Below are 119,748 nucleotides of genomic sequence, written 5' to 3'. Positions count from 1 at the left end.
CATATATTCGCAATCGTCAATGTATTTAATTGGGATATTTAATTGACCGATCCAAAGTACTACTGAATTCCCAACCCCCCCCCCCCCCCCCCCCCCGCCCGCATAGTTAAAAATCATCAAATTGTGTTATGCATTTATGAGCCCCTACCTAGTCAGTAACGACGTTTCTTGCCCGGTCGTCTAGTATCTAACTCCTTCCATCAACTGGGGCCTGCCTCCCCAGTCCTGCTGAGGAGATGCGTCCCCACAGCATGACGCTGCCGCTCCCGAGCTTCACAGTGGGGAAGGCGGCTTCAGGGTGATGCACAGTGCTAGTTTTGCTCCTCTGACGTTTTTTTACATTCTGTCAGCCCTACATGGCTCATGGCAAACTGCCCCTTGGACTCGTTATTGTTTCAGACCGTGGCTTTCTTCTGGCCACTCTTTAATGAAGGTCAGACTTGGCGAGCGCACCGCTGCTCCACTGCAAAAAGGGAAGTATGTACAATTTTCCTGAAATATGTGCATTTTCCTTGATTGGAGCAGCTAAATATGACTTTGTCAATGGAAAGAGGATTTTTACCCCTAAAATAAGATGATTAGATATCCTGCACTTGAAATGAAATGACAGAGATGAATTGTTCTTATTTTAAGTGTAAATATCTTATTCCATTGGCAAATAGTCTTAGTTACCTGCTGAAATCAAGGAAAAATATATTCATTTCAAGAAAATGTAACTTTTAGTTCCCTTTCTGCAGTGTAGTCTTTAAGTCAACAGATTCTTCCACCCGAGCAGAGGATCTCTGCAGCTCCCCCGCTGTTATCAAGGCTCTCCTTGATCAGGCTGTCACTTTTAGATGGAGGGCCGTGTTTTAGTGTGTTTGCAGCTGAAGCCTACAGGAGGAGAACGTGCTCAGAGCGGCGCTTCATGAGGTGGACCTCAGGATGCTGTAGGTGGGGATCACTTCTGTGGAGGAGCAGGGAAAGCTACCGTAGATGTGACTGAAGAGCAGAACCTACTCAGACAGGGTGAGATTAGTAAATTGGTAGGTCCTCTTTAACAAAGTGGCGCGTAACAACCTCGGTGGCGTCAGGTTTCACAGCTGAACTATTGAACGTGGATCTGAGGAGGTAGACCCTAAAACAGCTGATGATGATGGAGACCTCCACACACGGCCCCATCCTCTCATCGTTTCTAGTCTCTGCTCAGCTCCCGCTCACTTCCCCTGCTGCAGGTGAAGAAGTCAGGTTTCATGTTTCCCACAGAAATCTGAGCACCCAAACGCAACATCACACCTCTGACGGAAACTCAGCCCCTCGCTCATCTCCACACTGGATACCCCACGCGCCCCACGCCGTGAGGTCACAGTGGCTCCAGCCGGCGAGACAACGCCGCCACCGCTGGTGCGACACTTGAAACTGGATGCCTCTTTTTTTTTTTTTTTACAGAATCTCTGGGCCGCTTAGGGACACGCGAACGCGTCACCTGGCGAACCCAAACGGACCCGATCAAAGCAGCTAACCTGATTGGGTTTCTCATTCTATGAAACACGGGAGCGTTCCAGAAGTGTTAGGAAACACCAAGCTGCTGCTCTCTATCCGTCTTCTGGCAGACTGCACTTAAAGCGTCATATCAGACCAAATCAGGCGGGAACGGAGGACTTCCTGCTGATCACAACCCATTTACTTTATTTTTTTTAGCTAGCAGCTAAAGAGACCCGATATAATGGTGATGCTGTCTGTATATGAGCTTTTTGATATTTAATAGGAAACACTGGAGCATGGCTCTGATAAGGCCTTAATTCTTTAACATTATAAAAAGTTGCTATTTTAGGACAGCCAACGTTCGTGTTCCTCCCTCCTGGTTCTGCCGGACCAGGCCCACCTGGGACGGGCCCCCTGCCACGTTCTCTGGTCAGTCTGTGCAGTCAAAGCAGGTCCTGCAGAACCCGGGACATCTCAGCTGGCTGCCATTTACCATTCCCAGCAGCCTTTAAGGCCGACGCGTCGTGTTTCTGGTTTTTCCTGAGGGGGTGAAGTCGCGTAAAAGAGAAGATATGCGCTGAAGTTTCTGTGATAGAAATCCTTTAGAGTCCAACAGAAAATGAAGAAAATGACTGAATTAAGCCCAATTCCTGCACTGACTCAGACTCAGATGTCCCTCGCCTGTGTCTGAAATGCAAAAACCGCTTCAATCCCATCAGGCGGCAGTGATGTCATGAGAGCTAAATCGATGCGTTTGGTGGCTGGGAAAAAGTCCTCTACCTTTTCAGCATTTAACCTGCTGACCTATTGAGGATGAATCAGTCCCACTGGAGGTCTGTTTCTAAACGTAGAGCTCAGACATGCTGTGACCCAGGGGGGCCCGTTCTGTGGGTTCTGGGCCCGGCCGGCCGCCCTGCGTTCTAATCAAGCACAAAGAACTTGCTTTGTATTACAGTGAACCTGAAGCAGGTCCAGAAATGAGCAGATTCAGGAGATCTGGAGCCCTGTTGGCTTTCCTCCTGTGATCTGCATCTCAGTGGTCCGCTCTTCCTGGGAGGTTCTCCCCTCCACCAGGTTCCCGTCTGGTTTTCTGAGCCGTGGTAGCTGTACTGTTTAAAGACTGATCACTGTTCCGAGCAAAGTCTCCACTTTACTTTTGTACGTCAGAGTTTTAGAGGTGGAGCAGCAGAGCTCTATAGATGTTATTGATGGGTTCTAGATGTGCTCAGAACGCCTTCCCTTGTTCTCGTAGAAGTTTAATGGACTGAAGGAAGCCCTAAAAGGACTGCAGTTGTTTCTCAGGATTAGAGTTATTTTCTTTGCTCAGATGTTAATTTATTAAAGGGATCAGATCCGTTTGCCCTGATTAACAGGAACGGGCCCATTTTGGCTCACGGCCCACGTGACGGCAGCTCGTTTAGATTGTGATATTTTCTCTGTTTTTGACAAATGTGTGATTGTAATCATTTCAATGCAATGTTTCATGTAAATAAAATGTTGTTTTTTATTAACATTGCTGGAGCTTTTTTTTATTTTTAAATAACAAACCACTCTTAAAAACTTGTAGAAAACAATCTCCAAACAGATCAGGAAAGGCATCAAGTTTTGCAGCAAACGTGAAACGGTGACGGTAGAACCGGGCCAGAGAACCTGGGAACATGGAGCAGCAGGAGTTTCCATCCGCTCATCACTGGAATGATGCACTAAGGACTTAGCAAGTTGCTGTCTTCTAACTACAGGATATTGGTTCTAATGTTCTGGTCCTGTTGGATCAGTCCACTCAGGGGATGGAGGGGATAAGCCAAAGCTGTATTACCAAGCCCAAACGTATCGGGTTCTACCCACGATGAGCGTATGGGAACTTCTAACCAGCGCTGCGTTTATCAGTGGCCTCAAAGCTTAGAACCGGGCCGGTTCTTCGCAGCGGCGGGCCTCGGGTCAGTCGGTGTGGCCCGGCAGCAGCAGCTGCAGCAGGTAGGACGTGGCCGTGCAGCCGGACGGCTCGTCTGGGCCCAGGTACAGCAGCCTGTTGTAGCTGGCCTCTGGGACCTCGCACAGGATCCTGAAACGTAAACGCCGGCGGCCAATTAGACGGAGGGGTTCTCCAGGAAACATCAAAGCGGAGAGCGAGTGTCTGTGTCCAGCCTTACCAGTCGTCTATGTCCTCTGTAGCGGGCTCTGGGTCCACCTGCACCCACTGACCGATGGACCACATCCTCAGCATGCTGCCGTCGGAGGTGTCCTGGCTCTCTGCGTCTGGGTCGGCGTGCGTGTTGGGGATGTCCTCGTAACACAGGAAGTAGCTGAGAGGAGGCACAGCGTTAATTTATTAACATCCGAGCCACGCACCAAAAAAAAAAAAACAACTATCCACACTCACAACTCAGTTTGGGTCTCCTCCTCCTCGCAGCCGTCCTCTCGGAGTCTGTCCACGTTCCAGCGCATGCGTTTGTACACGCCTGTGTCCACGCGGGACAGGAAGGGCGTCGGCTTACAGTAGCGGAAGGCCGTCAGCCTCGTCTGGCCCAGCCGACTCTGGCCCACGCAGAAATGAGACACGCTGGGCGGAGGCAAACAGAGGAGCTCACGGACGGGCCCACCAGAGACCCCCAGCTTTGATCAACCGCTCTGAGGCCGTACCTGTCGGGCCGGGCCTCGTCCACGCTGATGAGGTCACAGCTGGCGTAGGCCAGCAGCAGCTGCTCCAGCCTGTCGCTCAGCTGCTGAGAGAAGTCCAACAGCTGCAAGCACACAGGGGTTTAACACCAAGTGGCCCCTTCAGACTGGACGGAGCGTGTCCAAGACGTGCAACGTTTAAGCCCCGACGCTTGTATTCGGGTCTGAACTTTGACTAGGCCATTCCAACGTGTAAACATGCTTCGATTTAACCATCCCATGTCGCGCTGCTTGTATTCGTGACGGAGAGGCTTAACCGTCACCACTTAGGGAATGTGCTGTAGCTGCGATGTGACCATGCTCCAACCAACATCTGTCACTGTGTGTGTGTTTAGGGTTAAGTGCGGTGGTCCAAAAAGTTTAATTTTGGTCTCATCCAAGACGAGATTGAGATTTAGGAGGTGCTCTGTCGCTTCAGTGAACGTTTACCTTTGAACAAAATTCAGCCGGCCTCTGAGACACCGAGCTCCGCCCCGTGGACTCCAGGAGGTTAAAATAAGGCTTGCAGGTGTGCAGCAGGCTGGAAACTGCAGCAGCGAGGGCTTCTCTGTCCAGGTGACTCTTTCTGCCCAGAACAAAGCCCAACAGAAATGAGAAAAGCGGTGTTGGGGGGGTAATGAAGCCAGTACGGCGTCATCAGTCGCACGCTTACCCGCTCTCCAGGCAATCGTGCAAGTCGTCGGCTCTGCTTAAAAAGAACTGGAGCTGCAGCTGCAACTCCTGCAGGCTCCTCGCCTCCCCGCGGGCCTCCGGGTGGCTGCAGGACGCCTCGCTGCCACAGGATGGCGCCAGAGCAAAGTCGGCCAGCAGCAGCAAAGACTCGTCCTCTGCGAACGGGTGAGTGGTAATTAACGCAGAGACACATAAAGTCCATGGTGTTATATGAGAGGGAGCGCTGACAGCGGCGTGTGGCGCTGTGGTTGTGGGAGCAGACCTCTGAGCTCCCAGTGGTGGTGGGCCTCCGTGAAGGCCAGCGCTTCTCCGCTCATGTCTTCCAGCAGGTCTCTGAAGGTAGCCGGGGACAGGGACAGGATGTCCGGCAGAGCCCCCGGCTCGCCTTCACGGTCTGCCATGCTGTCCGTCAGTGTCAGCAAGAGGCTCTGTTTTAAAAAAAAATAATTAAACCGCTACAACTACCGTAGTTCCTCTTGTCGCCGCGACGTGAAGAAAACCTCACGCGGTTGCTAAGCGCTAGCTAGCTAATCAAAGACGGAAAGCTCGTTAGCTAGCTTGCTAACTGCAGAAAGGGAATAAACGAGACTCACGACAGATCCTTTCTGAAACGTGTACAAGGGAGAACAATTAGTATTGATGCAAACGCAAAATGAATGGCAACATTGTGTAGTAAACCTGTGTTCAGAGAGTAGAGGGTTGGCTGTAGGAGCGCATAATAAAGTTAGCTACATCGCTCCTGTGGCTGTTCGCTTCCTCCTTCCCGTCAGGTCCAAGGTCAAAGTTGGCTGCACTTCCAAGCTATGTAGTTGGTTAATAATAATTATTAATTATTGTATAATTGTTGTTTGTTTTTTTCATATTAATTTAAATATAAATTTTCTTTTTTAAAAATTACAGAAATCACTGGAAAAACCTTTTAATGAAGACTTGATGATTTTTGGCTTAGATGTTTCTTTAACTTATTTCTACGGTGTGCTAAACTCTGTGCTAAACACTGTACAATTTTTAAAGTAATTTTTTTTTTAAAAGGTTTAACTACAAATTTCTATGAAAAATTAACATTCACAAACCCATAAATAAGTTTTTCATGAAATCTAAACCTGACTGTCATTGGATACAAGTTTATTGGACACAATCCTGGTGACGCTTCATTTATTTAAATATTGTTCCTCTGTGTCTTCTCTAACCTGTGGGGTACATCAAGGCTCCATTTAGGGACAAACAACCTTGCCTTTACGTGCGTAATAACTACTGCAGAAGAAATTATTACATTATCATAAATGTAACCATGGCAGCATATCCTCCATGCATTAGCTACTGCTAATAGCTACGGTCATCCTGTGAAATGGTTTTGGTGCTGTTGCCAAGTCCGCTTGTTTTTTTTGTTTTTTTTCTAACGTCACTTGTAAATTCCTTGAATCGCTCCCTCGTGAATTATCTCCACCTGGTAATTATAGCTGCGCCAATATAGACAGTCGTTTTCTCCCGGTTATTATTTATTTTTCTTTTCTTGGTACCTTTCTATTCCCTCTTGCTGGGCAAAGAGTAAGGATGGTCCTCCATTTCAACAGAAAACAGCAAATAGCATGATCTACAGTCATCTTTGCTTGTTTTCTACTCCTCCACTGACATTACGTCTTCATATAGAAAACAGATAAGAAAACAAGTAAGGCTGGCAAGTTTGTCCCCTTTCTGCTGCTGAAATCAGAAATAACGACGCAACGTAGCGCCTCCCAGAGGGTGCACCGACCCCCATGTATTAATGAACAACTAATTCTAAACTATGAGAACGCTCATTAGACTTGGGCAGAATGTGTATTTATTAAAGCAATTCTTGATTTTTGTTAATTAAAAGCCAAATTAGTTACACACTGTCCCTTTAAAGAAATCTACGGGAAATAGTTAATGATTAAAAATATACATCATTATAAATAAAAGAAAAGAAAAAAATACAAATAATGTTTCTATAAATGTGTAAATGCAAGATTGTCTTGGATGTTGTTAAGAAGTGATGAATATCTGGATCACACATTTAATAATAAAACAAGGCAGAGCCTCTCTGCTGTCTGCTTTGAAGCTGTGTGTAGACAGAGAAAGACAGAAGCGGCGCTGTTTGGCTTGCAAACATCGGGGCTCTCAGCTGAGGGAGCTTCCAGGGTTTCCCCCGGTGTCGCTGCTCCCTCCGGCTCTTTTCACTCGCGGAACTATTTATATGAGATCTTTTCCCTCTGCCATGGCAGGGGCGAGGACAGCGCGTCAATAAAAGTGCTTGTTAAGCGCAGCGATATTATTTTTATCGCTTTGATCTCGTGCTTAGCCTACTACCAGGCTGTGGGCTACAGTCTGCCAGCGGAAAAAACTGCTCCTGGAACACTCTACAGTCAATACGAGCCAGTGCAACTGGGCCTTGTGACCCAAAGTCGTAATGGCAATTGTGCCTTATTTCAGGGAGCGATTGTTATATTAATTTTAATGAACTTGTGCATTTAGGATTTGTACCCGTTGACTGATTCAGTCATTTGCTGCGGTTCATTTAGGAATGATGCCTTAACCATTACATCCAGGGGAAGACAACGGTCAGCAGCAGGTTGGAGGCAGATGGGGGCACCATGGCAGGGTGGAGCGGAGTGTTGTTCTCCTTCATGCATTGTTTACATGTACACTAAAAGGCCTGGTTCTGGTCTCATCTGATTAGAAACATGTTTGCAGTGCCTCATCGATCTTGTAAAAACAAAAATTCTTCCTGTTTCTTGCACCTCAGTTGTTTGCTATCTTAAGTGGACCTAACGGATAAAATTGTCTAAAATGCACTAAAAGCTTGTGGCTGTAATATGACTAAATGTGAAAAAGTGAATGGGGAGTGAATGGCTTTGCACACTACCGTGTGCATATTATTTGCATACTCTACTGGTCTGTCATAAACTTTCCCCAACATATCTGATCAGCAAAAGGCTCAAAGAATATTTGAAGGTTGACTATTTCTTTAATAACTGTCTGATAGGAAAAAAAGGTACCTTTGTAACTACCTGATCAGTCACAGACTGGGAAGGGAACAGCGATTACTAGTTTAGATTACAACTTTAGGAAGTCCAGGTTAATGGAGCTGCTACAAGCTTTTTCCAAAATTTCCCCATTGTGAGACAATAAAGTAATAAAGTGACAAATATGACATTTTTAAAGGGTAAATGGCAAGCTTTTTAATTTGAAATATAACAGTTGTTGGTGTTTGTGAATTTTGTCTTTCACTATATTGCTTTCGTTCAGAATCTTAGTATCATCCACCTAACCAGTGGAGCTGAAAACAAAATTTACACTTTGTAGATGCTAATATGAATCGGCAATTAATAATTTTCCTTCTAATTCATGCTGTACTTTGTGCTGGTCCAAAATGTAAAATCCCTCAAAACTGATTTATGTTTATGGCTGTAATACAATAAGAAGTGTGAAAAAGCCTGAGGCATTCTAAATTTCTAGTGTGTGCGTGTGTGTTTTTTTTTCTTAGTAGCCTTTAAATCCCCCTTCTCATGTGCCCCAAACCCTTTTTTTCGTCTGTTTTCTGTATTTTCAGAAACAGAATAGAAGTTCTGTTCATCTTAAACCGTGCCGTAAAGTATCTAGTGCAGGATAAGACTCCAGCTCAAATTTGATCAGTTCCACTGATTTCTACAGTATTGTGACATTTAGACCATTGCATGCAGTCTAAGTTTCATTAAGACACTTTTATTTAGTTGGAAGCTGGGTGTCAGATCCCGACGTCGCCATCATCCCACACCCATATATTTCTCACAATCCTTTATGCACATTTGCTGCTTGCTTGTTTAACTGATTACACAATACGCAGAAATCAAACCCTTTTTCAGAGAACAGCTGACTCATAACTTTTTTTGTTTTGATTTCTTGTGCCACCTGCAGGACTGTGCAGCCCTGAGCAGTGAGCCATATCACCCATATCAGAGACCGCCACGGCCCAGTGTGCCGTGTCAATAACAGTCACAACTCCCTCTTTAGATGTCTTTTACGTTTCATAGGTGTTTGTTGCGTAATGTCGTAAAATAAAAGAGTCTGCAGTCTGTAAATTTGCTAAGCTAAGCATGGGATTTCCAGTTTTTTTGACATTTATACCACGTGTTTGAATGGCAGAGGGTCAGGCTTCTCTGTTTCTGCTTCCTGCTTCCCCTCTGCTCAATTTTCATTTTTGCAAATCAGTTATACAAATGAACTTCTCTTCATCCTTTACAAACTGCTAACAGTGTCTGCACCTGCCGCTGGCTTTACTAATGCACAGCTGGTCTTTCTGTTTACCTCAGACGTCATTTTTCACCTGGAAAATCTTACAAATAAAAACCTAAATTTAGGCAGAGCGGGTCATTTTCCCCACTCCGTCCCTTTTGATCTTGTGTGTTGCCCTTTGAATCATTTTACAGCGTGAAATTCCTTTGGAAGATTATTATTTTTTTGTCTCTCTATGAAGTCAAGTAACTTCAGTGACAAAGAAGATAATCAACAACGGTGAGCGTAAACGGCGACCACGAGAAATGGCTGAATGGGCACAAGCAAAAATCAAGTCCACACATTTGCAGTGCAGAAAGCAAAATGACCACAAATACATGCAGATTCATATGAAATGTTAAAAAATAACCCTTATGGAAAAAAACGAAGCGCAGAGATGCCTGAGCATTGAACAGTGAAGGAAAGAATACACGGCTCACAATAAGCCAAGAATGACTTTTTGGACCACAATGGGTGACATGGAAGCCAAATGTGGTTCTGTTTATGGAAGTCAAAACCACATCTGTTTGGTGTCAGCTTGGTTGAATGCAAAATACGAACATGATTCGTCTTGTAAGACAAAGTAGAGGCTTTGGATTTTTACCACGAGTGACAGAATGTTGAACATGGAAAAGAATTTTACTGATAGTCTTGTTATATTCCTAGTGAGCTCCAGATTTAACTGTGGATTGAAATAAAAGTTAAACATCCTAAAATGAGACCCAGCTGAAGGTGCAAACACCTACAGACGTACTCAAAGTGACTTCAACTAATGTGACCTAAAATAAACGATGGCTGTGAAACTAACATTAATCAAGTCTGGGTGCCTTTAGGGAGACGAGGAGCAGCCTGTGTACTGCAAGTCCTGAAAGCTCTTAAGCCATACCATCTAGATTTTGTTAACTGATCGAAATAAACTATTAACAGTTCCATGATTGAAAGCATTCTTGGTTTATAGCATTTGTGTCCGTACCAGCCTAAAACTTTTGCACAGTTCTATAAATGCGGGAAACATTTCAGTGGAGCTACATGCTCATTTAATTTGGTTTAGAAGAGGAAAAAGGAGCTTATCAGTGGGTGCAACACAAATGGATGAAGTCTCTCCTGCAGCATATAATCGCTTAAGGGACAAATCAAAGGGATTCAGTTGAGTTCAGTTAAATTTTAGCAACTAAATTTTCTCCTGCCCTGGTTCCTGCTTAGCTGATTCTGGTGTTTAGTGTCTGCTTGGTGTCAGCTTTGCTCCTAGAGACCTTGTGAGGGATTTCTCCTGACAAACATGATCCCGCGCTTCATATCATTGCGAGGTGATAGAAAAAGTGATTTGAATCTGACCGGAAAACCCGCATTAGATTATTCGATTTATTAAAGTAGCAGCTGGTCTGTGTTGCGTAAGTGGACCTGTGTAAAGCAGAAGTGAGGCCCTGAAATGTCACGGATTCATTTTGTGTCACAACGTTGAGATGTAGGCTGCCGTCAGAGCTGCCAGCTTCTGGATAAATTGTCTGCCTGTGTTGTTTTTTTCAAACTTCAATCATCTAACCCAATAAATGACCTCAAACAACAGGCGGTAGCAGAATAAGCTTTTTAGCTCAGCTGAAATACTCGACTCTGCTGCTCATCTCATAAACACATTTTCCTTCCAAGTGTGGTGCCATTTAAGAGGAAATAAACAGGCTTTTAAAGTAATGCTAGATTTATCACCAACAATCTTTATTACATTAAAGACACTTCCCCTTACTTAGTGAGCTAAAGACAGTTATCAGTAAATGGAATATATGCAACCACAGTGATATTACAAAACTTTAACTTTTCTCCACATCCATAGCATTGCAAACAAAAGCCCTTTTTTAATAAAACCTCTAGCCCTGGTTAAAATCTCCTAAAACCTAGATTTGTTATGGTCTGAATGACTGTCTAATGGTCTACAGTTGAACGTCTGGCCACAATATCAAAGGAGCACATTACTGAATCAATACCCACAGTTAAACACGGTGGTGGCGCCATCATTCTTTGGGGTTACTTTTCCTCCAAAATAACTAGGCTTTTTGTCAAGGAGGACGTAATTTTAGAACGTTTCAACTACAAGTCAGTTTTGACCCAAAACCTTGAGGTGTCTGATGGAAAGCTTGAAATAAAGAGGGGTTTCACTGTTGAGCACCACTGTGGGCCAATCTGAGACAATCTGAAATTTTTCTTGCGTGGCAGAGTGAGCAAATATTATAGAGTCAATATGTTGGAACTAAATCTTTTTTAAAAAGTATTTTAAGGGTTTGATGCCACAGCTATAAATGTTACAAATTTTAATTTATCGGTTTGTTTCTTTTCCTTCAAACTGGGCTGTTTTGAAGGCTGTTTTTTTTATTCAACTGTACAGGGCGGTTTATTTTTTTTATTTTTTTTTACATCCCAAAAACAGGCATTTGAACAGGGGCGCGTATTATATTATATTCCACACCAACTGAGTAATTATCTGAGTTTTTAAAGCGCGTTTCGTGGCTTTAACTGTAATATTTGTCCTGTCACGTTCAACAGTTACTCGCATAAAGGTTGCCGTTGGCAACGGTCACTCCTGCAGGTCACCTGACACACCCGGGCGCGTCCCCGCCCACCCAGCTTTGGACCAATGAACGTCCGGGCGGTTGAGTCGCGCGTCAGGAACACACACGCGCGCGCGCACGCACGCACACGCGCTGCTTGAACCTGGCTGCTGCTGCAGTCTCCTCACACGCTCATTCACAGGCTGCCTGTGCAGGTCCTGCAGCTCCGACACAAAGGAAACCCACCTGCTGCCCGACTCTAACCGGAGCCGGAGTGACACCTGACGGCCACTCTGCCTTTAGGATTCCCCTCATTTCGACCGTGTGCGGGCTGTGGAGGGGCTGACAGGCGGCTCATATTCCCCCTCCTTCTTTGGGAGGCATGTGATCCATCCAGGAGACTGAGGCGTGTTCGTGTCTCGCGGATGTTAGCGGGAGAAGGGGAGGCAGGAAGGAGGCTTTTCTTTCATTGTGGATGCGGCTCAGCCGGACCGCTGTCCTTTTTCGGGGCTCTCGCGAGCTGTTGCACGGACAGGCACGCTAAAGACGGGATGGACGCGGGCTTGGAGCTGAACAGCCCACTTTTAATGTGACGTGAATTTTTAATATTTAATTTTTTTAACCCCGCGCGGACAGTTGTTTCGGGGCTTTTGTGAGGCGGGCGGCCAACGCCGGTCGAACACGCCGGGGGAAGGAGCAGCTCAGGCGCGGCCAGGCGAGCCTGCCATGACCCCCTGACTGTTCGCCTTTGTCTTCTCACTCCGCGGAAAGTTTCACATCCGAACTCGCGGGACGAGCAGTCGCCACCTCCTCGGCGGCTCGGTCCATTGTCTCGGAAAGTAGACGGCGTGTCAAACCGTGGGGGGGCTGTAGTCCTCACACGTGCCCCGGTCCGAGGCTAGAGAAGACCCAGCAGGGACGACCATGGCGAACGACTCGGTCCAAGTAAGTTCCCACTAACAGCAGGGCTGGCCGGGCGTCCTGCGAGCCCAAAGCACGGACCGACCAGGCTGCAGCCTTCACACCACACTCAAGTTAGCATCCGATTCTTAGCTGCTTCAGTCATAAAGGCCCAAGATATTCAGGCAAGCTATAGACGCCGGTTGATCAGCAGCTTTTCATCTTGGGTTGATGTGGTCTAAATGTCAAAAAGAACGGGCTTAAGCCCCAAGAATGCCAATGAACCCCCGTCTGGTCTGTTGTTCTGGCTTCTCAGCTTGGGGGACTGTGCGGTGGGTCTGGTTGCATTGCAGTGTGAGTGGCAGATTTCCTTTAACACTGAGAGCTGGTTGTCTTAGTTTCATGCAACAAATGCATCGGCTCACAACAATTGGGAGTTGCATGCCAAAACAGGCCGTTTAATGCGTAAAAGCGCAATAGATGTATCAAATTATGACAAGCTAGTGTACAGCTACAGTTTTGAAAGCTGATCTCGTTTGTTAATTTGTTCCTAGTTTTACATGAAACCTGTCAAAAGTTGTGATTCAACGTCACAAAGATGGCTTAACCTCAATGCGTTTTACCGTAGTACTGGAACATTTACAATTGGTCTTTAATTAATTATCTCAAAGATTCTTGATTGTCACCGCGTGAAATTTCTTTTTTGGCCACTCCAGTTAAGACTACATACCAGACGAACAAGCAGGCAATGAACAAGGGTTAGTGTTTTGTTTTTCAATCAGTCGACTTGGTGTTTTCATGGTTTTTTTTTTTTTTCATGGAATCCAGATCCATCTCACACGCTAACTAAGCATGTCCTCTCGTATCAACATTTTTTTTTTTTTATTACTTGATAACATTTGCCAAACTAAAAAATATCGAGCTCTGTCTACCTTCAGGTAAATAAACGTTGCAGCGAGCAAACACGTCTGTCGGAGTGTCCTATGAACGTCCCAAAACTTCAAATTTATTTAGCTCTGGCAAAGCTTCAAAAGTCAAGTGACATCTCTTTGGCTGTTGAGAAATATAACTTAGATTAAATTTACATGTCAGTAAATATTGAACTTTTCCAAGTACTGCCATCTTGATATAGATTTCTAAATATTAGAAGAGCCAGGACTTTATGTAATAAAAACATGAAGAAAAAAGTTGTTTCTGCAGCATGGATTGTTGAAGATTATTTGTAACGTCCTGTTTTGTTCCTAAAGGTCGAGATTTCCAAATTAAAGGTTGGGAAAATGAACAGAAATGGGAAAGCTTCAAGTTTCTCATCACCCTTAAACTCAAAATCCAATATGGCCGCCTTGCTTGTAAAACTTAGTGACAGCCGTGGTTTAAAAATAAAAAGTCTATCTGGAGAAAACATTGCTACAGTGTTTGACAATGGAGAAAGCATTATAGCTCATCGGCCTGCATGGCTAATAGCAGCTATCCTTGTTGCTGACGATGACAATTGAAAATATGAGAATAAAGTCATAAGATTGTGAGAACACAGTAATTTTATAAGAACTCTTACAAAAAAGGGCAGTCTTCCCCTGGTGTTTATTCTCCTATCTTTATTATTGTGCATAATATTGTGACTTTTTATTTTTGTACAATCCCCTAAAAATTAGTTTTATGAAAATAAATTACTGGCCACAGAATAGCAAATTTCCACAAAAAAAAAAAACCTGAACTTTGAGATTAATTTCATCTATTTGCAACAAAAAAACTAGAATTTTAAACATCTTAAATTTCCAGTAAACAATTTTCCATGATTAAAGGCATACATGTATATTAAAACAAGCATACCTTTGACATTGTAAAGTCAGGAATTTGGGTCACCATTTGGATGTTCTCGCGACCCCTGCTTTGGGGGTCCCTGTCGGGGACGACCCCTCGGCCGTCAATTATTTTGGGACCCTCTCTGATTTTGTGTGTGTGTGTGTGTGGGGGGGGGTGGGGGTGCACACAGAGCTCCTGCCACGGTCATGTGGTCCTGACTTGCCCCTGGCTTAGCGCTCTAAAAGCCTCGTGTGTGCTGATGCAGAGGGTGGAGGCAGGCTCAGCACCGGTGTTTTGGTGTGAACCAGCTCCAAGTTTCAGCCCCAGTTCCTGAGCCCCACTTCCCGATCCTAATCTCTCATCTGGATCTCCCCACACATGTTTGGCTGAGCCTCCATGCAGGCGTCCAATGCTGTCGGCTCGCTCCGCCGTCCTGCGTTCCTCTTTGTAGTTGAGGAACGTCAGCAGGAACCAGGTTGGCCGTCCTGTTTCCTAGAGTCAGAAGCAGCTCGCCGTGGAAAGGGGAAACGTGAGAAATGCAGAAGACGGGCAGAGGTGACGCAGACGGCGGCTGCCTCAGCTGGTGTGCCGACCGGCGCGGCTGCGAGGAGTTCTTACGTAACCAAACGTTGGCTAAACACAACAGTTGTTTGCTCACTTCGGCTGTTTCCCAAGTGTGTTATCTTTCTTTCCTCAGACGAGCAGCCGTTCGCCGACTGACGGGGAGATCTGGTCTTTGATGCTTTGACTCCTCTGTTGTTGCTCTGGGGAAAAAACACAAGAGCTTTTGGGCAGTTTAAAAACCTTTTTCATTTAGAAAGAAATGTTCATTATTGCGCAGTTTTCACCTACAAAGAAACCCAAGCCGATGTCAGTGATGAAACACTAGCGCTTTATTAGCCTGCCTTTATGGCTGCCTTGAAAAGCTTTTAAAGGCTCAGTTCTGGAGCTGATGCCGTCGATGTAAAAGCGCCGCTGCGCCTGCTGGTCGCCACGTGGAAAGCAACTTGGGTGGACAACATTTGGCCGGCTGACACGTCTCATCGCAGGTCCACATGAAATCCTCCAGGGACCCCAAAGATACGGCTTGAGACAGCCAGAGAGCTCTCTTTGGCTCCTTTCCACCATTATTGCTGCTGTATGGTGAAAGGTTTGTTGTCACAACACAAAGCGGCGTTCTATTATGGACAACGCTCCTCAGGGCTGCTGGTGTTTTGCATTGTGTCAGCAGCAGGAAGATGAGGAACTGACATTTTCTTGCTGCACCGGTTCTGATCCGGCTGCCCAGCGGCGCTGTAACTGATAGGATTTGGAGCATGCCCGAGTGTGTGTTTTTTTTTTTAATGCTACTTTTACAGCATTGCTTTTCCTGAACAGCTGTCAGTTTTCTACCTGAGGCCTTTAGGCTTGGTGGAGTTTTATTAGCTAAAGCAGCCTCGCTGGTTGGGGAATCAACATTACGACCGGTTGTGCTTTTTGTCCCCCAAACCTGTTTAACTCCAGCTGGAAGGCTCTGATCAAATATTCAGCTCTGACAAATAACGCGTTTCTGCTGTTTATAAGACACGCGTGTTCAGATCGGTCAGCAGTAAATCAAAGAAAGTGAGAGTAAAGTGCAGCATTAGTCAGCCCCTCCCTGCGAGAAAACAGCAATCCCCCTCTGACTCTAATAGCCCTGGTTGTGTCAGCTCTGTGTGATATATGCCAGTGAGTGTTTTACATCACCGTGGAGGAATTTTGGCCCTGACCTTTTTTTTTTTTTTGCAGATTTGTTTTATTTCACACCCCTTGGAGGGCTTTCCAGCATCAAAGGCCTGTTTAACGGCATTCCACAGCATCTCAGACAGACTGAAGTTTGGACCTTAAAGAGGCCACGTCGAGTATTTTAGTCATGAAAAGAAAACACACAAAAAAAACATGTATTCATCTTCAAATAAAACAACCTAGGGCCAGCGTTTCTCCTCCATAGTGTTCACTTTAGTCCTTTTTGAGCCTGAAAAGAGCTTTGCTCCGGGCCCGATCAGCAGACACGAACATTGCTGCGCCGTCTGCCGGCAGTACCGGGGGACTATAGGAAAGCAAGATGGCGACAAATGGCCAAGCAGCTACTGTCAGAGCCAGCAGGTTGTCCTGCTGTGCCTGGCAGTGAAGCGACAGCTCTATGTGGTGGAAGAACAACCCGATCTACAGGGTCAGGGTAACTTTACCTCTTTGTCTTCACACCTCCGCTGGGTGTTGCTGACTCTCGGCTCATCAGACATATAGACGCCTCGTTGAGCGCTGAATCACACGTCAGCGTCACCGCCATATTGAGGGTGGCATGGTGGGGTAATTAGAACGCCTCATTCATGTGCTGCGAGGAATTGAACCACCCGATTCACAGCACGAACCAGTTCTACTGGCGTTACCTTTTCACAGGAAACAGACAGGAAAGAATAGTTGCTTATGATTGTATTTTTTTCATTATAATTTTGTATACATGTCTGTGGGGGATCCATTGCTTCTGCTTGCGTGAGCAATACTGTACTTCTGGTCACACGATTTTATTGTAAATATGCACAAATGCGCTTTGTTTACTAACTAAAACAAAAAATAGAACATGGAAATAAAACATAGAAAGCCAACAGGGCGCGATAATTTAATCAGAAACCCAGAGAGCTGCTGCCGTAGAGGTTCTTAGAAATGGTGCATGACAAGGCTCCTTTAACTGGGCCACTCCTAAACATTTGTTTTTCAATCCTCGTGCTGCTGTAAAACCCAAATACGTGCGACTGAAATCACAACCAGGTGATCGGAGGAGTTTCTGCTAGAGAGCAGAGATGACGGTTTAGTCGGTCAGAGCAGATCAGAGCAGTAGTGAAGCAGCAACGCCAGTCTAGACCATCGTGTCACCACCAGCTTCATCTGCCACCATCAAGGCCTTTCTCTGGGATAGTTTTAGGCGGAGCACCAGTAAAGCTCCACGTTTCTCCTCAGTCCGCAGAATCTTTTCCAGAAAGTCTTGGGGATCGTCTGTGTTTTTGTAAAATATTAAATACGCGTTTATGTTCTTTTTGTTCAGCAATTAAGTGATTTACCGACTTTGCAGGTCAGACACTATCTGGCCCTGGGGGGGGGGTTCGCAGCTGTATTAGTTCATTTGCATAACTTCCTTTAGCCCTCAGACGTGAAGCAAGCGTTGAGAGACCGCATTCCTCTGGTGGCGTGCTATTTCTTTTGCCCCCTCAGGAAGACGACATCAAACCGCCCCGATGGACCCGACTGCGTCACACTTCCTCAGTCGGGTTAAAGGGGAGACGGGGATGGAATGGAGAAGGGAGGTTTCCCTTTTTTCCGTTTTTCATTGATGTATGCGAACGCATCAATGGAAATCGTTGCTTCCAAGAGTGGAGCTAGAGGAGTTTGTGTCCTCAGATGCATGAATATAATGCGCATTGTACACATGCAGAGTGGGATACTCCTGGGAGTCCATAGGAAGACTTCCCATCAGCCTCACCATGACGTCAGGAGGCAGTTATGCACACAAAGTGGCTTTCTCAGTGCTGCCTTAAGGCCATGTTGGCAGACACAATCCACAGCAGTAGATCAAGGAGGGAGAGCAGATGAATGCATTCTTCTTTGACGACTTGGTGGTCTCAGGTTCATTTAAGCATGTTCTCCATCCTGTGTGGCAGCTGAGTGTTCCTGCATACAGGCATCAACTTCATGCTTCATATTATCTGACTATGGAGGACACAGAAGACTTTACATAGGAACACCTTCTGATTATACTTTTGACGCATAGCTGACCTGATTAGAAAGCTTCCTCTCAATACAAACATGTAGCACGTCGCTAGCCAGCGCAGGATCCAGTACACGAGACGGACCTCTTACAGCACTGGCTTTGTTGTTCCAGTTTAATCTCCACGTTTCTTTCTCCTCTGTTGTTCCTTGCCTGTTCCTCTGCAAAGCAGCCCCTGGTAGGGGTGCTAACTTCCACCAGAGCCGTGTGCTGCATCTGGAAAAAGTGCCAAATGTCTGCCAAACAAAGCTGTCTCACTGGGCACCGCTCTGCACAATAATAATGTCGCCAGGCTTTTCCTAACATTTGGAAACATGGGCAGAGCCAAAGATGGAGGACGAGCCCACACCACCATCCATCTACCACGTCTACATTAGGTGAAAGGCGCTGTACATGGAGAGTTATGAACTAACCTGATAGTCATGCATTCGGACTGGAGGGAACTTGTGCTGCATGGGAATAAACTCCAGGCTGGGATTTTAACCCAGGACCTGGCTCCAAGGCACACACGTCAAGTCTTTCCTGGAAACAGAATGGACAGTTCGTCCTTTCAGAAATGAATTTTTTAAACAAATAAAAAGAAATGCCTCGCGGCCATCTCTGTCATGTCAAGAGTTCCCATAGAAACGGTTTCTTTTGTCATTTTTATTCTTTGGTTTGTCATTATTTCACCATATTGTGCTTTCAGTTAGTATAAGAAATTAATGTCTATTATGCTAACAACTTTGACTTTTAGAGCTGTGCATGTTTTAATGCACAGCTCTAAAATGCACAGAACAATTTTCCATTATTTCCAAGGGGGAAGCCAGTTTTTAAATAAGATATTGTGATTATTACCATTTCACTATTACACAAGAATATCGCCGTGTCATGTGCTCCCTGCAGCTCTAGGGTTTTAGGAGGCAGATTTAAAAACATGACCCAGCTTTGTAACTAAGGTAAAACTTGCTAATACCGTGAAGCTCATGTAGATTTTAGTTTTTCCCCTCTGCCATCCAGACAATCTGTGCTCCAGTTCAGTCGGCTACCTGACAGGAAGTCTGTAAGGAAACAGTAATTGTGCATATTTTGCATGTTTGAACTGGAGCTTTAGCAAATCGGAGCGTTTAATGAACATTCGGCTTATAAAATAACTTTGAAGCGAGAATCTTGGGTTGGATGACATCTCTGCAGAAGCTTGTAGGGACGCTTTGGTCGTCCGGATGCTTCCGGACCGATTTATCTGCTGGTCGCTCATATTTGACACATTTAGCCTGGTTGACCTCTTGAACGGCAGCACCGTTGTCAGATGATTGCAGCTCAGATGAGAGACGTGCTGATGGGGGTTCGGGGTTTGCTGGGACACGAGGAGGTGGGAGTGAAGGAGGCTGCTGTGCCGACGACGAGGCCCTGCAGGCGCAGGAGCACAATAGTTTGTATTGTCTGACTGTAAAAGCCCAGATCACGTTCAGTTCACTGTGAGTTCATTTTCCTCTTCCTGTCTGTGTCATGTAAGTGACCACACCCCCACCAGCTAACCCAGCTCCCAGCGTTGTCGCCGTTGTTTTGTTAGTCTAGTTGTGTGTGAAGTGAAATCTGGTACTGATTCATGTTGTTTTCTTCTCTGCCGCTGGTCAGCTGGTGTCCCTCTACATAAGCTTTTAGTTGTTTTTATCTTGCATTTCACATCTAGCCCCCTCTTGATGAAAACATCCCATAATTCCCATGACCTCATAGCCAAATACCCCAGCATTCCAGCTCGTGATAACCCCCCCCCCCCCCTGCTTCTTCGCCCCAGATATGTACGCAGAGCCCAGCAACTCTGCGTATATAACATCCTCCTGTATCATCCCTGGAAATAAGCAGTCCACATCAGGAAGAAGAGAGCAAATGGGTCAGGGTGGCTCTCCCAGCCAAATAGATTTTCCACTAATGTCATCTGTTTGGGTTTGTTTTATCCCACATGGGGATTTGGGTTTTACATTCTAAGGTTTTGTCCTCATGGGCGAACAAGGGAGTTTTTACACCGTTCCCTTTTCCTGAGTCACGCTACGAAGTTCTAATGTAAACAGGCTGTCTTCACACTCCTCACGAAAAGTCCAAACTTTTTCAGCTTCAGCTTTCTATAGGAAAGATTGGGGGGGTTGGGAGGACACAGGGAAGGAAGAACGGAAGGGAGGAAGGGCAAAGGAGGATGGGTGGACCGTGGAAGCAAGGACGCATGGCAGGGGCAGGAAGTACAAGAGGACAGACTGATGGAAAGAAAGGATGCAAAGAAGGAAACTAGACCAGGAGGGGGAACACATATTGGGGAAGAACACCAAAATGGTAAATGGCCTGTGCTTGTATAGCGCTTCAGGGTTTCCCCCAGAAAATCGACTAATCCTGGCTGTAGGTGTCGTAGGCTCTGGGAAATAAGCGAGCTAGGGCGGGGACGAAAGCGTTTCGTCATGCGGCTCGAAGGAAGGGCGCAGTGTGGACGTAGTGTGCGTCGAGCTAATAACAGCTAGCGTGTTAGCTATTTAGACCGGGAGGTTTTCTCCTGGACGAGAACTTTAATGACCCTTTTTATGTCACTCTCAAACATTGACGCATTTAAAATAAACAAACGATGCATAGTCTGGGTGGGGATGAGTAAAACCTGGTGGCCCGCCAGGCGTATAATACGCTGCGCTGGGGAAACCCTGAAGCTTTATCAAGTCCCGAGGACCCCAGAGCTCTTTACACGGCATTCAGTCCACTGACATTGTAGCCACAGCTGCCCTGGGGCAGACTGCAAGGCCGGCAGGCAACCGGCAGCAGGCAAAAGCGGGTGAAGTGTCTTGCCCAAGGACACAACAACTGAGACATTTGAAGCAAGACGCTGAGGTTCGAAGCAGCAACCCACCTAACCCCTGCACCACCGTCGCCCCACCAAGAGGGAAGGAAACAAGGAGTTTCCTTCCCTCTTGGTGGGAGCTTCGAACCTCTAGAAAGAGCAGAAGGAAGACTGGTGTGACAAGACAATGGAGAAAGTAGGAGGTAAAAAAAAAAACTCGGAGGGAAAAAATGAGGGACGAAGGATGGATGGATCCAAGCACTGTGAGAAGAATAGGACAAGAGGAAGGAAATGCATCAGGAAGGACGAATGCAAGTAGGAAATAAGGTCTATAAATACAGATTTATTTCTCCACTCACTTACCCTTTTCCATACCATATCTGGAAATTACTGAAGTCAAATTTCTGATGTTTCCAGACTGTAGGAACCTTGTGTGTGTATAACCACAGTAAGGCCTCACTCTGGAGCTTGACTCTTGGCTCATGGTCATTACGGCAGTGCCAGGAGGCCTGGAGCAACAAGCATCGATCCCAGCCTTGATTACCCAGCTCTGCCGTGCTGTTGAAACAGCCGCGGTTAAGTCGACACTTTATGGAGCGGCTGGAGAGCTGACAGCTATAGACGTCTGTGAAAAGTCTGATCCGTGCCACAAAGCCACCCTTTCTGAAGGGGTAGTTGTGACTTTGAGCATTAATGCAGACGTAGAGCACAGAGAAGAGTTTCGTCTGCCTCGCTGTGTTGCCATTTTCGGGTTGAAATGAATCAGCTAATGGGATTAAGTGTATTACCTCAGTGGCTGTGTCATACCATCAGATGGGGCTCAGAACATGGGTTTTACATAAGTTCATGGTGTATCCTAATCATTTGTAGGTCATCAACGCTCCAAAACTGCATGATTTCACTTCAAGTATTTGTTGTTAGGGCCTGACTGCATGACTTAAGAATGGATGAATATTTTTAGCCCCTCCATAGCCTTTAATGTCTTTCCACCTCCCACCATGCCAGAAAAGTGTGTTCTCATTATTCTCCCCACATTATAAAATTTTAGTCATGACTACCTCCAAACCCCCCCACCCCTCCCCCAGCAGGAGGTCAGCTGGTAAAGCCTTCATTAACAAAGCGGCACTGAAACCCGTTATGGATTTAACTAGGCCTAATTTGTGTAACAGCCAAAAGTACCAATCAGCACAGCTCAAGTTGTTTTTAATGTTTTTAATGATTTTTAGATTTTTTTTAATGATTTTTTTCATTATTTCCAGAACTAGCTGAGGTAGTTGATTGTTAAATCCATCATAACTGTTCTCTTTCCCATGGCAGGAGAGTATAAACGGTTAAAATGTCTGAATAGCTTAAGCGATGAAGAGTTTTATTCCTTTAATTTGAAACGGCCAACAAGGATTCCCACGCCTCCTAAAATAACACACAGAATACCACTAAAAATTGTTAGACTTTTATTTTTATACTTATGTTTGATGCAGATCCTTAAGCAACTTTCTATCAGCCAGCTTACAAGCAGCACTGTCTGCTGTGAGGATGGCACACAGCATCTTTGCTCGTCTACCACGCTCTATATGCCCGCAGGTGAAGTGTGGAAGCCACGCCCCTTTGATTCTGCAGCCCCAGCTGCATGCTCTGACGGATCACGTGAACCCTGACCTTGAGAAATCATTTTGAGCAACGTGAAAAACAAAATGAGATGTCTGTGTTGTTAATTGTGTAACAATGGTTCTGAGGAGCCACTGCCTCCAGATGGTAGCACAGCTGCGTTCATTTCTAGGCTTTCATCCTTTTGAAGTAGTTTATACAAGTGTAGGGTTTTAATAAACATCTATATGTGTCTCTGCCACCTGCATGTTTTTACGATATTCTGTATGTTTGCGTTGATTCACCTTTTCCATTCTTGGTGGTTGTAGTCCATGCATTTTTGTTCATGTTTCTGCAGAAACGGAGTTGACGGTTTCTGCTCCGTCAGCAGTTTGTGTTCGGTTGATCCGTTCTCACACACAGGTAACCTAAAAAGAGGTTATCAATAGTGCATTTGTTCTGGCAACTAAATTCATAAGTCTTTAAACCAGCAAACTAAATTGGTTACTTTAGTAGTTATTTAGGAGGTAGCTACATGAAAATGTGAGAGGATGATAGCTTTACTCGCAAGTAGACGTTAACGTCTACGCATAACTTGGTCAGGGCATGGACAAACACCAGCTACAAGGTCAGAGAAACTCCCCCAGTGTTTAGAATTGGATAGCATGCATGTGGATTGCGACAGGTAGCCAGATAAAGGGGGAAACCCCCCACACCTTAAAGTTGTGGGCCACGCCCCTTTGGTCCTCGATCCCAGCTTCAGAAAGCACAAACCTGTGCTGTTTAGCAGGTCAGCCTATAAGGATGTGAATAGGTGCTGCATGCTTGTGTGTGTGTGTGTGTGTGTGTGTGTGTGTGTGTGTGTGTGTGTGTGTGTTGCAGAAGGATGATCTGTCAGGGTTCAGTCGGCCACTGAGTGGTGGACCAGCAGCAACTGTGAACATCAAGAGATCCGCCATGTTTCCCGTCTGTCATCGTCCCCTCCACTCGTTTGTCTTGGAGCGGCCGCGCTGCTCTCTGTCCCTCCTGCCTCCGCAGACCTCTCCATCGTATTTACCAGTTTGGGTGATGGGACCTCTGGAGCCGTCCTCCAGTGGGAATATTTACACGGCAGACTTTCCACTTCATGTGATGTTGCTGTTTATCAGCCAAAAGTCTGAAGTAAACACTTGTAGGGTAAATATGACCAATAGAAAGTTCAGCCATAATTTGGTCAGCCTTACATTTCAGATGAAATTGGTACAAATATTCGTTTTTAGAATGACTAGAACATCTTTTGTTTCCACAAAAGAGAGGGAGAAGACTCTGCCACAGTTCCCGGATCACTGGCGGCAGTACAGGCAAGCTTTTATCAAAGTTTGTCTTAAAGGGTGTGTGCTTGTCTCAGTGCTGTTTTTGTGTGCGTCATAAGCAGGCACCGTGACTTACAGGTTATAAATAGAGTATGAGAGTTATTAAAGTCCCCTCACAAACAATCCAACGTGTTACAATAGGCTGGAGATCCAGTTGTGCTGATAACATGTAGTCCGCTGGGAGTTTGACCAAAGTGGCCACTAGACTGAGGCCTGAACGGACGGGTGGGTAGATAGCTGGGTGGAGTCTGCTCACAAGCAACTAAGTCAGTTCAACACACAAACACCAGAGCATCTGACATAAATATTAATATTCTTTAAATAATAAATGCTTGTTTTTGAATGGAGTGAATGAAAGAATTAAACTGACAGGGGGAAAAACAGTTTATGTACATCGGTTATCATCTTATTTCCCCCCCTTCTGTCCATATACATAACATGGAAGTTTTGTATACGCGCTCACAAACAGATGACAGAATGAAGACTATTGACTCTTGCTATACAAATGAATTTAGCTCCACATGTAACAGTAGCAGAACTTTTCCTGCTGGAAAAACGTTATGGTGAATACGGAAAATGTAAGCATTCCTGAAAACATGCTGATATTTCTTAAATACACTGCCAGATACTAAAATATAGAATATGAAATATCAAATCATTGTGTTGAAAGCATGTAGAAATACTGGAATATTTCTTATATATCCAACGTATCATGACTATTTCTCACTGCTTCAGAGTCAGGGTTAACCTGTTAGTTACAGTGATCGGTCTACATTTGAATTGCCCACTCATGCATGTTGGGGTTTCTTTGACAAGCCAAATTAAATTATTAATTAAAATTATTAAATTATTCCATGACAGACTGTGGAATCAGACACATGACATGATTAAACAACTAGTGAATTCATTTCAACATATGTTGGAATAGAATGTAGACTAATAACTCATTTTCATATTCATAGCTTTTTACATGAATAATCTACATTTTTTTTGTTGCTTGCTTATAAAAACAAACATTCAAGTAAGAAATTATTTAGGTGAATGTTTTCACCTTTGGTCTTCCGTACTGGCAACATTACTTTGGGTGTTTTTAAAATGTATTGCATCAAAACATTACTTTTCTTACGCAGTATTTAGCCTTTTTGTTTCTCTGCTAAAATGTGTACTAAAACAGTTGATAGCTAACTAATTAGTTTAATTATTTGAATTGGCAAACTTTAACAAGAATAAGAAGCTTTTTACTATTAGTATCTTGCGATGTCTATCAGTTGTAATATCTACCTTTCATAAACATTTTTCCTCTATCTCATCTGTGCTTCCATCACTCTGTCACCTTTAGCCTTTTGGGCAATGATTAGGAGGCAAGAGATCATAATAAATGGTGCTTCATAAATATTAGAACATTAAATGTTTTTTTTTTTTTTTTTTTAAGAAAATGATTTTCAAATGGAGGTAAAATGAATTGAATTAGTCTCCTACACTTTTTTTTCGGTAGCAAGATGTTTTTTGCAACATTTGACGTAAACATTGTGGGGCTGGGCAAGATGTCGAGATTTTTAAAACAAGATATAATATGAGACTATCGACATTTTGGATAAAGCTTTGTTTCAGAGAGGCCTATCTGTAATTACTTTATGAAAAGAAAAACACACCGAGATGCATATTGTATATGGGCTAAATATTACAGTAGTGTGTAAAATTCTGGTTCAGACCACTTGGACCATATTAGCCAGCAATTGTTGCTCTCCAAACAGTCCTTTGAGAAATGAATATTGCACACACTGTAACTGTGACGGTGAATTATTGTGCAGTCCTACTATCGGTACACAGATTATACCTCAGCGTTTTTAACAAACCTTTGCCTTCATTAGGTTGGTTTGGATCTGAACCAGCGTTGTTTAGGTACCTGGAAGTTCAAAGCGGTACCCAAAGAACGGTGGTTTTCTTTTCTTGCCCTTTTAGTTTTTTTCCATTAAAACAAAAATACCATATGAATATGGCATTAGTAGTGCAGGTACAACTATTTTGTTAAAGCTAAAGTTAATCCACACTATGGTCTTGTAAACAGCTTTAATTTCCATTAGATTATGCAAAGTGCTCAAACTCTCTTTTATCTTGTGGCCTTTGAATTCAAAGGGTACATCTGAGAATAAAACACTCAGGACTGTGCTTTTCATTTACATAACAGCTTGAGGGTTTAGAAGCAGCTCATAATAAGCTGTAGTTTTTACAGTGATGGCGGATGATTTTGACGTTGTACAGTGCAGGGAACATCAAACTACTTCAGAGTAAACAATGCTGTAACAGATTTCAACAAAGAGACGATGAAGCTTATATGCCAGCCAGATTTAGGTTGCTTATAGTGTTTATATCTTAGAGGGAACCTTTGAAAGGGAGGCAATATCCTATCATGGGTTCCAGATGTTGGCTCGTAAATGAAGATATGTTGCAAGACAGCGGGTGCTCAGCCAGCTGAACCCTACCTTATGAGACTAGCTTGAAATCACAAACCAATTCCTTCTGGACATTTGGCTTAATCCGACCAGTTAGGTGCGATCAATCCTTTTCTAAATAATCAGGGTTCATCACGATTAGTTTAACCCAGTTTAACCTGCGGTGGTCTCTGGTGATCGGTTTTGCACCGGGTAAAACGTTACTATAAGCATCTTCATGCAAGTTTAGAGATCTCTTAGTCAAACCGTCAGCCTCGTGATGGCCCAGATAATGAGGCTGAAAACAGGAGGTAACCGAATCATGTAGGAAATGCTCTGAAACCTGTTCCAAATGCTAACGGGAGGGTGTAAATGTGTCTGTACCAGAGATGTTTGCCAGCAAAGGTGGGGCTTAAGAAAATGGTTGGCGCTCTTTGAACAGCAGGTGTTTGCAGATGAAACAAAGCGCTGCTTAATGCTTTTCCAATATGCCAACGTTTCAGTGTAAATAACTAAACAATATAGTATAAATGAACACAATCCTGCAGCGAGACACCGGACTTTCACCTGCACCGGTTCATTTATTTAGCGCCGAGTGTGCACGGCTTCAGTCAACAAGTCTTCCTGCACTGTGTCGAGCAAATGAAAATATTACTTCTGGACCATCGCAGGATGATCTAATCCAAAGTCAAAGGAGGCTTTGGTGTTTGTGTCAACATATTTGCATGTGAGGAAGGGCCAAAGTGTCTTCCTGCAGGCCCCATTTATATCTCACCACTTTGTTTCAGGCTCTAATTGAAAAGAAAAAGGAAGCGTGGGCTGTGTGATTAGAGATTGGACTGAAATGCTTTTCTCCTTCACACACAATTAAGCTGTGTTTACTCAATCATCATTCCCAGATCCATTAAATAACCTGACTCAACCTCCCCACAAAAGAAAGAAAAACAGACCATTTCATATAGAGGACCAGTTACATGTCATCTCCCAGAAAAAGCAGTTTATTTCTGTCAGTGTATTTCAAAACGTAGCTTCTTAAATGTCTCGTCTGACATCATCTTTTTAAGCCATTGTCCATAGCTCTGTGTGAGACAGTGGAAAGCAGAAGGCTTTTAACAATATTAAACGTTGGGATCCTCAGATTAGGATAAAATGATGTAACGGGTTAAGCCTGGATGACTTTGTTCCATGTGACCAAAAGGGCTCTTGCACAACCAAGGTGATGGATGTTGATTCCAGCTTGCTTAATGTGCGTGTTGGAGGGCGGATGGGTAAATGTGACTGGTCTGGATGAATCGGCAAGCACTGCATTAGTGCTCTCTATTTAAAATCTAATCGATCCATACAAAGTAGGTCTAATTCACAATAAGTCTTAATTCTTCTCTAAAACACATGCACTGAATAACGGTATCAAGGTTTTAGCTGCCCAAAAACCACTAACGTTTGTTTCCACCAAACTATCCCAACGGTTTGAAGTAATGTTGATGCAATAATAAATAAACTTGTGTAGCAGCGCTGTTTCCTCTAGGTTTATGAGCCAACGCGCCCCACAGTTGCCCTTCCATATCTATTTCCGTGCCCCACCAGTCGCTTTCTTTGTTTGCAGAACAGAAAGTCATAGTGCAGAAACTGAGAGCGTCAACCATTACTGCGTTTAAGATGATGCTTTTTCTTCTACTCTGCACATTGGTTTCACCAGTAAGCTCCCCGTCGTCTCATCGGTTCCTGTTTAATGGCCGAGCCGACCGTCTCCTTTTTCTTCCTTATTGAGGCAACAACAAACAACAGAACTGTTCTTCCTCTTGGTTTGAAGCTCCTCTGGTCGCCATGTTGGAAACAACTCTTTTCTCTCTTATGTGCAGTGGGATGTAGTACACTTGGCAAAACGCTGCCCTCTAGAGTCTAGGAGAGTAGCGCTACTTTGGAGGAAAAGCCACACGGAGGATTAATGCTACAGATGTGTCCGCGTGTCTCATTTCCTCACGGAACGTGCGTAAAGCATAAACCAAGCTTTAAACTGCAGACTAGTCACTGATATCAGCTTGTTAGACTTCTAGTGTTACTCTCAGGTACAGAATAACAATAAGCCATTCTTTTCTGCACCATAAGCACATTGTCTTATTTTAGCTTTTGGTATGTAGAAAATTTTTTCCTAAAACAAATAGTCTTCCCCCCCCCCCATTATGACGTAAGACGGGTTTAGGTGGCACGTAAATCCTAAAGGGAAAACCTCAGACTTGACTTGGACCCTATTTTAAAAGGCCTGCAATCATTTTATTTATTTGACAGTGGTGTTTGCAGACCAACGATCATCACTGGTCTATAAAACTCTGTGTCGGTTAGCTGCTGCTTCATAATAACTGTGTAACAAACAGCCGTAAGTTAAAGGTGTTTCTTCTTAGATGTAACAAACGGCTGTTTGGATCGGTGTCATTCATCCGATATCTGATTCAGCTAATTAGTCAATATTGGAGCTGATATCCAATCCGGGTATTGGATCGGTGCAGCTCTACTCTCACTACCATGGATGCCTACATATGACATAGATAATGGGCTCCAAGGTACTAAAGGCAGATAAGTGTCAAATGTACTACAAATCTGATCTCATATGATGATAATACTGTAATCTTGGGTATTAGTTCAATCAAGTCAAAGGAGACGTGGTTCTGTTTGTGGAACACGTTGCTGCTTTACAGCTGGAATTAACCTAATCAGAATTAAAATCAGAGTAAATCATTTCCATATTTTATATGGGAATTATATCTTTAGCTGTGCCTGTTGATTTTTCCGCTTGTTTATTGGAAGATATAGGTTTAATTTTTCTTATATGCATGTTGAATGCGTTTGTTCAGCAGCTATAACTACTGTTACCAGCGCCTGATAAAGATTCTAGAAATGTAGATTTTCTTATCAAATCTTTATAATAACTGAGTTTAGCAACTAATCCGGCCCTTATTGACAACCTTTGGCCCCTTGGGGAAATTAGCTTCCTGCTCTTGAGGTGTAGCTTGGCATCGTCATAGATGAGACTGTGGTTGGTGGCGTCCAGGAGTCACCACCATGAGCCACTAACGTCTCTGTGGCCAAATAGTCACTGCTGTGTCCTCAACTTGTCCCAGCAGGTCTCTAAAACACAAACAAGCAGACCTGCTGCGCTGCTCTCTGCCTCTGCTGCCACACCTGAGGCCAACTGTCAGCGACGTTTATGCAACGACGCACACAGTCTCAAAGCCCACGATCCCTGGGGTGTTCTCAACATGCACCTCCCTGTCGTTTTTTTTCTCCTTCAGTTGAATGACCCACCTAGAGCCGCAGGCCACCAGTCGCTCCCAGCTGCTTCTATTCGCTTCATAGTACGCATCTTTCACACCACACACACACACACACACACACGTGTTGTGGCTAATGCGCATGATGAAACTTGCTGGAGTCAGCTGTTAGTCACGGCTCCGCTGAAGCAACAGAAGTAGTGTTAAAAGCAATGGAAACAGGTTAGTTTTATTGTTTACTCACCTCCAAACATTGTGTGGGTACAGTACCAACCTAACGCCTTAGTTTCATTTAAGCCTACTAAAGTAGAGAGGTACTCGAAGTCAGACTGAAACATCTCTGACATGCTTTGGTTAAAATACAAGCGAACTGAAGTGCTTGGATCTCTGTTTATCCCCATGGATCTGCAGCACTTTCATTCCTGCCAAGTATGGGAGGCAAGTTCACACTCCGTGGAGAGTTTGCCTTCTGATGCTTAAAGAACAATTTATAATGGGTAGGTAGATTTGGATACAAATGACACCTCATCACCCTTAAAGGCAGGGGAGTAATAAGGTCTCCTGAGAACTTCTGATACTAAAAGACCATGCTCAGTTTGCTGCTTGATTTAATTAAAAACACAATTTTACTGCTTTTTTTTTTGGCCTCTAGGTCCTTTAACTTTTGGGTTTTAAGAAGACCCTGGGTTCTTGAGGTTGTTTTGAAATTGCAATTAAAAAAAAGTCATGTCAAATCAAGGCGTGACTGTTGATGATTTAAAAAAAAAAAAAATGCAGCGATTTACAGACTCCAGGTTTTTCGGTACGGTGACTAATCTATGTTTAACCGGTTGTCCAACAAATTAGTGAAGTGGCCCTTCAGCACACTGATTAGTTGAAAGCAGCTTCAGCAATGTTGTTTTATGACTTGGGGGGGATCCCATAATAAAACCCAACCAGGTTGTACTGTGATGTTCACACCCTGATGAAAAGATTTAGAAAATTCACTTGGGGAAAAGTGTCGATTCAGAGTGTCATTGACTAGACTAGTTAAACCTGGGCTGGTTCCTGAAAACTAAACGCTGGTGTTAAACCAAAAGGAGTCTTACGTTTCCCATTAGCATTTATTAAAACCTCGTCTCAATCCAGCTCACGGATGCATAGTTAGAACTATGCTTAAAGTAGATAATTGCCATACGGGGAAGCAAAGGCAGGACCCAGCCTAAGTTACTGCTACACCATCTCTGTTTCCCCCGTTACAAGACACTGGAAGCCAGGATTATGCTGTCTCTGGCTGTTTCCATGTGTTTAGTGAAAGAAGTGACGCTGGGAGGGGGTAAAGTCAGCCCGCCTCTGTCACACCCTGACTCACCAGGCGGGTGATCACAGGGCCACACCGGCTGACCCAGGAGGGGGATTGGGCTTCGCGGGTCAAGGGAGGGATGCAGTGGAGAGGTATGGGTTGAGTCTCCAGCCAGCTGCAGGATTTAAACATTTCAACAAGATTCTGAAGTCGTATCTAACAAGAAAAGTAAGTAGGTGAGATAAAGAATAAGCAGATTTTCCTCCTGGTGCCGTCGTGGATGCGGCACCAGGCCTCCTGTCGGCCCACACCGCCGGGCTTCCTGTCTGAACGCTCACAGCTCGGTGGGACGTCCCCGTCTGCACTGCAATTTGTGAATGGCCGGAGGGCGCTCACATGCAGCTCGTCTTTGCTGTTTGTTAGGGAAATGTCTCATGAAAGACGTTACTGCAGCACTCCAAGGACACCTGCAAATACCTCCAAATCTCAGATTCTTTTGCTGCTGCGATTAAAAAGGAGCTTTAAAGGAGAACTTCTTCTCCTCTTCTGCTTACATGTTTTTTTCTATGACCCCACGGGGCTACTAACACTGTTTTTTATGACAGCAAGGCTCAACATTCAGCTGTAAAACGCAATAAGAAGAAAACCTACAAAAAGCCAGATTGTGAATGAAGAGATATTCAAACTGAAGTTGCAGGCATGTGTTCCTGCTAAGTTTCCCCACCAGGGTTGACTTTACCTGATCTAGGCTGAAGCATTGCTGATGTTAACTGTAAATGTTAGTTTTAACCCACACTTCATCACATTAGAGCTAAATGTTTAGTGCCTCGCAACTAATAGATTGTTGAATAAACCGGACTCTGTTGACTTGGATATCATTTCTCTGCCCAGAATTTAAAATTGTAATTACATTTGTAGGTTGAACTTGACAACCGGGACGAGCTGACTGTTCCTGTATAGGTGTATACTACATAAAATTACATCATTATTCTGCATAACCATAACCTGGGTTTGCCTTTGTGATTGGTTGGAAGCATGTAATGACTGTAATATTAATCTACATGGCTAGAAAGCAAAGGGAAGGAAAACTTATTCTATGGGACTTTTTATTGACCCTGTTTTTCTATCATCGATATGCGTATCGATCGATGTATATTGTTGAATTATTGAGTAACGTATAACATACAGCAGCTTCTATAACAAATAAGTCAGTAGCACGATACCTTGTTGACTAAATAAAGTAAAGACGGCTGCAGCTTGCTGCTGGGGAGTGGATTCTGTGACATTTAGGGTTAACCTGCACAGCCCTACATCACGCGTGTCCCTCAGCCTAAGGGGCTCCCAGTGAACCGTTCTCCACCCATGACTGAGCTTTCTGGCAGCCTCTTCCCCTCCGTAGACTCAGCCTTTCTGATTCCTGTCCTTTCTGCCAGTGAGTCGGGCCTCCCAGCGTCCTCTCACATGCTCCTTTATCCATCCGTCGCCTCCAGCTCTGTGGCCCGACCCTCCTCCACCTGTTTCTTTTTCACTTTCTGGCATTCCTTCCATGTTTCCCGTCCCTCCCTGCTGTCTCCTTCTCCCTAGCCGTCCACCTCCTCAGTCTCTCTCCGCTCGGAGGCTGTCGTGGCCTTTTGTGTGCCTCATGGGGAAGGGAGTTGTTTGGTTCTTCTCCTCCCTGCAGCCTCTTCCCTCCCTCTGTTTGCAGGAAAAGAAATGAAAGGACGTGTCAGCAAGGGAGCTGGGTTGAAAGAAAACAACCAGAGAAGTCAGGGGGTGAAGAAGCTCCAATTTTAATTTAGTTAATATCTGCATTTGAAAGGGCAGGATGGTTTGGTTTGTCCCAAATGTGATATTTTCAGTGTTTGATGTGGTTCTCCCTGGCCAAGGAAGGAGGAAGCGGGGGTGTTTTTATAGTATCAGTTGATATCTAGGCTGTCGTCACAGTATTTCCTATGTTTGCATCCGTAGCAGCCTGGCTTTGCTGAAGATCAAATTGTGCTTAAATGATGCGTAACCAGGCCCCTACCAGCTTATCTACATTAGTTCTACTCTGTCCTGCTGTCTTTGTTCATGTAGACTTTGTTTTATTATAGCCGAATTCCAAAAAAGAGCTAAGAATTAACATCTTTTGGATTCAAAACCCGTTTGATGATCTGAGAGGTTAGAAGTGACTTAATGCGTAAAGTCAGTTTTTCATCTGCTCTTCTCTGCTCTCCCACCGAATAACAACAAAATTGGGCGACAAAGACAAAAACCCTGTGTTTATTTTGCCTCCATGGTTGGAGCATTAGCCTTCAGGTTAGGGTGGGTTTAAAGCTAAGGAGGGATAGTGAGGTTTTAAGGTGAGGGGGGCTGGTAGCTGGTCTCCACCAGGCCAGCTGAGCCCTGCCTGTGCCCACCCACACCCACAGCAGTCACCGGCTGTCACTCATCAACTAGTGGGTTTGAATGTGTTCACAGCACGCAAGGTTTTATTGGTGAAAAATGAAATGTATCTGGAGCTTAATGCCACTCATAAACATGAACCTGCCCACTTAGAGGTCCCCCACCACCAGATAAAACCACTTTAGAAGCTGGAATAAGTTCAAAGTTTAAGGTTTGCTTTCATGCCTGTTTGTGACTCGTTGTTTATGATTAATAATATACTACATATCTTTCTAAGCGTGGAAATGTTGGGGTCTGTAGGTCAGCGGTCCAGCTCCGTAGAACTGCTCTAACGATCCAGTGTTCAATGTCGCCTCATCCACGCTGGATAAAATGCTCCTGGCTCCTTTCTTTCTGGCTGAAGTTACGTGTAAATTATGTGATTAATATGAGCGACCATGTGAAGCTCTGATATGAGCAGAGGCAGTTTTTCACTGAAACAGCGTTACAAAAGGCCCGTGTTTCCTCATGGCGTTCCGGCCTGTCTATCCAGGTTTTACCCCCCACCCCCCTGTCTTCCTGCCAGGTTGGCTGTTGTCACCACTCAGGCGTCTCAGGAATGCCTCCAGATGTTTGCTCTGACTCAGCCTGTGTTCATAAACAGCAGGACTAGGAAATAGTTTGGACTTCAGGAGGACATTTTTCCTCTCAAACTGTTGCTTGATGAGCAGATCTAAGAGCGGTGCCTCTAAAGGAATCACACTTTTTATTTTATTTTTTCCCCAGGTTGTCACAGAACTAATTGGTACATCATCAGCCCAGCGCTCCGTAGCGGTCAGCTATGGCGACCCATTTCCAGCGCGCTACTGTCCAGACACTCGCACGCCCACCAGAACCGCGGCTGTACTGGATGGTGTGTGCAGATCTGGAGAGCCGCGTTTCCCCAGACCTGTCAGGGCGATTACACAGACATCGCTGCCGAGAGGAGAACATGCAGACTTAACTGAAGTAGGACGGCCCAAAGAGCTGATAGTTTATATCACGAGCTGTTTGGGATTTAGTGATTTCCTTCTGTTAACCACTAAAACCCTCGTTCTGCTTGCTGCTGGCGTTCTACAGTGGCACCTCTGGAACAAATTGGTAGTTTGAGTTTCTAAGTGGTGAATAGAAAAGTGCTTCTGTGTAGGTCTGCCTCCCCCTGCTAAGCTGGGTTCATATGAAAGATCAGCACAGTGCTGTCTGACTAAAGCATGCAAAACCTGTGGGCATACTGCAGGCAGCTGCAGCCTGATAAAATACAATGCCATCATAAAAGCCCATTTCTCTAATTCAACGCAAAAAGGAATCATATCTATTAACTACACACAGTTTATATTTTGATTATCTTCTAGCCAGTTAGAACCTCAAACTTCACTTCCTCTGACAATTTCACCAGAACAAGAATCCTTTCATGGTTGGGGTCTTTGCTGTTGCTGGTGCAGCTTTTCCTGCCACACATTTTCCTCCTGCTGAACCTCCCGTAGTGATGCTCGGATGAGAGCCAGCAACGAGCTTTTTGTAAAGAGTGTCTGTGACTGTCTGCCGGACAGCGGTCAGGCCAGCAGCCTTCCCCGAGACGGTGTGGGCCAGAACATTTCTGTTAGGGCTTTAAAGTGTCCAGGAAACTACGTAACCTTAATAATACTGAACAATATTGACATGATGTGATATCAGTTACTATTACCTCACATTTTCCTGACTCTTTTTTTTTTTGTTTTTCCCCCTTGTTGTCCACCAAATGCAGGTTCCCCACTGCTTTCTGTTAGCTTTAGCATCTTAGCCCCTTAACTTTCACATAGTAGGCGTCAAAGGCAGCTAGAGACCAATAACTATATTTTATTGGCATGCAGAGGGTAAATGCATGGCACTTGAAATGTATTTATTGGGCTTATTAAAATTGAACCTTTTTCGCAGTGACTGAATTTTGGGTTGTAATAAACAGTAGATATAAAATTATATTTACAGTATAATTACTGTAAATAATTACAGTAATTAATTACTGTAATTATTACTGGGGGGGGGGGGGATCTTCAAAATATTGGTGTGTGTAATCAATCTATAGACCACACAAGCTTATTTTTTTGTAATTTAAGCAGGTGTAATTGTGGAATGTTTTTTTAGGGATGTAAATCTTATTATTGTCCCATTACATCAAAAGCATATCTGCTGCTGGTGCTGTGTTCCTGAGGAAACGTCATGAATATGAATAAAGGTACTTTTATTGTGATTGAATGCTTCAGTTGAGCTTGTATATAAATAACACACAGTACGGTAATGTTTTTTTTTTATTATTGAGGCTGACTGACGGCTCTTGCGACGGTCTCTGGCTCAGCGGGGATCAGACAATGGCTGACTGGTGTCAGCTCTGATGGACGGGGCTGCCTGCCGTGCTGAACCCCCCCTCCTCCTCTTGCTACTGAGGAAAACTCAATAGGCCTTGGGAGAATGCCAGCCTCGGCGTGTTTATTCTCAGAGGATAATAGAAAAAGTCTCCTTTTGCCTCAGTCAGTGTCAGCTCTGGACTGAAGCACTCGGTTTGGCATGTTGCTCGTTTTATGTTTTTACTTCAGTTTGATAATGTCTGTCCCTGTCCTGTGGTTTGCTGCACCGAGTCGTTACCAAGGTGCTTCCCTGTAACCAGAAATGCACCGATCAGTTTTACAATTGACTTTCCAGTTTCATGTTTTGTAAAACTTTGATCTGCTGAAACCAATGTTGGCCTTCCGGTCACGATCAGTCGCTGATCTGAAATCAGCTTCCTGATTCACCCGCCAAGTTGGCAGGTAGATGTAAAAATCAACCGGCCAAGCCTATTTAATACTGGCCAGAATATTAATTCTGACTGACCCCTGCTAAATATCTCCACATAATCCCATTCTTGTTGTCATACGAGCTGACAGCAGAGGAACATAAAGAAGCATCCACCTAAATGATGACTGAAAAACACGACTTGTTTGGTGCACACATTTACTCGCCGTGTGGCAGCTAGCCCTCTGAAATTTACTCGCCAAACGGAAAATGTACTCGTCTGGTGAGTTTTCATTTCGGACCCTGTCTACAGGGTGTCTGTAGTTTCAAATCCAGCATGTTCTGTGGCAGATGGAGTTGCTCAAATATAGTACAGCAAACTTGCTATTGAGCTTACAGCCTCTAAGGCTACGTTCACACTGCAGCCAGAAGTGACGCAATTCCGATTTTTATATATTTTTTTGCCCACATGCGACCTGGATCTGATCTTTTAATGACAGTCTGAACAACACAGATCGGATTTTTTCAAATGCGACCCAGGCCACTCGGATATGTGGTCCTGAATCCGATACGTATCTGATCTTTTCAAATACGACCTGTGTCTGTACGGCCGGGTCGCATTTATTCGACCTGTACGTCACCGATACTCAACAAACGTCACTATTCTGCATCCTGCTATGCAGAAGCGGGAATAAAGACGACACCCATAGCGGACTACAATGAGGAGAGCAGTCAATGGACGGAAAGCTCTGGTTAGAAAATAAATTAATGACCGCAAAATGCGCGGCAGCATTATAATCCATGTTTACTTCCGCAAACACTGAGGACGCTTGCTACGTGTGACGTCATCGCGTCCTCGAGTGCGCATGCGGGACACTCAGGTTGAACGCTTTCAGTTCACACAGGAAATCACATACAAGTCGCATATATTTGGAAATGTGAACGGACACGCAAAAAAAATCCGATTTCACATTAAAATTGGAATTGAGCATTAAGACCTGCAGTGTGAACCTAGCCTAAGATACTGGAACTGGCTAATTTTGAGTCTTCTTCCTAGAATAACATGTTCTACTCTGCAGTGTTTTTATCGGCACCCAGCACTGCTTGGTTGCGTCTGGTCCAGTCAAATTCGGACAGGTCAGCATCCAGTTAGCTGGGACATTGTTTCGGATGAGCTGTGTGCCACCACGGTGCTGTCGCCTTTCACAGGAGAAAACTGTTCAGAAACAGCTGAAGTGAAGCTGTGCTCTCAGTAATGAGGATTTTCAGCTGCTGCCCTCCACTACTGTTGTAACAAAACTGGATGGTTTCAGGGGAAATGATGGAGAGCTTTTCTTTTTTTAGGCTGCTGCTATAATAGTTGAAGCTGGAACTACAATATCAACTGTGTAAAACACTCACTGGCTCAATTAGTATATTTTCTTGTAATGTCGCTAATAAGACCATAATCAGTACATTTTGAATATGAACATTTCCACATGGCTATTTATTTACCTTTTTTAGTTTTGGCTTTTATCCAGAGAAACCAGAAAGCTTTCTGTGGGTTCTCCTGGGCTGAAATAACCGCTCCGGTGCAACACACGTGATGGGTGCGACCCAGACTTCAGAGTACGGATGTAGAAATCCTTGGAAAACAGTCGCTGGGCTTTGGTTCGCTTTGTCAGTCTTTGTTTGTTTGGCCCAAAGTAAATCCTTCAAAGACTTCAGCACACCTCAACAGGAACTCTTGTTTAGATCTTCTGAAAGAACTGACCTAATTGCTGCACAGTCATAATGGGATAGAGCCACATTCTGCATTATTTCTCTGTGGACTTGGTGTGTGGAGTGTAAGCTTCAGTTCAAGTCCTCCACCCAAATGTTTGCTCAAGAAAACTGCTTAGCAACACAGATCTGCCTTATAGAAGGAGGAGGGATGCTTATGAAATATTCCCTCCCCTGGGCATTGCATCCATTCGGGAGTTAAATTAAGTAAACAGGAGTTTTATTTTTTATTTTTGCACTTTTCATTTTACCCTGGATTTAGAATATTGCTGTTGAACTCAGTTTCTTTGCTTCAGTTGAGCTTCTCTGTTAAAACTGTTATAGATCCAGCAGGGATGTTTTCACTGGGTAAATTTGCAGTGAGAAGGGGGGGGGGGACAGCAGCTTTTAGGTCAAAGTAAAATGAGGGAAAAAGTCAGCGCCTTTGTGGGAAGAATCAAGACTTGGGCCCGTCGTTCTCTCTTCCTGTTGGACAGTTTGGGAGAAGCCATTGTGGCTTCTGTGTCTTGCTGATTCATTGTTGTTTTCTGTCTTGGTCTGACTCTCGTCTCTCTCCTCCCTCTCTTCCTGTCCCCACGCTGCTCTCACTTAGCCTGCCTCGTCTATCCCTCAGTCTCTCTCTCTCTTTGTCATGAGTGTGACTGGACATAAACCTGGTACCCTCACACTAATGAGCTGATGGATTTATGTCTGGATGCTGTTTTTATTTTAGCGGTTCTTGTCAGCGCTGCGTTGCTGAACTCCATCCGTCTGTCAGCTTCAGCCCTCTGCCATCCAGACTGTTCACTTGACAGGAACAGGAAGTTGCATTTCCTTTTTGTTCATCTTTTCAGGAAAACCACTGGGAACAATCTACAAGTTCCAGTAAATCAATTAGACGCTTTGGGGGTTTTCTTCTACTGATGGCATTACCTTTATGATCTAATGCCAGAAGCATTTGCAACACCAGCCACGTCTCTTGTAGCTGGAGCTAAGGACCAGGAGATGTTACAGAGACATACTCTACTAACGCCTTAAGAGTCCTCTAACTCTAGCATCAAGAATTGAACATTGTTGTCCAAGGCAAATTTGTATTGAGTACAAACACTGGCTGCTGCATAAATAAATAAATTAAAAAAAAATTCACATTTAAATCCACTTTCTCCCACAGTATAGAAGCTTATTTACATACGTAACTCCCGATTTAAAGCATTGTGTGTGAATTGTGGTTAAAACATGTTTAAGCATACATGGTTAGTACTCTGCTTCTTGCCAACCACCTACTCTAAAAGATGCTACTCCTTCCACCACTCTGAAGTCTGAGGCACAAAATGTTGATGTTTAGTAAGTTGGTGAGAAATTGGTGAATTGTTACAGCCTGGGCTCCTTGCGGCTCTGCAGTGCCATACACAACAAGCAGTGATGCCTTTGGATTGTTGCGCCTTCTTATCAAAACCAGCCATAACTTCATCAAGACACTTGACTGTATGTCACTCGACGGACCTGCCTTCATAGCCCACATGCGTCTTTAGGCTTGGGCCCACCATGACGGTGTCGCTGGGTCAACCCTGTAACTTTTTCTTGGACCAGTTTTGGTTGTTGCAGACCGTTGCAGCAGTCTTGTTTACAATCTCTCCAAAGCTGCAGCTGCTGTGGGGGAATTCCCAGTCACACTTGGCCCAACTCAAATCCTCACAGCTGCCCGTTTTCCCAGCTTTATTGCACCAACTTTGTAGAAGAAATGCTCTATTGCTGTGCATCAGTGTTGTTCACTTCTTCTAATAATTATTTGTAATTACTATTATAATTCTTTTAATAAGCCAGTAATAGTTTGCAAAAGATAACTCCCCTTTAATTTCTTGTTTTATGTATTTTATAGGTATCCCAGATATTTGGTGTGCTTTTTTTTTTTTTTTTTTAACATGCATTTCTGTTTTGGTTCCTCTTCTTATAATTATAGACCAGAATATTACAATATTTAATCATTAATCTCCCTTTCTTAAAGCAACTCTAAATAATCTAAATCTTGAGAGATGTTTGGTAAATCTAATGTTAAATTAGTCCTTTTTAAGCGACTTTTTGCCAAAAGGGGATAATTACAGCACATTATCTCCTAGATCATAAAATAAATATACTGCTCAAAAAAATAAGGGGAACACTTACACAACACAATGTAACTCCAAGTGTTCCCTTTTATTTTTTTTGAGCATTATATTTATACCAGGGAAAGAGAACATGGCTAAATACCAAAAGCAAAATTTAACTGTTTGTATTTAACGAGAGCTTTTGCCCCCTGTTAAATCATGAATTGCCTGAATAACCAGAATTTTCTGGCTCTATTTTCTTAAGCAACCCTAACCCATACTACCACACGTTTTTAAAATCAAATAGTTTTACTAAAACCTGTTTGACAACATGAAGAAAGCTAAAAGATCTCTTAAAGCAACACGTCATGTGCCGACGTAAGAAAATTCAAGAAGAAGTGAGAAGCCAAGTCATTGGCTGAGTCTCTGTCTGGAAAAGGTTACAGAACAATTTCTAAGGGTTTGGGGCTCCAGAGAACTTCAGTCAGAGCCGTTATCCAAGAAATCAGAAAATGTGGAACAGTGGTGAGCCTCCCCAGGAGTGACCAGCCTGCCCAGTGATAGAGACTGGGGCTTTTTGCTGCTGTGGTACCTGGTCCTGTTATCTCGATTAACGAAGACCAGGAATTCCTGTAGGAAGATGTCAGTTTATAACCTTAACATCAAGTAGCCTTGGATTACCCATCAGGACAACGATCCCAAGCACATCTGCAGGTCCACCTCTGAATGAATAGGAAACCAGAACAAAATGAATGTTATAAAGCAGGCTAGTCAAAGTCCAGACTAAGATTCAGTTGAGATGGTTTGTTTTGTGACCCTGAACAGGAAGTCCATGGTTGGAAAAAGCCTCCAGTGTGCAGGACTTAAAAAGAACGTCTGCAAAGGAGAATGGGCCAGAATTGTTTGACAGTCATGTAAAAGTCTCAGATCTAGTTATCGCGCATGAACACTTGATGGCAGCTGTCGCCATCTAGGTGACCAAGCAGTGACTGGGTTTATGAGGCAGTCACTTCTCACATAGGGCTAGGGTGCTTTGGAGAGCTTTTTACTTTCATAATCAAAATCATTTAGAAGCTGCTTTTTTGTGTTGACTCAGGATATTTTTTAGGTTCATCTGAAATATTAAAGTCTGACAAAAAGCAAAAAAACAAAATCTTAATCAGAACACATTTGTTGCTAAAAACTTACTGTATTCATTTAAGCAGATGGTAATTGAAGACATTTAATCTGCAGTTTTTAGCTGCAACCCCAAACCACTTCTGTTTTCGTCCTCCTCCCCCTTCCCGTCTGAAACTGGCTGTGACTTCTATCTCAGACAAAGGTCCTCTGTCCTTCCCCGGTCACACTAAAGGCATACCAGCACTGCTCTAAGGGCAGTCGTCACGAGAGGCGCGCATCACAGTCCTCTAAGCTCACTGGCCTTGTTCTCACAGGGACATGCTCTCAGGTTTCACTGGAAACTGACACAGTGTGTGTGTGTGTGGGGGGGGGGCTCTTTGTCTATGCTGAGTGGTCAGGCCAGCAGGGGTACGTCAGAAACACAGAAAGCAAAGAGTGAAAAATTGCACTTTATGTCCTGTGTTGTTCCTCCCTGTCCAGCCCCAGGCCTGACTACGCCACACACAGTCTGATTGAATTACACCCTCTGGGTGCTTTTATCTATTGAATTAGCCCCTCATCGCCTCCCTGAACACCGTGGCTGAACGTTCCTCCTTCGGTAAGCTTACTATGAAGATTCATGAGAATAGTCATTCATGCCCAGTAGCTGCTGCCATCTTTGTGGCATTGTGCCGTCTCCGCTCTGCTTCTCTCCCCTTGCTGAAGTGTCGGTCAGAGAAAAGTTTCACTGTCACAACCACTAATATGTCTCAGTAGGCACTGCGCTCTCTCTGCCATGTTACATATGTGTGTCGGATCACTCTGTGCAAACGTGCTGCCGCCGACACGTCTGTAACAAGTAGTGGGTTGTGGGAGTGACAGGAGGCATGTGCCCAACAACTGGACTGAAGTCTGTTGACCTGAGCTCAGTCCTTCACGGCTGGATTTATTCCTGAGTCACATGTGAAACATATGCTGCAGCAAGAGCCTTCAGGCCAGCTGGCGTTTCTCAGTCATCAGGTGCATAGAAGTTATTCCTGTTGCTACAATACCATCTGAACAGTTGCCACATTAAAGCTGATTCACTTTTGGTTTTTACAAAAAAAAAACTTTGATGTACAAAATGATTACTCTTGACAGACCTTAGTCACAGCTTTCAGCAAAAATGTCTGCTTATCGGCATCAAAAGTGTAACAGGGCTTCAGTAACTGTATTTTTAAAGGCGCAATAAGCGATTTCTCACCACTAGGTGGAGCTTGAGCAATGTAGACCAAAACAAAATGTGCACGAAGCCGCGCCCCTCTCTAGCGCCGCTCCAGTACGTGTGAATCTATTTGCGAAGGATAAATACACAGCAGAACAGCATCACCCCTCAGAGGAACATGTAAAGTGAAGAAGTAAGTAACTCATGACTTTATAATGCTGTTAGCAAGAGAACGTTTTGACCCGATGGACATGCTCTCTGCCATTTTGTGCCTGGCGTGGCATTTTATGGGCAGGGAGGGGGCAGCTGGTCATGGCCGGCCCGGCTATGTAACCAGATATTGGGGAACAACACAGATTGTGTTGGACGTTTAACCATTGTCCATCTAAAAAGATACATTTAGTTCTTCACAAAACTATTTAGTTCTTACTGTCTAAAATAATGAAATGTCGCTTATTGCTCCTTTTTAAAGCATCTGAAACAACTTATCTTACTGCTCTTATGGTTTGAAGTCCTTTTTAGTGAGACGCTAGAGAGATCTGGAGTGTAGAAAGCAAACACACTTTATTCCCTGCTTATAAGACAGACGTATTAAACTGTGTGGAAGTACTTTTGTAGTGTAAAACACTGTCACGTTGTGAAACAAGCATCACCCATCACTCTTTTAAAGGCAAAACTGTTCTAAAACTAAACTTTGTTGGCTACCGTTGCAGATAGCTCCAGTAAATAACACTAAAATCCACCTGTGCTTACTCTATAAGGAGTGGGACATGAAAACCTACTCTTCTGCCCAGAAGCAGTTTCTAAACTACTGCAAAACGTGTTTGTGCATCAAAATGACACTAAAAGATTCATAATATAAGGCAGATATTATTATAATAGTTGTTGTTAGGGGCAGGGTATTAACCATCTCAGAGGTGGGGAGGACAGGTTTTTCAGAGGTCTACTGAGGGATTTCTGAATCTTTGCACCTCTCCTTAGTGGCTAAAGAACCAAATAATCAAGAAGAGCCTTGAAGTTAATAAAAAGAACAGACAGTATAAACAGCTTATCCTGAGAAGCAGCTCACTAATGCATTTGAATGAGCCACCTGGGCATTGCATACGAAGCAACAAATGTGCTGCTGTCAGTACTGAAGCCACTTTTAGTGTAGCAGTATTCCCCCAACAGCTTAAACGAGCGGACTATGTGTATGAACTTACTTCAGGGTCGTTTCGTCCCAAGTTTACCGAGCCGGGGTTTGCCTTTAGATCACAGGAAGTAGTCTCGTCATGGTTTACACTACTGTACTATCCAACAGACTGCACTGAGGGAGATGAGTCATTTTATGTGGAAAAATGGACAAACCAAAACAATTACAGCCGGAATTAGTGAATCTTGATCCACTGCTATGTGACGAAAACACACAAATATCCTCCCCGACCTGGGTTGTTTTCCCTTGAGCTCTAAAGTCACATTACCGTCAAAGCATGTCCTCAGTTTCAAAGGTGGAACTAGTTTATGTTCTACTTTTTATGCCTTGATCAAGTGAAACCAAATCCTAAGCCTTAAACGGGTTTTTGCGTAATGATGAAGGCTCCTCTGTGGTAAAGGAGCAGTAATGAACTCTTGTTTTGTCGGATAGATCAAAATCGTTGCTGGCCAGGATAAGGCTGAGCTGTGCATTCCTACTTAATGTAATTGCAGTAGCCCAATCTCTAACTGACTATTTTGAGTACATTGGTTTTAACAACATTGTCCACGACTCTTACCTTTTAGAAATCCCCTCAAGATGAACATTAACATCAGGTTTTCTGTATAGCTGTATGTAAATTGATCAGTTTCCAAGAAGTGCTAATCCATAATCCATGATTTTCTGTTTCTACCGGTGGTTTTATCACGAAATGACACATGGAAGGACCCGTGGTTATCTTATCACCACACACATTGAGCACAATGGGAAGGTAGTTTTGAAACAAATCTCCAAAGCTCAGTGCAGGATAGCTGTAGCAGAAGAGTGCCACGTTGGGGTCGTTGATTTTCTAAAACGCGCCAGGCGGGTCGGTGTCACACAAGGAATGTAGAAAATTAACGTTACAACAAGGGGTTTATTAACACTGGGCGACGGCAATAATTGTACTCTCAATAATTTAGTTTAAAGGAATTATTTCTTAACTTTCTCAGTAATGGTACTCAAACCAAATGTTGAATTTTTCTGAATTTCTTCTCAGATTTTTTTTAATGTTAGAGTGCAACAAAATGGCTTTATTTTAAAGGCTTTTGTCCATTTTCACCAGGAGAGCGAGTAGATGTGACTGAGCCTCTGCGCAGATGACCAGCTTGTTTCTGTCATAAGCGCTTATAGCTTAAAGCCAATATTGTTCATCTTGGCTCTCTGTTTCTGGGCCCAGCATTATGCAGCTAGCTAACTCCACCCACCAGCTACTATTCAAGAGATTTTATCGCTCATCTTCTCGTTTCTATAGGAGAAGGGGAAGCACTGCAGTTTGTAAATGAGAGGAAATGAGTGGTCCGACGAGCGTCCAAATATTACCGTCTGGCTTTGATCCAGTGCTTGGAAATCTCATCCTTCCCTTAAGATAATATCACCGGCGGCTCAAGTGAGGGCAAAGGAAAGGTCGCAGCTTGGTGAACACAAACAGCTGAGCAAGACCTGCTTTTCATGCAGGCCCCCATGCCTTATTTCCAAGAATGATTACCAAGCCCTTATGATAGAGAAAGAGAGAGAGGGAGAGAGAGAGAGAGCGGGTAGGTTGGTGGTGTTGTGTGGAGTATTCTCCATATCTGACTCGCCACTGACAGCAGCAGAAATTGCAGAGGAAACAGGAAAGGCCTGAGCAGCTTGGTGTTGGGACGGATATCCTCTTTTGGAGGCGTTCCCCCTCCTCTCTCACTTAACGCTCCCTCTCTTTATCTCTTTTCATCGCATCAGCCCTCCACCAGCTCATTTTGCTCCTGGCGCGGCATTAATCGCTCAACCTGAGCGTGGAATCGAACCACAGGTTATTTGTCCCTCCGTAGCTTTTGAGGCTCGTCGGCTCTGAGTGGGGCTATGTGCTGGCACGGGGACGAGGAGGACGAGGACGGCTCCGAGGTTTGTTTGATTTTGCCGCTTCTCCCACGGTCGCTCGATGATTGTGATTCCGTCTAAGAGCTTTTCCTCAGTTCCTGAGCTTGTCTTTGTGTCTTGTTGAGGCTCCGTATTTTGTTTCTGGAGTTACTTAAAGAGTTGCTTAACAAAGAGGACGCAGGATGTATATTTTCCCGGGATGACATGGTTGTTAACACAATAAAGATGGAATCAGGGGAAAAGCTGGGAACGAATGACAGCTAGACAACTTGATCTGTTGTTCCACTCATTTGACCGATAATCTGATCTAAAGCAACATAACTAATACTTTTCTTAACTTTCAGCATTGTTAGAACACATCTTTCTAAGATTCTTGACTCTACTGTTCATAGTATTTACAAAAAAAATCTGTAGTTGAAAAAATTTCTCATCAGTGCTTCTTATTTTTACCTAACTGGCCTTTTCCTCTTCTTCGGCCATTGCTATTCAACGCTCTTTCCTCCCATTACTGTCTTATCTGCCTCTTCATCTCTTCCTCTTCGCTCCTCCTCACTCTCAGCGCCACACATCAACAGGTTGAAGCGGATTAATATGAGATTAATCAGCATTAACGTGGCTTCTGTTTCTCCTTTAACGACCACATGTTTTAACCACAGTTTGCCGTGTTTTTTTTTTTTTTTTTCACCGTCCTCCCCTCCTGTTCCCGCTCTTCCAGAGTGACCCAGACGGGCTGTCTGTCCTGGAGCAGCTCGGTTTGGACCAGAACTCGGACTTCTCAGACTCGAGCGTGCAGCAGCTCCTGGATGAGCAGCGGGAGAGAATCCGCAGGGAGATCCGCAAGGAGCTGAAGATCAAGGAGGGCGCTGAGAACTTACGCAGGGCCACGACCGACAAGAGGAACGCTCAGCAGGTGAGAACCAACGCTGGGTGTGTTCATTCACAGAGATTCAGCCAAAATCAACTAAAAGGATTTCCCCAAAACGAGAAAATGCAGTGAATGACCGTGCGTAGCTCCACATTTAGCAGATGACTAATGATTTTAAAAGATCAACAGAAAGAAACATGCATGTGATAGACCTGATCTGTCATGGGGGGCAACTATTGGCAAATCTGGCTTTTATGGAAGAGGGACAGAAAGACAGTTATTATTGAGAGAGTAACATTAGAAGTCCTTTCTGCAGGTTGTCACAAGCAAACACGTGGAAGAAGGTGATCAGTTCAGATGGGTCTAAACTTTAACTTGGTCTACTTGTACAGTTCTGGCTGACCCAGCTTCAGCTATATTTAAAATAGTAACGGCCAAATAGCTTTATTCTTGACAGAGCTGGTAAAGCCCAAAAGACAACATTCTGGTTAGGTCTGAATTAGGGGTGCACAATATTAATAAAACATGCAATATGTGATAACGTGAATGTTGTAATAAGACTTTATAAGTGATCAAATAAGTAAACACTTTTAAAGGTTAAATGCCAGGCCCCTTCTATTCAATATCTCTATCAGGCATGTGGAAAGTGCGGCCTGGGGGCCATTTGTGGCCCCGTACTGATGTTGAATTCTGTAGTAGACAGATTGGGCCTTGTAGTCCAGGGCTGCTATCCGCCTACTGTATGAGATTTGACCCACTCCTATTAAATATTAAATTAGTTCAAAAAGTAAGGAAATGTGTGTTTGGTGGATTGTTTTGCTTTTAATGTTGCTTCTTGGCAACAAATCTTATATTGCTCCAAAGACAAAGGTGTTTGTGGGTTGGGCCTCAGAGTTGAGAATTAGAGTTGCACCCATGAAAAACTTTCCAGATCCAGACTGCTTTGGGTGGAGGCAGTGTTACGGTGCTAGGGGGCATCTCCATCACTGGAAAAACATAGCTTATCACTGGAGGCAGTCTGAAAGCAGGAAGTTGGCATCCCGCTTTCACTTTCCTCTGCCTCCACATAGCGGGGTTAACCAGACTCTGGCTGGAGTGGCCTGCCTGCAGGCATGACCCTCTCTAGCACATCAAAGATCTGTTACTGGGAGTGCCGTTTGTGTCAGTGACCAACACACACACAGGGGCTGACTAGCAACAGGTGCTGATTGGTGAATGGATGCGTCCTGCAGCAGTGTGTGACCAGGCTGGTGACCAGCTTGAAGATGAGCTGCTTGGTTGTTGTTTGTGGTCAATTCTCCCACGTCCTAATTCGACCCTTTTGTTTAAACCAATAAACAGGTAAATTGTCTTTAATGTTTTGTTCTAAATTCAGTCGGCCAACCCAATAAATGGCACCACATTCCAAGAACATCGATATGACGGAGGAACCTCTGATGTTGGGTTCTTTCTATGCTGTGTCCTGCTTCACTGGAGCAACAACTTCCTAAGGACCAAACCTACTACATTTATATCTTTCATTTTTTTTTTCAAAAGAACCTTGCAGTTGGCCTTGGACCAGGCAGCACCAGTCTGCTGGATTAGAATCTCCTCCGGGCTTTTCAGATGCTTTCAAAGTGCTGCCATGCTCCTTCATGATGCTCATTAAGTGTTTGTTTTTTTCTTAAAATGACAACATTTGGCCAGATAAACAAAATAAGGACTCTTATGTTGCTTTAAACCTGCCAGAGTGACCTTTTTGCGATGATGTTGTGCTGCATATCCCAAATTCTTCCCTGACTGAGGCTGCTTACAGTCGCACTGAAAAGTTGCCTGGCTTTAGTAAGGGATCCCTGCAGGGACACTGACACATTGGGCAGGGCAGCTCAACCAGACATGATGGCAGAACATGCCTGTTGATCATTTGCTGCTAATTTGGGTTTGGCTCTGCTCCAACTCACTGATGGCATCATCACCAGAGTTCAGGCGTAGTGCTTTCTTTTAATAATTTCAAATAGACAACAGATGGTTCTAGCAAGGCTTCTGTGGAAACATGGAAGAAATGTCCTAAAAAATGTCTTTCTCAAACACCAACCATGCCATTCCCACAGTTGTCAAAACCAGGGAGCACTTAGTAAGACTGACTTATTTCTAACACTGGTTGGTTTGGGACTGACGGCTGATGGGGAAAGAATCTTGTTGTCTCTTTGTCTTCTGCAGTAATTGTAGACTGCCATATCTATTACTACATTTGGTCAAATAAAGCAGTCTGGAACAGTAAAATATGTTCTGTTGCTGCCTATGTGAGCACCTAACACATAGAGGGGACTAGGTTCAGATTTACCCAGCTAGAGATCAGAAAGTTGACCATGAACCGTACCAAACATGGCAGGAATAGTTTAGGAGCAGTTTACGATTGTCTAGCAATATATCAGTAGCTATTATCTGCACTTTGTCTTGTTACTGAAAAGTCCTTTATAAATAAACTTGCCTATTAAACTTGTCAGTATAACAGTGGCTACATAGTTTTTCCCCCACAAACTTCAATCTGTTTCTTTGTTTTTTTTATGAGACAGTGTAAGGGGTTTCTTAAAATCACTCTAATACCCCGAAATAAAATCCAATTGCTTTCAGACGTTACTCATTTAGTAGGAGGGTTTTTGTCCCGGACATCTTTGGTTCAGCATGCAGGTGTACTAAGCAATGCAGCTGGTTTTAAACTTGAACGCAGAGTTACGGTACACAACTTCACATTCGGCACAAACCACATGGACTTCCAGCTACCACCAAGTCTGTTATATGGGAATTTTCCTAATTCAGCTTCAGTGACAATGCAGGAAAAAAATGGTGGACCCAAGTAAAGCTTTGTGAACAGCTTACAACAGCAATCAGGTATCTAGCTAGGTCTTCCCTGAACTTAATGACCCCTCTGAAACCATGTCAAGCAGAATGTAAACATCGCTGGTACAGTGAAAAATAAGCTAATGTGCCTCTAGCATTCAAGCCAGTCCCAAATGCCCCAGGGGTCTTTATAGCACGCTCACAATTTGAATAATGGCTCCTTGTCTCCTAATGCGAGGTCCACAGTCGGTAGTTTCCATGGACTATGATGTTTGCAAATGACCTTGTGATCTGAAGTGAGAGCAGGGAACAGGTGGAGGAAAATCAAGAAAGATGGAGGTTTGCCCTGGAAAGGAGAGAAATGAAGGTTAGCGATAGCAAGACAGAATACGTGTGTATGAGAGGGACCCGGGTGGAGTGTGTTTGTCCTCCAGGTCATGATCAATCCAACAAAGGTTTAAACAATAAAACAAATGGACTTCTATTCTGAAGCTGAAGATGTTTCACTTCCCATCCAGGAAGCTTTCTCAATTCAGCATGTCTGGAGTAGTGAGGAGTTCTAACTTTATAGACTGAAATGGTCTGAACACGTACAGAGGAGGGACAGTGAGGATGCTGAAGCTGGAACTGTCAGGCAGGAGGCCTAGAAGAAGAACAAAGAGAAGATTTTTGGATGGAGTGAAATAAGACATGAAGGTAGTTGATGTGAGAGAAGATGGGTTAGATGGAGACGGATAACTCTGTCGACCCCTGGAAGGGAAAAGTTGAAAGAAGGTCAGGATGATGATAAATATAGTTGAAGAAGCAAAGTGATACTGTCAAACATAAGAACAGCGGTGCTGTGTTCAGGGCACTCTGTTTCTACGGTGCATTCAAGTACAACTCATACACTGGGTTTTCTCCATAACAAAACTGCAAAATGATGTAAATGTTTTTATTCTTAAATGTCAGCGCAGACTTATGAAAACATTGCTAACACCCTCTTTGGCTTTGATCAAGTGGTTTAATTGTTGTATGTATGTATGTGTGTGTGTGTGTGTATATATATATATATATATATATATATATATATATATATATATATATATATATATATATATATATATATATATATATATATATATATATTTTTAATTGTTATACAGTTTTGTACCGGCTGTCTTTTGCTATGCTTGAAGCTGCAGAAATTATAAGATTCTTTGATCACTGCTGAATGAAGTAAAAAATCATCTCAGTTATCATTTCATTGAAACCTAATGACAACATAACGCCTCATGATTTCATTTATGTACCATTACACCTTTACCAATTTGCGGAGTCTGCTGTGTATAATTTATTCTCTCTCTAAATGCAGTTGTCGTTTTAAAAGCGTCAGAGGTTTGGTAGAGAACATTAGTGAACAAACTGCGTCATGAAGAACGAGAAATACAGCAGATTAGGTTCAGATTAACTGACAGGTCGGCGAAGGCAAGCTGCAGGGAGGCTCATGGCATCTCTGGAGAACCTGCAGGTATTCACAGCTAAGGTGGGACAGTCTGCTGAAAGGGAGCAATAAGATGTCCTACATGTGCTGTAGTCAGATGAGACTAAAACAGGATGACATGTCCTACAAACAAAATATTTTGGGTGAGAATGAATACAGGATATGACCCTGAACGCACCATCCTCACTGTTCAACTGTTTTGGCAGCATCAAGCTGTGTTTCTTCATTTGGGTGAGGGAAGCTGATGAACGTTGAGACTGACCTGAACTAAACATGGGATGGTTTAGTTCAAAGCATATTCATACGTGAGAGTGGCCCAGTCAAAGTCCAGGCTTAAATCAAATGCATACTTTGTGGTTCAAGTTAGTGGTTGTAATATGAAAAACTGTGGAATGGTTTAAGGGTTGGAGAACACTTGTAAAGCACTGTGTGATGCTTTACAAATATGTGTTGTCATATTTTGAGTTACTGTGTTTCTGTCAGGCCATCAATTAACTAAAATTTCAGGATTAATGGTGGAGGAAAAAAAAAAGCTTTTAGCTAAATCTGTTGGTTTAGAATGAGGAAAAAATGATGTCCCCTGCAGACTAAAATGGTTCCTCACTTAAAGTGAGGAACCATTAAATAGTTTCTTCAGTAGTTGGATGGCTAGCATTGGTCTACACGCAGAACGCCATTAAACCATAAGAGTCTCTGCTTATCTGAGATCGGGTCGCGGGGGTAACAGGTTGAGGAGGATACCCTGACATCCCGCCCCGCTGTAACATCCTCCAGCTCATTCTGGGGGATTACAAGGCGTTCTCAGACCAGACAGGATACATGGTCCCCAGTGAGTGGTGGGTCTCCTCCCAGTGGAACGGGCTCAGAAACCCCCCAAAGGGAGGCACCAGGGGGCTTCCTGATCAGATGCCCAAACCACCACAGCTGGCTCCCTTTGATGAGAAGCAGCAGCTTGAGTTTAACCTCCCCTCAGATAACAGAGTCTCTGAGGCTGGGTCTGGACATCCTCTGGAGGAAGCTCATTCAGCGCCTTGTATCCCGGGTCTGGTTTCTTTGGTCCTGATCCAAACCTCATGACCGTAGGTGAGGCTCAGAACAGACAGACCGGTAAATGGAGAGCTTTGCTTTTTGGCTCTGCTCTTTCTTCACCATCACAGATCATAGCAGCATTACTGCAGACAAAGCCCCAATCCGTCCATCTTTCTCCTTTTCCATCCCACCATCGCTCATGAACAGCACACCAACATGCTTAAGCTCATCTGCTTGAGGCACAGACTGAGACAAGACCATTTGTTAAAAACCGTATAATATAGTTTTTGCTCTTATTTAAAAAAATAAATGAATCTAAAGTGCAAAGCCTGTTTTACTTTCTATCTGCTTGTTTAAATCTGCAGAGTTCAGACAAATGATTCCTTGCTGTTAGGCTTGTACTCTGGTTTCACAGAGGAAGTAATGCTGAATGCTGGATGATGGCTTACATCTATAAATAAAGGAACTACTTCATGCAGGCTGTTTGTTTGGTTTTGTTTTTGTCCTTAGGTGGACAGTCAGCTGCGCTCGTCCAACCGGAGGCTGGACAACCTGCACGCTCAGCTGCAGGAGCTGGATGCTCACATCGTGGTGAAGGGAGGCGAGGAGAGTAAAGGTACACGTACCACTGCTGTGATCCTCATCTCCTCTTATTTATTTATTTATTTATTTTCAATCATTGCTTCATCAGCAATCGTTCCATTTTTGTCAAACATTGCCTTAGTTTACCATTTCTACATTTATTTCTTTTGTCTATAAGCTTCAAATGGGGGGGGACCCCAAACCAAATGCATCCTTTATTGAAGCTGTTTATTCTCTCACTGGGAATTTTAGGAAGAGCCCAACCTTTGATTTGAAGAGCAACAATTTAATCCGCCCAGCTTCACTAGCAGCACATTTCTCCTGCTGGGATCATTCAGGGAGGGAGATCTTTGAGCGGTCCTCGTTGCACGGTTCCACCAGATCATCCAGAGCTCCAGATCCTCTCCTCAGATGTCGCCTTTAGCACACATTGTCACGTTGAACTGAGTCCCAACAAAACCAATCACCATTTCTGTAGATTTAAGGCAGATGCTGCTAACCAATAAGGGCGGGGATGGCTTAGGCTACTGTAAAAAAATTAAATGACTTTGTACACTAAAATGAATTTATTACAGCTTGAACGGTGCATCATGAGTATATTTTAAGCAAATTTAAACACATTAGCTCAGCAACCCTTCTGTAGTTTGCTTCATGTTCCATTCAGGGCCGTTTAAGCTCTTGAATAGGACAGGTTCAAAAAGAGTCTCTGGGCGCCGCGCTGCGCCTTGATGTGTTGGCTGCCGACCAGGCAGTGCAGGTGTGGCTTGTTTGATACAAATTAGTGGCACATCTAACACACGGCTGCGTTTTCTCTTTGCTTCAGCTCACTCCGCAGGTAGGATTCAGGACTGAGATAGCCATGGAACAAGGCTGGTTTTGTGTTTGATGAACCGTTTCTGTGTTGATTGTGGTTAGGCTCATGATCCTGCCGAAAGACCCGACCATGACCCATTTTCCGTTTACTAGTTGAGTCCAGCAGATTAGGATTTGAAATATCCTGGTAGAAGAGGTCACGATGCTCCTTGGACCTTTTGGAAGAGAAACAGCCTGACGTGATCACGGCTCCTCCGTTATACTTCACATCACAGTAGGCACGTGGTGCTTCCACATGTTCATCCTTTGTTTCATGGCTAACCAACCCGGAGCGTTGCTGAAAAGCTAAATCTTAGTCTCATCTGACCAAAGTTCAGCAGTGCAGCTAAAGACCCTGGTGAGTCTAGCAAACTCCACATGTTTACACTTGTAATGGGAGGCTGTGGTGCATCAGATTTATTCCCCAGTGAAGTCGGAAAGCCATGGATTAAAAAATAGAAGTTCCTAAAAACTTGGAAAAAAAAAAACATAGATAAAAAAATGCCCCTGCTACATTTATCTTTCATAAAGATAACTGTGGCACCGGTACTTTTGTTTAAGAACAGCTGTTCTTAACATGGGATTTTTTTCCCCATTTAACAAAAAGACTGGATGGATGATTCTAGAAATGCTTCCATGTGAGATTATGCTACTGCTAGAAAAGATTAGTTTTGAAAGGCTTTTTAAACACATCTTAACCAAGGATGTCAGCAAATTTGTCCATGTCTGCAGTTTTTTTTACGGCTGTATTTTTCTTTCTGTTTTTATTACTTCTCATTGCGCTTTGCCTGCCACGCTGTGAATGCAGTTATTTGTGTCTCTTTTGGGGAAATTGTTGCTTTGATTCATCAGTCCTTTGTAGTAGTTACAGTAAGGTAATGGACATAGTAAAAATAAGTGTTTGAAACCCAAAATGCCTGTAAACAGCAACTTTACCTTAACTTCTGATTACAGCCGGTCTGCCAGTGAGAAACAAGTTCAGAGCTCCTTCTTTCTAATAAGAATCCAAAGTCTTTAAATATCATATTGAAAACCTAGTTTGTTGACATCAGATTTATTGACATGGTGGAACTTTTTATATTATTAAATGCTGCTGTTGTATCCTAGTATAGGCAACTCTTAAATAGAAGCTGCAGGAAATTCTCTGTGGACTAATTTCCCTTCAGCCCACACCGTGTGAACCCCATCCTGTTTCTTATTTTACCATCTCGAACCGTGCCGTCTCTCCACAGATGAGTGTCCTCAGTCTCCGGGGGCGGAGAGCTGCAGATCAGCCCACAAGGAGCGCATCGCCGCCCTGGAGAGGCAGCTCAACATCGAGCTCAAAGTCAAACAGGGGGTGGAGAATATGATCCCCATCTACGCCAATGGATCCACCAAGGTAGAGCTTTCCCCTGACAGACACACACACGTTGGGAAATATATCGTTGTGAGGACATTACATTGACTTCCATTCATTTTCTGTTGCTTTTTATTCCCCAACCCTCAACCCAATTCACACCTTATCCCTAAACCTAAGCATTAGCCCAGTTTGCAGTAGCACACACGCAAAAACATACGTCCTTGTTTTAAATACTTAATTTACTCCATTCCATTTTCAACCCATTCTGTGGCCTAACCTAAACCTTGTCACCTTGGTCCTAAACCTAACGCCTAGCCCAGAAAACAGATGTTCTCACTCAGCTGCAAGTACAAGAAGACAGAGACAGACAGTCAAAGTGTGGAGTAGGGTGGATCAGACTGAGTTCATTGTCACGTTCAGTAGGACAAAGGACAGATCCGTCACACCGCTCCCCCAGGTGGCTGAGAAGGAACAATGTGCAGTCGATGGACTCATGCCATCATCTACAAATGTATCAAACTTGTAACTTAAACCCCTTCCATCTTTATACAGACAGCGTTGTGTTTTGGGTTTTAGCTCTCGTTTCTTCTTCCCTCACTGCCTCATCATTTACAATCATTTCTCAGCGCTGCATCAGTTTCTGTAGTTGACCCATATCTGCACGCTTTGTTAAAAGAATATATATCCTTAGACGCACTAAAGCACAAACAACTTTGTTGTTTCTGTTTAATGCAGGATAAGAAAATGCTGCAGACGGCCCAGCAGATGCTGCAGGACAGCAAGACCAAAATCGACATCATCCGAATGCAGATCCGGAAGGCTGTGCAGGCCACCGAGCACACGGATGACACGCAGGGTGGGTTTGAGCTGCTGGCCAGAGAAATGACACCTACTTCCTCCGCTGCTTTTCTGTGTGGCTTTTTGTTCTGCCGATGCTGCTCAGAGCGTCATTGCTCTGCTTTATTTGGGTTAAAGTCACCAGTGCAGCAGTGATTAGGCACCAAACACACGTTTTCAGCTCACTATTCACAAGGTAAGGGCCATGAGCTGAATACACCTCAGTGCCCGTTGCTTCACACCTGTTTATAACCTTTGAACTTTTCCATTGTTTTTTTATGTTACCGTCGCATATTTTAGTGTGATGGGATTGTAGGTGCCAGAAAGGAGGATATAATGGTGAAGTGGAAGGAAAAGTTTTCTTATATGCACGGTTTTATTTATTTTTATTTATATAAAAATAAAACCTACCATAACAGAACTCACCTAAATGGTAAATAAAATGCAAATGAGTGACATTTCTCAGTTTATGTTCAGCTGTTCCCTGAAGGCCTCAGAGGTTTGCTAGAGGACCTCAGTGAACAAACGGCACCATGAAGCCCAGAGGGCACAGCAGACGGGTCAGGGAGGCATTTTCTAACACAACATCCCATCATGTTCTCTTAAGACCGTATGGCACAACTGCTAACCCACCGAGACCCAGCCCTATAGAGCAGGGAGAGTGCCAGAGAAGCATCCCTGGGGCCCATGGTAAGTCTGGAGGAGCTTACCATGGGCCCCAGCTATTAGTTGTGCACGGCACAAGTTTGGCCTGTTATGAGCGAGTGTTGGGAAGAAGGTCTTGTTTCACGGCAAACGTTTGGAAGGAGTAGTTCTGGTCTGATGAGGGGGGAAAAAAATAGCATTAAATGCAAATTGCTTAGTGTGGCAGAAAACCAACACTACAAATGGCCTGTAACTCACCGTCTCCCAGCATCAAGGTGCTGAAGGGTTGCGTTTCCTCAGCAGGGACAGGGAAGCTAGTCAGTTACATGGCAATACTAGAAGAAACGTGTCTCTAACCCTGAGGTTCATCACCCAGGAGGACAAAAACCCTAAACCTGCAGCCAGAGCTGTGGTGGGTTAGACCATAATATGTTAGAATGGCCTAGTCAAAGTCCAGACCTAAATCCATTTGGGAATAGATTTAGGTCTGGACTGAGCTAGAGTTATTTTTGAAGAGCGGTGGGCAGAAATCTTAGTTTCTAGATGTGCAAAGCTGGTAGAGGTGTACAGTAAACCAAAAAGACTAGCAGCTGTAACTACAAAGTATTGATGCAAGTCTGAAAACAGACACAGCACACTGCAGAATCTTATTCTAAATGTTCATCCATCATTTTCCTTCCACTTCACAGAATATGCACCACTTTGTGTTAATGGGGACACTTTTACAAGACACCATAAGCTAGTAAACTCGGCGAGTCTGCCTTCTGACAATTGTACGCCGGCAGAGGCGGGATGCCTCCCCCCCACACACACACACACACCCACACACCTTCATCTTGTCATGTGATCCTGAGCCTGGCTTTCCTCAGCTGAGCACACGTCGGAGTCCTGAGCAGCGGCCGTGCACGGCACACGCTCAGCAGCGTAAACAGATCAATGGACAGGGCCGCTCTGGCTCCTCACATGGCTCTGCTGGGAGTGCGTGAGCAGAAAGAGGGAGAGGATAGCTCAGCTTGATGCACAGCAGACCATTCAGCCTGTGATGATGATGATGATCTGGGCCATACATGGAAGTGAGCGATGAAAAAGCCGGTCAGAATTACTCACAGGACACCGAGGAAACGAACGGGGCACCAACATGCTGTATTGACTTTGTACATTAAACATGCGAACACTCGTTCAGCTACACCATGATCTGCGTTCTCCACCAGGGGCAGGTGAGCCGACGTGTGGGACCCCCCCTGCTGGAAATATGAGACGGTTGATGACAGTCACCCAAGGACCCAGGGGAGCGGGTGGGGGCTGAAAGAGCTTAGCAGGACAGAAAAAGAGCAAAACTCCAGATTTTAGGGATATCATACCCCCTTTGGGCCCATCTGTGCCTTTCTGCTCACGTCTGAGAAAGGGAGCCGACGGCTGGGACCGGCTGTCTTTTTAGGCCTAAGTAGAGTTTACTGTATGGCCTTTTAGGGGCAAGCTTTATTCATCCATTTCCTTCATGTGGAAAACCTGCGGGGGTTTTGGTGATGTGTGTAATTCTTTCCATGTCTGGAGCGCGCAGAGCAGGACAGAGCAGCGTTGTGTGATTACTGTAAAAAAAATATTCAACCAACCTGCCTTCAGCATTGATCTCTGATAATCACCCAATCACTGGTTAATCAGTAAATGTGGGATGCTTGTGTGGCTTGTTTACCACTTATCCCTTTGAATTATTGAGCTAATGGAGAGGGCATTTGGTTTTATTCTGAATACGGAAATCAATGAGGGCGCTTTCTATGACTGCTGCTCTAAAATGTTCTCTGTCACATTTTATCCCCTTATCAACGCAAACCTTAAAGCTATTTGAAGGGATTTTTTTTTGTGGCAGGATTGAGATGTTGAAAGAAAATGATTTAAAGAGCGTGTTTACTAATAAAAAGTGTTGCAAGCATTTGTATCTGGCTTTCTTTACCCTGATACCCCTAAATAAAGTCCAGCGCGTCTGAGGGGCCATTGTTGGAGTTGCGCGTACTGAAGGAAAGCGGTGCGTGAAAGAAAGACGTCCACCTTTGACCTCCAGTATTTTCCCACGTCAGCCACCTGGGTGGGATTTAGCAACGCAGCGTTAAAGTCATGCACTTCTCCCCGGGCAGTGTGGGAAGCGGCCTCTATCGCTCTTATTTACACCATCCAGGGCCCGGGTTGTGTGTAGTGTACACACGCAGTCTCCAGGCACCACGCCCCGTGGAAGGGTCGTCTAGCCGGGTCTGGGCTCCAGGCACAACACCTTATTAGGAGATGAAAGCGTTCACATTGCTTTCCTCTACCACCGCCCGCTCCGCTCCTTTCCTTTCTCCCTCGTCTCGTCTCGGCCGATGCTTAGAAAGGCCGATCTCCAGAACAATGTCCCCTTTGCCCCGATTCTCTCTAGTCTAGGCTCTGAAAGTCAAACACGCCTTGTTAGAGGCTAATTACCCTGTTTGTTGTGTTGCGTATCTCCCTCCCCTCCCCTCTTCTGCCACATGTTGGCGTGCTCCATTGAGTATATTGCCCACTGTGCCGTTAAGGCTTTCCACTTAGCTGGAAATTGGCTTCTTGGGTACGATTGCATCTGATCCTCTTATCTGTTTCAAGTGAAGGAGCTCAACAGTGTTTTGACTACATTACCCTGGCTTCCATTAGCACTTCGTTACATCCCTAGGTGGAATAAATGGCCAGTGGTAAAGAGTGGGTGGGGGGTGGAAATATGCAACTCTGCATAATAACCGTAATAGATCGCCTTTTTTATTGGACCTCGTGTGGTAAAGAAATGCAAAGCTGTGTATAGATTCCTTTTTTTCTTCCACAATTCAATCGCTTTGTTTATTGAATAATTTTGTTTTTGTACTAAGATGACCTGAGTAAATGCAATAAGCAGTTTATAAATGATTCTTTCATTTATTAAGGAAAAAATAAAACGAAGCCGCCTCTGGGGTAAAAGTAGCTGGCCCCTTACATCACTGTGGATCGTTTTAATAAGCCACCTTGGAGGGCTTTTGGGAATCAGCAGCCTGTTTTAACGTCGTGCCACAGCATTTCAATCAGATTTCAGTCCAGACTTTGACTAGGCCGCCTCCCAAACCTTTCAGGGTTGGACTTGATGGTGCGCTTTAGGTCATTTTTCTGCAAGTTTGTTTGAGCTGCGAGTCACAAGCTGATGGCTGGACCACTCTCTAAACTTTCTGGTGGCGAGCAGATTTCATGGCTCCGTTATTTATGGCCCTGAACATCACACTACCGTCACCATGTATGATTGCTGGTACAGACGTAACACGACCCACAGGGTATCTTTTTTTAAATCAAATATTAGATGAGCCTGTGTTTTCTTTCTCCTCAGCTGTGTTTTTGACCGTTGAACTCCTCCATCGCTGCCACGTCTCTTCCTCATGGCTGAATCATGAACACCGGGGCATGTGAGGCCTCCAGTGCTTTGGATGTTGTTCTTTGGGACCTCCTGGGTGAGGCGCAGATGCCCTCTGAGGGTATTTCTGCTTGGCCGGCCACCCCTGGGAAGGATTTCTGTTTATTGTGGATGATGTTTCTCGCTGTGGTTCACTGGTGTCCCAAAGCCTTGGAAATGGCCTTGGTAGCAGTTTCCGGACTGATGGATGACAATTAGTTTGTTTCTCATCCGCTGTTTAACCTCCTGAGAACTTTCAGCCTAATTCATGTTGTAAGACAGGTTGTGTTTAGGTCAAGGAGGTCCAAGCTTTTTGTCACATGGGCCAAACTGTCAAGTCAAAATCACTTGAGGGCCAGTTAAATAATAAAATGAACAAATTATATGAATTTTAGCACCTGCCCCACATAATATGAACATGTAATATTTTCATTAAACATATTTGTCACATTTTCTGTAGATGCAACACTTAAAATGTTTTGCAGATTTACCTCATTGAATGGTCATCCAGTGTATTTGCTATTTTGGGCTCGATTGTGAAAATTGTTGCCTGTTCACAGCACTGAGAACATGATTTGGGTCAGTCTTTGAAAACGCTCGCTGTATTCAGCCTCCTTTACTAGATGAATTAAAAGCAAAATGTGGTGCACCTAAGTCTGTATGTGAATAAAAGTCATGGGATGGATGTGGTCCTATATACTATGAAATTATAGAGAATGTAAAAGACAATGGGGTACCGCGCGCGAGCTATTTTTAGAAACACAACGTCACGATGACGTCACATCACGTGGTACGCAGTGGGGCAAACTCCGGAAACCCGCCGCTGCTTTGCTTTAAAAGAGACATGCGTTAGCCTTGGTTTTACTCGGTAAAACGACTGCTTTTTCCAAATCTAAAACCATGGTTTTTAAACATTGTTGCTATGGAACGTGCAACAGCGACTCGAGTTACGCTGATCGGCCGCATATGAAGGATGTTTTCTTCAAGACTGCCAAGGAGAAATGTGTGCGCTTGGAACACCGGGGCGGTCGGCCTACACAACAGTTCAACCCGGAAAAAGTTACCAAATTCAAGTACATATGTAGCAAGCATTTTGTCGGAGGAAAGGGCACAACCGAAGAACATCCTGACCCAATTCCAGCGACATCAAGTCAAGGTAAGAGTATTTTGGTGGCCGACATGTTAATAAAGTAGCGCCTGCTACCATGACAGCATATAGGCTATCATGGTAGCAGGCGCTAACATGATAGCCTGCTACCAGGATAGCTTACTCAAAAACATTTCAAATGAGACAAACATTAAACATATACCCATTCCTGGACGGTGATTGCAAACAACAACAAAAAAAAAAAACGGCTGACGCTGCCATGATCGCCGCGCAGGAAAAAAAAAACAAAGCTTACCGTTCATCAACTCGGCCAGTTTTCCGGTCTTTTTAAGCCCTCGAACCTCAAGCCATCGTTTGAGCTGAAGGTTGGTGTGTTCTTCGACAGTGCGGCCAGTAATCCGTGTGCCTGGGACATCGTCTTAGGAAAGTTTAACGGCTGTAAAGTCGGTCATATCGCTGGTTCTGTTGCGCTTGTAATAGCTGGGTTATCCGTGCTTTCTCTCCTGTGTGCCCTACCTAAGCGGCAAAAGGGGCGTTGCTCTTGAGACGGTGACATCACGTGCGCGGTACCCCATTGATACCTAACATTTTTATTTGTAAGAAGAAGTCTGTAATCATTTTGCTGTAATAAGAAAAAAGTCTACATCTGCATCAACTAAAATTATTCCTGAATTGCAGCTGGGGGGACACAAACAGCCCAAGGACCAGAAACGGCCCTCGGGCCACACTTTGTCCCAAAAATATAATTGCTACTAAACCTAACAACCTAAATCAGGAGAGTCCAGTTATATTTTCACATGTTTAGCTTGTCTGTTTCCCCTTTATAAATGAAACTACATTTTGTGTTTGTGTAGACTACGTTAGTCTGAATTTGAAACGTGTTAAATGATCTGAAGCAACAACAGAATTGGTAAGAGGACGCAGCGCTGCAGTTCTGGAGTCATGAAGCCATCCGAGGCTTTTAATCGCTGTGTTTGCTGCTGTGAGATGCTTCTATCAGCTAGCAGACATCAGAGCTTAATGCTGCCCGTCTTCCTCCAGGCGCCCTGATGACTTTGCTCTCTGACTCTTGTGTGATGCACAGCTTGCATTAAGGCAGATGTGTCAAACTAATTTCTATATGGGGCCACTTTGGCATCATGAAGTCATTAAAAGGGCCGCTTGCATGTGTAGAGACGATACTTTTCATTTCATAATTTCATTCCAGTTCACAACAGTAGTATAAAAAATGCACAGTAACATAAAAGTAGCACTCTTAGGCCCAGTTTATACAGTTTATCTGCAAAAAAGGTTGATATTGGGGTGAGTTACACTTACAGGAGGCACAGTTTTAGCCACTTTATACACTATAAAAGGATATATGCCTCTTTTTTTTGGCTCTCGAGGGCCGGATAATTTACCTTGAAGGGCCAGATTTGGCCCGCGGGCCTTGAGTTTGACACCTGTGCATTAAGGCATTAACCAAAGCTAGCATCCACCACCATGCAACACAACACCAGGGAGCCTTGACCCTCCGTCTGCAGAGACGCCTGGTATGAAACGGGAATCGGTAACCATGGCAATTTGCTCTTTGGCCACGCAGGTAACCATGACCTCTGTGGGGTGGAGCTGCGTATCGAGGAGCTGAGGCATCACTACAGGGTGGAGCACGCTGTCGCCGAGGGGGCCAAGAATGTCCTCCGGCTCCTCGGGGCCAACAAGGTTCAGGACAAGAAGGCCCTGTCTGAGGTGAGAGCCCACGTGTTGCTGACTCAGCAACTTCATCGGGTTATTCGACGCAAAGCTGCTGCCTCACGTTCAAACCCATTTTCTTTATCAGCCAGTCAGACATACACCTGGCTGGAGAATCCCTTTCTCACGTTCTGTCACAATGCTAAGGTTAACTTTCTCTTGTCTTATGGGATTTGTTTGTGAGGGACCTAAACAAAGGAGTCCATAATGGGGACTCCTTTACTAAGTGGAAGGAAAATGATACGTGGTTTCCAGTGTTTTAATACATGCCGTGTTGCTTACATTGAGCATTAAGAAACTTGCCATGTTTAGGAATGATATTTTTGTCAATATTTCTTTGAAGAAAAACTCAAATTCAGTCTGTTTGGATGGTGGACGCCTATGAAAATCCATTTTCCAAGTCTTTCCCCAGATTCTTACGTGGACTTTGACTGGGCCATTCAAACACATGACCATAGTATGTGGCTCTGGCTGTATGTTCTGGGGTCCGTTCTTCGTACGTCGCTAACTCAGTTAGCAGGATTTCATTGTTGACGATTTGGCATGATCTTGGATCGTTTGGTTCTTCGAAAGACATCCTGCACTTGTTGTCATAGCAACATGTGCGCCAGCTTAAACCTGCTCGCGAGCAGGCTTATTTCATGTAAACAAGATTAGATCACGGCTGTATAAGCGTAAGAGATAGGGAAGTCTGTCGTAGCCAAGTCCATTTTTACGACAGCAACCTGTTGCGGAAGGTGCAAGAATAATTTGCAGAGCTTTTCGAATTAATCGCGTATTGCGCAATAGACAGGATCCTTTAGCGCAGCGCGACAGTACAGAGAGATTTTCTTGGTGGCTGTTTATAAACAGACAAACACATCATTTACCAGTGGCTTTTAAAGAGGAAAACGTGATGTTAGAGCCATAAATCTAAAATATTTAAGTTATTTGTATGATAGTTTGCTTTTTATTTTTATCATATTCAGTAAGAAGAGTTGTTCGGGCCATTTTATTGTGAAGTTTAGTTTTACTTTGAAAGGTTTGCTTCCTGTCGAGCCGTATATTGTATTAGAAAAAACTATGGATGGATTATCTAGACACGGAGCAATACAGTTTTACTGTGTAAACTGTGGATGACTTGGAAAAGGAAGATTTTCATTTTTTATGGATAAAGATTTTTTTTTTGTTGTTAAAATTCCCAGTTTGCACGCGTCCTTTACTTCCCGTGTCTAAGGAATGACACTGAAATTTGGATCTCTTGACATAACAAGTGCCTTTTTTAAATAAAGTGTAATAATTAAAGGCTACCATTTTGTAGAATATTCTTGTATTTCACTTTTACTTGTCCCCATGTTCTAGTGGGTCCCGTGGAGGCTCTGATATAAAAGAACAAATAATATCAAATTATTAAAATGCAAAAATTCATGCTGTAGAAAGTGATAGAAACATCTACCATGGACAGTATTTACGCATTAATTTGTCTGCTGCTTTTTGCCAGCCCTCTCTCCTGGCTTTAACAGATTTTGAGGTGTTTTAATTAATGACTCAAATTTGGCATAACCTTCCAAGCTCGTGTTCTGCTTGGGAGAAAAACTGTGGGCGTTCTTTGCTGAACAGCCAATAGCAGCGCTGCTGATCATTGTTTCTACTATCGATACATTTCCCCTTTTAAACAAACGCATGAACGCGCAGTTGTCTGAGATAACTCAATCCAGCCATACTAATCATAAACAACAGGTGTGTTCGAAGAACCCAATTAGCCGGATCATGGTTAGCCGGATGAAATCATCTTGGATGTGTCATTTGATCTTGGATGTTTTAAGCAACGTACGAAGAACGGACCCCAGGGGCGTGGCGCTGCCAAAACATGCTTAAATTGTACATTGGTGGATACAATTTATTAGGGAGCAATTGGTTGCACTGGATTTTATGTAAGGGTATCAGAGTTGAGGGGCCTAAATGTATGTTAAACATTTCAGGTCCCTATTTGTTAAGAAAGGGGGAATTCAGCTTTACAACTACACAGCCCTCCTTTGCAGGTTGATCACATATAATGCCAGTAAAATACTTTGTGGTTGTAACGTGACAAAATGTGAAAAGGTTCAAGGGGTATTAATACTGTATTTTATTATTAGGATCACTCCAGGTTTGACAATATTATGTAATGTCCCTTCACACCCGACTGGCCATTTATTGGCTGAAAAGCCAAAGTGGAGTTGTAATTGATTGCCGTCAACGTGTCTCTGCTGATTCCAGGCACAGTCTCGTCTCAGCGAGGCCTCTCAGCGGCTGGACCTCCTCAGGGACTCCTTGGACCAGCGTTTGGCTGAGCTGCCAGAGGACCACCCAAAGGCCAGCATCATCAAAGAGGAGCTGGTTTTGGCCTCCTCACCGGCCTTCACCTCCCGCCACGGCGCCCCCTATCTGCAGAACCAATACAGCACCCTTAACAAGCCGTCTCCTCTCACTGGTAGGTTAGCAGACAGAAAATACATGAACATCTCAAAACAATAGAATGCCCTGAAAAGGTTTGAAATGTTTTGTCCCTCATTTCAGAAAGTGAAACTCGTGGATTATAAAGATTATTACACAGAGTGAAATATTTCAAGCCTTCTTTTCTTGTCGTTTTGCTGGAACCTTTATTTCCAAATGAAAAGCTGAATTTACTTTCATCTGAAAACAGAACTTTGGGCCCCTGAGCGCAGTCCAATAGTCTGTGTGGAGTAGCTCTTGTGAAGCTCCCCTAAATTCTTGAATGGATTTCGCTTGATGATCCTCTCAAGGCTGCAGTTCTCCCTGTAGCTGGTTCACCTTTTCCTACCAGATGTCTTCCTTCCACTCAACTTTCTGCTAATATGCTTGGATCCAGAACTGTGAACAACCAGCTTCTTCAGAAAGACCTTCTGTGTCTTCCCCTCGTTGTGAAGAGCGTTGATGACCGTCTTCTGGACATCTGTCCAGTCAGCGGTCTTCCCCATGATTGTCCCCTACTGACCCAGAGAGAGAGACCGTTTAGAGGCTCAGGAAACCTTTTCAGGAGTTAATTAGCTGATTAGAGTGTGACACCATGAGTTAACTTTTTCATAATATTCTAATATTCTTAAAACATATTTTGGGTTTTTATTATCTGTAAACAATAATCGTGAAACTGGCCAGAAATAAAGGCTTGAAGTGTTTCACTCTGTGTAATGAATGCATGTCAGTTTTACTTTGTGAGATTAGGGACAAAATAATCTGAACTTTTTCCGCATATTCTTGTTTTTTTTAGATGTACCTGTATGTTTATGGAGGCTATATTCATGTGACGCTCAAACATGATTGATCAGGGAGGCTCTGTGGATGGAGGCTCGTAGCCTTATGCTGTCTTTATGGAACAGAATAAAAATACAGAATAAAATGTTCCTGTATTATCCTCGGATTGGGGAAATTCAACTGTATCAGTAGCAAAAGTGACAAGCAAATGGAAACACATGATGGTAAAACTAAATGCATGTGATTCAGATGGGTTGGGTTTACAAGCCAGAGTTTTACGCAGCAAGCTTCAGGGTTCCTGTCATGAAACAGTTTTTGTTGTTTTTCAGTTCTAGGAGTTAAAACCCCCTTTTTTTTTTTTTTGCTTGCCAATTTTCTTAAAGCCATAACTTAGATTTTCAGAAAAAACTAATAGCCTTTCACCTAGGGTGTATTTAAAAGATGATCCCCCAGGTTCTGGTTTATCTGCGACAGCTTTCATTCAGCTTAGCCCACCAGTATCCTTATTTAGTTACTGAGTATCTAGGGACCCATTCACACTCGTTCACAGGGCCCCATAAGGGCCCATCAGGGTCAGTCCCTGACGACAATGGCTTGGTATCCATGGAGACCATGCATAAACAAGGCCAATAAAGCAACATAAAAGTGAGAATATTTGAGCTAAAAGGTGATTGGGTCATGCGGAGCAGAATTTATTGTAGTTTTATTATGTTATTCAGTGAGATCTCTTTGTGTAATTAAAGAGATTCCATGAAAGCCAAGGTTGTGAGCCTTATTGTAGAAAAACCATGATGTGGACATTATGGAGGAAGTCTTAATAGGATGGTAAATTTTAAATGTCTAGCCATCCTAATGTTTACCCAGGGGAGATTAGGTTAGCAAATGATACGCTTGTCTTTGTGAATGAAAACTCGAGTGCCGGGCAGTTCAAGGCAGTTTTTTTTTTTTTTTTTCTCGGGGATTAACACAATTGTACCCGTGCCGTTTGCCCTCTGTCATCAGGCACCCTGCAGGTGCAGCTGCTGGGCTGCGTTGGATTATTGGAGGTTGTGCCAGGCCGCAGCAAAGGGACATCTGTCTCGCTGCCCTGCTACAGCCCCGGAGACACCAAGTCCTTCATGAGAGGCAGCAAGGGGCTGTACGGACGCAGCGGCTCCGTCAGCGGCAAGACGCCCAGCAAGACCGAAGAACTCTCCTGTAAGCAGTTGCATGAGCTTCTCTTGGTTTTTAGGGGGTGTTTTATCTTTTAGTCCGGCTGCTACAACGTCTGTAGGGGGATGTTTGTGCCAGGATATGTTTAAATGTGTGCTTTTTAACCCTCGTCATGTGCTCCACCTGCTTAACTTGAACAGAAAGGATGCTCTGCTGTAGCAATATTATGAATCGACATTTTATCCATTCTGTAAATGAAGGCTATTATTAACAATACATAGCAAATATGAATAGATTTTCTACATTTTTAACCTTTTTAATTTTTTTTATTCTCTGAAATGAAAACATAAAAAGGCCAAATTGGCACAGATGGTTCTGTTTAGTTTAAAAGGCACAGACTTCACCCCAGAATATACAGCCTGGTAATTTATATGGTATTCGCCTCAACAGAGGCAATATTATGTAAATATAAATAAAAAAAAGTCCTGGGACCCATATGGGGGCACATTTTCTTTGAAACAAGGTTTGATTTTAGCCATAGAAGACCTAATTTCTGTTGTTCGTAGCTGAGGTGAGCGCGGTGCTAAAGTTGGATAACGCTGTGGTGGGACAGACGGCCTGGAGGACTGTGGGAGAGCAGGCCTGGGATCAGACCTTCACTGTAGAGCTGGAAAGGGTCGGTACACACACACACACACACACACACACACACACACACACACACACACACATTCCCAAAGGCCTGCACATACACAGAGAACTCCTAAAAGTACCAATAAATAAAACAACTGTGTGTGCTCCAGTCAAGAGAGCTGGAGATCGCGGTTTACTGGAAGGATTATCGCTCACTGTGCGCCCTGAAATACCTGAAGCTGGAGGAGTTCCTGGACAACCAGAAACACCGAGTCCAGCTGGAGCTCGAGCCTCAGGGCCTGCTGCTGGCAGAGGTACGTCTGTCATAACATTTACACAACGTGACACCTCCGTGATATCCCTGATATCCACTGCACAGGTCACGCTTATCCGCTTACCAACACGCTGTGACAAGCGCCTGTGCTGCAGACGTCTACTTCATCTCTGATTTGTCCGTGGTTTTCAGGTGATCTTCTTTAACCCGGTCATCGAGAGAGTTCCTCGCCTCCAGCGACAGAAGAAGGTCTTTTCAAAGCAGCAAGGTGAGGAAAAGACTCAACAAGGGGAAATGCAGGAAAACCTGCTGGTGGTTGCGTTTTTTTTTCCTCTCTGGCCAATCCTCAGTTTCAGCCTAGAGAAACGTGGGAGGCCCCATAGAGCAGATGAGCTTGATCTGTTGGTTAATTAGCACAGCCTGAGGTAAAGCGCTGCTCGTTTAGTTGTTTCTGTGGAGCCACAGCACCCTCTAGTGTTAAAGCCAGGGATCGCTCATTTGGTAACGATCATGTTGTTTTACCTTTGATTTGCAGGAGCATTCAGACCCATTCATCTTTGTTATAGCCACAAACCTCAATGTTGTTTTTTTTTCTGGGATGTCATGTGAAAGACCAACACAAAGTAGTACCTAGCTGAAATTGAAGGATAAATGGTTTTCAGTGCATTTGTATTCAGCCCCCTGAGTCAACACGTTGGTAGAGGCAACTTTTGCTGATATTACAGTTGTAGCTCTTTTCCGGGTATGTCTCTGTCAGCTGTAAATATGTAGAGACTCAAGCGTTTGCCCATTCTTCAAGCTAATGAAAATGACTATACTTGCCACAGATTCTCAGTTGAGTTTATGTCTGAACTTTGACTGTGCCATTCTGACACCTAAACAAGCTTTGATCTAAACCAATCCACTGTAGATGTGGTCGCATGTTTAGGGCTGCTGTCCTGCTGGATGATGCACCTTTCCCCTAGTCTTAAATTTTTTTTACAGCTTATTAAATGTTTGCTTCCAGAATTGTCTAAAAGTATCTACTTTTAGACAATTCTGAAACATGATGGTGGTACAATGGATGGTGTGTTCATGGTAATGTGCAGTGTTAGGCTACATTCACACTGCAGGTCTTAATGCTCAATTCCGATTTTTATGTGAAATCGGATTTTTTTGCGTGGTCGTTCACATTTCCAAATATATGCGACTTGTATGTGATCTCCTGTGTGAACTAAAAGCGTTCAACCTAAGTGTCCCGCATTCGCACTCGAGGAAGCGATGACGTCACACGTAGCAAAGCGTTCCTCAGTGTTTGCGGAAGTAAACAAGGATTATAATGCTGGCGTACATTTTGCGGTCATTAATTTATTTTCTAACCGGAGCTTTCCGTCCATTGACTGCTCTTCTCATTGTAGTCCACTATGGGTGTCGTCTTTCTTCCCGCTTCTGCATAGCAGGACGCAGAATAGTGACGTTTGTCGAGTATCGGTGACGTACAGGTCGGATAAATGCGACCCGGCCGTACAGACACAGGTCACATTAGAAAAGATCAGATATGTATCGGATTCAGGACCACATATCCAGGCGACCTGGGTCTCATTTGAAAAAATCCGACCTGTGTTGTTCAGACTGTCATAAAAAGATCAGATACAGGTCGCATATGAGCAAAAAAATCTGAATTGGGTCACTTCAGGCTGCAGTGTGAACGTAGCCTTAGTTTCCCACCACACAGCATTGTGCATGTTGGCCCAAAGGTTATTTTTTAGGTCCATATGAGCCGAGCACCTCATTGGAAAACCATTTGCAATTTTCTTCCTACTTTGCAATTATGCACTAAGTTATGTGGGTATCAAATCTCAATGAAATACATTGTAATTAGTTTTTATCTGAGAAATGTTTGAAGGTTCTATGATGCTGTAACTAGTGCATTTTATAAACTAGTTACAGGATCTAGATATCTACTCCGAGGGACGACTCTGACTCTGCGTCCATGTTCTTCCAGGCAAGGCGTTCCTTCGGGCGCGGCAGATGAATGTGGACATCGGGACATGGGTGCGGTTGCTAAGGAACGCAATCCCCACCGTGAACAACTCAGGAACCTACAGTCCCAACGCACACAGCCTGACGAGCGTCTCTGGGTGAGACATCCAGATTGTGCTGGTCAGACACTCCCGGTGGATAGGGCTCGTTGTCCATGGTTGCCAAACTCTATTGGACATGAAAGCTTTCCTTCATCCTCGCTCCTGTTTTCCTATGAGAGGCCGTGATGCTTCCACAGCCCTGCGTCTAACACTCCTGTTGTGCTTTGTTCCGTGTCTGTGCCGTCTCTGTGCCAACGTGGGCCTGTGTTCGTGTGACGCTTTCAGGGAGATCTCAGTGGAGAAATTGTGTCTGGACGACTCTCCGACCAGAGGAGATAACAAGAGAGAAACGGACACTCTCACTCCGGTGAAGCAGACAGAGAAAGAGGAAAACCGCAATATAGGGGAGGTGTGTGATCAGGGACTTTTACAATTTTTACTTTTAGTCTGATTTTCTGATTTAAAACAAAGGGCAGGAATATTAATCTGAATTGTAACAGGAGATTTAAATCTATATATTTCTGAGCTCTCTGCTGCTGTCCAAACTGAGAAATGCTCAGTGTGGACTCCAAACACAGCACAGGCAGATAGATGACCTCCGAGGCTTGCCCCATGTCTTCCATTCTGTGTCTTCTCACCTCTCCCTCGGCATGTGGTTTTGTCCTTGATGTCTGTTTCCTGATGTTCTCCGAAAGGATCACCCGGCTGTCATCGAGTCCCTCTCTCCCCAAGACCTCATCCCCGAGTCCCCTGTCCGAACCCCGTCTGTCGACAGGTACAAACACACGCAAACACAATGCGGGCTGCATTCACTTCTTCAGGACAATGTCGCTTGAGCATTTCTGATGAGCTGGACGTTCCCAAGTGGAGTTTATTGTCATGTGGTATCTGGAAAAATAGTTAAATGTTTCTTTTTCCGTGCATTGTTTGCATGTTGGCCTGTTTTCTTCATTTTTGCCCTCCGTTGTCTTTAGGCAAAAAAAAGGACCTCTGTCCCTTCAGGACTTCAGGCTGATCGCTGTGTTGGGCAGGGGACACTTTGGGAAGGTACGTCTCCACAAATTTACTTTCCTCTTTTTTTGGGGGGGCTTAAATTCACTAATTTCTTTAAATGATCGTTAACAGAACGATGTTAAAGCAGCCGACTACCTGCTTCTATCTGAACAAAGAGATCAAAATAAGTTTGTTTTGGTGCTGACAATTAATTTAAAGTGGTAATCACAAGATGATTTTACACCACTTTCACATGCTTAGATGGAAAATAAGGGATAAATATGACCATAAGTAAGATATTTAATTGTTTTCTAGTTTTGTTGTTTTACTTTAAACCTTGAACTGTTATTAGAAACGCACCAATCAGTCTCAGTAGAGATCAGAATCGACCAGTTTTCCCTTGATCAGAGCTAATCAAATACTTCAAAAACAGATTTATATTTTTTGTGTGTTTAAATAAAGGTGGGGAAGCTTTAGTCTGCGGTCGTTACAATGCGAATGCGACACACACTTATTTTAGTCACGCTAAAATAAGTGTGTGTCTAGTGGTTAGAGCTCTGAGAAGGCTGTAAGTACCTGGTTCAAACCCCTCAGACTGCCACAATGGGTCCATGAGCAAGACCCTTAGCCCCAGGTTGGGTGCTGTAAGCTGCCCACTGCTCAATAAGGGATGGGTTAAATGCAGAGGACAAATTTCATTGGCATGTACGTTGCAATGACAGTAAAGATGATGATGATGATGATAGAGAGACAAAGCAAAAAAAAGGGTTTAATGCTGTTTAATATTAATAATTCATTTATAGGCAAACTTAGTTACAAGTCCCTTTGGTGGACTTTGTTCATGTTGTGTTCAAACACTGGAACAAAGCGTGTTTGTGTGTCTGCAGGTGCTGCTGTCGGAGTACAGGAAGACGGGCACCATGTACGCCATCAAAGCCCTGAAAAAAGGAGACATAATCGCCCGGGATGAGGTGGACAGGTGTGTGATGTTTATTCCTCGGCCCTCAGCCCTGTGTTAGCTTGATTAAAGAGGTTTGGATCTCTTTGAAACACACCCACAAGCAATGTGTGCTTTGTCCTGATTTACCATAAATGCGCCTCATCTTTGAGTCTGAGAACCTTTTATACACCAAAATTAACCAGTTTTCTGCAATTCTTCGCATAATCTGCTCTTCCATTTTCTCATCGTTGTTTTAATCTTTTTTTTTTTTTTTTTCACCCACCTATGTTTCCTTTTGGTTTCTCTCCTAGCCTGATGTGTGAGAAGCGCATCTTTGAGACCGTGAACATGTCTCACCATCCCTTCCTGATCAATCTGTTCGCATGCTTCCAAACGCCGGAGCACGTTTGCTTCGTGATGGAGTACACGGCAGGAGGCGACCTGATGATGCACATCCACACGGACGTCTTCACGGAGCCACGAGCCGTGTAGGTTGTGTTTGTGGTTTTACAACCAGAGGACTTAGGCTGTCTCTGTTGTTTTACCGCAATTTTCCACATTTTGTTGTTTTTTTTTTTTTTTTTTTACTGAAAGAAGAAGGCGTTCCCCAGATATTAGACAAGAATTCAATTTAGAATATTGCTTTCGAGTACGTTTTCTGAAAGGTTTTAGTTTTTTCTCACAACACCCACAACAGATGATGATTTAATAGTCGCGTTTTGGTGTAACTGTTTTGTAGCCTGTGGATATTTTAAGGGAGTTTCAGGTAAAACTGACAATGTCCAGAATGAATATAGACGCTTATAATGCAGCCGATTTTCATTTAATGCTTGGCCAGTGCAGATATCTTTACTATTGAATTCATGCTGCTTTTGGACGTTAGTGTCCTGTAGAAAAATGAGGTAGGAAACAGCAAGGAAGGAACGAGATCACAATGTGTGGTATATGAATCAGAGAATGGCTGAATTGACCCAGAGCGCCAAGCTGCGAGTGTCCCAGACAGAGTAGGGAGAGTTGGGTGTGGTCGTACTGAAGGTTTGGTGACCAGTGCCATAAAACTTGTAAAAGCTTTCTTTTCTAATGTTTCAGTGACTTACGATGTTCCTTTGGTTTCAGGTTTTATGCTGCCTGTGTGGTTCTTGGACTTCAGTTCCTTCATGACCATAAGATTGTGTACAGGTGAGTGAGGGTCACTCATACACACACCTGATCTGGAACATGTTGAAACATGTCACAAACCTTACACCTTCGCATTACTCGACAAAGCATCTCAATCAGATCAAACACACGTTATTCATCAGATAAATCAACCCTTTGTGCGAAAACCCATTTTGAAATCCTATAGATTATTCTGGAGTTTAACATTGATTATTTGATTTCTCCAAGTATTATTTTTCAGTCCTAGTCCCATCATGACTGGTAAAACCGAACATCTGCCAGAACGAAGGGAAAAACCTCTTTTAAAACCTTTCCGTGTACTCCTGTGTGGCGATATCGTGTGAAGAGACACTTCTCACCTGTGTCTCTTCCTGCTCCTAGAGACCTCAAGCTTGACAACCTGCTGCTAGACACAGATGGTTACGTGAAGATTGCTGACTTTGGGCTGTGCAAAGAAGGTGGGTTAGATGTTGCACACAGGCAGTCTCAGTTTTTTCTCTCTGCCCCTGCTCTCAGAAGAGCTCACAGTCACCGTTTATTTTGTTTCGCCTCTTTCTGGTTGCAGGGATGGGCTTTGGGGACCGCACAAGCACGTTCTGTGGGACCCCTGAGTTTCTGGCCCCCGAGGTCCTCACAGATACATCTTACACCAGAGCCGTGGACTGGTGGGGTCTCGGAGTCCTCATCTATGAAATGTTGGTGGGAGAGGTGAGAGTTGTGGTGAACCAAAAGGTTTATGTTAAGAGATTTAGAGCTAAATAGAGTTTGCCTTGTGAAATATTTCAGTCTGTATTTAGAGCCCATAACAGTGCTGGAACTGTTAATTAGGGTTATAAAGAACCTACTAAGGCAGTCATCTTGCATCCATGCTGCTTTTGAAACCATCGACTGCATCACCAAATAGAGACGTGAATCTCTCATTCCACTCTAAAGTACCCCTTTGCAGTGGGTAAAATCTGATCTTACCAACAGGCTTCAGTTTGTCCACAACAAAGATGTTTCCTCCACATTCAGTCATTTTTGGTGTTCCACAAGGCTCTGACCTTGGTCCAGGTGTATTCTACCTTTACATGGTCCCTTTGGGTTATCTCACAAGAAAATACAGGCAGGTATCTGTCATTCTGTACCAGTATGAGCGCTACAGTGCAGGCTAAGGAAGATTTTATTTATAGGCTTTTTAAGCAGCAATTATCACAGCACCGATTAATAACAAACTATTGTATCAGTTGGTTTAACTCATGATTACTGTGGATCCTTGCAAGCGCGTGATATTTCAATCTCTTGAAGTCTAGTCCTGTTTCATGAGACAGAGAATGTCAATTTGTGTGAGACTCGTGCCTTAAGTTAAACAAAGGAAGGTTAGATGGCACACGTGACATTTAAGACAGCCATTGCCACTTAACATAAGAAGCAAAAAGATAAACCGCAAACAATAAAATTAAATAAATTGGGGGAAAAAAAGTATTGAACCAGGTTCAGGATGTTCACAAGTCTCATACTTAGCCGTGTGCTTAACATCAAGTTTGTGCTTTTCCCAGTTAGTTTCTTAGGTTGCAGTTTGGTGGCTATGTTTTCCTCCTAGAACAGGGGTCTTCAACAGGGGGTCCGCGACCCCTAGGGGGTCCGCAGAGGTACTGCATGGGGGTCGCGAAAGTTTTGGTTGAATTAAAAAAAAAAAAAAAAAAAAATGTAATTAAATGAATCTGTCAGTTATGTTAATAGTTCAGTATTGTATGCAATATAACAGGTATGTTTATGCACGCCAGTGGCACTAACAAGCATCACTTATTTTCCTTTTCACATTTATGTTTTAAAAATCTCCATTTAAATAGCTTTTATGCATGATTGCATGCAATTGACAGACATTGTTGATTTTGGCAGGTATCAGTTTATTGTGTTATGTTTATAAATGGCAGTGGCATGGCCACCCTACTCACTGTGCCTCGCACATGTTTAAAATAAAAACATGAATATATGAACCTGTGTATTATTTGAGTATCTTAGTATTGAATGCACAATAACAAGGTACATTTACACATGGCACTATAGGACCAGTTTGATGTAACACAATTTTATACAATATATATAATTAGGGGGTCCCCGCTCCATCTCGCCATCAGTTTGGGGGTCCTTGGCCTGGAAACCGTTGAAGACCCATGTCCTAGAACAAACCCACTTAGCTTCTAATGGTAAAATAGGGAACTTTTCTTGTCCGTTGTGTGTAAAGTCAATACTGCTGCTGTCTCTAAAGAAGGAACCTGGTTGTTTCTTGCACATGAATAGTTCAACTCCAGGTCACCCTGCCTTCCCCTTGTTTCCTAAAGTCGCTTTTAGCCAAAGTTGTCTCGCTACTGAGTGAATTTCCTCCAGGTTTATTGCTCTTGGTGAAGCTGAAACAGAGATGGCCGCTCGGCTGCAGACAGGCCTTACTTACGGAGAGCTTTTAGGTCACTGAAGGCTCGCAGCGGCTTCTTGGAAAGCAATAATTGCTCTCACACATGGAGCAACTGGACTGAGCCTGTATCCCAATCAGAGAAACAGGGGAAAGGGATTGTTGCTGCTTCTCACCACCAAGTGAAGCTGGGGCTGTAGAAGAAGGATGTGTGAGAGCTAAGTGTGCAGAGTTTGGTCCAGAGTGTTTGGGACGTGGCTCCTTGAGAAGGAAGTTTGTCCACAATAAAGGTACAAATTTCACAATCAAAGTTGTTTACCTGGAGCAAATGATTTAGTCTCTGAACCCAGATCAGTTTGTGCTATTATGCTGATGACAACCAGCTGGAATTAGCAGTGAAGTCAGGTGATTGTGTCCGGATCACCTGCTGTGCTCCAGTGAGACATAAAATCCTGGATTACAGAGATTTGCTTTTGAATTCTGACCAGGCTGATGTTGCCTCAGACCTAAAGGTTTAATTATTCTGGACCCACCCATCCACTCACTGGACTGCCATACCTCAGCATTTAGTGCCACTGTTAGGAACCTTGGGTCATTTTTAACCAAGTCCTTTCTTTTACCACATTTATTTAACTGGTGTCCAGAACTCCCCTTTACAAGCGTGATATCTCAGAAGCATCTTTACACAAAGCAATGCAGAGAAAGCGGTGCATGCATTTATTACCTGGTGATACCATTTTTCCATTTGTAAGGATTAAGTCTGGTCTTCTGTACATTTCTGAATTTAATACAAAGTCCTACTTGTTGCATACAACACTCTCAATGGACCAGCTCTTTGTTTCTTAAGAGACCTAGTTATTGCTAATCAAACCACCTGTCTACTGGACAGATTGCTTGGAAGGATTTACTGAAATTGTTTCACTGTCTGTGTGCTTCTGTAGTCTCCATTCCCTGGCGATGATGAGGAGGAGGTGTTCGACAGCATTGTGAATGACGAAGTCCGCTACCCCCGCTTCCTCTCCACTGAGGCCATCGCCATCATGAGACGAGTAAGAACGTTGTCCCGTCGCCTTTGTCATGGTGCACAGCACAAACTCAGTGTCCTAAAGTGTTACATCCCCTGAAATGTTCCACTTTTGCTCACATTACAACCACAAACTCTAAGGTTTTCAAAAGGGGAATTTTTTGTGTGAATAAATGAGAAGTGGAAGAAAGCATGGCTTTCAATATCTTTTAATAATAAAAATCTCAACTGTGGTATGCATTTGTGTTGCCACCCCCTGAATCAACACCTTGTAGATCCAGTATTTATAACTAAAGTCTAATAGTGTTTGTACAACGGAGACTTTGATTCATCCTTGATGCTGTTTGTTCACTAATGCTCTCTAACAGACCTCTGAGGCCTTCACAGAGCAGACTGCATTTACTCATTGGGATTTCTGAAGGTAGTTGGTAGCACAGGGTTTTATTCAGGGCTATCAAGGTAAGGTGGTTGAATTGAAAACAAATAAATGTGTATGAGCGGGAAAGGCAAATGAAAGCACCCAGGTACATCTAAACACGAGCAATAATAACCGAGGCTGTGCAGTAAGTTAACTATAGGCCCGTCTTAATTCTGCACCGCCGTGTGTCACTCTGTCACAGAGGATCCCAGTGAAATGCTGTGGAGTTTGTGGTTGGTACGCGACAGGCTGTAGAAGCTAAAAGCGTTAGCGCTGTAGCTGAAAACACACCTCCGTTCAGGCAGCTGACTAGCAGAATATGCTCATGGTCATCTGGTTGTTGTGTGCAGCTGTTACGGAGGAATCCGGAGAGAAGGCTGGGATCAGGGGAGAAGGATGCAGAGGAGGTGAAGAAGCAGCCATTTTTCAGAGTAAGTACGCCTCACATTCACTCGGAAGCAGTGATTGGCTAGAGATAAAGTCAGTGAAATCACACACAAGTTGATCCACCTTTGTCCATCCAGAACGTGGACTGGGAGGCCCTGCTGCAGAAGAAGGTGCCCCCTCCCTTCGTCCCCTCTATTCGCGGCAAGGAAGACGTCAGCAACTTCGACGAAGAGTTCACCGTGGAGCCCCCGGCTCTGACGCCCCCACGGGAGCCGCGCACGCTCTCCCGCAGGGACCAGGAGAGCTTCAGAGACTTTGATTACGTCTCGGACCTCTGCTAGGAACGTCTGATGCCCTTAAAGGCTTGGTGGAGGTTTGAGTCGGCCGGCGGACGGACGCTCCCTGCCTGCTGGCCGCGCTCGCCTGTCATTAGTTACACTGTGAATGAACGCAGAGACTGAGGACAGTTTGCTGTGTCTGCATCTTGAAGATTGTGAACTGACTAAACAAAGCTAGGACATGTGGTTGTTGAGCTTAGACGCTCCATCACAAAGAAGGATAAACATAAGACCCCCCCTCCCTCCCAATCCCCCCATCCAGTCGTTGTCCACCAGAGAGAAGGCCTCCTGGTCTGCGCTGCGGTGGGAGGAGCAGCTGGTGTGCTCCTGGCTGTAGGTTCTTACTCTGTGGCCTCTCAACCCGATGCCTTACATTTTTACTTCCATGTGTTTTGTGATCCTTTGTAAACAGAAAAGATGTGCAGTGGTTGAAGGAGAAGAGAATCTGTCGGAAATGTGGCGTTTATAACTGATGCTCTGTGATTATCTTTGATTTTTAAACTGAAGGGGAAAAAGAAAAACCACTGCCGTGGATTATTCCAGTGATGTCCACAAACCTCTTTTTTTTTTTTTTTTACTCCGCTGCTTTCATTTTATGTCTGTAATTGGCAAATAAGTTGTATTTAATGCTTCCTGTCTGCATTATTCAGCATCCAGCGCATTTCTTTTTAAAAAAAAATGAGATACTTTGGTTGCTAGTTTTAATTTGAAAGTGTAGCACAAAAACACTCAAAAGTCAGCATTAAAACGATGCTGCAGACAGGTTACTGAAAGGAAAAAGAAAAATCTGAACACTAAACTGTGATGCATCATGTTTGCTGTGGGTTTGAGGTCGACTCGGCCAGTTAACTACATGCTCCCAGATTGTCTTCTACGTGATGCAACTCATTTTTCTCCAGGGCCGTTAGATCTTTAAGCTCACTGGTTGCACACTCTACGTCTTAAGAGTCTGATTTAAGATGTTCGGCTACACGTCACCAGAAGGCTACCTGGTATCACAGTCCTGAGGATAATGAACCTTTTCCACGTGGGTCCCGTCAGCAGCAAGGTGTGGCCGCGCCGTTTCTGTAGAAACATTCCCACAGAGTTCAACGGAGGAGCACACGCTGCATAAACAAAAATTGATCCCATTTTATGAAAGACGTTTTAGGCACAGGAGTAGTTTGCTGTGCAGCCGAATAACCTGATCGTGTGGGTTTCCTGTGTACGATGATAAAAACCCATAAAACATGAGATGACATCTTTTATAAAGAAATACTCCAGGGAACAATGCGTCTGTTTATTGCCGTCTTTGTGTATCCTTTATGTGCCCAACTCACAAGGAGCGTGTAATTATGAAGTAAAAACAAGAATAATGGTAAAAGTTATCACATGTGCGAATATAAAGCGTGTTCCACCAACAAGTATCCAGCCCTCTTTACTCTGATGTCCCTAAATGCAATCCAGTAAAACCAGTTGCTTTTAAAAGTATCCTAATAAGTGAATGGAGTCCATGTGTCATTTAATCTCAGTGTGAATCCAGCTCTGAAGGGCAAGGTTTGGTTCAACAGTCTCAAGCTTTGAACATCACCTGCACCACTGTTGGGTCAATTTCATTAACTGAGTGTTGATTCAAAGCAGCTTGGGATCTTGAAAAGAATCAATCATTTTGATTACGTCCTGGTGCTAAACAATAAATAAAGAGTTACATTTTGTATCTTTCATGGACACAACCCCGCCATGTAATATATTTTTCCAATAAGACCAAGTCATGAATTTGTTCTTGCTGCTACTCAAATAAAAACGATCTAGGAGAGCAAAGTTAGGGGGTCTTCAAGAGAAAGCTGAAGGGAAAGGAACCTGGACCAGATATCAGTTCTGCAAACCTCTGATCTGAAGCCTGGTTTCAACGTCATTCTCCACTACTTCCTCATTTCAGTTTATTTGCCATTTGCTGTATAAAAAAAAAAAAAAAACACATTGGAAAAGAGATGCAAGGAGCTCAAGTGCACGATTTGACATTTACACAGACAAAGGGACGAAAACCATCCAGTCTGATACGAGAGGAGCACATAAAAAGAAAATGTAAAAGCAAATACTAAAACCCTAATAAAATAAAAAGCCAAAAGTGCTTTCAACAGTCATTGTAGAGTCTCGTGTAATTGCTTGCTTCTCAGAAGGGAGAAGTTCAAACAGGTCTCTGGCAGATGCAATCTCTGGTAAAAATCGTTCAATTTCATTTGTGAAATTCTGATAAAATTATTGTGATTTCATTTGTCTTATAACTAATCCAATTTATGATACTAAAAAATTCTGGATAGTAAGAATGATATTCTAGACATCTAAAATGTCGATTTATGTTCGCAAGAGCTGAATTATAAAGGCTTGGTTTAAAGCCCTTCCTGGGCTATTAAATTGTTAACGGTTTGCCATACTGCGACTCCGCCTGCCTGCCAGAGAGGGCAGTCGAGAGCTCTGCGGGCAGCTACATGGTGCTCAATTTTTCAAGATGTCGTCGCTGGAACAGAGGTTGTCGCGAATCGAAGAGAAGCTAAAGCTAGAGAATGAAGAAGCTCGCCGGAAAATTGACATCAAGATCGACGTGAGTCCGCAGCGGCCACGTCCGAGGCCCAGTGAGTATCTACCGGGGGATCCCGGGGTGTTAAAGCGGCCAGGACAGCGTCGGGAAAGAGGCGAGAGGCGGAGAGAAGAAGCGGGGCGGGGGGTGTTCTGCTGCTCCTAGCTACTAGCTACACGGCTAACAGGCTAGCTACGTAAACAAACAGTCACCCGCCGCGGTTAAACTGTCCGGCAGCGTAAGCTGGGCAGCTTTTGTGGGTGAAACCAGGAGCCGAGGTTAAAAGCAGGACCGGTTCAGGCCGAGCTCTCCCCGGCGGTGCCGTGGCGACACGAACTGGACCTCAGAGCTGTCAAACATGCTAGCTTAGCAGGCTACCCTGTGACAGGCCCGGCGTCAACATGAAACGCTGCCCTGTCCCCCGCGCCGCTGTCCACTTCCAGACATGTCATGTGTCCCCAGCGGACGTGTCGGTGCATATCTACAGTAAACGGGGCTCCAGTGTCCGCCATTGCTGCGGCGTGTGATCGCTGAGGAGTGGAGTTAGCTCCCCGGCTCCTGGCTGAGCTCAGGTTAAAGGGGGACACGGAGCTCTGCTGTGGATAACCTGTCTCAGGGTGGCAGGAGGTTTCTGTTATGTGTTATTATTGTTTTCTGGGTTTGGATTAAAGTGTTTTCTGTGTTTATATTATTGTTGAACCATTCCCTCTGTTTTCCAGTTTCGGTTCACAATGTTAAAATAATTAATCTATGATCTGATCGCTTTTATTTAGGGCAGAGAAGACGCGACTGTGCATTTCGCTGCTGAATAATACCCCCCAGTGATTGTTGATGTTTTAATTAGAGCTGCACATGGTCACATGTCGCCAATATTTGCTCATCGTGCAATATTCGTATCACAAGAGGTTGTTCAGAGTGCTAATGTATTCCAGGTGTTAGGAGCTGGCATTTCACGCTTTAATGTAGTATTTAGCCGGTTTGGCACCGGATATGAAGGACATTGGCCAACACGATAAAGGTCACAGAGTGATGGGAAAACCCATCACAGGTCGCACTTGATATCGTCTCTCCAATGTTTAACATTATCAACCTTGCAAGATTTCCTACATGCGTCTAGCACTAGTTTTAATGATGTCTTGCATTTATGTTTTAAATTCCAGTAATTCAAACCTGCAGAATAATCATTTGCTGAATATAAATGTAGGATCATATTTCTCAAAAGAGGAGACTGCTGTGCTGCTCTGCTCTTTACAGAGGCTGATCACATGCCTTGCTGGACGGCCTGCAGTCGGGTGGCACAACTGTAGTTTTAAACAGTGCTTTTTACCATCGCTTCACATGCTATTCACAACCAAAAATGATTTCCAACGTGCGGTGGCCTTCTCTCCGCCAACTGACCAGCGGTGTACAGCAGTATGTGGGGGAGGGGCAGCGCTTATTGGACCTCGTGGCTGGAGAAAACTGGCCACCCTGCCACTTTCCCCGCCATCTCGTTAGAAGTACTTCAAATTGTAGGAATGGATGAAGGTTTTTTTTAACCTGGTGTGTGACGCTTAAAACAGGGTGACATTTACAAAAAAATATATAAATCTTCTGTTTTGATTGGTACCAATAATTCTCTGCATCAGTTTTAGCAACAAAAAAAAAAAATGGATAAATGCAAAGAAAGACGTCTGTCTAAATTAGCATGTATGGTCTGTTTTCTTACATTTTAGGCCGGCTTTATCATTGCTGTTTAAATATTGTGTTCCTTTTATGTTGCCTCCAGGCAATAGTTTTAATGCCTGGCTCTATGTGACAGTGGAAACTGCCTCATGCCTGTCGTAAAGTCAGAGGAGCAGCCACCTGGGGAAAAAAAGCTTTTTTTTTTGGCTGTGTTTGGTAAAATCAGACGTTCAGCTGTTTAAAAGAGTCATTTGGTGTTTTCATGCATAATTTTCTTGGCCTCAGAGTCCAGGACAATAGTGGAAGCAGGGTGGCGCTCTCCTGTGTACTCTGAAGTGTTGTAAGCTTTGTAGTCAGTCTGGGCTGGAAGATTACTAGACTTTTTTTTTAGATTTATCTCTAAGGAGAAAAGTTCAGTTTATGTTCTGGGGTCTAAATTTTTAAAGGGGACATTTCATGCATAATCCACTTTTGTAGCCCTTTAAATACATTTTGCTGTGTACTTGGAGTCTCTAGGAATGTAAATGTAGTCTGTCCAGAAGCTGCGTAGATATCTTTATATTATATTTTTCTAAGCCGTTCAGTTTTCTCTGGTTTCTGTTACAGTTTTTCGAACAATTATGTCACAGCATTTAGTGCAGAGCTGCAGCTTCCCAATGTCACAAATCCGCCATTTTTATTTCTCGCCTGGATATTGTAGTCCAGGTTGAAGGATGGCGAAGCTACAAGTGGATACGTGAAAACGTTTGGCTGCTCATTACCCCGTGCCCCAGCATACTCCCAAAATGGCCAAACAGGGTGGACCTGTGACCTTGAGAGGGGGGGGGGGGTGTGTGAAGAGCCTGCTTTGCATTTAAAGAGACGGCACCAAAACCAGTTGTGCTTAGAAGCACAACTGAAGCTTAGATCAGGGAGTAAAGGGGGAATTCAGACCAAAGCGTTGCTGTTCCGCTTTTATATCGACCGCAGCTGAATGATTTCTATGTGAAAAGCATGATATGTCCCCTTTAACTATGAATTGTAAAGGAGTGTAAATCGTGTTTCTCTGTTATGTGATGGCGTGCGTGTGGGGTTCACATGTGGTTGCCCGAGTGGAGCCGTACAGTAATATGCGTGCGTGTGTGTATATTTTCTTTCCTCTGTCTAGTCATCGTGATCCAGCTCAGTCCTGCTCCAGCCCCCTCCCAGCGTGCAGGTATCATTCAATCCATCGCTCCTTCTGCCACTGCACCTCCTGACGTCTGTGTCCCCCCGTTTGTCTCGCATCCTCACCTCCTCCTTCCTCTCCTCTGCATCTTTTCTTTTCATTAGTATAATACTGCCTGTAACACTATTTAGAGATATACTGAAGCTTAGCCCGACAGCTTTTCTTTCAGTGCGAAGCCTAAAGGCTCAGAAACACAAATTAATCTTTAGAAAGTCTTAAGATGTTTATGTTCATATAGAAAGAAGAAAGGCACATTTTTAATCTAAGCTCTGACCTGGTGATACCGATTTTTATTGTTTCACTCTAGAATCTAAAAAATGATTAGTTTTTACTTTTGGGATAAACAAATGAATTATTTGTAGTAAAATATAACCATGAATTCTATAAAACGGGGCAGCGTTACAGAGCTGTCTCTCTGACTCCTCCACAAATACCATCCAGGCCTCTAAATTATGGGAGAGAGCTGTGAATCCTTTACAAAACGTAGCTTATTTTATTTTTCTACCCCTCAGAATCTAATATTCACCAAATCTCTAGGTATTCAGTTTTCTCTGTACTTTGTTCCCTCTGAATGTTTGAGAGCAAAAAGCTCTGATATCTAATTAATTGTTATAACGCAGTTATAACGCAGTCAGGTAAAGACCCCTTTAGGGCCAGTAGTTATTCACATACGCAGCAGAGCAACTTCACATCAAGGTCGGTCGACAGATTTTTTTTTCTTGCCCAGCTCTGCAGTGAAACAAGATTTGCTAGTAATTTCTAAACAGATTTATTATGGAGTTCAAACTGTAAACCATCCTTAGCGTCTATAATCAGCACATTAACTAATGGTAACCTCTGCACATCTCCCTGTGAGCTAAGTAGCTGTCAGCTTCCCACACGGCCCACGTTGTCCTGTTAAAGATAACTTGGATAAAACAGACCTCGGCCTCCCTGTCATCTGCAAACGTCTAAATCCTCATGGTGGTTACCTGAATCAGCGGTCCCCATGCTCCCGTTTCCTTTGTGGAGGCTCCTTACCCATTTGGCTCCTCCTCCACCTTCGTTTTTTAATTTATTCTTCCACTCAGATGAGTGTCGCTCCATGAGCGTCTGGCTAGTGTTGGTGTAAGGAGGCGCTTTGACTGATGGGCAGAACGCCGGGCCTCAGAGACCAAACACGGTCACGTCCTGCTCACCAGCCAGAGCCGCGGCGCGTCTCTCTGAAGAACCACGTCACAAACGGGCCGCGCTTTATCCAGTAAAGGGCTGTCGCCGTGCTAAAACGGCCAACTCCATGCTCGGTACCGTCTTTGCTACCGCAACATTTTAAAGGGACATGGTTCCTTCTGATTAAGAGCCAAAAACACGATTAATCATAATGTGACGAACTTAACTAACCTCCTTGATTAGAGCAAAACCAACTAGGGGACGATTGAGGCGTCATTTAAGGGCCTGTTTGGCTAACCAGTAGCCACGATGACACTGTTGGTATAATTAAGATCTCCACTTCAGCATCTTTGGATAATTCCCTTTTTCAGTATGGATTAAGGAATAGTTTAATCTCTCAGACGATTTATTTGCTTTGGGCCACATTTACCAGCCGTCTCTAAGGGGGCCCTCCTATATCAGGACCTTTTTAAAACAGCTGATGCTAAAAAGTGAGCGGTGGTCTGTGCCGGGACAGGGAGGCTGGTAAAAACCCAAGGTAAGAACGGGGAACTGTGATTGGTTAGATTGGCAGTAGCCCGTCTTCCTCCAGCCTAGATGCTCTCCCTGCTGTATAGAGCGTGTTTACGGAGCCAGTGGCCCCGCTGGTGTGTCGGCTCATCAGTTTATTTAATCTTCCTGTTTACCCCCCCCCCCCCCACATCTTTCCATCTCCCCTCCTCTGTCTGTCCCTCCTCGTGTGTGTGTGTGTGTGTGTGTGTGTGTGCCAGTGGCAGGGCAGTGTTGGTATGTGTGGGTGTGCGCGTGGACGTGTGGCGGACCATTAACCCTTGTTCTGCTGGAGGCAGAGGAGCGCGGTGCATGCGGCTTTTCTGCACGATGTGATGGAATGGGTTTCCTGTTTGACACGGTCTCTAATCCAGCATCCCGTCTGGTCCGTCTGCAGGAGCGCTGTGAAAGCTCCGGGCCTCTCTCTCTCTCTCTGTCTCTGTCTCTCCCCCCGTTTTCGAATGTGCCAACCGGAGAGCCGTCTCTGGAGTCTGACCCGCTGTCTGACTTCTAGCTTGGTCTGTGCCATGCGGTTCTGGCTGAGTCTCTCTCTCTCTCTCTCTCTCTCTCTCTCTCACACGTCGGATTGTTTGATGTCTGTTTTCCATCTCCTGGCACCCTCCTTTTCCTGTTGCAGTGGCACTGTGTGAACAGGAGGCCAGGTCTCACAGCCTCCCCCTCTGCCTGTCGGTCCTCCTGTCTTTCAGTCAAACCGCGGAGACGCTAGCTGCTAAAGACTGCCTGAATCCTCCGAGTCCTCCACACTAACCCGTCCTCCTCCGTTTCCCTAACCAGTTCTCTCCTTACAGGCCGGTCCGTCCAGGTGACTCGAGGATGCAGGATGCTCTCCTGGAGGAGCTGCAAGCCCATCATAAATTAAGAGAGACGTTATGACTCCTGTGTCAGATTAGCATTTTCTACTCAGTTTAAGCGGTTTTGTTTGTACTTGCAAGCTAAAAACAGAGGTCAAGTGTTACATCACTGTAAGCTACAACCACAAACTTCACTGTGTCGCATTGTGACTCTCTGTAATAGGCCAGCGCAGAGTCCTCCGTGATTGTGGCGTAGAAAGAAATTCATACATGGTTTTCAGATTTATTGACACACACAAAAAAAAAAAGAGAGAACCAGCGTTTGCTGCGTTCTCTGGATGCGCGTCCAGCTTAGCCAAAAGAACCGGAGAGCATCTCCGAGCACGGATGTTCAGAATGATGGTTTTCTAACCCAGCTCTACGGTAAACGTCCCCAGAACTACCTCCCTGCAGCTCACCCATTCTTTAGTTTTATTTTCTTCAGATCTTCTGAACCATGTATGGTTTCCTTCAGCGTCACAGTCACAGTTATACACTTTGTTGTGAGTTTATCACTAATCCAGCAGGATAAGAAGGTTTGTGGTTGTAGCCTCACCAAACGCAGCAGAACTTCAGGTTTTGCTCCATTTTACGGCTCAAACACGTCTTGCCAAGCAAACGCAGATCTTACGTCCTTGTTGTTTGTATTTTTGCACTTTAGTGAGGTTTTATTGCCCCAGCAGTCACTTTAGTGCAATCTCGTCAGAACCTTTAAATACCCCGGTCGATGGTAGGACAGGTTCTGATGCACTTGTTTTTAAAGCCCACCCCGCTAGCTCACCCTCACTGCCACTCAGCTTTTTCCATGAGAGCAGTGTCAGTCTAGCCGGGAAATTTCACCGTTAGTTCTTAGATTGGGTCGGGACATCAGCAGGACACAAACAAAGCTTTGACTTTGTGGGTGTGGCTGTGAATGACCGGGCCAGACCCCTTAACAGGTCGTGGGGAAACGACACAACAAATGAAAGGTTGATGATCAAGCTAATGTCTTCTCTGAGCACGCAGCGCTGCGGGTCTCTCACTGATGCACCGTCTCCTGCTTGAACCCAGCTCTCCAGCTGCCCCTGGTCAACGATGGAGGCAGCCGCTCGTCGTCTTCGGAGAGCTCGCCCCAGCACCAACCCTACCCCAGCCGCCCGCGACACATGCTCACCCTGCCCACGCCTCCGTACGGCCTGCAGAAGAGCCTGGAGAAGTACGTGTCGTCTTTAAATCGTCACAGTTCATACGTCTGGAGCCTGCTCTCATCCAGCTCCGTGGTTTGTTTGTGTTTTCAGCGTGGAGATTGACCAGAAGCTGCAGGAGATCATGAGGCAGACGGGTTATCTGAAGATCGACGGTCAGGTGAGATCCCAGCAGAGCGGTTCAGTCGCCCCACGCTGCACTCCAACATCTGGATGGTTTTCCCCCGTTAGCCAGAACGACAACATCAGCAAGCTGACCCTTTTTAAGTGGAGATTTACAAGCCTGGTCTCTAGATAACAGACTGTGGTCTTCAAGAATCAACACAAACTTAAATTTGAGGTACTATGTGGCTAACGTCTAACCGTGACCCATGATCAGACCACCAAATGTTGTTTTTATTTCTTTTTTCTGGGTTTTTAGGGCACTAATGGCTCGTTTCTTTATAATGTAGGCTGACAGGAAAGGGGGGTTTGAGGGAGGGGTAGACATGCGGTCTTCAGAGCGCAGTGGAACCCGGGTCAGCCTCGCTGAGGACCAATGCCTCCGTATATGGGTGGTTGCCATCGCAGCAGCCATGAAATGTTCTGTAATGACAGCGGACGCAGTATGCTATGCTAGCACACATGAGAACTGAGGAGCAGCCTGTTTTATGGATTATGGCCACTTTTGCACTAAGAAGCAGGTTTAAGTAGATATAGTACACATTTGGGCAGCGCTTTCTCTAAATTATTCATTTCTACTGCAACTTTATGCACATAATGAGCGTTTCGGATGAAAACATAGAAAAAAAGAAAAGACAAACTGCGGCCGAGGAATCAGAATAAAAGCCATTTTGCATTGTAACCCAGTAATTCACCGTTTGGTAGTTTAAAGTTCACTAACTCATGTTGGGCTGTTAATAATTACTCCGATTGAAAAGGTAAGACCCATGCCAGGCGTTCTCAGCTATAGATCTAGTATTATGGTCTGGATGGAGCATCGATGCTTACGCCAGTCTCCCAGATGTGCAGCAATCCACAGCCTCCTCTGAGTTTTCTTATTTTAATCCTCCATGTGAGATTGCAGTAAATCTGAATGCAGGTTTTCACCACGGCTTCCTGAAGGCTTTTTCTATGAAACTGAATTTCCTACATGAGCTGTTTCTATTGCTGCTCCTAAAAGCAGGGCTCTCTATTGAGGCTTTGGCCCCCTGGCGCTGAGCGGGTCCTCTGGGCAAAGTGCCGCTCCGGTCTGGGGATACAGGCCTCTGCCCAGCGCAACAGCAGAGTCCAGATTGTGATCAGAAACAGTGAGATCAGACTAATAAACCATCCGTCTCAGATTGTTTCATAAGGTTATACTTCCTAAGCCACAGACTGTCTCTCCAAGCCGTGTGAGAATGTGTCGGCAGAGTGAATCTTAATCGACCTGCCGGTGCGTCTTATAGGGAGAATAACCACATTTAGCACCGCCGTGTTAACTGCAGGTCTGCTTCATTTCATTTTAAAGTCTGATCAACAATTCTGGATATCTACAACCACCAGACGATTCTGTCTGAGCGGCAAAGCTGAAAAATATTTGGACTTTCCCAAAAGAAACTTAAAAAACCCCATCTTTGACAGAAGTTCTCCTCTGCATCCCTGAAGACGCTGAAATGACGAACCTGCGCTTCTTTTATTCAAATGTTTCCTCTAAACTTGGTGGAGGGAATCGGTGTAATTGAATGCAAACTCCTTAAAATACGGGGATACTCAGCATGAGTGGCTGGGTTTGAAAATAAAAATGCAGAACTCCTTCCTGGTAATATAGAGCTAACAGAAAGTATGAGCAGAGGAGAAGAAATGTTTAACGTCCCCCCCCACGGTGAACCTTCCCAGCAGGGCCGTGTTGGGCTACATTTCTGCTGCTTTGTCAGATTTGGTCGTGTTTCCTGTAGTGGAGAAGATTCCCTAGAACACAAGCGGAGAGCCTGAAAGGTTTCCGGCAGTGGAAACGCACCTTGTGGCGTTGGTCCGTAATGCTCTGGGTCTAAAGAAACCATGTTTGCCTTATTGTAGCTGGAGGCTGCATTACATTGTGAATTAAACGGTGACAAAGAATCTAAAAATAAATCAGTAGCACACCTTGGGCAGAGCTCAGGCAGAAACCACAGCCATGTCTAGCATTCTTATTCTAACAATAAACAGAGCATCATGGAAACTTCCTGCAACCTTAATGGGTTTGTTGTTCACACTGACAGGTGTGTGTGTGTTTTCACACCTCCACATTTCAGCTCAAGTTTCACTATAAGAGGCTGAGTTTTGGTTCAAAATGTGACCTAAATATTTTATTCCTTTCTTTTTTTGGTGTTTTTGTTTATTTTTTTTCCCAGTTTTTTGCTGAAGAATGTGAAATGTCTCTCACCCCACAGCTAATGCCGCTGGCTCCTGTATTCCTAACAAAACAAATAATTTTTTTATATTCCTCCTTGCCTCGTTAAAGGGAATCAGTTGGATTATGGGTCAGAACTCAGGAGACTCCGTCGTTGCATCATTGGGATTGTTTTAGCGTAAAGTTTGGGTTTTAATTTAAACATTTTCTTAAATCTGACACCTTGTACGCCCACAGCGGTATCCAGCAGAAGTAACGGACCTCATCAGCGAGGGAGAGATCGGCAGTGGCACGTGTGGACAGGTCTTCAAAGTCCGATTCAAGAAGACGGGCCACGTCATCGCTGTCAAGGTGAGGCCCTCCTCTGAGCCGGCTGAAGGAACCGCAGCCACCGTCTCACCACGCTCTGCTTCCTCTGCCTTAGTTTTAAACGCCGCTCTTCACTCACAGCTCCCACACTGTCAGAGCAGCCCGTTGGCACTCATACGCTGCGTTCACTGATCAGAAAGAAGATCCGATGTTGTTTCCAACCGTCTAAACCCAGATCGGGGCCGGCCAAGCATAAAATCATCCGCTTCCGGCCACCAGCTGACTTCTCAGCGCTTCTCTTCTGTGTCTCTGAGCTTTTTCTTTGGGTTTCTTTTCTCTGTTGGGAACCTACATAACTCGGTGATCACTGTCCCTAACTCAAACCATAAAAGACCTGCATACCTGACAAGTGAGGACTGACGAAGCCGATCATTAAAGGATTAAAGAAACACTCGCTGGTCGTAGCATCTCCTTTTGAATGATGAATGGCAGAAGCTCCTTTCTTTTACTGACCAAAGAATGCTGCTTTCTGCTAATTAACTTAATATGAACGTCTGACTGCGAGGAGAAGAGCTGATGTTCCACTCTGTAGACATCAGAGTAGAGTCTGTTTTACAGGGTGATTACTTTATATGCTTTATATTTTATTTACCCAAAATAAAACCTAAGACTGTGCTTAATTTTCATTAAGTCTTTCCTGTAAATATTTAGACTAAAAAAGTGTTCTAGTTAGTATTAGAAGGTTCCCTATTATAGCCGATAACCGATATCCGGTACCGGTACTCAATCATACATATTTTATGTACTTTTCCGTTTTTATGTAGTAATAAATGATAGTTTAATAAAAAAAAAATCTCTAAATTGTTAAGTTCAAATGTTTGTTTCTCAATATATAAACTTGTTTAGATCTACAAATGAACCTTATGAGAGAATTTCTGAATTTTAATGCATTGCCTGAATCCACAGCACAAAACAAAATTTTGTTATCAGAGGCACGGAGTGAACGAGGTGAATAAAGGATTGAAGCTGTGTGTGAATAAAATTCAGGCAATGGTTTCTGAAAAGTTGCTAAATATAGTGAGACAAGCTCTAAATTGGCAGCAGTGAGCAGATGTTACAGCCAGCGTAATCTGCAGAGACATGCTTTTGACGTCATCACGCGTGCAATGCTGTGTTCATGTTCGGCACGGAAAATCGCCCACTCTTCCACTCCCTCAGTGTCACAGTGATGCGTTTAGGTACCAAAACATGGTACCGTTGGATGTTACGTGAATCGGTATTTCACGTAACTGTTTGTACATCTAGCAACAATGTCCTGAATCCACGTTAAGGCGTGCATGTTTGCGTCGACAGCAAATGCGCCGTACGGGGAACAAGGACGAGAACAAGCGGATCCTCATGGACCTGGACGTGGTGCTGAAGAGTCACGACTGTCCCTACATCATTCAGTGCTACGGCGCCATAGTCACCAACGTGAGTAACCCCAGAGCACATGTAGGCGGCGGGCTTCACCTGCGTCTGTGCACCTCAGCTGCTGAAGGTCAAGTGTCTGTGTGTCCAGACGGATGTGTTCATCGCCATGGAGCTGATGGGGACGTGTGCAGAAAAGCTGAAGAAGAGGATCCAGGGTCCCATCCCAGAGCGAATCCTGGGGAAGATGACCGTTGCAGTAAGTCTCAGAAACGCACTCTGACTTCGGCCGTGGTTTATTCACCCTAATGGTTGTTTGTGCTCGTGCTGTAGATAGTGAAAGCCTTGCTGTACCTGAAGGAGAAGCACGGCGTCATCCACCGCGACGTCAAACCTTCAAACATCCTCATTGATGATAAAGGTCAGATCAAGCTGTGCGACTTTGGCATCAGTGGTCGCCTGGTGGATTCAAAGGCAAAGACTCGCAGCGCCGGCTGTGCTGCCTACATGGCGGTGAGAAAACACCCCCCCAGCCCCCTTCACTCACATCAATTTCAATTTAGGGGATCACTTCACTTGTCCTTCATCTGACCTTTCAATCCACTCATAATTGTCACTTTCTCTGTGTGATAAATTACATTAACTGTCTCCATCAATTCATCCCTGACTCAATGTTTCCTTGGTCTAAGCACTCCACATCTTCCTGACACGGGCAGCTGTTGTGGCAAATGTTTATTCAGCCTTTGGGTTTTTACAGCACAGTAATGTTTTAACAGAGAGCCAAACATTTAAAGAGACGGGGACACTAAAAAGAAAAGTCAATCTGCAGTACAGAAATCAGGCCCGAATACGTTTCTGTCCCAGGAGTGCTGGTGTGCAGCTGAAACATCCACAGACGTCCCACACTGAGTTTTGCCTGCTTTGTTTTCTTACAGCCTGAACGAATAGACCCTCCAGATCCCACCAAACCTGATTATGACATCCGAGCAGACGTGTGGAGTCTCGGCATTTCTCTGGTAAAGCCGCTGCATTTTACTAATATTTAGTCTGTTGGTGTGTGTGTGTGTGTGTGTGTGTGTGTGTGTGTGTGTGTGTGTGTGTGTGTGTGTGTGTGTGTGTGTGTGTGTGTGTGTGTGTGGAAGGCTTGGTTACCAGTAACAAGGACTGTCAATGTTTAAAAATACTACTTGTATATTGATGAAATGATCAGTTTTCTATGGCTTTATAGAACATAGACCAACCCAGCACTGCCCCTCCCCCGCCCGTTGCTGCACACTGCTGTGATAAAAATAAAATTTATTTTGTTTTTGTAATCTGTAGTTTTCAGGGTTTTTTTATCTCAAAATGTTGGTAAAATCCCTACCAGGATTGTATTTATTTAATTATGTTTTTATTGGACTGTGCAGCTAAGGAAACAAAGCTGCTTAACATGTTTCTCTTGGCCTTCCTAATTCCTGTTTTAAATTGTATCCATTCCAAAAAGCTGAAAGTTACAAAAGCACCATTTCCCACCATAGTTGCATCAGCAGCACATGTAAAAAGATAGTTTCACTGTTTTAACCACCTGCAGGTTAAATGGTATTCTTTATGAACTTCTGTTAGGTGAAACTGAGCCCCACCTGCTCAGGATATAATAAACACACGTTGAATCTTCAGTGTTCACTTCTCAGTGAAAGTGTTGCCTTAATCACACTCTTTGACCCGTTATTATATTATAGTAGGACGGATTCAACATGTCAAGCATCCAATCGGGTAAATGGAGAGGCGGTTTTCATTAAGACTCTGGCTTGTTTTTCTTTTCCAGGTGGAGCTGGCCACAGGACAGTTTCCCTACAAGAACTGCAAGACAGACTTTGAGGTTCTGACCAAAGTGCTGCAGGAAGATCCTCCGGTGTTGCCTCTAAGCATGGGTTTCTCTCTCGACTTCCAGTCCTTTGTCAAAGACTGGTAGGTTTAACTCACACACCTAGCTGTGGACGGATCAGGTGCAGGAAATTCTGCTGAAGGGAGCCCAGATCCTGTCGCAGACATTTTAGCCACACTCCTTCCTTTAAACTGAACCACCTCGTGACTTGTGGTCTGTTTCAGTTCACTTTGAGAAGCAGCGATGTCCTGATCAGGCCTTTGTTTGGCTAAACCCCGAACCACGCGTCACCCGCTACCTGCCTTTGTTTTACTAATGTGTGTACGTGTTGATACAGCGGTTTCCAATTAAGGATGCAACGAGCTTATTACGATCTCACAGTTAAGTTAAAACAGATCGTGACCATAGGCGTCCTCTGATCCTTTCAAAAGCTACTAATTAAGAACTTATGACTTATGATTAGCTCAGGGAAACTTTTTTTCCAGTGTTGTAGTGTGACTGCCATCCAGAAGAGGGCGCCGCTGCTCACCATTAAGTAGAGCCAGACCAGATAGTTGTCTGGCCCTTTTTTTATATAATTCAACATAATGAGAACAGTCAAGTTTTCAAGCAAATGGCTGCTTATAAATTAATCATTTGTCAACCGATAAGATCAATCAACTTTATATTAACTCATTAATAGATAACTTGCATCCCTAGTAATATTACACAGACACACTTCAATGGGTTTGACTTGGATTTTATGTGACGGATCAACACAAAGTTGAAATGGAGAGAAAATAACATAAGAACAGAATTTAACTACATACAACAAGCGATGTGACGTTGAAAGCTAAAACTGCATCTCCCCTAAACATACCATCGTCAGGGTGTAACATAGTGGCAGAATAATGCTGTAGGGCTTCCTTTCTTTGGTAGGGATGATGAAGCTGGTCAGAGTTGAAGGGAGCATAAATGCAGCTTAGATACAGGACAATCCTGGAAGACTGTCTGTTAAGAGATTGCAAAAGACTTGAGAATGGGCTAAAGGTTCACCCTCAAAGCAGGACAGTGAAACTAAACTGCCAGATCCATGAAGGAATGGTTTAAAGGAGCAATAAGTAAGATATTTACTGTAAAATCAACCTAAATCATTCTCATTTCTCATCCAGGGTGGAAGTAATATTCCCTATAAACCATCGGTCAACAATGTCTTAGTCAAGTTTTTCTCCTTTCAAACCTAGAGGACCGACTTCGGTTCATAGGGTAGTTTGTGTTTACTTCCTGGTTCCTGAGCCAATCAAATTAGAGTTCCCAGGGTTCCCAACACAAAGTGCAGCATTTGGTGTTTTATTCAGCAGCAGCCTGCTAACATGGAAGCCAATAAGAGAAGAGGACCAGAAAGAACAGAATACAACATTATATACCTGTCCTGTGGAAGTGAAAATTCAGTGGAGGTTCTCAGCAACAACAGACTGCTGAGTAAATGGCTGGTCTCTGTGAAAGGCATTGTGCATGTATTGTTCCAATTTGAACCACAAGGTGTCATTATTACTTATTGTTCCTTTAAGTTTACAACATATTCATGTTAAAATAGCTCAAAGTGTAGACCTAAATCCAGTGGAGTTTGTTCTCAGATGCCTTAATCCATTCAATAGGGCCGAGTTTGAGGTATTTTCACAGAAGAATGGCCAAAATGTCCTTCATGGTTGTTCTACAAAGTATTCAGGGTGAAATGGATACAAGTGCAAACCATAATTTTAAAAACCTTTTACCATTTCCTCTCTTTCACAGTTAAGCCCTAAATCATGGAAGTCTGTCCCATAACTTTGTGGTTATAACAAGCCAAAATATAAAAAAAGGTTCAAGCAGTTCAAATTGTTTAGTGAAGAACGTTGCATTTTCTAAAATATGCTTCTTCTTTTGTTTTAAGAAACCATCAAAACGTCTTGTAATGACGCGTTTTCAAATAGTTTTGGTCTTAATTTGTAAAACCTCTGTTTCCCATGTGTTAACCTGCAGCCTCACAAAGGATCACAGAAAAAGGCCAAAATACCATCAGCTGCTGGTAAGCTGCTCTTTAAATAAACTGGCACAGACGTTCTGATCACTTTAAGGATGAACGGAGCCAATACGGCTGCTCACCAGCGCTCTCCCTCTTTGTTACAGGAGCATAGTTTCATTCGGCGCTATGAAGTGCTAGAGGTGGATGTCGCCGGTTGGTTTCAGGCGGTGATGGAGCGCACCGAGTCGCCTCGCAGCAGCCAGTGCTACAGCCATCAACACATGCTCCACTCGCTGCTCAGCAGGTAGCCTAGCCTCGGCCGGCCTGGTCTTAGCTCGGCCAGAAGCCAGACCAGAGTAGCCGAGCTTTAGCCCGGCCCAGCCCAGGCTCGCTCTGCTCTAGTCTGGCTGTTGTCAGCTACGTCCAGCTCCAGACCCTTCCTGCCTGTCCACCTGTCCACCAGAGAACCTGACGAGCCCATCGAGCAGAGGAGACAGAGACTCAGCAGAGGACTCTAGATGAACAGATGGAGTGATGGACAGAGGTGTACTAATGGATGGATGGATAGATCATCATTTTAATGTTTAGTAATGTGTAAAATTTGGGCTGGCAGGCATGCAGAGGAGGGATCAGCAAAAGGTGCACACTTTAGCTAGCTTCATGTATTCAGACTGTATTGTCTCACCACACTAACTTATCACACACACACACACACAAACTATCTACTGTGTGCTTGTACAGTTCGTCCGGTTTTTGTTCTTTTGTCTCCTGTTAGTTTCCAGCATTGATCCAAGCCAGTGGATCAATCAGCAGAGTAGTCACTACACACTGGAATCAAACGCCTGCTATCTTAGCTAGCTGCTCGTGTACATAGGCAGCAGGGAGGGCAAAACAATGACTGTGCAATTCTGAATCTTCAGGTGTTTCTGCTATCATACGTTCTCAGGCTTAGTCTAAATGTTTTCCGGGTTGGTGCCGGTTCTCTGTATCAACGAACAAATTTGTGCGCTTGTGTTTCATCACCGCGTTCTCATTCACCTTCACACTACAGCTCTAACATCCACAGAGAGGAATTCATTTCCTGGCTCTTAATGTTTTTTTTGTGTCATTAAGGATTCTAGTTTTCGTTCATTTTCTATGACATGTATTAGAAGACTAGTCGTTTTAATTAGAAAATGCATATTTGGAAAAACAAAAAGTCCTAAAAAAATTAGTGTTGCATTGTAGGTTTGTAGACGTGTTAGTTTTTTGTGTTTGCAACGATTTTATCAGTGTTTTCTAAAGAGGATGGATACTAAAAAGAAGATATATTGATTGGATAGGAGCTGTCCAGGAAGAGGTCATGGTGATCAGTAATTTTATCTCAGATTGTTGGAGTGAAAATGGAAAGTAAGGCCAGGAGTTGGCAGAGGTTTTGTAGATGGAGCGTGGGTTATCGTATTCCAAACATCCGTCAGGTCGTCTACCTCTTCCTTTTTGTCCACTGTTCAGTCTGCCTCAGCTGTTGAGCAAGGCGTAGCGGTTCAGTGTTACTAGACCAAAGGCTGTGGTGGTTTGATGTTGGAGTGCAGGAGATAGGTCCAGCAAGTTTCAGGTGTTAGAAAAGAACAACAGGAAGTTGAGATTAATGGGTGGTTTGTTATCCAGTCTCTGGGACGGCGTTCTCAATCTAAACCTGGAGGCCCAGGAAGCTCTGTTGAGCGGTTCCGCAAACTCAGTTTCACTAAAATAACTCCATTAATAGGCTGACTCATCTAAAATGTTAGGTTTTTAAAGTAAAATTCAATTATCCTCACAAAGAGTTTCAAGGCAGTCAGTTTACTATGGGGTAAGATAACTGCCAATATAAACAACCGTATGCGTAGGTGTCTGAAGGCAAGTCAATAAATGTGAATAAATGTAAGATTTGTATTTGTTTCTGGTTGTCAGCTCATACATACGTGTGACATCAGATGTTTCATCTGTGAGAACACAAGCTCAGAAGCTACAAATACAAGTTACAGCTTTGCAACAATATGGGTACGGATCACACATCTACAAATACGAATCTACATTCCCTGATGAAGCTGTTTACACTCCTTACCAGTTGGCGGTAGTAATGCACCTGAAAGTTGTTCACCAACCGCCATTAAATGAGAAGAAGTGGAAGAAGAAAGCAGCAGATCTGTTGTCATTACTGTCACCAAATGGTAGGGTGTGTAGCAGCTTCATCCGGGGTTGTAGATTCGTGCTGGTAAATTTGTGATTTGTGAAATTTGTGATTTGATTGTAACTTCTAAGCTTGTGTTCTTACAGATGAAACATCTGATGTCACACGTATGTACGAGTTGACAACCAGGAACAAATACAAATCTTACATTTATTCACGTTTATTGACTGACATTTACAAATTCAGACATCTACGCATATGTTTATATTGACAGTCATCTGACCCCGTAGTTTCCTGTCAAGCCAGCCGTCCCTTAAAATAGTAATATTTTAACGTAAAAAAAAATCTTAACCATGATAAGATTAGGAAATTAGATAAACACATGATTTATTACATGGATTAGGACTTTCTAGCTCTTCATCTAGTAGTCTCAGCCAGTTATAGTGGTAATGATGCATGGTTCAGGGATTTGAGGACGGTTTCCAGTCGTTTCTAATGACTCCCAGTAAATTGTATCTTGACGACTGTGATAACGAGGAGGGTCAGGATGAAAGTAGGTGTGCAGGGCTGAATGAGAGCCTCAGACCTGAACAGAGATGTCGGGCGAGAAGCATCTGCCGACCCTCTTGGAGGGCCAATAGCCAAAGCCTTGTTGATGTAGCTCCAGAGTCTAGCTTTTCACTCCCACCAAACCAAATCACAGCTAGACACAGACCTGAGGAGGAGGTGATGGCAGACGGGATGCCGTCTAATATCAGCGAGCTGCAGGAACGTTGTCAAGGTGGCAGAAAAGATGAGTGCTAATCAGACGACGGGAATATGAGAAGAGATGTTTGGAGTGAGGTGAGAAGGAAGATGGTGAGTGTAAAGAAAGTGTGATGGCAAGAGAAGGAAACGTTAACTGAAGGATGTCGATGTGTTGAAGAGGAGACGGGTTTCAGCGGAGAGCCGAGCTCTGAGGCCAGCTGGTTTCTGTAAAAAGCTTTCATGGTGTTTCACCAGCTTACCAATTCTGACTGTAGCTAGCGTGTTGTTTACTGTTCCTTTCTGTCAGACGGCATTATTTATTGAAAGGTTTCCACTGCTGCTACTTTTTTATTGCTTTAGACGCTGCTGTCACTTCTTTTCCCCAAAGTACAAAAAACTTTAATCTTTTTATTTTCCTTTTTAAAGCCAAATAAATATTCATGCAATGTCTACACGTCTTACCAAATAAATAACGGCAAGTCTGGAGAGAGCAGAGTCAGGTGAGGGTTGGTGAAGGGAAGTGCTGGAAGGAGAACTAACGCAATGTAAATGCACATCTCACCTTAGTTAGGTCCTTTTCCATTAACATGTTGGTACTACAGCACACTACACGTCTGTACAGTGTACATACAGTTAGAGGGGAGGTCTGCCTGTCGAGATCCGCTCAGTCCCATCCATCCAGTCCTCCGTCCATCCCTCCGGCTGTCCACACCAAAGGTGACCACAGCTCAACTAATGTGCAAGAGCATAGCTGTTATGAGAAAATGTATTGCGCTCAACTAAATGTGTGAACTCTTTCTAGCTAGTGGGAAAGGATGTGTTTGTGTGTGTGTGTGTGTGGGGGGGGGGGTACACTGTATCATAGCAGTGCTGTGCATGTGTCATAGTGTGCAGGGGGAGACTGGTGCACTTACAGCAGGGGCCGGGCTCATCCATCTGCTCAGTGAATCCCTCTCAGCAGGTCCATGTGCTGCGAGGTGGACTCTGCTTCCCCAGGCTGTCTGAGGGTTAGTCAGCAGGAAGCACTGAACAGAACAAGTACCACACAGCTGTGACATGTTGGCTCGGGATGAAGCAATAGTACCACTTCATAACTTAAGTGAACTAATCAGTGGTGGGAATATAAATTCTTTAGAAAATACCTTATGATGCATGGACGTCTGCGCTTAACCCGGAGGCTCACACTAGCTACGGCGCGCGTTACGGTCCTGATCCGGTTCCCACTTGCTGTAAACCCGCGCTCACGTTGCGTCTAGGGAAACATCGACCAGCTGTGGCTCTGGCTGCGGAAACGGCGCTCAGAGAACAGAAGGTCACATTTTCCTTTTCTGTTCCTTTCTCTTAAAAATTATTAAAAAGGGCAAAACCCGTCATCCGTCTTCATAAATATCCTATTTCATGCCCCAAAAGCCCCTCTGTTTCCTCGTGTTTTGGTGACACCTTTTTGTTTACACTAGTCAAGTTAGCGTAAGTTGGTGGGGTGATTTTATTTTGAAATTTACCGGAACCATATCCTGTCTAGCGTCTGATGTTTCCTGTTTAGCTCATACCAGTCCAGCTTCCTTCTTGCAGAATTTTGTGCAACCTCTGTAACCAGACAAGGCTGATGCGAGGGAGCACATTAATTTGTAATTATTTGGGTTCCTTGCAGTGCCGGAACTATATCTGCACGGCATTCAGTGGGAGCCCGTGGGAAATAAACCATGACTGGCAACAGTCATGGTTTATGATCATCCAGATTAAGATCCAGATTTCTTTCAAACTGTGAAAAAGTCCTTGAATTGAGCATTGATGCCACCTGTAGCACTGTTGGCCCTTTAGTCCATACTGATTCAGCAACGAGACGGCATCTCACAAGGCACTCTTCAAGCTAATAAGTACCAGGAGACCACTCCAAGCATGTCTGGGGAGAGGTTTGAGCAATTTGAGCACCAACACAAGATTAGAACCCACTCCGACTACAGCAGCCGTCACACACCCTTTCTGACTTCTGCTTGGCAGTGACTGCTAGGGAATCGGCGCTACGTGGTAAACGCCACTCGTGCGCGAATTCCTCCAGTCTGTACCGGTCGTCCCAACGTGCCAGCTGTGTGATACAGGAATACCAGACAAAATGGCAGCTGTCTTGTCCCGATTCAGTCGCCTGAGCAGATGTGATGGTGAGCCGGGTCCGTTAGCCACGCGTTTTAACCGGCTGTAATATTCTCACCAGACTGAACTTGGACCCGAGTTCCCCTGCGCCAAGCGGCAGGGCGTTGTGCTCTGGTGAACTCAGTGGGCGGTCATGGCTCCTCAGGCTCTCTGCTGCCACCTGTTGTACATAGACCCGGTTCTGGTGCTGCCGCCAGGCTCTGCCAGCAAAAGCCTGACATGCCTCCATTGGTGCAGTTTTCACATGTAAATACTGTAGGAGACGGTGCTCTCTCAGTACAATGTCCATGGACCAAGACTCCCACTGTTGAGTTTCTGTGTATTTTGCAAACACACACGTGTGCACACACTCTCTCTCTCTCTCGATCTGGCTGTGTGTCTTTTCCCACCCATGATTGGATGACGGCTCCTCTGTCATACCAAATGAGATGTGACTGCGTGAAAGAGTACGGGGCAAAATAAAAGCTAAGATGATCTATGTGCACCAAATGTATAAAGCTATCCCATCCTACACAGCGATGCTTTATGTGTGTTAGCTTGCCACGTGGAGGCCAGTGAGTATAAGCAGGTAGCCGGTGGGGCTTACCTGCGCTGTGCCTTGGCACCGAGTGTGTGTGTGTGTGTGTTGTATGTCCATCTGTAAGTAAACCAAATATCATTTTCACTATGCAGTCATTCAAACCACATCAGCTTGCTTCATGTAAATACACTGAGTCCCAAACGAAAGTGGAGTCGGTGAAGGCGCTGCCCTCTTCAACATGGCCGCCTTCACCGACCTCTCTCACGTCACGGCAGAGCAAGAGGTGTGATTTGAATGATCTGACAAATAATCAAGGATTGTATCGGGGTCTGGGAGGGACGGGAAGGCGATCGGGTTTTTTTTGGTTGGTTTGGGGGGGGGGTACACATCAGTGCTGTAAAGTATATCAGTTGCTTGTTATCGTCACCGCTAGAACTGCCATTGTTTTGTTTTCTGCTTGAGATTTATATTTTGTTTTTCCAAGACAATGGCCGGTTGGGACGGGATGCACAAAACTTTATTCTTATTTATGATTTTTACACTTACAGTATGTATTTTGTTTTCCTTTTTTGTTTTTGTATTTGAAAAATGTTGGACTGTTGTACACTTAGGAAAAGATACACTTGTTTGCTTTTTTTTTTTTTTCTTCTCCCTCATGTCCTCTGTCAATATCTTGTTCCGCTTTGAACCCATCGCTCGTCTAGCGGCTGGAGGGAGAGGAGCAGCCGCACCTTTTATTAACTGACAGTGTTTTAGAGAAACTAATGTTTGCTCATCCTGCTCCGCCCTGTTTTCTGCGCTGTGTCATATTTTTTTCACTTGGCCTAGGGTGTGCAGAGAGGGCGTGATGTTTGTCTACCAAAAGTTTTTATTCAGCGTGATTAGATTTTCATTTTTTTATTTAATTTTTATTATTCTGAATACTACGATTACAGGTTTATTGTTATTATTGTTGTTGTTTTTGTTATTATTCAGGGCAATGATGACACCAAATTGAACAAATAATTAAGAGGCTGATCCCAGACAGACGGATTCATCTTTTTCTTTTTTTTTTAAATAATCAAGTGGTGAGGTGGATTCTCATCATTCCACTGTAATTTGTCCACTACTATTATACTTAATATTGTTAATTATAATTATGGTATTAAATTTTCTTTGATTTATTTCTTGTTACCGCAGAATGGGTCATAAATTACTGTTATCCCCCCAAACCCCAGTTATATTTTTCTATCCTGTTTGTCTGATGCTGTAGTAGTGAGCTTATGGTGGAACACCGGAGCTTTTCTTATCGTTTTCTTTAATGCTGAGGCTGTGGTGACTGATGTTGCACTTGTAATGGGTTTCTTATGTTGTGTGTTGCAGATTATTGCAGAGAGAATATTTTCCTTATTTTCTTAACGTCACAGCAGTTATTTTATTAATCGTAAATCTGTGGCGCGACAAGAAAATGATTCAACAGTGTAATTTTTTTCCTCACATATTTATTTATTGGTTATTTGTATGTTGTTTTTTTTTTTTTTTTGTTTGTTCAGATTTTTTTCTTTCTTTTTTGTCGCGAGGAGGGCAACAGGACACAAGGACGAGGGGAGTCGGCTCTTTTTGGCATTTAACGTTTGTGTACAGAAAGCAGATTGTTCTATATTGAACCATAGTTGCAGCCAGATTTTTTTTAATTATTTTTATTTTATTTTATAAAGTCTCAACAGAAAGCAGCACATTGAATTGTATGGATTTTCTTTGTGCTCTGACTGCTGGATGTCCATTATTTTATTCAGAGTCTAGCAGACAGACTGTTAGTGCTTCAAACCCAGCGCCTAGTGTGTCAGACCCTAGCTTTACTAATATCTCCCGGTTAAAGCTGTACTCTTTTAACCCTAGGGGGGCTTTAATCCCGTTTGCCCTGAGCACCACTCCGTTTATCTGTTTCGCCTGGTATCTGCTATGATAGTGGACTGATTGCCTTGTAACCCCCACCCCCCATGCAAAAAAACGCCCTCATTAAAATATCTAAAGTTCGTTACTAGGGTCTTTCAAAATGCCGTCGGCCTCACCTGCATGACTTTACCGGTTTGCAGGGTTGTGGTGAGACCCTGTGCTCACCTCCGTTCAAAGGCCTCCTGTATGTTAAACACACCGTGGACATGCTGTCTTGACAGATCTTTCAAACAACAAAGCTTTATTGCCCTTTTGTCTAAAACTTTTTTTTTTTTTTTCCTGGCTGTGTTTTACCCCTTCCCAAACTTTAGTCTCATTTCAAACAGAATAAATGCCATTATATTGTGAATACCTCAGGATTTCTTTTCTTTTTTTTTTTTTTTTTTTTGTTTTTGAGAAAAAAATAAAACACCTAAAACTCAAATAAAAACTCATAAAACGCTTTTGTGTCATCGCGTGCTTTGATTTTCCTTGTTGCATAATTAGCAGCTCAACATCCTCTTAAGACGTGAGGTAGTTTACATCCATGCTAACATTTCTGGTTCTGGGTAAAGTGAATTTGATTATTAACTGGCGTTGGTTGCAAAGTTTTCACATTCATGTTTTCACATTACGACCACAAACTAACATATTTCGTAGTTATTTTTGAATAATGCACATTTTTCCAAGTGGAAGGAAAATGACGCACCGCTTTCAAGTTTTTACCCAATCTGAAAAGTGTGGAGTGCCTTAGGACTTGGCCCCCAAAAAGTCAATACCTTGAAGCACCACCTTTCTCAGCAATTACAGCAGCGAGGTCTCTAGGGTGTGTCTCAGTTGCACCTACATTGTCTAAATACAGTATGTATTAAAGGTTGTATCAGTCTTCCATCGATAACTTATACAACCTTACCTTGGACCAGACAGAGAAACATAGAGACACAAAACTCAGGTCAATTTGGAGAGACTAATTAACCCCGCAGTAATGTTTCTGGACTATGGCAGAAGGCCTGGTTGTGACCTGAGATGGACATTATGGATCCGTGGCTATCACGGAGCTGTTTAAAAGACGCATTTACAAAAAGAAAGTGCTTTATTGCTCATTATTCATACAACGAAATTACATAGATCAGATGGAGGCCACTAATGGCCGACCCGACCTTTCTGTGTGCGTTTCTTTTTAAGAAACCACCTTTAGAGCTAAGCACTAGGACATGGGTCTTCAACGTTTTCCAGGCCAAGGACCCCCAAACTGATGGCGAGATGGAGCGGGGACCCCCTAATTATATATATTGTATAAAATTGTGTTGTATCAAACTGGTCCTATAGTGCCATGTGTAAATGTACCTTGTTATTGTGCATTCAATACTAAGATGCTCAAATAATACACAGGTTCATATATTCATGTTTTTATTTTAAACATGTGCGAGGCACAGTGAGTAGGGTGGCCATGCCACTGCCATTTATAAACATAACATAACACAATAAACTGATACCTGCCAAGATCAACAATGTCTGTCAATTGCATGTAATCATGCATAAAAGCTATTTAAATGGACATTTTTAAAACATAAATGTGAAAAAGAAAATAAGTGATGCTTGTTAGTGCCACTGGCATGCATAAACATACCTGTTATATTGCATACAATACTGAACTATTAACATAACTGACATTGATGGGACAGGTGTTGTGAATGAAACGGTGCCCAGAAAGAGCTCCTGTGTGTCGCTGAATGTGTGCATTGATGACTGAAAGACATCTTCTGCCTCCATTTATCTGTTTACTACAGTGTGTTGAATTCATGTTAATGTGTTTTTAAAGACATTTCAATTAGTGGAAAAAAATTGCAGGGGGATATAAAAAAATGTCTAATCAACCAAAACTTTCGCGACCCCCATGCAGTACCTCCGCGGACCCCCTGTTGAAGACCCCTGCATTAGGATGCTGCTGCTGTGTTGAGTAGTCTTTCTGGAAAGTATTACACTTTGCTTTAACCATTTTAGTTTGAAAAGTGCTTCGTTGGCTCGAAAATGTCTTTTGATTCTAAGTAAATCAGCTTTACGACTCATTCTGGTGCAAGCAAATCTGGCAAAAAAAAAAAAAAAAAAAAACTATTTGATCCATTGTATTGAAAGGGCTTCTGTCTACATTTCATGTCAACACCCAGGGAGTGCTACATTAGAATAAAAACTGAAAAGATGTATGTTTAATACAATGTACCTAATGTGGTGAGAATGGATCATGTGCAGCAGGCGGCCTTTCTGTTGATCTGTCTGACCTTGCGGTACATTCACGCCGGAGGTCCGTCACTGACGGGCCATTTCCCACCAACCATGTGGGGCTAGAACCTGTTTGTTTGAGAGCCGGCATGCGGTTTCCACCCGTTTCTGGCACAAATCCTGCCTCATCAACGGGTGGAGTTTGTGGCAACGTCAAGCGGTGTTAAACAATCTGCCGAAAACAAACAAAGAAAAACAATCTGCCAGAGAAGAAGAAAAACGCAGAAGAAGAATGTAGCAGCTCGATGGCGGACATTGTCTTCTTTGTTCGCAGGTGCATTTTCCAATGCAGCTAGAGAGCCTCCTTGATGTCGAGGTGATTGAGAGCTCAGAGAGCGGGACCTCGACAGCAAGAGACCCTGCAGCTCCGGCACAGGAGGATGCAAAGTTATGAATGAAGAAAGGCAAGTTCAAAAACCAGATGCAACGCCAATGAAATAAATAATTAGAAATTTATCAATGAAAATATTTAGGATATATATGTATTTAGTTTCTTTTTTCTTGTGGCACAAGAGTTTGGGAGGTTGTCCTGTAACTGGCGGGTTGTTGGTTCGATCCCTGCACCGACCATCTCAGTTGTTGTGTACTTGGGCTAGACGCTAGACAGTCTGCCCCAAGGCAGCTGAGGCTACTAACATAGCTCACCACCGTCAGGGTGTGAATGACTGACTGTAGTGTAAAACGCTTTGAGGTCGTCAGACTCGATAAAGCGCTGTACAATACAAGCCGTTCACCACTGTGTCTTTTCAACTAACTGTTTGGACGTGTCCACTGTGGCGGGATGCCATTGTTCCAGTTTCCAGTCAGGACCGCTGAGGGTGTCCAGGGAGTCTTTGGACTGGAGTGCCTGTTGAACTGTCCTACCTGTGCAAGTTTACCACCAAACTGAATGTTTCTTATGCAGATCTGTTGTTTTGAACTTTTTGTTGTTGTTAGTTTGAATGGTAGCCTAGATTTATAAAATAATTGAATTCTACTTCTGTCAAACTATTACCACATTGTAAGCTACTTTAAATATTGAAAACATGAAAGGACTCCTGCTGTTCAGGAACCAAAAGACCACCGTAACATCTCTGATTAACCAAGATGTCATATTGTTTTATTAAAACTGTACCAAACAAAGCAAGTGGACATTATAGGGCATATCAAACATCAGGAATCTCATTTCAATTCAATTCAATTCAATTTTATTTATATAGCGCCAAATCATGAAACATGTCATCTCAAGGCACTTTACAAAATCAAGTTCAATCATATTATACAGATTGGGTCAGATTATACAGATTGGTCAAAAATGTCCTATATAAGGAAACCAGTTGATTGCATCAAAGTCCCGACAAGCAGCATTCACTCCTGGGGAACCGTAGAGCCACAGGAAGAGTCATCTGCATTGTCCATGGCTTTGCTGCAATCCCTCATACTGAGCAAGCATGAAGCGACAGTGGGAAGAAAAACTCCCCATTAACGGGAAGGAAAACCTCCGGCAGAACCGGGCTCAGTATGAACGGTCATCTGCCTCGACCGACTGGGGTTACAGAAGACAGAACAGAGACACAACAAGAGAGACAAAAAAGCACAGAAGCACACATTGATCTAGTAATCTGTTCTACATTAGATGGTAGTAGCGGGTGAGCCGTCTTCTCTGGATGATGTCATAGTTAACAGAACGCCAGACCAGGTGTACCTACTATGAAGAAAAAGAGAGAGAACAGAAAGTTAAAAGCTGAAATGACGACAGTCATTTCAGTGTAATACAATGCAAGACTGGAGAACAGTAGAAATCAGTAGAGTGAGAAAATTAGACCCTGATGTCCTCCAGCAGCCTAGGCCTATCACAGCACAACTATAGAGATAGCTCAGGGTATGAGCCACTCTAACTATAAGCTTTGTCAAAAAGGAAAGTTTTAACATTAGTCTTAAAAAAATTTAACAGCTCTGCAGACCCCCTGAATGTTCCTTGGTGTGTTTTCTGACAAACTTATTGCTTGGCTAATTTGGTTCTGCAGGTGTAATGGGAATGTGTGACTCTGGATCATGCTAAATATAAAAACTATCACACAACACATGCCTAGAAAAATATTCAGTAAAAAAACTTGTTTGCAGATAGTTTTGTTTTAATTATTTTTTAAATAAATGGATTCTTTTCTTGGACATGATGGCATTAAAAAAGACACTATTTGAAGTTGAAAGCTTGATCTCGTAGTAATAATCATTTTCTCACATAAAATAAAATCATCAGAATGTACATAGTCTGTCGCTGTTACCTTTAGTTTGAGCAGTGAAAGCAGGTTAAGATCATGGTAAAAGGTGGATCAAAGTGTGCTACCACTGAATATAAAAAGAGCAAACGAATGCTCGGCTTTATTCTGTTATGTTCTATCCATGTCTTTTATAAATGTGTGACAATCTTTTTTAAAGCGAGTGATTTAGGCTATGTGTCACATTAACGACCCTAAATAGTTGTTTAATACGGATTGTTGAATTATTATCCACAACTACTAAACTGCCAATTACAATAGGCTATGTGCACAAGATGGCGCCCGCTAACTTCCGGTCAAGCGTGGTGATGGCATCCATTTCCGGTTGAAATAGAACTGTTGTCAGCGAGTCTAGAAAAATGAGCTTGTCGCCAGTCCAGAGGAAGAGACTGTAATACCAGTGGCTTAATGGATCATCAGTGCACTGCTGTGTGCCTAGATGTACATGTTCATCACGGTACAACACTAAAGTTAGCTTTCATCGCTTCCCTGTGGATAGTATAGTGTGTTGGCATTGGCTAACCAAAATTCGGAGGCAAGATTTCAGTCCCCGTAGAGAGACACGGGTCTGCAGTCGACATTTCCTGCCTGATGATCCGGTACAGACACCAAGGGGAAAGACTGAGTTGCTTAAAAAGGGTGCTATACTCGTTTTATTTGAGTGGAACAACTACTCTTTGCCCGTGCCAAGACCTAGTGTGTGGGAACGTAGACCTAGCGAGAAAGAGGTGGAAAGCCCCGCTGCTGCAGAGCCGACTGTGGACTGTTCGGAGATGGTGTTTGTGGCTCCTGACCATGATTACTGTGTTTCACCTGCAAGTGGAGTTATGGCCAACGAGCTAGTTATCCAAAACGAGGCTCTGCTGAAACAAGTTGAGTTGTTGCAGCATGAAGTTGAGCGGCTGCATCTGCGGACCCGTTTCTGTCTGGAGCGTTTTAAATGTTCAGACAACATTCCATTTTCAAGAGCAAAACAACAGAAAGCAATAAGTTTTTACAAACACAGTAACAATATAATTAAACCATTTCACTCAATTAAATGTGCTAGTAAAATATAACTTAAAAACAAGAGCAAGTTGCATAAGAAGATTTCTCTTTTTTTTCTCAAAAGAAATTGAAATTGAAATTGTAAATTGTTCCTGAGGAATCAAAATGGATAGTTTCAGATCCTGCTGTAGAGTACTCCATGTTTACGGGGCAGGACAAAAATCCCCCCCCCCCCACACCCACCCCCCCAAGTTCCGATCTTACTAATGATACCTCCCTCTTCCTCCTGAACTATAGCATCTTTAGCCGCAGTTAAATTGATTGACATCCATTTTGACTCCAAGTGTGTAAATGTTCCCTCCACTGACTCCTTCCAATTTCTTGCCACGTAGCTATTGCTGTCAACAACGTCATATTCTCCTTTGGAAACATTTTCAGCAGTTTGAATAAACTGAGATGTACTGAGATGTACTTGACTTGGAATTTGTATGATTTGATTGAATTGGCTTTTAATTGCCTTCAGACTACGTGTGGTGCTATATAAATGTGTGGACCTACAATACTAACAAATATTAGCCAAAGGGCAAAAATGTTCAATTCTTAAATAAAAAAAAAAATCAATATACATTTCTAAGAGGCTGGTTTGTCAGATTAAAAGTATCCATAAAAAAAACTTTAAGGCGGTGTTAAAGGTATATAGACACTTTATATGTCTATACCAAAAAAAAAAAAAAAAAAATCCAGTTTATCATGGTAAAATAAGGGTATATACTATAAGCGTCTGTCCAGATAGTGTTTGGATAGTCCTTTTTGAGCTGAAAGATAATTTTTCTCGGTCGTGATTAGCAAATATAAACAGAAGTGGCGACATCTAGCAGCAGTATAGCAGAACTGTCATAATGCCGGTTTGCTTAATTAATAAATCACTTGTAAATAATACTGGACCCAGTCAGACCCTCTGGAATGCCTCACAGTAAAGCAGCAGCTCAGCGTGATCGAAGACCAACTGTCATTAATTAAATAAACCAATCTACAGCAACTTTAAGAGCCTCATATCAGAACATTTACTCACGTCAATCAACTCTGCGGTCACATCTGAGCAATCAGCAGGTTTAGCTTCATCGTCAGTGAACACCAACGTTTATACTGTATTCCCAGTGACCTTGTAGTCTTTTCCCTCTTGGAATCATATTTTTTGCTCTTTCTTTTCAATGGATCTTGGACCATTCTTCATTGTTTCGCGTGTGAGATGCTAATAGTTGTTACCTGCTTCCTTGTTAGGCTTTTTTCTCTAACAAATTGAGCAAAAACAAAGCATAAAATACCAAAAAAAAACAAAACAACTAATACGCCTGCAGGATGTGATAATCTTCCATAAAAACTTTGTATGTGTAGAGGAGTAAATAAGGACAGCATAGCAAGGAGGTCAGGAATGGAAGGACTGTTAGCCAACCTGAAGAGTGTGGGAGTTCTACCTGCTACTTAAAAGAGGGGAAGCCTATGAATACACTGCTGAAGATAACCAGTCATGTGACAACAGCCTGTCAGGAACGTCTTTGAACTGAGAGCTAGCTAGCTCCCAGGAGTAACTGTTGCTAAAAACTTGGCCAACACCCCAACCTCCCCCACTTCAGTCCCTGACGATCCCCAACCCCATCCACCCAGAGGCGGGGGTCAACATGACCAAATGAGCCATCCAACCAGGAAGAAACAATCCCGACCCCCGACTGATCCCAGCTTCAAACCCATGAACCTCTCAACCTCAATAAACTCTAGCATGGGCTGCCCCCCCCCCCCCCACCACAGCCCATACAATTGAGCACAACTGAGCCCCGCTTCCACTGTGAAACCCCCAAACCCACACCAAGGTGGGATCAACCAACCTGCCAAGGAGTTCCCTGGAGCCAAGGCCACCCAGGGCCAATGGCCCTCACCCCCCCTCAAGACACACACCCCACAAACATCACAGCCACTGTAATGTCATCCAAAGGCGGACCACCAATTCCACCCCTTTGCCCGACCAATCCAAAAATCGGCAACTCCACCCTCTGGAAGGTACACATGCCTCAACCCCCTCGTAGTACCCCCAACCCCCCGCACCGACCCCCTCCCAGGATGCAACAGGGAGCAGAGTACCACAGTGCAGAGTTTGCCCAACTCCCCAGCCAATGCCTGCCACCCCAGCCCACCCAACCACAAGAAGAACATGCGACCATGCCAGCCAGGTACGATGACCCATGCACCCACCCGCCTGCCACCACTGCACAGATGCAAGACGCACCCCATCACCCCACCCACCTGACCATAACAACACCCAAGCGTGGCCCACTTTACGCTTACATCACAACCAAAGTATCATACATTTGCATCTATACATCAATTTTCTGTACATGGTTAATAATTTGTGGTCCCAGGGAATTTCCGTCTTTCACAGGTTACCAGTCGATCACAGCATCAGTTTCAGGCTACAACAATATATTTTCCTTTTCTGCTTTTGTAACACTGTGTTAAGCAGGGTTGGTGGTATTATCGTGGGCACATGTCCCCCACAACCCGCAGCAGATAACAGGTGCAGTATATTTAGCCACATACAGAAATATGTCCCCAAAATAAGGATCTTTTTAAATCTTACAAAAAATTGTAAATCTGTAACATTTCTGGAATTTATTGTTTAATTAAACTGAGTTTGCCATTAAACTGGGATAACTTTCACCCAGTGTTTATCACCATCCATCAGGCCACGAGAGTTGCAAAGGTAACTCATGTCAATATGATCAGAAATTTTTTCTCAATTATTTTTAACTAGTGCAAAGATAATCTGTGTATGTAAAATATCACAACACCTATCACATATAATATTCTTGACCATTTAGAAATATTTTAACCTTTTTTTGTTACACAATAAAAGCCAGAACTGTAGTCACTTCTATATTGGTCACTTTTAAAAATGCTGTAATGTAATAAAATGTAACTGATATAAGAAGATTTAAACAATCCCAAAAATAACCTGCTTGGAAGCAAAATGTTTATCATTGGCCCAGTTTTAGATATCTGACCAATACCAATATGTCATAAAAAGCCTAACATTAGCTGGAGGGAACTAATGGCAATGCCATCCTTGTGCATCCTTAAAATAATTGTTGAATTAAGCATATATTAAGCATATATTTTGGAAGCTAAAATGAAGTATATACACATATTTAAAAGCTAATGTGTTTTATTGCTCTCCCATTTTGGAAATACTCTAAACAAACATGTTTACCTGGAAAAGTCTACGTTGTGTTTCATTTTTACTTTGCTCTAACCCAGTGGGTCCAAAAAAGACTCTTCTGCTCCTTTTTTTATAACAACCTGCATAATTGGGTTTTATGTTCTGTCTCCTCAGGCCCCAAAACTCACAGCAGATGGCCGTTCACACTGAACCTGGTTCTGCTGAAGGTATCTTCCTGTCAAAGGAGGGTTCTTCTCTCCACTGTCGCCACATGCATGATCAAAATGAGGGATTGCTACAAAGTCAAGGACTTGACGCACGCGGCTGCTTTCCCTGGAAAACCGTTTACTACCTGGAATAGTGAAGTGAGCTTGACACCCTTGTTTTGGAGCTGAGATCAGATCGAGATGCAAAGTATGCAGTTGACCTTGAATCTGAGTGACTGGAACAAAGAGATTGAATATTTCTGTTTATTAACTAGATTTTATGGTAAAGTTTCTTGGGACGCATTGTTTTTAATTTGTGCTATAAAAATAAACTGAATTGAATGTTTTTCTTGACACAACCCTCTCTATTTATTTAGGCTTGGGACCAACACAAGGAGCACAAAGGACTGGATTCTTGTGGCTGGATTATTATGTCTGTTATTATTTTTTTATTTTATTTTATTTTTATTAGAAATAAATTTTAAGAGGAAGACTAAATAAATGTCAGACAAAGAAAGTTTTAGATGGAGTGGGGAATAACCTGGACAGGTCTCCAGTCAACCAGACTGGGGATAAACAACCATGCAGGCACAAGGTCACTTCCTGTGATCAATTTACAGAGACCAATGAACCTAAAAGGCACATTTTATGGACTGTGGGAGGAAGTCGGAGAACCCGGAGAGAACCCACGCATGCACGGGGAGATTGTCCAAACTCCATGCAGCCAGATCTGTTGCTGCGAGGCAGCAGTGCTAACAACTGCTCCACCGTGCAGCCCCACTCCACTCACCAGGGTAAAACTAGTTACCCTGGTAGGGAGCCACAACTTTTTCACTTACAAGAAACTTTTGTGCCGAGGAATGCTGGACATTTTGCAATGGTTGACATTTTCAAAAGGGGGTTAAGGTAAAGGATTAAAAGTTAAGGTTGGGGTCTAGAAAGTATTTTAGTCAGGTTGATGGTTTGGTAGGAGGAGCTTTCATGAGGTTCAGCAGAGATCAGTTTTCAGACTGAGATGGAGCCTTTTTAGACATTTTAAAGAACTTGGTGATTTTTCTCCTGAAAGATTTCTTTTTGGGTTTGCTTTCTTGTAGTTTGTCCATCTCCTTTTGCAGGTTTTTCAGTTTCTCTATCAGGTTCAGAGTTGAAGTTTTTCTCTTCACCTCCGCCTCTGTCAGAAGCTCCTTTGTTGTTGCAACGATCTCTAGAAGGCAGGACTTCTCTGTTTGCCACTCCTGCCTTTCATCATGCAGAACCTCCAGAACGTCTTTCCTAGCTGCTTCCACATTTCTGACAGCTTTCTGCTGCTCTGTCAGAAGACTGGACTTTTCCTGGGCCCAGAGCCGTCTTTGCTTCTCCACGTCTTGCTCCGTTTTGACCAAAGCAGCCTTTATATCACAGCTTTCCTTCACTTGCTCAGCCAAGCAGCTCTCAGCCTCCTTTGTTCTGATCTTCTCAGCAACCAGAGCAATTTCCAGTTGAACGACTTTTCTTGCAGCATCTTGATGACTTTGGTTGTTTTTCTGCTGCTCCAAACGCAGAGCAGCTATCTCCTGTTCTGCCTCAGCTTTCTGTGACTCTAACTGCTTCACCAGCTGCTCCAGCTCATCTCTTTCTTGTTCTTTGGTCAGAAGATGGGATTTTTCCTGCTCCCACTGCCGCCGCTGGTCCTCCAAAGTTCTCTCCATGAGGACCAGAGCAGCCTGGAGGTTAGATGTCTCCTCTTTTTGCTGGGCTAAGCAGTCCTCGGCCTCTTTTGCTCTCTTTTTCTCTTCAGTCAGGTCTTCCTTCAGCTGTTCGGCCCTTTTGATGGCATCTGGACTCTCCTTGTTCTTCCTGATCAGCTGGTTATACAGAGCAGCAACCTGATCTTCATGCTTAACTGTCTGCTCCTGCAGCTGATATTTAAGCTGTTCCAACTCAGATGTTTCTTGGTTATTGGTCAGAAGACGGAGTTTTTCCTGCTCCCACTGCTGTCTTTGTTCCTCCAAATTGCTCTCCACTTTGACCAGAGCAGCTTGTAATTTAGAGATTTCCTCCATCTGCTTGGCCGAACAGATCTCAATCTCTCTTGTTTTGTTCTTTTCTGCGATCAGAGATACTTTCAGCTGATCGGCCCTTCTGATGGCATCTCGGCGGTCTTTGTTTGTCTTAATCCGCTCATCATACAGAACAGCAACGTCGTCTTCATGCTCAGTTTGCTGCTTTTCTACAATCTGAGTCAACCTCATCACTTCGTCTCTTAAAGCCTTTTTCTCCCGGTCGTCCTCATGTTGGTGGACCGGTGCAGCTTTAACTCCTGGAGCTAATTGTCTAAAGGAGATCTCAGCTTCCTGGACCTTCTTCCTTTCGGTAGTTAGCTCAGACTCAAGCTGCCTAGCCTTCTCGGCGGCATGTTGGTGCACTTCCTCCATTTTACGAAGCTCAGAGGCGAGACTCTTCAAGTTTTCTGATAATGCAGCGTTTTCTTGTTGAAGAGCTGAGATCTTCTGGTCTTTGGAGCCTAAGGCGGCATCAAACTCCACCTCTGACATCATGACAACAGCTCTGGTGTTTTCTTCAACGGCTGTCTCCCTTTGAAGAAGCTTTAAAATTGGATGTTTTCTTGCATCTCCAGGCTTTGGGGGAGACGCTGGCCTCTGATCAGGGGCCGAGGCAGGCTGCGGGGGGGTCACCGCAGGCTTTGAAGCACAAACTTCACTCCAAGAGCGTCTGACGGGAACGCTTGGAGCGCTTTGCTGCTGGTCAGAGTCTTTGACAAGCTCAGCAGAAGACTGATTTCCAGGAGTCTTTGCTGTTACCAGACCAAATGTAACTTTCCTGCTATTCTCTGCTTTAGATCTGGTCCACATGTTGGCGCTTCCACCTGATTGGTTTAGAAAGTAAAAGGTTTGTTTTCGGCTCACTCTTCAGAAGAGGAAAATCTTCTAAAGTGTGCAGAACTCAACTCACCTGATTTGCTGTCGTTGAAGGAGGAGCTGATAAATTTCAGCGTTTCTTTCCGACGGCAGCTATTCTCCACAGATGAACGTCTGCTGACAGACTCTGTAGTTAAACCACTTGTTGGTTGGTTTTCAACACAAAGCTTCTTTAAGAGATGACTGCACTGATTTCTCTTTGCTCTTTGAAAAACTGGGTTTTTCTCAACACGCAAGAGAGAGACTCAAGAGATGCATTCGCTACGAGGGTTCTAAAGGAATGGAATTATATGATGAAGTCTATGAAGTCAAAGGCGGTGATGATGTCACAAAGTTGCAGAAGCAGTGATGTCATAGAACGGAGGGTCAGGTCATGTTTCCTGGCAGCAACATAAGTCCCGCCCACATCAGCCAAAGGCAGGCTGTGGATGTTAAATAAATAAATATTGCTGTCAAATCATAAGGCCTGCCCGGTGACTTAACGACTGTTAAGGGAAAGAATGTGATGTTATGTGATATATTTTATCACAAATAGGTTATTTTGTTTTGTATCATGTAGACCTATCCTACATTAACTTTTAATTTGTTTGAGATTCTATGTTCATTGTTTTTATATACAAACGATGTTTTAATGCCACAATAAAAACTGACATGAGGGTAAACATGGTTTTGCAAAGACTGTGTCCTGAAAAAGTTTCATTCCTCAACCACTTTTCTTTCAGGAGTTATGGAGGGGCGCCCTCTAGAGTCACAGAATCTGATATGTCGTGGAAAAGGAGTGTAACACATGTCTGCTACATAAGTAGCTCCAAATGCTTTTCTGTTCCTTTATAATAGCGGAAATGGTTCCTTTCTTGAGTCTGATGTGCATCAATTCCTCATCAGCCTCCATAAAAAGATGTTTCCTGTTTAGTTTGAAGTTTGGTGTATGCTGCAACTCATGCACTGGAACATCAGTGAATCTGTGATCGACCCCATGGTCTTCTGAAAAAAGCTGTGTGTGAGCATTTACCTGTATAACTTAAAACAGGCTTTACATAGTTGCATTTCCTGATCCTGGTTTGGCCTATGTGAAAGGTATAGAGCCAGGATGCACTGATCACACTACTTTAAGACTAGCTCTATCCTGGATTGCTAAATACGGCTTTAGTTAAACAGCCCAAGATTCTCTAAAATAAAAAAATATATAAATTCTACTCTGGTGGATTCTGTTATCCACTGATAAATGTAGAAAACCACAAAGCCCCCTTGTAGTATGGAGGGTAGTGTGTGGGGGAGGCAGCGCCGCTGGGTTCGTGGGTTGGGCTCTGGTAGCTGAAGCTTGTTCAACCCTCCAGAGAGCTGCATCTAAAATCTTTAATTTTATTTAGTTGCTCTTCCTTTTTAATCATACTTGTACTTACATAGATTTAAAAACATGTTTATACTACATACAGTTAAGGTGAGCTCTGACTCTTTAGTTCACAGGTCAGTACAGGTAGCCCTTCGTATGACACAGAACCAATGAAGTAGCTCTGTTTCTAAAAGGTTGGTGACCCCTGAACTAGGAGCTAACATGGATGACGTGTAGAACCACGAAGTCCTCGAAAAGCTGCCTTATCTTTCTGTGAAGGCTGAGGTCCCAGTGAGGTCTACAGGTGCTTAGATCCAGGTTCTTACAGATTAATTTCTATACAGAAAACTCCTAATTTAACTTTAGCATCTTGTATTATCTAGTATTTTTCAGTTATGTTATCAAGCCGTTGGTTGTTTGTACCTGTAATACTTTATCGGGAGGTTTCGCTGTTCTTTTTATACCTCTCTTTGCAGTTGTAGAAGCAATCTCCGAGGATGTTATCTTGTTCTCTCCTTTTTGTCTCATCTTTTTCTCTTCCTTTCTTTCTCTTCTACCTTATCCGTTTCTGTGTTCATCGATTGTGAAATAGTCACAGAATAAAATTTAATAAAGCTTTTTGCATATATAAATCAAGCAGAGTACTATGAGGAAAGCAGTAATGCTCCACTTGTGAAAGTAAAATCTGTTGGTCTCTCTTTGGCATTAAGACAGCGATTCTTAATGCTACACTGCCAGACCAGACACGTTAAAGAAAAAAAAAACTCAAAGCATCTTAAGATCCCATTACAGAGAAACATACTCTGAATGCCTGATGAGTCAGAGCACACCCTACTTCCTTCTTCATCTTGTGATTCTAAATACTGTCCACAGGGGACATAATTTACCTTAAAGTTGTGTGAAAAGAAAACATCTTCTGACAGTTTAAAATCTAGATATCCATTCTGGGGTCAGACTAATTGCATAGTGAGTTTTGGAACGCATACGATGTTTTTTTTTTTATTTAATGAAAGCAGCAGGAAATGTGCACATCTGAGTTAGCAGAAATACACAGGTTCCTTTGATAAAATCTGCTCCGTCTGGTAAACACAAACACTGTCATGCTTCTCTTCCTGATGTGGCGTAGGCTGTTCTTTTCACAACATGACACAACATGAAATAACGGGTTTTGTTTTTTTTCCACAACAAATCATGCAGATCTGCACTTCATAGTGAACTTACCGCTGATGAGCATGAACATTTTTTACTGCTGGTATTTTGAGGTGTGTTTGACTCAAGGAGCCGAATTTATGAGGTGTTGAGGTGCTTGATCAGTACTGAAATCTGGGTTTAGTGATGGACTCAGACTTGAACCTTCAAGGACGCATACAGACAGACACAAAGTCCTCACTCTATCATCTGAAGAACATTTCAGGATTAAAGAACTGATGTCCCAACGAGATCTAGAGAAACTCATCCATGCATTTATCTTTAATCACATTGATTACTGCAACATTGTTTTCACAGGTCTGCCAAAAAAAAAAAAATCAGTCAGACAGCTGCAGCTGATCCAGAACGCTGCTGCTCATGTTCTCACTAAAACCAGGAAGATAGAGTACATCACCCCAGTTCTAAAGTCCTTACACTGGTTCCCTGTAGCTCAGAGAATAGACTTTAAAATACTTCTGTTAGTTCATAAATCACCAAACAGCCTAGCACCAAAATACATTAAAGACCCGTTGTTGCTGTATCAACTATCCAGACCACTCTGATCAAAGGAATCTCATGTGATGGGGTCTGGGGCTCCTGGAGAGAATTTCAGTTTCCTTGCAAAAGTATTTGGACTTTATATGAAAGGCTGAAACAAAGTAATGGAATTGTGAAAATCTGTTTTTGTTCCATCTGACCAGAGCAGCTTTTTCCTCATGTTTGCTGAGCCTGCATGGTTTGTGGCAAACGACATTTCTCGCTCATGCATAAAAGGCCAAAATTTTGGAATACACAAGTAGTAGTTGTCCTGTCAACAGATTGTCCTACCTGAGCTGTAGATCTCTGCAGCTCCTCCAGAGTTACGATTGGCCTCTTGGCAGTAGCTCTGATTCTACTGACCCTTCTAAATAATTGTCTTTACCCACAAAACCTGCCTGACCCTTACAAAAGGTTCATAGTTTTTAAAACTCCCATTAAATAAAATATGCTTGTTTAATGGTTAAAGAATCACACTGTCATTTCTAATACATTTCAGACAAAGAACATGAAAAATAATAAAAAGAAAATGCAAATACAAAACACTGATTTGAAGATTCAGATTCATAACAAAATGAAGGTTACGCCACACCGAAGCTAGCATCTGATCCACTGCTGCCAATTCTGCTGCTAAAGAAGTGAGCCGTCAGAAGCTCCAACTCCTATGCTAACTATAATGAAACCTGCCTGCGAACGTTATTTAGCTAAAATGTATCTTAAAGGAGCATAGGGCAAATTCCAGGGTTTGTGCACAAGATTGCTTCCTTTGGTGACAAGTTGGGAGAAGAGGAAAAGCATCTACTGCCGCGACAGCACAGGCCTTTTGTTTAGAGGCGTAATGTCTTCTAAGGTAAGAAAGTTATACATATTGAAGTTAGCCCATGTTTTCCCGCTAATGCATTTATTACTGCAGAGACTCAACAAAGCAGCTTGGTGAACGAGAGCACGCAGCGCGTCACACCCACGCACGCCCAAAGGATTCGACCCAAATCAGTCTCTCATGAATAGACTAATGCACCCCATAGAGGCATTTGCAGTAAATAGAGAATTTTTATTTACTTTTAATGTTTTTAAGTTTTTGCATCAGCGCCCCCTCCGGCATTTAGCACCTTGGTAAACACGTATGCTGCCAATGCTATATTTTGGCTGCCAAAATAACAGACACTGCCACACTTTTCAGATATTTATTAGTGCAAAAAACAATGGTTGCACCATTGGGCTGCAGCGAGAAGACGCTGGGACTGAATGCGGGCCTGGGGTTCTGCATGGACTTAGTACGTTCTCCCCTTGAATGCGTGGCTGCTCTCCTGTTAGGGAATCCTAGTCCTAAATTACTACGGGTAATTGGTCTCTGTAAATTTCCCTTTGATATCAGCATGTGTGTGTGTTGTGCTCTTTGCAACCATTCCAGGATGCACACGGCCTGTCTGGCTAAGTGGTTGCTGGGATACCCACCGTGCCATCCCCCACTTTGACCCAACATGCCTCTACCTCAACCATAAGTGGGTATAGACTTGTTTTCCTCAATTCCAGTCCTTGAGGGGTGGTGTCCCGCAACTTTTATTTTTTACTCTGCTACAACAAATTAGCAGGACTCTGGAGAACTTGACTGCAGAGTGAGGCGGTAATTCAGCCATTTTGATCCAGGTGTGCTGGATCAGGGACACATAGAAAAGTTGCAGGACAGCGGCCCCTCAACGACCGGCACTGAGGACCCCTGGTGCAGACAAAGATGGATTTACAACTACGTGCTACTTTGGGGATTTCACAGTCAATCCCAATGATGCAGTAAAGGTTTGTGGAGGTAACTAGACACACTGAGAAAAAAAACAAACACTCTGAATACTTAGCCTGAACCTGATTGTTTTGTTTTTAACAAAGTTTTCACTTTGTGACACGGAACAAAATTAAACAGCTCATTTTACACAGACCTGCCACCTCTGTAAAACCATAAAATTCCCATTTCATCCAGTTTATTTAACGTTCTTTGTTGGTTCCCACTGTTCTAATAACAATAAGAAGATATTTCTGTAGACGCTTTAAAGAGAAGCTTAGGTTTTTTTTTCTTCTTCATTCCTGTTGCAACATGCAGCCTCTGCATTTCTATCAGCTCATCTTTAATGTGTGACCCATGCGAAACCACAGGGCCGCTGGGGCTGATGACGAGGCATGCAGAGAAACCCAATACCAAGGAAACAAAAGAGCCCGCCTTTCTCCGCCGTTCTCTGCTCTGCAGGCAGTTCTCTTGAAGTCTTCTTCTCTCTTGTTCTGCTCCTGTCTGACCATATATGGTAGGAAACTAAACCAAAAGCTCATTGGTGGATGGGAGACAAAGTGCAGGTAGATCTATTACCTTGTTTGGGATGTGTGTGATGCCCCTCAAGATCCTGTCTGAGACAGACTGTTGTACATGATGATGCTGGTGGGAATTTTCAATGTAGAAATATAAAGACGCTGTCTGTCGTCTGACACGCTGGACTTCTAGTTTCCTCTCTGCTCGGCATGCTCTGCGTTTTGTTTCATGTTTCCACCTCAGACACATCAGCAGTGCCACACCCCTGCTCCGTTCAGACAGGTTACAGGGAACTCCGCTTTCCTACCCGATGAAAAACACACAAACACATTAGATGTGTTCACCGCTGGTTGTGTCGTTCAACATAATCACTCACGTTTGAGCAATGAATGCTTCAGCTTCCTCTTTGTGTGTGTGTGTGTGTGTGTGTGTGTGTGTGTGTGTGTGTGTGTGTGTGTGTGTGTGTGTGTGTGTGTGTGTGTGTGTGTGTGAACTGGTCATTTGGAATAAAACCAGTGCATTGTGTGTTTCCCCTCTCATGCAAAGCGTATGTCCTGTCCAAATTCTACGCCAAAAATCAAAACTAAAATATACAGTAACCCTGTAAAATACTCCAATTAAATGTATTTCACTTTGTTAACATCCTGCAGTTCAATGTTGCGGATGCGCTCACCAACAACGGTTAACATATAACACATTTTTGTGACATGGTACAGAAACTTCCCCTTGCTTTACAAAAAAAAAAAAAAAATGCAACATACTAATTAGCAGCTTAATATGCTTAAAATGTGGCGGGTGAAAATCCACTCTGTCCTAAAACAGGAAGTTGTAACAATACGATCACTGATAAAGCATCCTTGGATCCGGTAGGCCAGAGGCTCTTCTCCCGCTCCAACATACCTGAAACACTTGGTAAAAATACCAAGTCAGTGTGTCATCAATCTCTGCAGAGTCCCATTAATCACCCATTTATTTCAATCAGATATGTTGAAGTAATGGCAAACTTAAAACAGCCATGGACAGACTGTTATCATCTGTTAAGGGTTTGTAAAAAGCCTTAAATTAAACTAAGCATTTGTTGCAGTATCATG

General features: G+C 43.7%; 3 protein-coding genes across 6 annotated transcripts; 2 read left to right on the top strand and 1 right to left on the bottom strand.

The window, feature by feature from the left end:
- Positions 1–2,965: 2,965 nt before the first annotated feature.
- On the bottom strand, positions 2,966–5,603 carry c5h19orf67 (chromosome 5 C19orf67 homolog). 2 transcript variants are annotated; one of them, XM_036136786.1, is made up of 8 exons: positions 5,545–5,563; positions 5,075–5,240; positions 4,793–4,967; positions 4,570–4,705; positions 4,105–4,205; positions 3,845–4,024; positions 3,615–3,767; positions 2,966–3,526 (listed from the first exon to the last, which is right to left on the bottom strand). In XM_036136786.1, exons 2-8 carry the CDS (start codon positions 5,211–5,213, stop codon positions 3,403–3,405), a joined length of 1,008 nt encoding a protein of 335 aa, XP_035992679.1. In that variant the 5' UTR covers positions 5,214–5,240; positions 5,545–5,563; the 3' UTR covers positions 2,966–3,402. The 2 variants fall into 2 exon arrangements, with proteins under 2 accessions (XP_035992679.1, XP_012737511.2); XM_012882057.3 differs by having other exon boundaries at positions 2,967–3,526; positions 5,491–5,603.
- Positions 5,604–11,776: 6,173 nt separating this feature from the next.
- On the top strand, positions 11,777–78,290 carry pkn1a (protein kinase N1a). 2 transcript variants are annotated; one of them, XM_036136781.1, is made up of 23 exons: positions 11,777–12,569; positions 45,884–46,078; positions 51,876–51,981; positions 54,032–54,180; positions 54,877–54,997; positions 61,732–61,877; positions 64,119–64,332; positions 66,117–66,311; positions 66,833–66,942; positions 67,070–67,213; positions 67,366–67,441; positions 69,158–69,293; positions 69,522–69,645; positions 69,932–70,011; positions 70,211–70,283; positions 71,117–71,208; positions 71,481–71,657; positions 72,286–72,348; positions 72,709–72,785; positions 72,893–73,035; positions 75,661–75,768; positions 76,512–76,592; positions 76,686–78,290. In XM_036136781.1, the coding sequence occupies exons 1-23, from the start codon at positions 12,549–12,551 to the stop codon at positions 76,887–76,889; spliced, it is 2,835 nt and encodes a 944-aa protein (XP_035992674.1). In that variant the 5' UTR covers positions 11,777–12,548; the 3' UTR covers positions 76,890–78,290. The 2 variants fall into 2 exon arrangements, with proteins under 2 accessions (XP_035992674.1, XP_035992673.1); XM_036136780.1 differs by lacking the exon at positions 11,777–12,569 and adding an exon at positions 45,050–45,192.
- A 1,049-nt stretch (positions 78,291–79,339) lies between these two features.
- Positions 79,340–96,983, top strand: map2k7 (mitogen-activated protein kinase kinase 7). 2 transcript variants are annotated; one of them, XM_012882094.3, is made up of 12 exons: positions 79,340–79,498; positions 82,256–82,303; positions 85,915–86,059; positions 86,142–86,208; positions 88,636–88,749; positions 90,061–90,180; positions 90,269–90,376; positions 90,451–90,630; positions 91,053–91,133; positions 91,922–92,064; positions 93,983–94,028; positions 94,130–96,983. In XM_012882094.3, exons 1-12 carry the CDS (start codon positions 79,375–79,377, stop codon positions 94,271–94,273), a joined length of 1,320 nt encoding a protein of 439 aa, XP_012737548.2. In that variant the 5' UTR covers positions 79,340–79,374; the 3' UTR covers positions 94,274–96,983. The 2 variants fall into 2 exon arrangements, with proteins under 2 accessions (XP_012737548.2, XP_012737550.2); XM_012882096.3 differs by lacking the exon at positions 82,256–82,303.
- Positions 96,984–119,748: the final 22,765 nt, after the last annotated feature.

Source organism: Fundulus heteroclitus, chromosome 5 (genome assembly GCF_011125445.2).
Source record: "Fundulus heteroclitus isolate FHET01 chromosome 5, MU-UCD_Fhet_4.1, whole genome shotgun sequence".
In the NCBI taxonomy this organism is placed as follows: Eukaryota; Metazoa; Chordata; class Actinopteri; order Cyprinodontiformes; family Fundulidae; genus Fundulus; species Fundulus heteroclitus.
Note: the sequence above shows the minus strand (reverse complement) of the source record. Positions and strands in the feature narration are given on the sequence as shown.

Excerpts from the sequence above, each read along its gene's own strand:
- map2k7 (XM_012882094.3), top strand. The coding sequence starts at position 79,375 with ATGTCGTCGCTGGAACAGAGGTTGTCGCGAATCGAAGAGAAGCTAAAG. Across the intron at positions 88,750-90,060 it reads GCCACGTCATCGCTGTCAAG|CAAATGCGCCGTACGGGGAA; the intron begins GTGAGGCCCTCC and ends TTGCGTCGACAG. Across the intron at positions 90,377-90,450 it reads TGGGGAAGATGACCGTTGCA|ATAGTGAAAGCCTTGCTGTA; the intron begins GTAAGTCTCAGA and ends CTCGTGCTGTAG.
- c5h19orf67 (XM_012882057.3), bottom strand. The coding sequence starts at position 5,213 with ATGGCAGACCGTGAAGGCGAGCCGGGGGCTCTGCCGGACATCCTGTCC. Across the intron at positions 4,706-4,792 it reads CACGATTGCCTGGAGAGCGG|AAAGAGTCACCTGGACAGAG; the intron begins GTAAGCGTGCGA and ends TGTTCTGGGCAG. Across the intron at positions 4,025-4,104 it reads GACGAGGCCCGGCCCGACAG|CGTGTCTCATTTCTGCGTGG; the intron begins GTACGGCCTCAG and ends GCCTCCGCCCAG.
- pkn1a (XM_036136780.1), top strand. The coding sequence starts at position 45,151 with ATGTGCTGGCACGGGGACGAGGAGGACGAGGACGGCTCCGAG. Across the intron at positions 54,181-54,876 it reads ACGCCAATGGATCCACCAAG|GATAAGAAAATGCTGCAGAC; the intron begins GTAGAGCTTTCC and ends TGTTTAATGCAG. Across the intron at positions 61,878-64,118 it reads ACAAGAAGGCCCTGTCTGAG|GCACAGTCTCGTCTCAGCGA; the intron begins GTGAGAGCCCAC and ends TGCTGATTCCAG.